Source organism: Colletes latitarsis, chromosome 1, assembly GCF_051014445.1.
Source record: "Colletes latitarsis isolate SP2378_abdomen chromosome 1, iyColLati1, whole genome shotgun sequence".
NCBI classification, from domain to species: Eukaryota; Metazoa; Arthropoda; class Insecta; order Hymenoptera; family Colletidae; genus Colletes; species Colletes latitarsis.
Window position 1 is genome coordinate 48,896,775 of NC_135134.1, and position 109,850 is coordinate 49,006,624.

Consider the following 109,850-nt stretch of genomic DNA (forward strand, 5'->3'; position numbering starts at 1 on the left):
TTTAATGACGCTCTGCACTAATTCCTTTGTAGTTTTCTGCTCTTTCGTTTCTAGCGAGGAGTTTCGAATATTTCTTACGAAACACGACGACTCTTCATCGAAGTTCGTAGTTATTGTTCGACATTATTAACCCGAGAGTACTCCGGCAAAGTCTGACAGATGCTAGCTTAGCAGACGGAGCTTTTGTCTACCCATCAAGTAACTTCCTGTGTTGCGTCAACATACTGTCAGTGTCTTTTGAGACAGTGTATCGTACGTATTGTAGGCTAAAGATTAATTTTAATTTTGCTTGGACCAGAATGTTAAGCTAATAAAATAATATGCCAACTAATCAATCAGTTTTCTATTGGCTCATTTCCGATTCCATTAATTGCATGAAGGTTTACGCGAGTACAAAACGCGAAACAAAATCGCGCACTATTTTCAATACGGATGGAACACGAATTTTACGTGTTGTATTTTGCTCTGGTGGTTCGACATCACTGCACGTTGTATATCCGATATCCGATACAGCTTCATCGTCATGATCGTCTTCATTGTTTACAAAAGCACCGAAGTCACAGCAATCGTTCACTGATTGTTGCAACGTTTCAAACGTGTCTATAGATTTGCTTTCTGTACAATACTTGTGTGTTTCTACTCGACGGTGTCTAAAACACGCTTGCAACGAGCGATTGTCGAAATCCAGTCAGCGTCAGCAAGAAACATCAAACGTCAAGATACTTCAAATCATTTGAAAATAAGAGACGCTTTGTACAGCTCTTCCTGATATTTTGAATCTAGTATTATTTATTCGACTTGTTCAACGCGAGGTAATCGTCTTTTTATTAGCTATCGTTCGTGTCCCTATCTCCGGGAATATTGTTTTCTTGTAAATAAACTCCCCGTAATTATGTGCATCTTTTACTCATTCGATTTTCCATATTTTGTTACCCCCCTCTCTCAATCTCATTTCAAGTTCATTTAATTTAATCTCCTATTTTGTTACTCTCCTTCACGACAATTTTCCACAAATACAAAATAGTGCTAGGAACCGAGACAAACTGAAATTTCCTTTTAAGCGAAAACTGTTGAAGGCTTTATTTAATGAGGCCTGCCTGTTCCACGCTATAACAATACCGAAACGAAAGGAAAAAGTTTGAGAAACATTGTACTTGCGTAATAATTATTTAAACGAGTGTTCTCCTGATGAAATATAATAAAAAAAATAACTTGATTTAACATATTTTATTCTTGGAACGACGAAGAGAAACAAAGAAAACAAGTGCATGTTGTACCGTTCCACTTCAGAAAACAGGTATATTATACAAAGACGGACCTCATTATATCATTCAACTTTTTCCACCGACAAACTCTCTTTGTTTCCGCCTAGAAAGGAATTACATAGCCTGTCTCAATTTTCGAGCACAGGCTGTGTAATAGGGTGGAGCGAATGTATATGAAATTTCTTTCCTTTTCATTTTAAGAAAACAACATTCTTGCTAGCTAAAGGAGAACCAAGATATTAAAGAAAATACCATTATCGTAGTGGTCGAGTTGTAAAGATAACAAAACGTGATCTATTTGGATTATATAAGCTTCTCATCTAAATTTGATTATCAACAATTAACATCTACCGTGTTCCCTCGTTGTTTGATCGATCGTTCGGTCTCTCTGAACTCCCACGGTCGATCAAAAAAATTATCATCCTATTTCTTCGTTACTTACGACATCGCTCCGCGTATACACGCAACAGCTACCTATACTTACCTTTTTACACCCCCGTATCTTGCGTATCTTCTTCATATTTTATGTCCGTGTCCACCGACCGATCTATCCATTCATCGATCACTCGCTCTCCTCCGGTCTTTCGCGCTCTTTTTTTCCTCCGTTATTATGACGCAACACATAATGGAGGTACGATGACGCAGAGACAACATTTTTCATTCCACGCAACGGAAGACAAGAACGTTTCGCGGCGAAGCAATGACGTCGACGTCGATACGGATTTCCTATATACGGAAATGTTTACTCAGGAACAGGAGAAAGACGTTAAAATATTCATTAGAAAATGTTCTGTAAAAAGAACTCTACAAAAATCAAACTACTTGAATTTTAATCGAAAATGTAGAATAATAAATAACATTGATGCTTTTGTTTAAGAGACTAATCGCTCTTTCCGATAATACCCTGTCTTGTAATGGACACTTCCGGTAATCGACGTTCCAATAATCAACCTACTGCGTTCTGAAGCCTGCAATCTATACTCAAACGTTGGTTTAATAAAACAACATTTTACTCCGATAACCTTAGTGTTTTATTCGTTAAATAAATTTTAATTTCGCCTCGATAAAAACTACGATTTTCTAATTTTAACAGAGATCGTAAAAGGATTCGTGTCGTAATAAGATAATATTTCGTGATATTTATTACGAAATTCATATTTCGTGTTTTCCGTGGGAGCATCGCTGTCGCCAAGACCGTAGTTTACGGAATTTAGCGAGAGACTCGAGCGATGAATTATGCGGTGCAGCATGCAACGGTTTCGAGTCTTCGATCCTAAACTGCATGTTTCAAATTCTATCAGACGATCGATTTACTCTTTATATGGAAAATTATTCAACCGCTGTAAAATTACCAAAAGTAATTTCCATGGCCTAGATAACGCTTCGCCCCGTTACTCGCCCGACTTGGATGGAAACAGTCACGCGAGCGTTATTGTGAGACGAGCAAGAATTCGCGTTCTTGCGGTAGTATTGTGCAAGGAATCGCATTGTTTCCCAGTCGATGTCATCCGACGTTATACGTCAAGATCCTGTTCTTCTGTTTCGCGCGTCATTCAACGATGAGAGATAACATGTGCAACGTGGAAACGTGCCCGATGCGCGTGACAAAGTTGTACATTTCGTACGCAATTACAGGACAGCTGTAATCCCACCAATTACGGTTAAAAGTTATTCCGACTTTGACGAGCAATTCAGCTGCGACTCAAGTTTAAACGTAAGAATCGTACGAGTCGTAGAGCGATATATTTATAATGAATCATAAATTTTACGTGGCCGCGAGTAAAACAAACGCAGAGATTTTCTACGGGATACTTCTTTGACCGCGTCACGTTATAATTTAACGGCCATGTTCTTTAGCGATTTCGTTACACACGGTTGCTCGGCTGTGAAAACCGTTGTCGTTGCATGCCAACGCGTTCTGCTCGAAATAGAAGAATCAAAAAATAGATAGGAAAGCTGATCGAACAGTAGTAGGTAATACGCGTGCACAAAATACGTAAACAGAGAAAGTGTGGCTTCGGTGCACAGAAATGCAACAAAACGTCAAGCAGAGTTCTCCCACGAGAAACGTAACAAAATTCGTTTTTATTTATCGTATTTTACGAAAATATAAAATCTGTACTAACATGTGAAATTTACTTTAAACTCGTAAAAACTCTAAACTTGTTTTTCTCGAGACCGTAGACGCGATACTCGAGAGTTACTGGACCGATCGATTTTAAATTTCAAGTGCATGCAAAGTAGACGTCGGTTTATCGCACCTGTCGGCCTTAAGTCGACGTATTTAAATTTCCTAGAGGTTCCAACCCACTCAAAGTTCAAAGAAATTCGGGTAACGTCGAAATCCTATTTTTTTTTCATTTTTTGCCCTAACAAGGAAGCGAACTCGATTCGTGAACTCTAATGCTTGGTTTGCCCATCTGTGGAAAGGTGCCAATCCCTGGCACGCTTGGAACGTCTAAAATAATTATTACGAAAAGAAATGTCGATGAATAGACCGGTAAAAAATTCAAATCTGTATCGCTCAAACTTTTGCATTAAAAATAATTTCGAATATAATCGATCGCCTTTCTAATGCGAACGTTCTACGTTCTACGAGCAATATCCTTGATCTTTTGATATTATGTTTATAGCGAAAAACACTCGCGAAATCGGATATCACGCGACTAGTGTGCGTGGAACACGACACTACCGAAAATTTGTGCGACTCGATAACAGAGATCTAGCGCGTATGAAACATGACACTGGTGACGTAAGATTATACAGATCGGATAGCAAGGACATCGAAAGCATTGTGATCGTCGACGAAGATGACATAGGATCCATTAACAAAAGATACTGATTCTTTTAGATTCGCGTCTAACGATCGTGAAGTTGTTGGAACCAGTTAAGTGCCATGCTGAATTGGTGTAATCTCATAAAGACGACTGAATTCGTTGGATTAAAAGCATTACTTTGATACTAAATGCTTGAAAGAACGCTAGATAGCGAATAAAAATGATCGTTGAGTCTCGATACCCTTTAAGGGAGATGCTAGAAAAAAATCTGACAAAAGTGGGACGATTTTTGGGTTCAAATAAATTGTTAAAAACTGTTTGAAACTTATCTCGTGCTGTTAAGATTTTACGATTATTAGATCTGCACACGAAGGAAAGGATCGTGAATCAATGTTCTTCGTCCATTGTAACGTGTTTTGTATAGCGTCCAGATAGCATTGTCTCTGTTCCGTATTGTTTCGCGGTATAACATTACGATATAAGAGAATATGTTCCATCGATTTTCTATAATTTGTATTTTATCGCTGGAGAATATAATAAACCGTGGAAGAAATTTGTCGTTGCGAACTTCGAAAAAATTCTGGAAAAAGAGAGAGGAAATTTGTCTATGAAGCAACGAATATTTGCAATATTTATATAGGTTCTAGATCTAAATTTGGAGTTCTAAGTCAGCCCCTTCGTCGCTGTTTTAAGGGGTGGTAGATTAAAATCTTTTGGTCTCGCATGCGTCGTGATGTTCTGCGAAGATCCACGTCCTTGAACGAACAAGTACGCAGAACAGAATCGCGACGAAGGATCCTAATCAAAGGAAACCAGCCCGTTAATCCTAGAATCCGTTACAGACGCCCTTGTGCACGTTCATCCGTTAGTTCTGTAGACAAGATTATGATTCTCTAATCTCTGACAAACAAGAAACACCAAATTCGAGGAGATTCTGATCAAAGTTCTCGTCTGAATGACAAACCAACAATAATTTCTTTCAATCGTATGAAATTTTCATCGACGTTCGAAACTCCGTCATTTCGATACGTTTTGATTTTTTAAAAGATCGCAGACTTAAGGTGAAAGTTACTTAGATTTGATAGGTGCCTGTGAAAACATTCCCAAACTTCGGTCTATATTTAGTGGTGTCTCGATTATCGTGCAATGTTTAGAAATTTTTATTAACTTTAGGAACCTCCGTAGATATTCGATATTACGTGTAACTGCTGCGTGGAAAACGTACTTTACGGGGTTCGATTTCCCTGTCGAATCGAGTGTTAAATATTTAATCAATATGTCAAGGCTGTAAGTTCGTTTGGAAACTTCATTATTCCGTGATCGGAAACCAATAGTCGTCGTCAATTTTCAGATCACGATCGGGGAGCCAATATTTCCAGGTCTTTACATATGAAAGGCTTCGTTTCGTTGGTTTTCCGCGGGCAAAATCAACTATAGTCCATCGTGGAATAGAATGAAATTCCCGGGGCCATACATCAGACAGGATTTTCCAGGATACTACTGTTATCGTGCGTGGCACGGCAAGAATTTACTGCCCGCCTACCGAGATTTCATGACGGAAGCGCTGACGTCATAATCTCGGTAATATACCAGTACGTCGCTCCCATTTGATTTCAACCCCGTTTACGATGAAATTCTATTCCAAACCTGAACGCGAAACAATAAAATACTCCGAAACGTTCTCCTCCGACGTCACACGCGTTCGAATATTTCTTCGTTCAGGTTGACAAAACCTAAGAAGCTCCGAAAGGTGACATCGACGAAATTAATCCGAAATCAAATTTATACGATTTTCGTATCGAAACAAGAAAATGCAGCAATTTCGAAAGAGGATCCACGGAATTGGAACTTCTTGAACGTCACTCTTTGATCATCTCATAATTCTAATTCAATGCGATCCTCGAGAGTGCATAACCCGAAAAGAGATCTACACTTTGTCACACACCCCTGGGACCTACCCCCTCGAAACGAAATAAACTGAGGCTCCCGGCTCGAGTCCTCGATGTGACGAGATGCAGACTTTCTAGGCCGATGTCCTACATAATGCAGAAAGAGTCTTCGATAAAAATTCAATTTCTAGCCGAGAGGAAACTCGCGGAATATTAGTTAACACAATTAAATGACCAGGCGAAACTTACGATTCAGCGATTGAAAAATCCTGTTCGAACCGAAAAGTTCCCGATCGGTACTCTCTTGCAATTAAACATCTTCGACGTAAAGGAAAAGAGTCTGTGGAAAAGAACGTAAGATTTGTTAAAAGTACAGAAACTAAGATTACGTGACGATTACAACTGACTTTAACGGTAACGTGAAGTGTCTGTGACAACAGGACATTTAATTGCACGGTTTACACTTTTTCGCTGGTATATTATTTTTCTGTCCATAAAGAACTGTCAAATTCTGCTTTCCGGTCCTGGCTTTCTCGATCAATTCGGGTCGATCCTAATTGGCTGGAAGTGTCGGAATTGTAGGAACATATTGGCCGTGGTCAGGTCAGGATTGGATGACGAAAAGGAAGTCGTAGAGATAATCGCGAGGAAAAATTGTGGAAAATACGGCGAAACTAAGTCGAGAAAAGGGACAAAGAACGGTTAGTAGAGATTAAACAAGTTTCACGGTGTTTTCTGCTTCTGATTTACGGTCGGATCCGTGCTTAATTACATTTATCTCGAAGAAGTCTCGCGTAACAGTTATTCGGACTGGAGATTTTTCACGAACGTTTCAATTATTTTGAAATCTTTTCAACCTCAGGTTCGATCCATTATGGCGTCAAACGCTTTAAGAGCGCCTGTTTATAACGTTGCCAACCTTTTTTCCGTCGCGTACATTCAAGGAATCGCGTCTTTCGACGCCGCCAAAGATCCTCAAAGACGCGAAAGAATCTCCGCGGTAGAAGATACAAAATACAGTCCGCGAAAGAGCTTCTACCTAGACGCGCTTTCACCCCCGGCATTGCCCTTAATCCCCTCGTCTCGACCTTCGCTCGTTTTCGCGACGAGCTCCCTTTAAAGTTGTCCGCTCAGAGGAGCTCACCTGCGACGGAGATTCGATAACGAAGCTCGGTCCATCGAATCCATCGATCGCAGATGGGACTCGCGACCGTAGAAAGAGGAACGGATGAGAGAAGGTCGAATCGTCCCCTCTCGCGCCGACGCACGGTGGCTTTAAAATCGCGAATGAAAGCGTAGAAATTAACGTTCCAAAATTCACGCCTGCTCGCCTCTGCGCGACTTGGCAAAAAGCGAATTTCGCGACTCGAACGAATTAAAAGAAAACATGAGTGCCAATATTTTTTATGAACAAAATGTGATGTTTCTATGGAAATTATCGACTAGTGGATATTGTTCATCCCCTAATGAAACTCCCCTTCCCCTCTACACGAAAAAATGATCGTTTTCACCGCGACGCTCTCTTCCTCGACCGCTTGCTGGGGATAATTAACGCGTCGTGTTCGTTAATTAAACGGAGTTTCGTGATTCCACGGCGGCTTTCCCAGGGAAACGGGAAGTAATCGGGCTATTCAGCCGTGAAAGGAGAATATGTTTACGTCTCGAACGCCAAGGCTTCGTCTTCGACGCAGAAACAATCGATCGAGCCGCGACAGACACTCGACGAAATTCGTCAACGAGCTGATCGATGCGATCCGTCGTACCAGAGCTCGCGAGGGGTGGAAAAAACTACCCTCCCTTAAGGGTCGCGTAATGACGCGAATCCCCGAAAACATGGCTGGAAATAATTCTTTGATGTAAAAAATTGATCAGGCGATGAATCCTGGTATTCGAGAGTACGAACGGTATTCGCGAACAAACTTCTCCGCGTAGAAAATGTTTCCCGATCACGAGAACGAATACGTTTCCAAGGTGATCGCTTACTTCTCTGTATTTTCTTTCACGCTTCCTTGGACTTTGCGGTGTACAAACAGAAGGAATTAATGCAATAGCTCGATTTGTTTGCACTTTATTTGTTCGTGTTTCTTGGTCCGAGTTCTCGCGGAAGGTTCCCCCCTTTCGCGTCGAATTTATGCTGCAAAGAAACAATAAGAAAAAGTAGTTCGTTCAAACTTTCGCGAGAAACGAGTGTAGAGGGTGTTTTCGAAATCCTGGGTACAGAAAGGAGGTTGTTTTAAAAATTCGTGAATATAAAATAAAATATCAATCAGAATTTAGTATAATTTCAAATAAAATTTCTATCGTTTGTTTCTCGTTGATGCTTTTAAAGCGTAAGTTTTGGAACGATTCAGCGAATTTCCAAGTTTCTTCTCGCGATTGTCAACTATCAAACACGGAACAATAGATCCACTTCGAAGTTGTCTTTAGCCAACTTTCCAGGCACTTCCTGCGCGTGAATTTTTTAGCAGCCAGTTTCAGAATTGCATTACTCGCGAAAGTTCAGCGAAGTCAAAATACTCCGTCAAAAATGCATCTCTCTGTCCACTGATCGGATCTCGCGGAAGAAGCTCATCGGTTATCGTACGAATATAAATATCTCGCTCGTATCTCAAGTCGTAAATATTCAGATACGGAGCACCACTTTTTAAACTGCTGACATTCGAAACGTAACTTAAAACTCGTTATTTTGATTCGAATGAAATCCGGTTAAAATTATTATACAAACGTGATTTAAGCCGAGATACAAAAAATTTCTTATTTTTAAAATTCTGTCGCCATAGTCGACCGTCCTATCCCCGTTCTTGCAAATCACTGACGAAAGTTTGTGATAAATTTGCATCTTGAGTGCTCTTGCTTTTCCGATTTTCCTAACTTCGTTAAATTAAATAAGGGAGCATCCTCGTGCTCGTGATTATTTTTCATAATGTTCCGGGATACTCTAATATTTTGACAGAAATAATCGCCGGCGTAAAAATTATACGAGTGCGTTTAAAAATATCCGTGGTGCCAGAAATACTGATTTGATTCGCCCGTTAAAAACAAACGAGTCGATCGTGGAACAGATCTCGACGGATTTCGCCCAAACTTGGACAGTTTCGAGTAAAACTGGAACAGAAACGAAAAAGAAGTAGTCCATTCTCAAAAAGGAAAAAGAAATCAGGTGACGCGAAGAGACGGAGAAAACAAGACCTGACAGATTAAGAGATCGGGCGAAGAAGCGGAAAAAGATAGATTAATACAAATTTCGAGCGCGTCGTAAAGGATTATTTTGTCTTTTGTTGCTCTTATAATTATCTGGAGTGGTGTAGCTAGAGTTTGAACTACCTAGGACGATCTATGCATTTATTAAACATTTTCAATTGAGTCCTTATTGATGAAACTGGCCAACCTGGAAACGCTTCAGTGTTGTTTACATCGTTTCCAAAGGTACGAAAGAATGCACGTTATATAAATTAATTACAAGCCCTCGAGCATAATATTTTTACTATGAAATACTGTTGCAAATTATTTGAAAAGCCCTGCTAATTAAATGAACACGATCAACGATTGGGGTCTCTGCGAGAACTCACCCCTCGTCCAAAAATGGCCGACGCTGCGATCAACGTGTTAACGTAAGAGTCGCGTCAGAACGCAGTGAATTATTGCGCCTCGTCATTGCGATTCCCTGCACCAGAGGTTGAAGTTTAATATAAAGGAAAGTCGATACGAGCAGCGGCGCGTAACGCGAAACACCGATACGACTGGTCGAGCATTGACTACGAGATCATTACCGTCGGAATTAGAGGTTCTCGGAAACAATAGCGCGCAATATGTGCTACGAAGGAAGGGAAAATCAAGTAAAGGGGGGATAGGAAGCTATCGAGGAAGAGAAGAACGAGAGAAAATGATGAAGCACAGACAGGACGCTTCAAAAATTGAGACACTAACCACTTCGCACATTATTTACAATTTTTTGGGAATAAAAATTTCACTCCTAATGCACAAACACATCGAAACGATTCAAGCTAGCTATTGGAAATAAACTTTTTCTAGATATCAGAACTTTCGAAGTAGACGACTACCCCTGCTGCCCCTCCCCTGTAGTATTTTTAGACGATCGCAAATTTTTCCTTCCACCCTCCAATTTCGTATACTAATTTTACTCCTTCGACATAATCATTCTCGATTAAAATCAAGAACTATTTGCAAAAATTTCATGAACCAACCCAGAATGTTCTCGCGTAAGTGAAATTCAGGCACTCCCGGATCGAGGTACAAAATTAAGAGTACCGTGGCTTTTGTGTTTAAACCAAAGGATATTTTCGTTCTGTTTCATCAGCCGATGAAAGTGAATCGGTTGATGAGAAGCAAACAACAGTAATTGCGGGCGTGCTCGTGTATTTGCTTTTCATTTTTCGTACGCGCGAGAACGCCTCGGTGAAACTTAAGGGAGAATTAAAAATAGAAAAAAGAAACAAATGCGAAGCATTTCGCAGAGAAAAAAAAAAGAAACAGAAAGTAGAAAGGCAGACATAATGGACAGTGATAGGCGAGAGGGATGAGAGAAGCGTGAAGTATCACAAAAAGGGGGCGAATAAAAGATGAGAATAAAAATAGGGTGAAAAAGAAACGTGCGAGCCGGAAGGGGCGGGGAGGGGTCAAAGAAGAACGTGGGTGGGAGAAAGAGGGGCAGATAGAGCGGTGGGAGGGACGGAGGGTGGCAAACGAATGGCAAAGTTGGCCTTGATCGAAACTCGGCCGCATCCAAGCGGAAGCTTCATCCCCTATCAAGCGACCCCTGGTCCCTGTAAATCTGTGTACCTTTCTGCTTCCCGATCTCTATCGTCCTAACCCTCCCACCGCCGCCAGTTCCGACTTTTCTACCCCGAAAAAAAAAAAAGGAAACCGGTCTGTTTACTTCGGTCTGTTCGAGTTGCTTTGCCAGCGATAACGATAACAATTGTCTCGCGTAGCTACCAGGTTTCAAAGGTCCAGAAACACTTTCCGTCGTAGCCAGAATGCTCGTCAGATTAGATTCAATCCGAGACGGACGGATCGTTTTCTCTCCTATCTTATTGCATCTTTGGCGAATTGAATGGAAGCTCGCGGAGGGCTTTAACGATTTCCCTTCGCGATCTCGGTCGAGCGCATTCGTTTGGTTGCGCATTATCGTATTCAACTTCACGGACGATCGCCGTCAACGACGCCGGATGCCTGCGAGCACTTTTAAAGTTTAACCATTCGAACGACGGAGGAAGAAATTCGACGTTGGGCAGGAAATATAAATCTCGAGATAAACGAGCATTCGTCGCGATTTGAACTTCTCCGCGGGCGCGAAAAATTTACGTTTTGCGCTGACCCGAATTAATTGTTTTAATTTTTGATAAAAGTATTGGCGCGACAGGATCGCGAAATGTATTTATGGAACAAAATTTAACGAGAATTATTTAAAAAAAAAATTATTGAGGTCGCGATCGTCGTTCCGTTATGAATTATAACTATAAATAAAATATTGTGAAGTAAAATACATGGCAAAAGATCGTAACCCAATATGGGAATTATTGGGGCAGAAAACGTTAAAAAAAGAAACGATGTTCGTACGTTTTCTTCGAGGCAGCTTATCGCGGAGACTATGTTGCGAGCCTCTGACACATTTCGGATCGAATACGGTTATAGCTGTGTATCATCGAAAAATTTCGAGTAGTTGGCTTGGCACCAAATTACTGATGACACCTTACTTGCTGAAGCACCGATTTCTGTCTAATCAGCGACTCTCGATCATACGGCTAAATGGCCCGAGCTATCTCCACCCGAGAGCGATCTCTGAAACTTTAAATTACATTGTCAACTTAAGAACCTGGTAACTGGTCGGTTGGCTTGTGCTTGCCCTTCGTTGTGTAGATAATTCTTTCCCACGAGCTTGTGAATATACATCGCCCGACGAAGACGAGAATATTTTAGAAAATTTTAGAGCAACGTTTTTCTTTCTTCGATATCATTTTTTTTAGAAAATTGAAACAGATAAATGCAGTAATACATTTATTTATATTACTGCTGTGCGAAACAGGAAATTTAACCACAAAAGAAAATCCCTTTTCTGGAGCAAAACACGGTAATAAAAGTTTGCCTTCCAGAAGATTACTTCCAAAAAGTTTCCTTTTAATTCCATGAAAAAAGCTGCTTAACATGCAAAATTAATTACGTATGCAACATTGCGATAACTGTTAAGCTTACGGTTTATCGTCGATCCACTTGAACTCGTTCGCGTAATTATCTATATTTTAGAAGCCCACAATGATGTTTACTTTGAATCTTATCTATAGATTTTATACGAATCATATTGTGTACAAACGGCTCTAGAATCTAATACCCTTATAATTAAGCGTGAAGCATTTATACTATTCGTTCAATTTAAATTAAACTTTCGTAAAGGCTTAATTAATTATGATTAAACTTTCATAACAATTTAATAAATCGTACAATTTTATAGACAGTATGAAATATTAGAATCCGTTAATCGAGATCTATAATTTAGTTGAAAAGAAAGATAGCTATCGTGTATACAATTTATTTCGAGCCTTAGTTTTAACAACGAAAAAATATTCGCAATTAATTCTGAATACAATAATTCTTTTTTAAATTAAATCTTGTGTTAGTATCTAAGATAAGAGGGTTATTATCATAACTTTCTTAAATATGAAGAGCGAGCCGAATAATTCTGAAAAATTTCTACCGGGCTGCGTATTTGGCATTGCAATTAACGAGAAAGTACTAGGAATGAATTTAAATAAAACGCAGTGTGCATATGTACGAAGGTGTGACCGAGGGAGCGGCTTCATTCGCGAGTCTAGTCGGCAAATGGCACAACTTGGCACCGATAATTTCACCCTTTTTTGCCGTGAACTAATGGTTTCCTGTTCGCGTCAGTCCTTCGTTTCGCCCCGAAAGCTCAATTTCCCTTTTATATTCGCCCCGAACCGATAGAAATTATCGAATGACTTGCTACTCCTTTCGCTACAATCTCTCCTTCTCCCCAACCCCTCTGTTTGGCCCACGTTTACTTATTGTCGTGAAATCAGGGAAGAAATTATACTAGACACCCTGCGATAACGTATGCTGGATTTAGCACTAAATCGATATTCTCTTTGAAAAACTTCGCCTGTGGTATGCAAGATCGGTGTAGAATTACTTTTGCTGTGTTTGAATAATCAAGAACCTCAGCACGATTTTAAACGATGAGTTTAAAATATTGGTAATAATTTCACCCATTGTAACAATTGATTATATTATTTTATATTTTTTTTGTTGGATTATTAAAAATAAATACAAAGGGGAAATAATGAGTAGAAATTCCAATAATTAAATATCTTTAAAATAGAAACAAACGTTAGGGGAAGTTTTATTTCAGATTGTAAAATTGAAGAATGTATTCGTTAGACGTGTCTGGAGACAAATACAAATATTGGAACAATTTTTTAATTACCATATAATACATAATAATCCTTCTATTTTTTTTTTTTTAATAACCGTTCTATTTTCGAATCGATTTCTATATTCCATTTCAACGCTTAACCTTTTCGCTGCAAAGGGTATATCACGTATATATATGCCCTCGATAAGTTGCCGCTCATTTACGAAGAACGTATATATAGGGTGTCACGTAAGTAAAGTACCAAACTTTGAGTACCTATTCTACACAAACTAACATATTTGTTATTGTTTATTGCCAACAAAAAATATGTTTTTAGCGAGAAAATGAATTGTTTCCGGAGATGAGTAGAATTGACTCCTAAAATTTAGTCATATTTGTTTTCGAAAAGCATACAAATACGTACATAAAGTATATTCAGTCTACTACTATCAGTTCCTCGTATGTTTTAACTGATAAGATATCATTATCGAAACTGTACATGATGAAACATTCAAGCATTCGAAAAACTCGAAACAGTTAATAACAATTGAAATAACTATAATTTCATCTGCATTGCTGACTGACAAAAATGTTAGCATAAAAAAGAACCTCGATTAATTGGCCTAATTGAAAAATAGCTCAGATAAATCGAGTACCAAGGGGAAAAAGGGTTTTGGTGATCTCTGTATCATTTTCATAATAAAGTTGTATTATAGTAAGTTGATCGTAAATCGCAAGGTCACGTAACTTTCTTATTAAAAAAAAATTTATGTTTCCCGCTTCCGCATGTATTACATATATAACATTGAATGCGATTGAGCAAGAGGCGATTTACATAATGGAAATAAAAACAAAAAAGGTCACCTTTTTTCAAATCTCTACGTCTGCGAAAATCGTCTTGATCGCGTACGATCCAGGTCACGTTACATCGAGTTATCGAGAAATCGAGATACATCGGCCACGTTCGATCGATTAAGAATCTCGATACTCGCAACTAGTCTTGTCCGTACAGAACAGTAGACAGCAGCCAAGAAAGGATCGCAAAACGATTCATTTTACCTCTTTTCTCGGTATTTTGACATTGATTTGAAAAATTCGCGTATCAACGGGGTCGGTGTGTTATACAATCCACGGATATTATAATTTGTGCAGTCGCGAAACAGTGTTCACCTAACCTCGACGAAACGTTCGGTTCGAGTTACGGACAAATATACCTCGAGCAAAGCCGAACTACGGTTCTCTTTCTCTCTCATTCTCCCTCTCACTCTCGTTCCCTTACTTTCTGTCTATTCACTCTGTCTTTCTTCTACTATTCTATTTCGAAGTGTACACTAGTTAGTGCGTAATACGTAGTGGAAACATAGTTAAAGCATCGTGGCGAAGCCGCCGAAAAAAGGACCATTGACCAAATTTAGTGGTAGTGCGTAAGTCTTCGTTGAAACTTCGATTCAGCAAAGGAAGCGGTCGTGGCGAGATTTTGTGTTACGATTGACGACGGAGGAGGCAAAATTTCGAGGATTCACGGTCTATGAGCGCCAAGGGTCAAGGGGACCCTGGGGAAGATCACGCTTCCAGGTGACATCGACGTCTTACAGTGTTCGATGCGTAGAACTTTCTCGTGACTGTGCCACGTTTTTCTATTCTTTTGTTGTTCTTTTCTCTACGTGAGACGTTGTTTACTTGGCTTTTCCACGAAACGTAATATCGTTAAAATCCATGAGCTTAGGCTATTTTTAACATACTTTGTTTTGGTGCAACGACTCGACTCACCGACCTCGAGAAGCTGATCTCTTTCTGAACTGTCATTTCCACTTGAACTGGCAACGTCGCGAATCACTGTTAACATGTCACCACCATGTGTTCCTAATTGAATGAATTGCAATTATTAGGATGTACCTCAAATGTTTCTATTATTTTTGTTTCCTTTGTTTATGTTGATATTCATGTTTGGTTTATCTTTTTGATGCTTTGACATTACGATAGCTATTAGGCTAGCACAAAAATCTTTCAATTCACTGTCCTGAAATCATAACAAAAACAAAAATTAGTGTTTTATTATGAAGTTAATGTTAAATGCACATCTTTGTGATATATTAGGTTGTGCATATAATTGAATACATAATAATTGCCTTGTTTTGGTATTATTTTATTAGGGTAGGAGCAGAGAGCCCTTGCAGCGACATGAAGCGTACAGTTGCTAAAAAGTTGATTGAACGATATTTTTATCAACTTACCGATGGATGTGGCAATCCCAACTGTGACAATCAAAACTGTGCATCAAGTGGCAAAGTATATATTTAAATATTGTTTAAATTTATTTAAAAAGAAATCCTTTTTATTACTGATTTAATTTCTTTCTTAAATAGGTGACAAATCTTACACCAAATCAAGCTGCAGCACAAGCTATTCAGCTGTTTTCACAAGAAGCAAGACTTTGCGATGGCACTCAACCAAGTAAAGTAGCCCGAACAACTTTAGAGCCTGGTCCAGCATCATTGGCTAAGAGTTTACCAGTTAAAAGTGTAAATCCAACATGTTCAGAAGAAGGTATTGCATCAAATCCCAGCACAAATCCTGCCCCTATAGATACTGTCTCAGTAATGCACTCTGTAAAGATGGACATTTCCAAAACTACAAACGAATTGGATTCCATTCCTCAAGCTCCAATGTACAATGATATACAAACTTCTGTTAAAAGTAGATTAATCAGTAAAAATGCAACTTATACGAAACTAATATTCAATGAAAACCCACTCCTTTCCCTTCCTGTCACTAACAACACAAAAATAGATAGTCATAGTAACATGTGCCAATTTTCTAAACTGAATCATAGTTGTGCTTCAATTTTAGATAAAGCAATAATATCAGACGAAGAGATTTTTTTACAAATATTAAATAAATATAATATTCGTATTCCAAGTTACAATAACAATTCAGTGAAAAAAAAAAATAATAAAAATAAAAGTGTAAAACAAGCAGCAAGAAATTGCAAAGCAAAACCAAAGTTTCACCATAAGAAAAAGAAAGCATCCTCTAACAAAATGTTTCGCGTAAAAAATTGTTCTTGTTTTGTCGCAAAATTATTAATACTCAATTTGTACCTCAAGTACTTAGAAAAGGAGAGATATAGCGATCATGCTACAAATAATTGAACAATTTTTCTTATTTTTTACGAAATTATTGTACGCAAAATTTAATTGAAGTTATTTATCTAATCTTTGTGTGGCTGCTGTATACATGTTAATAAATCTTGTATTTAATTCGAAATTCTTGTTATTTATTTGTAATTTAATCTAGAAGCATAATAATTTGACACTAGACATTATTTAAAAGACATTATCACGAGTATGTATAATGCTAAAATAATTGCAACGAAATGAGATTGATTTATTGCCAACAGGAAAACAGGATCCATATCTCACAGAAGCAAAACTTTTGGATATAATAGAAAAGTGTAAATCGGAAGGATCGTATTCACTGTTAATTCGCACATTGGGAGAAGTATTTTCGTGTGGAAAAGCATTAAGTCTCAGTTTTCAAAAAACTGTGAAAAATGATTCTCCGCTGGCCGCGCTTCTTGACAGAGCTTCGGATAGCTTGTTAAGGCCCGGCGATATGGATAAAGAAGCAATTAGATCGATACAAGGAGAAGATAAAGAAGAAGACAGCAGCGAACCATCGCCTATAGTTCCTAGTAATGATGACACTAGCGTTGATTTACCGGCTGTCCGAAGAGCCTTTAGTGCTCTTTGGTCTCTACCAGGTAATACATTTTTTCGCGAACTAAGATAATGAATTAAACATAGCAATGTGTTCTCTATGCATGTTTAATTCATTGCACTTTTCTCTTTATGTTTAGGGGAAGCATTTGAGTCTGCTTTAATCAATGCACTAGTCACTTTGGCGGATAATATTGAATTAGATTTGAGAGTGCTTCGCATTATGATGGCATGGGATAATATGGACAGCTTGATAAACGTATTCCTCATTGTGTTTGAAATTCCTGTGCTCGGAAACAGCGAATATCTGGAACTCGCTCTTCACATGCTTTGTAAAGCACTCAGCTGTTTTCCTATCATGGCACAAGCTAAACTGGCTCGCGTATGGGCTAAACATTGTAAATCTCGACTTCCAAGTATTTTACAGGCTCTACAAGAATTGATAACTGTCAAGGTACTTGTGATCGAATTATAAAATTGTAGTTCAAATGGCAGACGGTACAAATTGTTATTTTTACAGGTAATAGGTGGATCTTTTACGCGAGATTATTGCGTTCAAGATGCGGACATTATTACCGCTCCTACGAAAGTTATGAAAATCTTGTATTACGCGAGTATGTTAGCCGGCGAGTTAGACGAGCCTGAATTAAATTTAGACGAGGATGGTGAATCTGCTAGTAACGATAAATCTTGGAAATTATCACAGATTCCACAGGTAACAGCATGACAAAAAAAATTACGAAATGCTTAGCCTACCGTTCACTGGAATTAATTTTTTCCCTTTAATTTATTATTAATATGAGCAACGATTATAATTATTTAAAGGATCCATTAGCAAAAGAACTTGGAATTACCGCACTAGACGCGCGGAAACCATTTATACCTTTTACTGACTTTTATAATGAACCATTAAGTGATGCCATAGAAATGGATAAAGACTTTTCATATTATAAATGCGAAGAACCTATAAAATTTAGTTTTATGAATTACGCTTTTATTCTCACGCCTGCTACAAAGACGTTGGGCTTGTATTATGATAACCGTATTCGAATGTACAGTGAACGTCGAATGAGCTTTTTACAGACTGTTGTTGGTCAACCTACTAATCCGTATTTAAGACTAAAGGTATGTATATGCTTCTAGTTTTATCGTAATTTATATTAATAGTTATTTTTATTAAACTAGGTTAGAAGAGATCGTTTGATAGACGACGCGTTAGTTGAATTAGAAATGATCGCGATGGAAAATCCATCTGATCTTAAGAAACAATTAGTCGTTGAATTTGAGGATGAACAGGGAGTTGATGAGGGTGGAGTATCCAAAGAATTCTTTCAATTAATTGTAGAAGAAATTTTCAACCCTGATTATGGCATGTTCACAACTCAGGTAATTTAGATTTCAATCATTTGAAATTTATTGGACAGCAAATTTCAAACTGTGTTTTTTTATATAATAGGAAGATACACAAATGACGTGGTTTAATCCAACATCGTTTGAAAGTGACGCACATTTCACGCTTATAGGCGTTGTTCTTGGCCTAGCCATATATAACAACGTAATTCTTGATGTGCGTTTTTCAATGGTGGTTTACCGAAAATTGCTTGGTAGAAAAGGAAGTTTTGCAGATTTGGAAGATTGGAGTCCTACATTATATCGAACATTGAAAGAATTGATGGAATATACTGGGGATGACATACCAGAGACATTCATGCAAACTTTCAGAGTGGCTTACAAGTAAATTTCTAACAAAACTAACAAACATTATAATTTCAATATCCAATGGACTAATGACTTGTATTGTTTCACAGGGATGTATTCGGCTCGATATCTTTTCACGATCTCAAAGAAAATGGTGATGAATTATTCGTGACACAAGCAAACAAAAAAGAATTCATAGATCTCTATGCGGACTTCTTACTTAATAAATCAGTAGAAAGACAATTTAAGGCGTTCAGACGTGGCTTCCAAATGGTGACGGACGAAAGTCCACTGGCGTTACTCTTTAGACCTGAAGAAATCGAACAGGTATGTTCATACTAACTATTTACGTCGTCGCTCGTTTCGACCCGAAGACGAACTTGAATTTAACTACCATGTCACGGTCAGCATTAAACATTGATATTATTTTGAAAGACTATTAAGTACACGACCGAATGAAAAACACTAATTATCTAAATATGCACACGGGAAGTATGTACGATGTGTATTTATAGGTTACGTTTCGTGAAAGTTTAACATACCTGATTTGAGTAAACTGAGGTTATGATTTTTAACCGGCTAATATTGTATGATTACAGCTTGTTTGCGGCAGCAAGATCTTTGATTTCGCAGAACTAGAAGCAGCTACAGAATACGAGGGTGGTTACACAGTGGACAGCGAGGCGATACGTAATTTCTGGCGGGTTGCTCATTCGTTGCCGCCAGAAAGTCAACGTAGACTTCTCCAGTTCACTACAGGAAGCGATAGAGTGCCTGTTGGTGGCTTGTCAAGGCTAAAGATGGTCATTGCCAGACACGGTCCGGACTCTGATAGGTACGTATTACGAAAAACCACGGTTTCTTCTCGGGATATCGTTTCAACGGTAAAATTTTGTTCCGATTTTTCAGACTACCAATAGCTCACACATGCTTCAACGTCTTACTGTTGCCGGACTACAGTACAATAGAAAAATTACAAGATCGGTTGTTGAAAGCGATCAACTATTCAAAGGGTTTCGGCATGTTGTAAGCGTGCACAAAAGCTTCGGTATCTCCCCCAGTCTTTCAGAGTATCGTCGAATTCCAGACACGGAATTCGAGAGTCTCTCTTTTTGTCCCGCTATATAGACGTATTTATTCGAAATTCATACAAACATTGCGAACCAACCCTGCTTTCGTAAAATGGTTCAAAAACAATAAATTTGCCCGATTGATACCGAGAATACCTCGCAAACGATCGTTGTCCTCCAATGTGTTTTCCCCGCACAAGCGGCAACAGGAATTGCTGTACAAAAAGAAAAAAAAAAAACAAAACAAAACAAAAGAGAATAAAACGAAATACAAATTTTTACGCGGTATACGCTTCGAAATTTCCTCGCACTACTGTTGTTTAAGCGCCAAAGCAGACTAATGCACTTCATCGAGTCTTGCCGTGATGTTTCTCTGATACTTTGTGCTTTTAATGCTCTCGATTGCGAACAGTGAAAAAATGTCGGTTCCGTCTCTAAATCGGCTTCAAAGTTGCTGTGACTCGTCTCGCGATGTTATCCTTACAAGAAAGAAAACAACATAACACAGTACACACAGCTTAAGAATAAATAGTGAGATGCGCGACTGTGATGAGTGTGAAAGTGTACCGAGAACGGTCGGTCGGAATTTGTAGAAATATATATTATTTGTAGACTTAATGGATCCTAGTTGGTACAATGCTGCAAATCAAGCCGAGAATACCCCCGTTTGACGTTGAGCGCTGTACACAAGATCAATTTTATAATGGCGTAGAAGAACGCAGAATCATGATCGCTGATGTTTCATTTTTTGCGTTTTTATGTGACTTCTGTTTCCGGGTTTCCCTTACACCACATTTTACCTCGGTGAATACGAGTAGTGTCTGATAATCTATATGTATACACGAGATTGAATTTGTATAAACATTTGTAATCGGCGGCTTTCTGAAGAAACTGCTCCACGTTGTCGGCTGTCTTATTGTTAGTCACGTGACAATAAAGTTCTATTGAGTAATCCGTGCGCCATTTATTTTCGCAACAAGCTGTGATCGGATCAAATTTAATTGACCGCCAAAGCGACTTTCCTGATTATAAATCATACCAGGCACGACTCCTACTCTTACGTTGGATTCATATAACGACGAAAGACGGAATAGTGGAGGTAGCAAAACGGTACCATGCGGTAGGGATTGTTCCTCAATGGTCCTTGAGCGGCCAGTTAATTTTGTTCCGACTATAAGAACTCGAAGGAATTTATAGCAAAAGTCGATTTAAACGAATCGCACTATATAAATATATGTATACTTCGTTGTCAGGTGAAGTTACGTACCGACGGATAATTTCACAAGTTTTGTGAATGTGAACGTTTTCTTTTTGGACGAATGGACATGAAAATTAACTGATTTTTTTTTTAAATTGTGATTGGTGTTAAAGTCGTGTGTAGTAGAAAATTAGCGATTATGAGTACCGAAGAAGGCCCAACTGCGATCCGTGTGTCCTGTTCTTTGAACATGAACGATTTACAAAGTCAGAACAGTTTCGATTTTGTACCAAAGTCTGATTATAACGAGAACTGGCATCTGGAAAATAAATATCTTTTTCATAATCAACAAGTAAACAAAGAACACGAGTGACCCAAACGATTCTAAATACTGCTCCATACTTTTTGTACATTTTCTTTTTAATTTTTTAACATAGTTAGCGGCACGCAAAACTTAAGGTTTCCTATAGAACCTTACAAACATATGTATTACTCTGCGATACTCAACTTTACGGAATTACAGTTGAATCAAAGAAAGAACTTAGAACCTATTGCCTGACTTGGTCGTTCCCCACATTTATATGCGCTGCATTTTTATTTTGGAGGCTGCATCTCTTGGCAATAGAATTCTTCCTATCTATATAAAGAGTTGGAAGTTTCGAATGCGTTCTTTCTTTGGTCCGATTATAGCTATAATCAGATTAAATCGCTCGATGCTACTTTTTCGATTACGAATCATACGAAACGAGGCTCCCACTTTTACGTTTCCGTATCTTTGAGCTTTCAGCTAATTCTGATGCGACTATAGTGCAAAAATTCCCACATCGAAACGAAAGATATATTCGTCCACTTGAGAAAAGTTTCGCGTTTGACGAACGTTGTAAATAATTTGTAGCAAGGTTTTCTTCTATTTTGTATGTTTTATTAGTTCCTAGAAGGGGAAAAATACGAGGTAGATCACAGTTGCTGCACGCGAGATCATATAACGTGCAACGCTTATCCACATTTGAGGGATAAATACAGATTAAAACCGAACGGTAATACTTTGAATGAGAAATCAAGCGACCGGAAGTACGATGAAGAATCGATCGATCACTCATTGCCGGGTATCATCCACGAGGCTACGAGCTCCGATTGGAAATGGAGAAATCCTTACAGCATTTCCGATCTACATCGATCGAATCGATGGAAACACAATACTTTCGTTTCGGGTAAATTTAATACGTAAATTTATTGTACGAGACGCAAATGAATGTATTAAATATTATATAGCCGTCTGTTTTTCGAAGGGAACGACGTTTCCACGAATCCGTTGCGGGACGCGTGTAACAAAATAGAGAATCGCTACGAGGATTCTGGTAAAAGCGACGCGAAATTGAACTACTTCCACAATTTTCGAGAATATCTAATCAACTATCAAGAATCATGTGGCGTTCCACGGACAGAATATTCTTTCTCGGCTCTTATCAAGATAATGGGCCAAGCAACTGGTCGATCTCTTCTCGCTCTGTTATACGTGATGCTGAACATCATACCTGTCGTAGAGGTATTGTCAATCCCTTGATGCACGATGAATTTTTGGAGAACACAATATCTTAAGATTAACACTCTTGTACAAGAGAAAAAAGAAGAGAAATTGTTCCAAAAATTATTTTGAAAACTACGACTGACTGTGAACCGCGTATCCAGAAAACTAAATGAAATCCTATTTTCGAGGAGTGGGGAAAGGCAGTATGCCGGACCCTCTGCTACCTGGCACCACGCGAGTAAACAACAGGAACACTCGTTACTTCTCTCACCATTTTGCACGGTGCGAGGTATTAGTGGGCCCTCACGTCATGCTGCCTTTCCTCACTCCTTGAAGCTGGGATCTAGCTTATTTTTCTGCCCACGCTGCTAGCAAAGAAACCGTTGATTGTTTTTTCTTGACATTTTTTAAGTCACAAAAGTGTTCAGAATCACACAATCAGAAATTATGCACATATTTATGAGCATTTTTATTATATTTGAAACACGTTTACACGTTTACATACAGTCCGTACCTTGTACCTCTTTGTATCTAGAAGAAAACACGTCAACAGAAAGCCAAGTTTACCTTGATTAGCATTCTAAAAATTAAAATAAAAATATAATTTTGCTTCTCTTCTCTTTTTCATTATTGCATGCAATCAGTGTATAATTATTCTTTCCAAGTAAATGACACTTTCAGTTATTTTACTTCCAAGTTACTATTCAATAATAATATTGTTGCATGCCCTTAATATATTGCAACTTCGTTTTTTCAAGGTGCTCCTATACATATTGCGATTCATTTTGGACAAAGTGGACAGTATAAGGAAGAGCAGGGACTTCCGGCAGGCAATGATTCGATGCTTCGTATTCACGATGGAACTATTCAGTGTGTACATATGCTTAACATTTATATTCGGTTTTATCGTCTTACCGATCTTGCAGATGGTAATTGGTATATCGGCAAAGATCATGCTCTACAATTAATCCCAATGATTGTCGTTTCGTACGATAGTAAGATGTTGATTAGCAATCCGTTATAGCACGCATTACGTGTAAATATTGAGAACTGTTTGCTCGTGTATAATTGAAAAATCTTTTCGGACAAATATTAATTTTCATTTCTGTTAATAGATCGCGAAGATCAATAACGAAGTTTTAATTTATTTTCAGAATTATACACCGGCGAGTATATCTCTTTTATTACGTTTATGTTACTCGTATTTTCTGTTGTACGATTGTCTTTTATACGATTATTCATATATGTGTCTCTTTTATACGACTCTATCGATGTTATGTGTACAAAGCCACTGTTTTTATACAGCGATATTAAAGATGGAAATAATAACGAAAACGCTTGTTGTATATTCGGTGCAATTTTATTAAAAAATGTCGTGTCGACGGCATGTATTTGCAAGCGAATATTCTTTCTCTTTTTAACAGATAGGTATAAAATCCTTTTACTGTCGAGTTATACAGGATATCACTTGAGAATGTACTTTAAAACTACACGAGTCTCTTTGATCTTACGCTCCATATTCGCTAACTGGTCACGAGCTCTTAGTTCAACCATGACGCGAGGAAACGAATACGACACTACGGTGTTAGTTTTATACAACGAACGCAAGAAGAGTTACTAGTTGCTACAAAGAGAATGAAACCTCAATTCCTGTTGATTCCGACGATTTACACTTTGTACGAGTATCTGAATATTAATTTGACAGTCTCATTAATTCGAAGCGTGCTGCTCAAGGCGAAGAAAATAAGGGGTGTGCAAAAGTATCATTTTCTCTACGACGCCTCGGATTAAAATGCAAACGCGAGATGAAACTGTTTCGTGGAAGAAATATTGGAATGTCCATCGTTGAACGAAACAATGCTTCCGAATAAAATTAAACGACGATCGTATCACAAACATGGATAGATAAAATCATCATTGATAACGATAATAAATATCACCTACACGATACGCTTACACGCTATTATGATAACGCGTAAATAAATAAACTACGGTTACTTAAAAATATTGATACTTACTGCTAAATAAATTAAAATACGATGCGATGTACATAGAGCTGGACAGAGCTATTTTTCTTGTAGGGAACGAAGATTAATAATTTCAAATTATACGAATGACAAACGTCGCCTGCGTTTCGGAATTAAATAAACATACTGGTGGTATGTTTGCATTTTAAACCACCGGTGCGTCGCGAAACGAACAGTGATCGAGCCGAAGAGTGCGAAATTTGAGTAGACAAAGAAGAGGCTCAATAGATCGCTGCTGCGAGGACGACCAAGAAAAGAAGAACGAGTAAATGCGGCGCGCGAACGTACCCAGCTGCACCCCATCCGCATTCGAGATCGGTTTTCAATGCTTCCAACACAGAAATGTTATTCTTGTTCAAGCAAAACGTTTCGCGCAAATCGTCGTCCCAGTTGTTGTTCCAGCAATCGAACTCGTCATCCTCCTCGTCACGCTCAAAGTTCTTAAATTCGCTGTAGGTGTTGCACCGGTCTTCCTGGTACTGTCTGTGCTTTCTTTGCCATGTTTCCATCCATCTAGAAAAAAAGAACAAATCTAGGAACCCCTCATTCCTAGGTCTATCGTCTTCCAAGAAAATTTGTTGCAATTAATCGAAGTAAAAAGATAAAGTCGATATCTTGATTAGTTCTTGAGGAAACGGGGCGTGACACTTAACTTAAAGTTTTGTTTAGAGAAGAGTTTTCAGCTTGTTCCAATTTCTAAAATCAGTCTGTAGATTAAGAATAAGGATAAACTCACCCAATGTCGCAGTCGCAAGTAAAATAGCTTCCTGCTACCGTGAGACTCATTAGAAACCGTTTTCCCGGAACTCCCGGTTTGTACCCATCAGAGGGATTATGAAGCGTCCGTACATCGCTGTGATGAAGATGAACGGTCACGTTCCTCACCCATTCCGCGTTCTCGAACATCATCTTCGGCACGGAGCCCACGCTTGTGTTGTACATTTCGAAATGCAAGTGCGGATTTCTTATTCCCTGCAACGAATCTCTTTATTTTCTAAAACTATTATCCCGTGCTAAATGGAAGATAGTAAAAATGCATACTCGTAGTATATCTATGTGTATATTCTTGAGAGCTTGACCAGTCAACGTTATGTTGAATAATTTGTAGGGGAACCTTCCTTTCATCTCCTTCTCCAAATCCGTGTCATTTTGTACCTAAAATCGAGATATTCGACGTTTTAACTCCCCCCGTTGGTTTTCTAGAAATTGACGGGAGCAACGTCGCGACGCCAAGTATCGATGTCACGGAGACACTTTGGTCGGAATCCTCGAAACGCGAAATTTATTTTAAACCTACGTCGATGACTAGATGCCGTAGGCCGTGATTGTATTCCAGGATGTTGGGGAAGTTGAAATTCTTCACGCCGTTGTAAGCGGTTATATATAACTTGCGAAGTTTCGTGGCTTTGCAGAGAGCTCCTGTCTGCAGACGAAGAAACGTTTATTTTAGAGGTGGCTCGAAACCTGATTTTTACATTCATGAATCTCGAATTCAAACTCAGAATATTTACTATTCTCCTTTTTATCACATTAGTTTTCTAAAAAGAAACGACCAACGACAGATATTTAATTGGTGAACCGAATTCAGAATCTGATTGATAACCAATGATCTATGACCCGAGAATTGATAACTTAAACAGATGGTAATTACGAGTCACGTACCAGTATCGGTATGTCATGTGACCCCCCGATAAAGCTAACTATAATATCAATTAAACGTTTCAACGAACTTTTTACTACTAAGTATTACGTTACAATTATTACATAAAATGGAATAACACTTCAAAAATTGTGAGTATTTATTTCCTGCTGCTCAAGTTGAAATCCTGCAGGCTGAGACATCCTACAAAGAGAAGATCGTTCTTTTCGAACGAGAACTTACTTCGAACGTGGTCAAAGATAATCGTCGTATGTCCAGTTCCTCGAGACTGTCCGCGATACCTAAGAAGCTAGTGTTGCTGACTATCGAAATGGGATTATCCGCGAGACTGAAGGTTTTCAGTTCCGGTAGGGTGTGCGTGATCAATGGCACCACCGTTAGATCGTTGGCACTAAGATCCAGGTAGTGTAGGGACGTTAAGTTCGACGCTATTTCTGGCGGTATCGATGCCAGCTCGTTGTGCGCCAAATGCAACGTTTGCAGTCGTCGAAGTGGCAAGTCTGGCACCTACGGACGACATTTCCCCAAAGAAGTTAGGCTTGCTCGCTGATTCTGTATATTAAACTACAATACGTACACTCAGGAGCGAAATGTTGGTCAAATCGAGATAGAGAAGCGAGTCCTCCAAACCGTGGAACGTTCTTCCGCGAGACTCTAACAGCAGCTGTTTATTGTGACTCAAATCGAGATGAGTTAGATACGGCATGTCGGAGAACACTCCGTCGTCGAGTCTGACTAATCGATTGTAGCACAAGTCCAACCACGTTAGACTCTGAGACAAACATAACGTTAGTGGAAATAATAAATATATCTTCTCTGCTAAAAGGGTACTCAGGGTCCCTTACTGACTAAGGGTCGGTTGAAAACACATCTCAATAATTAAAACAGCTAAAAAGAGGATGAAACTAACTCGTAATCTGAATATGGCGTCCGTGGTGTGGATCCCTGACAGCGAGTTCCAAGACATGTCCAATATAGACAAACTGGCAGCGGAAGAGATGGACATTGCCTTGATTGGCAGCCTCGTAAACTGATTATGAGACAGATCCAAGCTCTCTAAGTTGATATCCGAGAACATGTTGTCCGGCAGTGTTCTTAGCTTGTTGTGGGAGAGATCGACGATCCTAAGTCTCTTCAGGTGCCTAAGAGCCTCCGCTGGTATGTCCGTGATGTCGTTCCACGAGAGGAACAGGACCTGAAGGTTCTTCGTGTTACGGAAGCAGTCGAAGTCGACCTCCATCAGTTCGTTGTGGCTCAGGTCGAGCCACTGCAGGTGAGGCATATTCCCGAAAACACCTTGCGTGACGTTATTCATTTGGTTGTGGGACATGTAGAGGTGCGTTAACGAGTACTCCACCGGCTTGAAGTAATACTTCATCACGTCGGAGATGTTGTTGTAACTCAGGTCGAGGACCTTGATGTTCGACTGTATCGAGCCACCGACTGCAACGATCAGAGATCATCCATCTTGTTTAACGTGAAACAGAGCTCAAGAACGTTCTTAAATATTAATTAAACCGATTTAACAGGATGCAAGAAATATCAGAATCTTCTGAGACTTATTCAGTTTCGATTTTAGCAAGTTCAGGACGTTAAAAGACGTATTTAAGTTTAATATTCCATTCGAGAGTTAGATAACACTATCCTCTATAGCGTTTCGTCCGCGTGACTACTCGATGGGTAGAAAAAGGGGGATCGAGACTCGATGACTTCGTATCGTCGAATGTTCTTGAACTTTCGATGTCACGTGTCAATGATCCCGCAAAGAAGGATTTACATTTGCGCAATACATTGCCTAAGAGCAGCGTAAGAGAATCGGAAGTAGCATCGGTGCCAATTTGTACCAGCAAAGGGTTTCATCGACATTCGTTTAGTAGGCTTACGGAAATCTGTTTACACGCATTAAACCAGTGTAGCCCAAAGTATTTAACAATGGACTTACTGGTGGTCGCCGGCGTGAACGTGGTGCTATTGATCCACAGTTTTGGGATCTTGTTGTGGCTAGCGTTCACTTTGAACGAAGACAATGTTCCCACCTGATCGAACGAGGCGAAATCGAACTCGTTCAGATCGTTGTACGCGAGATCGAGGAACTCCAGGTCCGGCAGATTCTTGAACGGAAATATAATTATAAAACGAACGTTTCGATTCCAGTTGCAATATCATTTTACTTATTCCGTTAGAGCTTTACCTGAAACGCTTCGTCGGTGATCTCCTTTATTTTGTTGCCACGCAGGTTAATGTACTTCAGCATCTTCATATTCATGAACCCGCGTCTCTCGATTCTATCTATAGCGTTGTCCTCTAAATTTATCGTCTTTAATCTCGGCAGGTCGACGAACGTGTGGGTCTGAATCGTTTTGATCATATTGAATGCTAAGTTCACTTCCTCGAGCCTCCAATGTATGTCAACCTTAACAACGAAATATCACTTACTATACAGGAATCGTATAATAGGAGGTGAAAGTAACAAACTAAATATTTTATATAATACGTTCAAATTTCAATAGCGTGAAAAATATAAAAATACATGACACGACAATCGATATATTAAAGTGGTGGGGGTAACGTGACAATACGAAGGACAGCACAGTACCTGGAACGTCCCCTTTCTAATGCTGTCGATTTCGTTATCCTGTAGCTCGATCCGTACGATCTTGTTCATTACGTGGAACGACGTATCTGGCATGGATTTAAGCTTGTTGTTGCTTAAATCTAGGTGTCGTAAGTTCGACAAGAACTTGAAAGGGGTGTTCGGTATCTCAGAAAAGGAAGACGACAGACCGTGAGACATCCTCAGCGTCAGAAGCGAAGGAGCCACCTAAGAGAATAGAATCTCGATCGAATCGTTTGAATCCAAAAATATTCTCGATACAGTAAGCAAACAGAAATTGAGAAAATAGTATCGTTTCAATTTGTACTGTTCCATTGTTATTAATGCGAGAATAAATTGTTAAGCGAATTAAGCTGAGTTTCCGCCGAGTGAACGCGTCCTAGATCTCGATGGAAGCGAGATCTAAAATATACGCGTACAATATTCAGAATCTTCTCAGTATCGTTCAGATTTCTGATCGGGTCAAGTATTCGTTGCACAGAAGATTATTTCTAGAAGCCCGCTTTATTGGAATTATCCGCGGCTATCAAGGCCTTTACGTATGCGATTCGAATCTAGTTTAATTAAATATTAAGGTAAATTACTGATTGTGATCGACCCAGTGCGTCGCGATTTTGTAAGGTTGCCTGTTAGAAACGTAGTCAGCGTATCCCGAAAGGATAACGAGTCATTTGTCTCCGTTTCCGCGCGAGCACGACTATTTATTATTATATTTACTCCAAACTGTATCATAAAAACAATTGCTTCGTGGGAATGATTCTTGGGATCTTATGGAACCGTAAAACAATTTTCAACCCCATTGTTTAAAAGATAGCAGAAGGGAAAGCGACGAGATTACCTCTAAGAAGGCTTCGTCCTCTATCGTGGTGATCGAATTCTCCGAGAAATCCAAGTACTGGATCCCGTGAACGTGCATGAAAGCGTGATTTTTTATAGTGTTCAGATTGCTCTTGACGATATGAAGCTCGTTGATGTCCATTCCAAACTCCATGAAATCCTCCGCGGACAGGGTCGGCTGTGGCATCCGTGAAATCGACAAAAATCGCATGTTCCTCATCTGTCTTAGATCCTGAAGGGACACCATGCTGTTCTCCATCCCGCTCAGGTCCAAATTGTACAGAGAATATTGGAAACCGTTGAACACTTCCACTGATGACGCCCAGTCGATTCAGAGAAGATGGGGAATATAAGAAAGAAGAAACAAGCACTTGCTGAACGAGCTAACAACAGCTACGAAATTGATATTTCAATGTTTCATCTTACCCGGCGAGAATGTCTGGAGCTTGTTCTCGCGGAAGCTGAGGGTTCGCAGAAAATCGTATTCCTGGAAGATAGGGCTCGGAAGAGAGGTGATGTTGTTTCCTGAGAGATCCAGCAATTCCAGGGACGACTCTAGGCCAGTAAAATCAGAGGAATCGACTTCCATCAGATCGCAATCGGTGAAATAGAGTTCTCGTATCCTCGAGTCCTTGAATGCGCCCTCCTAAAACGCGTCGTTCAGAGTTTTAGATTAATTACAAATTCGCGGTGACCTGCCTGTTAAAATTGACTACAGACTCGATTGTGAAATGTAAAATACTTCTACGGAAGAACGATAACGCTGGAAATCGTACCTCGATCATGGTCAAAGGATTGCCATCGAGATAAGTCCTGTTGACTTTGTAGAAGTGTTGGAAGTCGTTGGGCATGAGGATCTCGATCTGATTGTAGTCCAACCGCAGAGTATCCAGGGACATTTGGAGCCCCCTGATTTCCGGTTCTTGCTGTGCGTTCAGCATCCTGGATATCCGGTTGTAGCTCAGGTCGAGGACCTTCATTCGTTTCAGAGACGACAACTGCGAATAGGGTATGTTGGTCAGTTGATTCCCGTTGAGAAAAAGGTGCACCAGATGCGCCATGCCGTCCCTGAACACCGATGGATCGATTTCCTTCAGGTTGTTCTCCCTCAGATCGAGCATGTCCAGGTACGTGAGGCCCGCGAACGCGTCCGCCGGAAGTCGGTCGATCGCGTTACGCCCCAGTCGTAGCTTCTGCAGAGAATTTTCCAGACCGCGCCAATTGTCCGGTGATATCTTCGATATCTTGTTCCCTGTTTGCGTAAATCATTCTTATAGAAAACTTTTGCAGACTCATGGTTCGTTGCATTTATCAGTATAGCAGTCGCATCGATTTAGTGTTTGTATTCGAACGAAGGTATTTTTTTAAAAAAGCTTTAGGGGGTCTCGTAAATATGCTAAGCTGTGTAATATGTTTAATATCTCCGTTAGAGAATTTTTTTGAACGTTCTTACAAATTAAAATCGACCGTATAGTGATAAGAAAAACGACACTGTAGGTATTCTAGAAGGAAGTACCTGTCAGATCGAGAAGTTGCAACTTCTGCAAATGCCTGAACGACCTGCTGGGCACCCTCTCGAGGCGATTGTAGGGTAATTCGAGCTCCCATAACGATCTCTCAAGCCCTAGGAAAGCTTCGTCCGGGATGTCGGCCAGGAGATTATGCTTGATCCGTAGGTTGTACAGACCTGAGAGATAGGGGAGCAGCGTGTACGTGAAAACTGAACTGCCACGTATCGTTTGTACATAACGTAATCGATGTTGCACGGCCGATGCCCTTTAACCCCTATTTCCTTATTCTCACACTCGAGAATCTCTTGGAGCGATCATTATATATAATTACACGCGTTATAATTTCATCTTTCGTTTCGTACGATCATACCAGTAATTATGAAAATGACCCGAGTAGAGAATCTAAAAAAACTTGAATTTGTTACTAGTTTTGTATCGATTTAATTAAAAAATATTAACTCTTTTATGAGACCCAAAACCAAAGGTTAAAACAGATATTCCTAATTTCTTAAATTTTTTGATTAAAAATTCTTTTGCAATTCACAGACATTCTGAACCTTAAAATTCTTGCAAATTTTCCGAAAATAACCACGTCGAAGGAGTCCTAGCGGACTGTGTTTGGGTTTTGTACCTGTGTTCATGAGAAACTGTGGCTGTAGAAACATCAGTCCATTGTTCTCCAATTGAAGCTTGAACACCATCGAGGAGTTAATTGACTGAGGTATCCGTGGCATCGGAACGTTATAACAGGTGACTATGCCGAGATGGGGAATGGCTTTTGAGCAAGTGCAAAGGGGATTGACGACGCACGGCGGATACTGCACGGGCAGCTCGTGCATCCTCACCATGGACGCCCACACCATCAGTAACAGGGTGACAATCACGAGAACGTAACCCACTTTAACCATCGTTGCCAAATTCTGGAAATCAAATTAAGGTGAAATATTTGTCGGGCGCCGGCACAGTTTCGAAAAATCAAAATGCATCGCCATAAACTATTTCCACCGACTTTTTAGTAATGTAATTCCACTCTAACTGCGTGTTCTTGTTTGTGCTCTTTCATCACCTAATTAAGCTTTAAATTGTATTTGGCAAACAAGCCGATTATCAAATATTATACTATAATCTTCCCGGTACACGTGCCAATGTACACAAAGAATCCTTTCTACGTTCCAGAAAGTTCTTCACTGTATAGAAACCATATAAATTGATTATTCCTGTTGTTTCATGTTTAATACTTCGTCTATAATCTTACTAAAGGACACTGGTTTCTTCGAATTTCCGTATTCACAGTTACTTCTTTAAATTAATTATACATATTGTAAATGATTTACTGATAACAAGAGCAATTAATTGTTATAGTTTCTAAACAAAAATGCTCGTACTTATACGTTTCGATCGTTCTTGCAAATCGTTAATATTAGCCTTACCGATTATTCGAACAAACTTGATCCCATGTCTCTCGCAGAATTTAATACGTCCGAATGTGCCAATAACCGATATTCTACTGTAACAACTTACCGTATCGTACGATTTTTAAATCAGTTTCGATACGCAAAAAAAAATTATTTGGGAACATCGTACGAACGGTCGTTACATACCAGGAATAATATAGACTGGCACAACAATGTCAGGACACACGCGGAAATATAGTATCTTCTATTGTTATTACCGAAGATATCATTAAACAAAAAGATTAAGTTTCAGCCCTGAAGATGATTGTTAACAAAAATGACAGAGCCTTTATTAATAATCGTAACCAACCCATAGCCAGAATATATGCGTTCCATTTAATTACTTTATCGTACGTGGAATTAACGAATGTACTATATACGATAATTTCATACTACGTGTGCCAATACACGTACTTAATAGCATGAATTTCACCCTTCTATTCACAATTTTCTGTATACGTAGAATCTCAGACGTTTTAAAAAATAATTCTCCACCAAACTAAATAATTCACACTGTATTCCTGGGTGTGCAAAGGCCATCGAAGAAAGCACAATAGCACTCCGATACTTCCGACGCTTTAAATACAGATCGAATAAAAGCGTCAAACATTATTATAAATATTGAATTCGGAGTAAAAAAATTTATATTTTTTCCGTTATTTAGATATACATTTAATCAACATTTTTTAAATAGTTTTATACATCCTTGTCGCTGCGAGCATAACCGATTTTTAAACGCCGCGCACAATTAATTGCTTTCAAAAAGGACCTCGAATCCGCGACTTTTTCACTGTCCTTTGCACATCCACGATTCGAACGATCGACGATCAATTTACCATGTTTCCTTGGATCTGAGGAGAACGAATCTATCGGGGCTCGCGATCACGCGAACGTCGCAGTTCGATCGCGATGATCACACTAAGGGTTCTGCTCCTCGCCAAGTGGCCACGGCCACCCCGTATAATAGGGCTTCGGGAGTGCCGAACAGTTTCGGTGCTTCTCTTTACCCGATTATAAGGACGATATTCCATTAGGCAGCGAGTGAAAATAATCGCGAAAAGCATCAGTGAATGCCCGTGCCGCGACTATAGCTATTCGAGAGTTCGTAGGCACGTGGGGGATGAAGACATCGCGATGGAACGGATTTCGCCGGGGAAGCACGTGTATTCTTCACGATTTTTTTACAATAACATTTCTTCTCAGAATCTCCACTATTTTGTTCGGTTTTCCTCGAATACTTAATACTTTGTGAAAAAGAATACAAATCGAACAAAAAAGAAAAAAAAGAAAACATAGTACGAATGACACGTGTACTAAGAAAATATTGCAAAGAGAATTGTCGAATAAAAATTATTCGATTCTGTCCACATTCTAGTTATTCATCGTGAAATTTTCTCAGTTTGTTGAGTTTTCCCTGATTCTCTCAAACGCCGTTTCATAGGCAATTAAAAATCATAGATTGTAAGCTACGATAGATTCTTTTAGTATTATAATTACGAAGTAAAATGAATGTTCGTGGTTTCACAAGATTATTCTAGAAATGTGTTGTATATTTCATGAATTTACGTCATCAATGTATATTCGTACTTACGTAATGCGTCTTGGGGGTTGAGCATTCTCAGACGACGTATATTTTTCTGCCATCGGGTGTAAGCACCATCGCTATCGATAAAATGATCGAAGATAACAAAAGTTCGTAAATAAATATTCAAATTTATTTAAAATTAATGATGACATTATTTCTGACACTAAAAAGTATAAAACTGTAAAATCGCTCACAAATTCTTAGAATTAAAAACTGTGTAACACGTTCCAAGCAAATTATTAATTATTTTTTTTTTTTATCGTAACGCCGTAAAAAGGAAAAATGGAGAGGGAAAAGGAACGTGAAAACGTTAAAGATAATCACCATGTATTCGCACGAACAATAAAATCTGCAATGGTGACCGGTGTCGTCTGTTCGCCGTCAAACGTTAATCGGCAAACTGTCTTCTTTCTTAACATATACACGAGACACTCATATATATACGATATACTCACTCATATTATATAAAACAACTATACTTTTTTTTAATATATCGTACGTATATATATATGCGTGTGTATATATAATATATACATAATATTTATACATATATATTTATATATAGTAAAACATTCATAAAAAATATTTTTCTCTCGCGACCAACCGACCGCGTCGAAATAAAGTTTACATGGTTTTGCGCGCAGTCCCGTTGATTAATTCCTGAGAAGAGTTAGATTCTTTCTCGGCTACTTTTGTGGACGCCGGAATCTTCGGAAGACGAGGTGCGATGACTAATATAGCTAGACCCACTAAATGTGGAATCATTCTTAAATACCTAGAAAACGAAAATATGTTATCCTGTCTAACAGTGTTTACATAAAGATAATAATTAGACGTCCGTTTTATCTGTCAATAAAAAATTTTCCTCGTTACTTACAGGTACATCTGGATACTTGGAACAAATTCCAAGAGTACAAAGCTGAAGGTAATGTAGGCCATCAAGAATCGTGTTGCGATGAAGGAAATCACATCGTAAAGGAACTTTTTACTTTTGGACCCTAAGAAGTACGGTCGAATCTTACGACGATTCTGTTGCAATAAGAAATAAAACTTTATCGTGAACGAATTGTATTTTCAATGGAAAAAATCGGAATGCATTAGAATAAAAATTTCACTCACGATACGTGATACCACAGTGAAGAAGGCTCCGTTGGCGAATGTCAAATAGTAACCTGGATAAAAACCGTGCCATAATGCGGAAAGAGCATAAGTATACATGAGTTTATTGGATTTGGTTCTATCGTACATGATAGATCTAAGCCACTGATTGGTTCCTTTGTTCCAACTTTCGATGCTCTCTTTTAAATTCTGAGACGTCTAAAAGATTCGAATAATCTCATAGTATCGACTACATAATACTGAACACGTGAAAGTTAACTTAAATCTGTACCGAAATGATAAAATTCTAATTGTCCTGTAATTAGGCAATTGTACAGACATCGTTAAACAGAAGCAACCTTACGTAATAAATACCTCGAAACTGATAACATCGACATTAGAATACAGATCCCACTTGGGTTCACCGTTTTCTTTATATCCGTTAAAACCGAGGCCAGAATTATTGCATATAGCGTCGACAAAAATCCAGGCGTGATAATACTTGCAACGAACCAACGTAGTGGCTACCATCAAGTACCCGAACTTCTGGAGTATCGTCGTATTCGCTAAGAAGTCTTCGTCTGCGAACAAAACGAAGCTCTGTCAACAAAGGAACTTAACGCAGGCATGAATACTAGACGAGCTGGTCGAACCTTTCACTCTTTGTATTGGATATCTTGGCATCAAAGTCACGAGCAAAGCGGCGAAAAATAAACTAGTTATAGTCTTTTTTACTACGACTGGTATCGGGGATGGTTCCAGGATTATTTCATCGTAATGACTAGAATTTTTGTCACAACCCTGAAAACAAAATTTATACCCTCTTCATTCGTTCAGCTTTTGGACTACGAAGAGCCATACAGTACTCGTAAAAATTTACTATTATTTATTTGTCAAACAAGAAACATTCCTCTTATCTCAAACATATTTTATGGGATTGAAGATCTCAGTTATCGAGGTCGTTGAAAGATTATCCCCACCACACTGTTTGGCTACTTTACCACTCTGTCTCTTATCTTTTTACACAAATGGCTAATATATATTGTGTGTTTCTCGACTAGGGAGGCAAGTTAGCGTAAAGTAAAAGTGGGTGTCACGATTAATATGATACGTAGGAGGGGAAATGACCTTGAGCGGTCAATTGGGTTTTATTCGATTATAGCTACAATTTTTTTCGTCTCGAGTTAATAGACGAATAGAGATAAGCAGTGGTATTTACAAGGAATGATTCGCAATGGAACTTCAAAGAATCTTGAAACTTCCAAAATACTTTTCCAAACACAATGTCGGTAGGGGAATACTAATGTCGTGGACTGCATTTACTTCAGAATGAATAATACATGAAAATTCCAGAAAAGAATTTCTTGGACGTACCGACAAGATAATGTACCAACACATAAGAGTCGAACAACAGTGGAATGGATTGAAACGTTTAACGTTAATTTATTAAAGTGGCCAGCGTGCTCCCCGGATCAAAATGTTACAATCTATGAGGCACTAGAGCATATTTACGACATATTTACGCCCATAATTGACAGTTTTCAAGTATTCCAGGGTCAGAGGAAGTTATGATCAAATCGTGAGATACAATTAACGAAAATTAATCAAGAGTCGCATTTTGTACTTAACACGAAAGAAAGAAGATCCCACTCTATCCCTATATTACTTAAAAAATTGCACGATACATATTTTCGTGTGCCCTATAAATATCCAAAGTTTCAGAATGTTTTACTTTTCGAGGATCATCCCTTGTTAGTCGATGGGACATTTTCCTTCAATTTTACGAGTATTGTACACGGGTATTTGTCGACCATATTTCTTGACCCGTTTGCTTCAGATCTGTGCAGAGGAAAACGATCGTAATTATGTTTACCGTCAGAGGTTTCCGTCCACTTAAATGATGCCCTTGAATGAAATCAATGTAATCGCGATACAGTATCACCGGCCCGGCCATCAGAGCTTGAAAATGGAAGACGTAGCTAAAGTACTCCAAAGTGCTGGGCATCTTTCTACAATAAATCATGCATAATGGATTTTACCGCATCCTACGACCAAATAATATAGTAAAACCTGAGTCATCGCGAGATGAGTGTCACGATGCTTGAATATGAATGAAAGTTGCGTCAGATACGGCGGAGCATCTGTGCGTTCTCGTATTGTACGAATAAACGCCCGTTAGTAGAAGATATCAACTCACTTCACGGCTTGTTTGAGCTGCGATGGTGTGAGTTCCTCTTCGCGTCGTATCAGCCCATCGTGTATGCTGTACGCGAGGCTTGTCACTTTTTGCGTTATCACCATCAGCGGCCCTGCAACCCAAACGATTTGGTACATTTTTCGGTACCAGAAATTGTCAAGACAATTTCTGGGACGACTGAAATGGCAAAATCACGTATACGTGACACCGGCCAGGATAGTGTTCTTTTTTCGAATACCAACTACAAAATTGGCATATTCTCTGTTGCTTCTTCTTTCATATTGACGAAAGAAATACATACAGTAGATACATATGTAGATTCAAATCAGAGACTCGCGGTGGTAGAAAGTACAAATACTAAATCGCAAAAAGATCTCAGACATTACCAATGTCGTTTCCGCGCTTCTAATTACAGACGCAAATCGTTTGCTGTATCAAGTGTCCAACCGTTGACACGCGATATTCGCGTAGTTTGCGCGGCAAATGAAACTGAATTCCCCTCGTCGCGATCGTCCCGAGATGGCACACGCAATACTTACCGGTGATGTCAAGAGTGTACGAGCCATAACTGTATATCTGTCGATGATAATGCACGCACGATAAGTAGACCATCGCGGTCGTCAGTACAACCCTGAAACATGTTATCAAGATGAGTTACTAAGTTCAAGGAACGATCATTGACCGTGGCAGAACGAACGCGAAAAGGCTTCCTACTTTAATGTTTAACGTAGGCTACATGCGTATATTAGGCTGTTGCGCGTGTAATAACGAATTCACGAGTAAACATTTCAATTATTACGATTTTTTAAAATGAAACTTCATTTCATCCGTTACATTCGATGCATTTCTATCGGCGATTTAAAAGTGAGTTTAATGATTTAAAAACCTATGTACGCCACATTTTTACCAATTTAAAAAATACGTAATTATAGCAACGAATAAGATAGAGGTAGAAAATGACCCAAGGACGTTTATTTTTATACAAAATATAAATACTGGTTATGCCATAGCGAATGGTCGTTTCGACAATTATTATTTTACTATCTAACCCTAATATCGCGCCTCTTTTCGTTTATTGCAACACAACAAACTAAAGCGTTTGAAAGTACCAATATTGGAGCTTAAGTTTAAGGCACCTTTTGTATTGTATCGTTAGAGCGATAATTATAGTTTTAAAAAGAAATTCCCATATATTTATGTTTGCATACTGGTAACGAGTAAGATGAAACAATTAATGGGCGTCGAGAAAATACAACAATTCCTGCTACACATTACTAAGCAGGAATTTACAAATCTCTATTTATAGCATTATCTGTGTACATTTTTCAGGTTTTATCGCAGTATGCAGACATCGTTGCGGAAATTCGTGTATTCGTAAACGCGACTAATTCACGAATAAAAAAGGATCAAAAGGATTTCGAAAATATTAAGCTCGGAAAAGTGGGACACTTTGTAACGAGTGTTTGCTTATTGTATATCTATAATATTTTTTCTCTTTTTCGATTTCTACTACCTTCGTTTAGCATTTATAAATTTCTGTGAGCGTGTGAGGTTTTTGATAATGAATGCAGTGATTAATGTGGTCGTAATATTTCTAGTAATTAGAATAACTGTATCGTTGCATGTAACTTGCCTCTGCAGATTGCGAGGATTCTGTGTGCGCATTACTATGTAACATAAACCAGGAAGGAGTGCAAGGTGTATCGTCTGCCTGAAAAAACATAACTTCGTAAAGTATATCATGTTGGTTTTAGAGGAGTAACTTGAAAATACAATCTGAGTTGAGCTTAGTTTGAAACCTTCAAACCAAATCAACTACTTCTATTATTCAAATAAACTTGATTACATCTATTCGAGACGTTTTCAAAGAGCGAGTGACACAATGAAGATATTTGTTACTTAGATAGAAATCTATAATTCGTCTTCATTCTTCGCTATTTTTAAAAATGATATCAACAAATGTTTTCTGAACAAGCTTGCATTTATACGTTGAATAAAAACTTGATTGTCGTATTTAAAAAAATATCATCGAATTCGCATGATATAACGAGCGTACAGTGAGTTGAATTTAAACAAAGTGTAGATTAAAAATGGACGTGACATAGTTCGAAGCTAAGTTAAAAATGCGCGTGACATTAGCACGCAAAAATATCTCGACTATGACATCAGCTGAATTTGAAAACTCTTTTTTCATTGTTTTAATTGCTTTTAACTTTATGTTCGGAAATAGAAACATAATTTTAGCACTGATCGCGATCGTAATGGTTCAACCTTGAGTGACTATGAATCACTTCATTGAAGTTATCGCTAGAAGAGCTTCATACATGAAATACAAAGGTACGAATTTCGTTTCTAAACATTTTTGGATCGAATCTAATACCGTCTTGGCATTTTCATTCGACGGAGATTTATTTCAACAGAATCGTTTATGCCTTGAAACCACGAAACAGTCGATGATATCTGATTTTCTATCGTTGAAATTCAACTATGTAGGTTGATGCAACTAGGGCACTCTTTCTACAGGGAGCGTCTTTAAAGGTGAGATCTGCTTCAGAAATGGATTCAACGCTAGCTATCGGAGAAAGACATTTACATAATGTACACAAATTTTCAATACAAAGTGCAACTAAAGAAAACTAAAAAAAACTGTCCACAGAGATAATTTCGACGCGGAAAATCCCCGGTTAACCGCTGGTAGAAAATAAGAGCATCGATAAAGTTATATCTACCGAATACTGTCAAATACAATGATACCAAAAATAACATACGTAACTATAAAGATAAAATTCGGCTATAAGCATTGTGCAATAATTCTCTGTTATATATACTATATTACACTTCTACGATAATCACATTATACCAATAGATTACAAGAATTGATTCTATGATTATGTTAATATTTAGTTGATTTCCCATTTAGAAAACAATCTTAAAATGAACGTTTTTAGTTTACTTCGGCTATTTGAACTACATTAGATGGGTGTAAAACTTGTGCGACTGACTGTATATCCGCTTATCTTCACATCAAGTGCTTAATATGACCACTTGCACCTGAATAGAGATGTGTAAACGTTTCGTCTATTGCGTTCGTAACTCTCAGGTGATATTTGGGTTTGTTTGCAACCTTGGAGCATCATTTCTAATCGAGGAACCTAAGATTGAACGCTTCAAGCAATAGAACGTATGTATGTATTTGTTAGGAAGTTGTTAAAAGACAATCTATTACAAAGATCGTAGTAGTTCATAGTTCACGTATACTGGAACATGATAAAATGGCTACGACTCGTGATCGAGCACTAAAAAAGTTTCGTCGAAGTGGATCTCATCTATAATGTTGTACCCTTGTATGACGTAAGTGAAGAATGACTTTTAAAAAAACTTGTGCTCGTCAAAGCTTGTTTTTAACGTATTAATTAATGTCCAACGACGCGAACTGACTTACTTGCCAAAGCAGAAATATCCAAGCGCGACACCCATGACGAGGCCAAATACGTGTCTGGTGGTTGCTGACACGACGGATGGTTTAAGGAACGTCCTTAAAAATCCAGCCATCGCCAGTGCAGTGAACTGTGCCAATAGGAAATTCACCTGTGCACAGAAAAGAAACCTATTCGTTACGTCGTCCCTTAAGTTTGTGCTTAATTTTGTACAAGAACTTAAATTAATATTTTAAACGTATTAAATTTTACCCAAAACGGTGCAGAACGACGATACAACTTCAACAATTTTTAAAGATATTTTCAGTACGACGACAACGGTTGAAACAACATGGTGACGAACCATCGAGCGTAGAATTTTTTAGATAGGCTTTTATTACACATACACGTAACATGGCAAAATCTATTGACCTTATTAAGCATTGTGCCCATCGAATATAGTGAATAGTAATTGGGGACAATAACACTTCCATATAAATGTGCTTTGATGTAACCAATTGATACAGTATACAACTGTTTTTTTAATTTAATTCCTTCTATTCGACGAGTCTGAATAAAGAGTCTATTTTCTTTTCGACAGCAAGCTTTCGTATGGAATTCTATTTTGAAAAGTGAAAACTTTAGTTTACAGTTACTCGATGCACGAAAGATTCAAGAAAATCAACGAGTGACGTCGGTTTGCAGCGTCAGCGTTAAAATAATAAAGAGTTGGAAATCAAAGCAGCTTAGCGGGGAAAAACTCGATTAATGTCTTCAATTGACATATGTTTCACGGGGACGCACTCGAGCAGAGATGATTAATCGTTATCTCCGTCTCGACATGCGACACAATCGTCAAAATAGTCTGCCGAGCGTCGCGTTTCGCGAGCAAATAACACTTCTGAATGCGATCATCGTGGAACATGGAAATTCTACCGAGTCCAGTGTCCATGGGGTTTCCCCTTTCACAGAGAACGACAGAAAATACGTTCTGTCGACTACGAAGGCCGAATACGGAAAGGAACAAACGCATAGACTTCATTGTTCTTCGGTATTCACACTGTACCGCATTCATTGAACGAAGCGATGCGTTTTTTAAACAGGTGTACAAAGGTTTCACAGCGAAAAATACTTTGTGCTGAGTTCTATTGCTATGTCACGTTCGTACAATTACCGAGACAACTCATTTATTATTACCGAAAAATATAACAAAAATTCCAGACGATGTTTTTATAAATTACGAATAAAAAAATATAAATTGCTTACTTTTTTCTAGAGAGAACAGACAAGGTTTTTATATTCACTTAATGTCTTACAATGAAGCATATTTTCCCGATTAATTGGCAACGTGTTAAAAGGGAAACTGTGCTAGAAAGTAAACATATCGTTCTGAAGCTAGTGAATTCCACTTTCATTTCTATATTGATTTTTCTTAAATGCATCTATTCGTTCTCGAGATATGCATGAATGTGCATTATTTTTCAACCGACTCTCGCATTTGCAAGCTATTTTCAGTTGGTTTACACTTTTCACGAGAAACCTCCTACTTTCTCTTACAATAAGATTACTGATATTTCTCGATTGAATATTATTAGCTCTTGACGCCAATAGAAACATTCAGAAAGATGAGTAAAGCAAAATATTTGTCAAAAAATTTAAATAAGCTAACTTTCGTCGTCTTTGGATTGCATTTAATAAATCATTATCTAATTGTGTATCTTCAAATCAGGAACTTAATAATATTACACTTCTATAACAAAGTTTGAGACACGATTCCGTCCCCTCTGGAGTTCCACAGGGATCACACCTAGGTCCCCTACTTTTCAATTAATTCAGTCTATTTACAGATTGATCAAGCAATTTTTCGTTCACACCTACAAATGCTTACAATTAACGCAAACTAAAGAGACGTTCAAAGTTTTCTCGCATTCTTTATAATCGTATATACTCGAAGGAACAATTGCGGATAAATAGATAATAACTGCACGAATAGAAAACGCGATGTAAATTTAATTTTCATATTTTGAATGTATCGCGAATTCTAATAGTAATCAAACGCATACATAATTCGATTCGCACAAATGACCCTTCCTGACCCGCGGCGAGGAGTTCCCCGCAGTCGCGAAGAAGAATCGAATACAGGCAAAGAGATAGAAACTAAATACGGAATCGACAGTGAATCCCCGGTGACACGTATTACAATGAAAACAGGGAAAATGCTTGCAGCTTGAAGTCTGTATATAAGACCAAGCTCCTGCCAAATGTAACCATACAGTTCAATTAGCTCCAACCGAAGAGCATCAGAAATCTTCTGTTCAACACTTCAACTACCAAACTCTAGCAACATGAAATACATCGGTCTGGCACTAACACTGCTCTGTGTAATCGCATACACTGCAGCTCAACAAGAACAACTTGGAGATGAAGAAGAGTCCTACGTGAGTACTTACTTTTATTTACTTTTGCATAAATTCCTCTTTAAATTCGTACTAAGACACTTAGACTTGGAAGCTAACTGAGTAAATTGATGCTCACGTATCAAAAATTTTCTTTTATTTATATGTTATTCTTTATTGGCATCTTTCTGGCATCGTATTCTTCGATTAATTTTATCCTTTCTTTTCTTGTTGATCTATTATTATATATTCATTTATATCTTTCTATCAACGCATTCTTCTATAGAATTATTAAAATTCTATCAAATCGAACCCTTCCATTTTCACTCAGAAATAAAACTCTCAAGTGAACACCAGACATAAGATTCATTCTTCTTTCAGATCTCAGAACGTAATCGCCGCGAGGCCGATCCTCAGGGGTCTTTAGTCATCCAGGGAACGAAACCCTTAGATGGTCCAGACCGACGACCATCTCTAGACGTTGACTACCACAACCGAGTTTTTGATAGAAACGGTGGAGCATTGAGTACCTATGGTGGTCTCAACATTCGTCCAGGTCAATCACCACAGCCACATGCTGGTCTTCAATACGAACGCAATTTCAACAATGGTTTCATCAGAGGACATGGCCAAGTACAACGAGGTCCTGGTGGTGGACTTTCTCCCAGTGTTGGAATGAGTGGTGGATTCAGATTTAGACGAGAAGCTGATCCTCAGGGATCTCTGGTTATCCAGGGAACAAAACCCTTAGATGGCCCAGACCGACGACCATCTCTAGACGTTGACTACCACAACCGAGTTTTTGATAGAAACGGTGGAGCATTGAGTACCTATGGTGGTCTCAACATTCGTCCAGGTCAATCACCACAGCCACATGCTGGAGTTCATTATGAACGCGAATTCAACAATGGTTTCATCAGAGGACATGGCCAAGTACAACGAGGTCCTGGTGGTGGGCTTTCTCCCAGTGTTGGAATGAGTGGTGGATTCAGATTCAGACGAGAAGCTGATCCTCAGGGATCTCTGGTTATCCAGGGAACAAAACCCTTAGATGGCCCAGACCGACGACCATCTCTAGACGTTGACTACCACAACCGAGTTTTTGATAGAAACGGTGGAGCATTGAGTACCTATGGTGGTCTCAACATTCGTCCAGGTCAATCACCACAGCCACATGCTGGAGTTCATTATGAACGCGAATTCAACAATGGTTTCATCAGAGGACATGGCCAAGTACAACGAGGTCCTGGTGGTGGGCTTTCTCCCAGTGTTGGAATGAGTGGTGGATTCAGATTCAGACGAGAAGCTGATCCTCAGGGATCTCTGGTTATCCAGGGAACAAAACCCTTAGATGGCCCAGACCGACGACCATCTCTAGACGTTGACTACCACAACCGAGTTTTTGATAGAAACGGTGGAGCATTGAGTACCTATGGTGGTCTCAACATTCGTCCAGGTGAATCACCACAGCCACATGCTGGTCTTCAATATGAACGTGAATTCAACAATGGTTTCATCAGAGGACATGGCCAAGTACAACGAGGTCCTGGTGGTGAAGCTTCTCCCAGTTTTGGATTGAGTGGTGGATTCAGATTCAGACGGGAAACTGAACCTCAAGGGTCTCTGGATATCCAGGTAACGAAACCCATGGATGGCCCAGACCGACGACCATCTGTAGATGTTGACTACCATAACCGAGTTTTTGATAAAAACGGTGGGGCATTGAGTACCTATGGTGGCCTAAACATTCGTCCAGGTGAATCACCACAGCCACATGCTGGTCTTCAATATGAACGTGAATTCAACAATGGTTTCATCAGAGGACATGGCCAAGTACAACGAGGTCCTGGTGGTGGAGCTTCTCCCAGTTTTGGATTGAGTGCTGGATTTAGATTCAGACGGGATGTCGACTCCGTGGAAGGAGAAGAAGAATAGTATTAACACACTGCGGGCGAAACATCTTTTTATCGAATGTAACTTTTGTCAAACAGATCGTGTTTAAAATTTTTTGATTACGTTGTTTCAAGACGTTTAAAATTCTCCATACATCCGTGTCATTAATTTATTTAATCGTTCGTGTAAACCAAAGGACCGATGGAAGTTTTTCAAATTCATCTTCGACAAAAAGTTGGCGCCCTTACGAATTAACTGCATTTACTTAAAGTTTAATGATTGTTGAGGCTATGTATTATTAACATTATTTATTGTTATTTCATAATAAAAAGTTATTAGCAATTAATAGTGTCGCAAATGTTGTATTTATATTGTATATTTTCTGTTCGTTCTGTCGTTGTTAGCTCGGTGAAAAACTGAATACGTAGAAAGTGCATTTCAATCGCAATGTCACTGTCGCATTCAACCTTTCTAATTACGACGCAAACGGCGAACTATAATCGAAACAAACTCTAGTGGCTACTTAAATACTGGTTCATACCCACTACACTGATTACTTTACTGCTCCATCTCTCGACGTTTTGCATAAACATACTTGCGTCAGAAACAGAGCCATAAGCTGAGAGACATGTGTCGCGTATTGACCAAACACTTGATTTTATCCCGACTATAACTGTTAGCCACTCTGTCTGCGTCTTTCGTAAGCCTCTTTCTAAACTAAAAGTCATCCTACCTTTCATATTTTACTTTCTACCTGTCTTCGTATTCCTTTCTTTCCCACTTTCTTCTATCAGCCTTTCACGCAGTTTGCCTTTTATGCTACTTCATCCCGTTATAACTTTCAAACACTTACTCTAATCACTACGCGTCCGTCACGCAACTTTCTCATACCGGAAGTTCCCAGGGAACTAACTGGATTAAATCGAGAATAATAATTACACGCATGACTTAGAACCTCTTGAATAAAAAAACTCTCACGCGTTGAAAAAGCCGTGTGTTAAGTGGTAATGTGTAACAATACAAATTCTGAAGTGTTTCGATATCAATAATTATGCTTCTGGTATAATTATGCGACAACATACCAGCATTTTCGTCTTATAACACGTTTATATTTATCGACATAGACGGCTTTCCTTAGTAAACACGCGCGTGTCTAAAGTTATTTTATTTTCAATATCTAAACATAATCTTTACGACGAACTTTTCACCTTTACGGAGTTCCTAACGCGAGAAAACCCTGATTTTCTCGAGCGTAGCACGTTTTCAACTCACTTGAATCTAAAAGAAAACAAACACAAGAGAGGAAAGAAACATGCACTGTCATTAAAATTAATATGACGTTACACGACGTTTCGTATAATTATGGAAAACATAGAAATTAAAGACAATTAAATGCAAATAATACTTTTTTGTTCGTTACACATCGAGCATAAATCTTTATCAACGCATAAGAAACGAATGCATAATTACACAAATTAATGATCGCGTATAATACAGTTTTAATTGATCGTTCTAATATAACTAAGAATCAAAAAGTATACAAGGTGATTCTAGAAACTGATTTAAGTCATAGTTCCATTGTAAATAATAGATGGAAAAAGATTGCACTTTTATTTATATGATTCAAGAAAATTGGGAATGAACAAAGGGTAGGTACGCGTAGTTGTAAAGAAGATCCTAACAGAAAACTATGAAGATCGACAATTTTTATTACGATGTTAAAAATGTTGGTCGAGATACTTGTAATAAACTGATAACGTTTATCATTACTAAAATCTGTAACACATAATACATGTAATCAATTTTGACTTTCGATACGACTTAAAGTGGATAGCGTGACTGAATTACGTCAAAGCTATGGACTCGTTACTTTATGTAATTATGAGTTTACACGAAGAATTAATAATGCACGACAGTGATCACCGAACTATAAAACGATGCAAACAACAAACATAAACCATTTGTCAATGAAAAATGACGTTGAATCTAATAATCGAAGTAAAAATAACATCACGATAAAGTTCTGTTATTTTATAATAAATTTTAAAAGGGTTGCTTAGTGAATAAATAGCACGCTAACTTTTCAGTACGAACGCATCACAGTGACCACCGATGCGTGTTATTTTATCAAATAAATATCAAACGATGTGGGATAAAATAATAATAAGGCAAAATTGAAGGAAATTGATGACGCAAAAACTATTAACGAGACATTTCATAGAAATACTACTGTATTAGGTCGTAAAAAGGTTAAAAGCTATTATCCATTTGAATATCGTCTTCAACTTATGCAACTCAGAACGAATAATTACGAACATTAGCTGATGCAAAGATTCTAATTCATGCTAATCCGCGTGTCACAAGACACTAAACGTGTATTAACTTCCGACAGTTTGTTTCAAAGACAATGGTCGTCGAACTGGGAGTCGAGAAGCTTCTCGTGTCTTTCGTTGAATTTATATTATTTTATGCTTGTTGTACAAACGACTGGATTTTACAACATGACAAATACTAAAATTAGAATGTATCGTGATATTTCGATGCCATTCAAACATCGACCACCGATATAAATTACTGTCACGCCATTCTTTGGATAGTAACGAGACAAAAATTTATTACTTTTAAAAAATTGCTAACGAGCAAACGATAAAATACAACCGAGAATATATTAGGTTGATAAGTCTTAAAACTGATAAGGCACAAGCTAAAGTGGATTATACGTTAACTCAAAAATTAAACTATTATATTTTTCATTTTATTGTTATACAAAATGTTCATTGTCGTTCCCGAGCAGTAAGCATCTTTCGTGATACTGCTGTGATAGTATACTCCAGCAAAAGCGAGATAATAGCAAAGCACCATATGTACTATATCTAGTTAATTAGTATAGTAATTAACCAAGACTTGCGGGAATCTATCTCGGTTATCAGTGCTAATTCTACCTTGCGACTGATCGCCTGACGCAAATAAAACGCCACTTCTGGGCGAAATCAAAGATAAATTAATCTCATGTAAAACAGCAATTCATTACCAAACGCGTCGATCATGTGTAGTCATTTAAAATTTTAAACGATCAAACAATGATTGTCATATTTATTACGATTCTGCAATTGTAATCAATTAATGGGACCGTCGGAGGTTATCTATTAGTATGTTTTTCTTTTCTTGTACATGCCCCTTTTATTGTTACGAGAGATAATAGCACAGTGTTGTCTGCAATTCTCTTCTTGTGTTTTTAGTTCTGCTACGAGTCCTAGATTTCGTAATACGCCGGGAAAAATATTTACAGTTTTCTCGTTTCCTCCGTAATAATAAAAACATCGTTTAATTTCAGTAAAAATAAAGGATCACGAAATATTTTCTGTCCAAGTTGAACACACGAAGTAAGGTGAATGTTCTCATTAGCGACCACGCTCGCTTAACCATTCATTTTTACTTTCGGCTAAGTATGAAAGTCAGAGATATATCGTACGATAATTAATCTATTAATCGATACGTTATGAAATTCATTAATAACTATAACAATAATATAAAAATGTTACAGTTAATTACGATAAAAGCAGAGAAATTTTAATGTTTTAAGTAGATAGATTAAATACATTAGATTTGATATTTTTGATCATAATAAGTATTGAATTAAAAATAACGAATAGCACGTTTAATCGAAATTTTCGACAGTAACCCAGCACCCAACGATCCAATGGATTCCATTACCAATGATGGATGAATGACCAGAATATTTTCTGGCTGGTAATGGTTTTACAAATATTAATTGTCTTTGTCGAGTAAACAATCGTTTGGCCGCTTCCGTAGTCTATGATTACGTATGCCACGAGAACGAAGACTTTGATATCCATATTAAAAAGTGTCTTCACAGCGTGATAATGTGCACGCATACTATGATCGATATATAGTTCACTTTCTATAATCGGTTAATCGTGAAAGCAGCCTAACGAGGGCAAAGGAAAATGTGCACGCGATTGCAGGATCAATCACGTGAGTAATCTTTCCGCCGATCGCGTTATCGCATTTCAGCAGCCACCAGTAAACGTTACTTGCCATTAGTGGTTCTATTTTACACACAATGGTGTACCGCAGGAATTTAATAGCTAAAGAAATAGAAATGCCATCAACGTGCAACAGAGATTGAATGCTACGAAGTCGACGCTAGAATGAACGATATATTTTTTATTTGCATTGGTCGTTTCCAAATTTCTTGAAAACTATAGGAAAATAATATTCCAACAGTTAAGACGATCGATGAGTTAATAGAAAGAATCGAAGAAATTTAACTTGAACAGTAGGCATTTTTGTAATATAAATAAAATGAAAATCCAAATTAAATGCGGTTACGCAGAAAGTATCGATGATATCGAATCCAATTGATGCTCTAATCCTATTTAAATAGGATTACAAAGTCCTATTAAGGGCACTTATTCTTGATCGTCTTAGCTAATTTGCATATCTTCCAACTACTCCTAAAATTATATAAACGGAAAAATTCCAGATAATCGAACGTCATCAGGAAGCCATGCAAACTGATTTCACAAAATTCGCTCGATGCATTTCAATTTCTATAAAACGTGTCCCAGACATCGTGATTTTAATTACTAATTAATAACTACCGTACATACATTATGGGCATAAAACATATGAATTCAATTTGTGATCATTCGACCTGTTATCCTTGGCAAATGACAAATTGACTTGCAGGTATAAGATCCGATATCACTTTTACTTTTCATAGATATAAAAATCAAACTGTGCATCGCTCAGGATGTTATTGCAATCTCGAAACGAAACAGATTATAGCGATGATAGCACAGAGAAATTATAACGTAACGGTATCCAACTGTACACGCTTACTAATAGAGCTGTTGATCTCGTAAACTACATTCTCTAGTTATTACAGTCATTTCTGCATTTATTCCTGTACGAAGATAAATGCAAACATCAAATAGCTACCTTTTTTTTTAAACATAGTCTTTGATATTGGTGAAGATATGCAACCATCTAAATACGTAATTGAGGATCTGCTTGCGAAATTTGTGGCGTAAAATGAGACTCTACTTGTTCATCGAAGAAAGTTGAACAAACGAGGTCATCCACTCTTCGCCGTACTCCTCCTGACCCTGACATCCTGACCATAGTATATATTTCAGGGGAAAAGAAAGGTCAGTTTTGAAAGGAACTTGTATTGGGCCAGCCTGCGCAAAGCTCGCGAGCAAGCAAAGACTATTAAACATTGTTTATATTCTACTAGGAAATATAGGAAATTGAGTCTTGAGTACTGTCTTTGCAGCGCTTCAGATTAGCTGATAACGCGAGGCTTATGTTTGTTTAGCTGCAACTTGAAGCTAAACATGAATTCTTATTAAATTCAACCAATTCTCTCAAGTTTTTTCTTTCATAATACTAAAAGGTATTTGCTCCCATTTATATTTTATTCACGCTATCGTGAATGCATTATTTTGCGAATAATAAATGAAACTAAATAAACGATCGAGGCTCGAATGTGTGCCACACGAGGTAAACAATTTGTACGAGCAATCGTGTGTACTCTTGTACAAGGAAAAAGTTGATCGTCGATTAATAATACCCGTGTGTACTTAATACGCGTTGTTCCCTAAGTAATCGCGTATCAATGTCGATTTATTTCGACGCGAGGGATCGAGACGAACAGATCGTTTGACACGACGGTTGGTCCGCAAAGGCCAATGATCTCTGCACATTTACTCGCAGCTACGCTGCACTACTTGCACGTTACGTGTACCTTTTTAGATACCAGGCTCCGGTTTATGCAACAAATCGCAATTCGACCGATCGTGCGCCCGTTTATATCGCGTACCTCTTACAGCTGATTTTCCTTATTGACTAGATTTGCGTATACAATTTCAATGAGGAAAACAGCCGGGGGGGATTTATAATAATGACTCGATACGTACGTTGAACTATATTGCAATAATTAACTCATTGACTGTCATCAGTTTTTCATGTCTGGAGATGACTTCGACATGTGTTTAAATTATACTGTGATAAATATAAATAGCGCAGGTACAGTGGTTCTTACTCTGTGGTTCCTGGATAAATCGGATGGAACTTAAACCGGTAATATTACATTAACAACTACTTTCGATTCTTGTAAAACGATCACCGTCAAAATTCACGTTTCAAATATATTCATGTTCAACTGAAAGTAAAACCAGATTTGTCAGCCTTGACCGTGGCTCGTGGTCAAGTTTAAAGAATTCTTTTTCAATTTAAATTTGAAAATAGTTCCCCTGGCGTGAAACAATGGATACGAAAATAATTAAAATGAATCTCGCTTGCCGTTGAAAACATTCTAATATCTAACAATATTGAATTTATATTTAGATTTATTTTACACGTTTATTCAAAAATATTTCGTTAATAGATTAACCCCAACTATAGCTGTTCGAGTACCAGAAAACCTTGTTCCGGAGTAACAAGAACATTTCGAACGGCTCGAAAAGATTTTAAGTGGCTTGATCACGGGAAAAGAAAGTTCAAACACATTTGTCAAGTCTGAACGCTATTCGAATGACCGATAATTTCGTCCTACAAATCGAGTTTGTCCCAGTTGGGATTTCGAAGTAGTTGAACATTGAGTAATCGAACAATTCTACCCTAAACTGATACGATAAGGTCAAAGTAATTCGTAGTGTTTCATCAGCATGACAAATTTAGTTACGTAAGGTGATTGTACAAACTAGGACAAACAGAAATAATGAAGATATTAGAATGTGCAAGGTAAAACAAACATTTTGTATGTGCGTGCCACACTTGTCAGTTGGGAAAATTATTTTAATTTGATATATGTGGTGCTTCTATATTAAAACCTGCCATGGTGACTGACTGCAAGAAAGTGCAATGCGACCAAATATATCCGCGTGAAGTGTCACTGACATTCTAGGCGTCATTTGAGCATTCCACCTTACGTCACGGTACATTCACCACACGAACAAGTTGAATGAAAACGAAATTGTGGGTTGAAAATATATTAACCGTTTGAATTATAATTGGTTAATTAAACAACCGATTTAATCTGGATGTTATCACCTGCGCTGTTCCGACCGTCGAAGAATTTTTATTGAAAATGGCTACCACCTAGAAAGCATTAAACATGCTGGAGAATATATTATAGCAAATGCACAGAGCTCCATTCGATGTCTGCTAGAATATTAATGAGTCATCGATTCATAATCACAGCTCCACAAGGCGTGTCTGCGTCAAACAGCCTTCGATTCTAAAGCACATAATCTACTGCACAATGTGTCTTATTTCGTGTAAATTGTGCTGACATCAGAGTAAAGAATATTCCTGGTCGAGCTTGTTTTCCGAGAAAAGATTTAATAACCGCAAAAACGATAAAGCAAATATTTTTCGAGAGCTTCCTAGGTACTGACGAAAGAGTAACAGCAGTTGTGTTATCGGAAATGTTTGATACGATACTGAAAAATCTTGATAAGTCGATGAGAAGATTGATGCAAAAGACACGTGTTCCCGACTTAGTTATTAGAAATTTTCTAAAGGATCCCAACAAATTATCGTAAAAAGAAAAGCAGAGGTTGATTTCGTGCTGCGAATTATCGTGAATTGCATCAAACTCCACTATGACATCGCGTGCAATGGCACGACAGACAGGAATAGCAATTAATGTGGAGAACGTACAGTCTATTTTACAACAATCTAATCATATTAATCGCAAGAAATAACAGAAAAACCCGACATACGTCCAGGGTTCACTGGACGAACCAGTTGTTCCGTTTAACCTATCTAATAAAAAATTCGAGAGTAACGGGACGCTACTCTCGAGCGTCCTTTTTCATCTAGGGCTAAAAGTCGATCCGAACAAAACGGGATCCTGGTCACGCTGCTTCTCAAAAATAGAGGACAGCCGTGTTTTGTTACGCATTCTTCAAGTTACACTACAACTTTAGCCACCGATACATTCCTTTTCGAGCGGGTTGCAACGCCGGTGCAACTGTTCTAGGTAGTAACTTCTAACTGTACAAGCTGCAAGAACTAAAACTGGGTTCTGGTTTTATGGAACGAAACATAGACTTTACGATTAATTATATCTGTTAAAAATTTCGGATCTTAAAACTATGCCTTTAATCCTTATATTGACAACCGAGATATTTGGACACTTTGAGCATAGTTTTTCCAAACCTCAAATTTAGATTGATAGTTCCCATACTTTCCCAAAACTTTCAATTTTCCATTTATATAACTCAGCCAATTCTGTGAATATACAATAAATATTATAGTATTTATTTCTATTTTTCGTCAGTATTGGTAGCAAATTAGAATTAAACATTGAGAAACGAGGTCGATACATTGCTCAGACGATATCTAATGAGTTATACGCAGTTTTTTATATCACGCCACTATTGGAGGATCACAAAGAATTATTGCAAGTCATTCCGTTCTTTTTATGGCAATCTTATGATTACTACATTGATGCAAACAGAAATGTGTAATATAAGCGAATATTCTTGCCGAAAGAAAAGATACTTCTGCCTACGTGTTATCGTTCTTATTTTTTAGTGGGTCAGTAAGTACACACAGATAATTGTGAAATATTACACACGTTTTTTTTATATAATCGTAAGATAATAAATTACGCGTACGTTGACGATCATTGAATTAGCAGATGATACGACGGAAAGATCGAATGAATAGAGTTTCAAATACAGCATACAATTAAATTCCCTCCCACGCGTTTTGGTATCGAATTACATTGTCTGTGATCGATAACGTTTCAAGTATTGCAAGTGATCCTAAAATTAAATCTCTACGACGCTCTTACGCAGAAAAAGAGATTGATCGTATAGATTGATTGTATACATTCGTGTAAAAGAAAAATTTAATTTGTATATGCACTGTGTTTTATCGAAAAAAGTGTAAACAGAATAGCAAACCAAACGCATCGTACGATTTACATGCGTATTCAAATTTCTTTTTTACCCTCGCTTGCGTAGCGTAAAATAGAAGAAAAACTTAACGTGAATTAGATACACTATGCAATACTACTTGAAATAGTTTAATGCGGAGACATAATTTCAAGAAAGATAAGGATTATCTCTGTAGATAAGAATTATGGCAAATATAAAAATGCCATCGTCGTTGATTATCATAATTACTCGTTTGAACTTTAATTTATTACGATGCTCTTTGCTAACCCCTAGAGAGCGAAAGGAAAGAAAATAAAGGTTTCGCTAAATATAATACTGACAAGAGGCGTTTAAAATGGCTCCATTTGAACCGCTCAACGGCCACAAAATCATACCGGTTGCTCGTTACCGCAGACCAATTTTCAAGGTGCAATTACTACCTCGCGAACAGCAAAAAAGGTTTCGTGCCTTTGTAGTTTTCAAACATCGTGTAAATATGATTGTTTCGAACGATTTTAATAAGTAATTTATAAAAAATTTCTACTTCAAAAATATTCTACTTCGTTGAAATTGAATTTATAAATTGCGCTGGTCTTCCTTTCTGTTAAAAGGATATCTACTTTCGAAATAACCATTACTCGACGACCGTAGTAAACACCGGTTACTCGTGCGGAACTAGTCCATGTTGCACTCGTATTTTCCCAACTGTTGCATTTGATGCAACCTATTTAACGTATATATCGTCTCCCGATGCGCTCACCAATGTTCTATTTCCAGCATATACAGGGTGTTCAGCCACTTCTGGGAAAAATTTTAATGGGGGATTCAAGAGGCCAAAATAAGACGAAAATCAAGAATACCAATTTGTTGATGAAGGCTTCGTTAAACAGTTATTAACGTTTAAAGTTCCGACCGTACTGAATTTTTTTCTCGAAAATGCGCAAGATTTCGGGGGTATGTCTATTCACCAAAAATGATTGTAATTGACCCCCGCAACCGAAAATAATTTTTCCAAAACGATTTGAAATTTTTTTTTTCCGTCGAAAAATTTCACACCTTCTCGAATTTTTTTCTCAAAAGTGGGTAGGATTTCGGGGGTATGTCTATTCACCAAAAATGATTGTAATTGATCCCCGCAACCGAAAATAATTTTTCTAGAACGATTTGAAATTTTTGAATTTAATTGTTAATAACTTATTAACGAAACCTCCATCAACAAATTGGTATTCTTGATTTTCGTCTTATTTTGGCCTCTAGAATCCTCCATTAAAATTTTTCCCAGGGGTGGCCGAACACCCTGTATATAAGTATATTTCATTGCGGTCAACGTTTATCGTTTTACAAATTGCTTGTCAATCTACACGATTCGTTTAAATTTTTTAACAGTGATTATCTTATCACGATACAACGGCTTCACTATCGAGAACCGTACACCATAAGGCCGCCTAGCAAAACAGGGAACAGGTCTAATCAAGGACGAGAAGCACGTAGAATACGAATGCACTTACGATAAGTTAAACGTACTGTATCTAATGCTATTTTTAATTTTCTTGTAACACTGTTTTTGATGCTGTATTCATCCCCCGTCTAAGAATAATATTGCATGAATCGATGAATCAGGAACTGAGTTTTCATTGCACTACTGACACACATGACACACATATCGCATACAACACAGGTTATAAGACCAGAACTCCGAAATCATACATGTAATCTAATATAGCTCATAAAAGTACAATACAAGACTGAGTGAAAGCGATTTAAACGGCGATGTTTGTATCTATCCCACGCACGTACACCGTATGAGTTACGCACAGAGAACGCTTTAACAAGCGGTTACTCCGAATCATCGAATTATCACATTGCTCCTGTCCACTCCGGATTTCTTAATGCACCCTAACGCCACCAAGTTTATCTACGATTGAAAACGGGCTTGATTCACGGTGTTAGAATCTATGAAACGTCAATCCAGTCGGATTGTCGCATGTCAAACCTTAACCTTGACGATCATCGCAAGTCAATCGCAAGGATACTTAATAAGAGCGTCCGAGATTCGACGTAGTCGAAATTCGATCGATGCGCCCTCCTTTTCGGTGATCAGAGGGCAAATAAGAAGGGCGACTGCTCTGGATGAAAGGGAAATGAGATGAATTTCTCACCTGGTCGATCGGCAGGTCGATAGAATCCGCGAGCCAGGAAAAAATCCGCGAACCGTCGTAGTAGTCCTCCACGAAGGCGGTCATTGTCAATGATTATAGAACGAAATAAATACACGCGTGCGCGAAATAACACCGTAATGTGTCGTGCCTCAGGAGCACGACACTAACGCACGGTCGAGAGGACACGGGTACGGCTACGCTTCGCTTGATTTCTCTCCCTCGATCGTTAGAACGCGATGAATTCACGCAACTAAGTACGACAGCGACGACGGATCCTGAAATGCAGCGCCGTTACGTTCCGCGCCGGCTAACAGACCTGCCGGCACTCAGGGCCGTATCCACAAGTGGCATGATCAATTGCACGTGATGGAGACTGTTGATCTCCAACGCTGCGACGCGCGCGCCTAGCTATACCATTATGCCTGAAACTGTCTTGTCACAAGTGGCGTGATTTTATCGCCGGTGGTAATATTAATGAACGCAACAAAACGAAGAATGATCAGTTGTTACCCATACAGCATGAAACGTTACAGAACTATTGCTGCCATATTCAAATAATGCAATTACATGTGCAATATTAAAACATTCTAGCAATATTATAAAGCAATTTTAATATACATATATTAATAACATATATTATATAGTGTCTTCTATTTATTTGTATTAATATACATATATATAAATTAACCTATTAATGAGGAACAGAGCATTGTGACACGCATAAAATTATATTATGTAAAATATACAATCGTAGTTATACTTACCTATATCTCGATGGCATGATATACTATTGTTTTTTTTATATTTTTGAGACAACAATAATGTGAATATTTCCGCAGTTTTCATAATCTTTTCGCGATATTGTTGTTATTATAACTTGCACGGGGGTGGCTGTATTTATATTGCAGCAACATCCTAGAAATATTTCCAATCTTATACAAAAATATTTTTCACAATATTTTGCAATGTGCCGTAATGTATAGATACGTACTTCTTCATTTATATATATTAGTTATTATACATATTACACCATATCGTGAAATCATAACAGGTAGTTGAATCAGTTTGACATGACTTCTATAACAAGAAGAAAAGATTAGTTTAATAAATTTTCTTTTTAAATAATAGATTTCTGCTATTTCAAACACTTACTGCTTGTTAGGTGCTGTGTATAAATGATGTTCTTGGATTTATAACGATTATAACAATGTTCGAAAAATGTTAATAACACGATGACAACCCTTATTTTTTGTTAAATATTTTAGCATATGTAATTTATTATAATATTGATAGATAAATATATTTATTTTGTATATTACGATGTACTCAATATGGAATAAAATTTAGCTTCAACGCAATAATCGAGTAACGTGTTTGTATGATAACAAATTGAGTCATTTTGATTACTATATATGTATGTAGCCGATACATCGAAATTTGCATATATTAATTATTTCGTTAAGTGAACTTTAATATGTATTAATATTGTATTGATAGATACTTTTAATATTTTAATAATGCATAAATTGATGTTACTGAAAATCATTGTATAGATTATAGCAGGAATACGTATCGAAAACTACAAAATCTTCGTATCTACGGTACCATCTACTCATTATTTCGAATGTACGGAAATCGTTGCATACCAATACGTAAATAAATCAATCAGGTGAAAGACTATATACAATATATTTAAGCATAGTATTACGTCATCAGTAGAATATACTTTCACTATCAAATATCAGCCATATGTAAGTTGTGCGTACGATTTACGAACAGTACCATCTGAATATCATTAAATTTATCAATAGCTAACGAAATATTCATTATGCTTAAAATGTATTTACTTATATTTCATATTTTACTATTTTATGGTATCACCGAATAAACTAATTATCAAGTCTGTACATAGTTATTTAGTAATCAATAAGACTTTGTAGTTGGTAACTATGAATAGCGGTCTAAGATACACGTTTGCTTGTATGGTATAATTTTTTAGTGTATGCCCATGAAAAAACGGCTTCTATTATATCAATTGTAAGATTGTAACACTAGTAACGATTGGTGACGACCACGTGTGGGTTGAAAGTGTTAGTAAATTATATGTCTAGAAAAATATTATTGTATAAATAATTTTTCAAAATTACAAGACATGTCCGACCTATTTAGCAGTAGCTCATCTTTTCAAGATGATAAGTCTAGTAAAGAAGTGGACAATGAATTACAAGAATTTCTTATGGCTGAAAAGCAAAAAGCACAATTTCAAGCTCAGGTGATTTCTTTATTATAAAACAAATTGTAAATAATTAGACGTTGATTAGCTAATAAATCTGTTAAAATACTTTAGAACTTATTGTAAATTATGTAGAAGTTCAATTTTGTATTCAATACACGTACATTGAATACTATTTTCAGGTTAAAATTTTTCAATTCAAAATGTACATTTGTGAAATAGTAAACACATAGAAGTTATATTATCAGTATCAATTAAAAACCGTAACAGTTTGTCCATACATTTTTAGATTCACGAATTCAATGACTTTTGTTGGGAAAAATGTGTGGATAAACCAGGAAGCAAATTGGACAGTCGGACAGAAACATGTTTGACCAATTGTGTTGATAGGTTTATAGATGTTTCTCTTTTAATCACAAATCGTTTTGCACAACTCTTGCAAAAATCTGCAGGAAGTATGTAAATTGTTATTCATAAAGTATTTGTATTGTTAATGTAGAACATTGAAAATAAAATTATTTTTATGTGTTTATGTAACACAAAAACATTTAATTTTTAAACTGCAAATGAAAATGTATTTAATATTGGACTAATAACAATTATCTTTTTTTTCAACAAAATTATTCTTCAAATTTATTTATACAAAAAATTCAATTTATATGTTACACTTTACAAAATGTACATCCGAACATATGTATAATTGTAAAATTTGTTTAATTCCTTTAAGAATTATATGAAAAACATAGTACATTATAACATTGATGTCACAATAAATACATTCTTAATTCTGTGAATGTCTATGCATTTTAATATAATTATATTAGATGTGCATAACAACCTAGCAATATAATAGTTATTGCAAGCATAAATGCATTTGATTTTAGATGAACTAGAAATTCACATAAAAAATTGTTCATATGCAAAAAATGTAAAAAAAATAATTGATGATAAAATACCAAGACAGAATTGGAATGAATGTTTAATGTGTATCTAACATTAAATACTATATTCTCTTTAATTTGTTCCTAGGAAATTAATAAAAGTGCATTTGGTTTACAATTTGTTTACACTACATAACATATGCATTAAAATAATAACAATGTGTCTCATCCCAAAAATTTTGGATAGCAACTTTTATACTGTAGTAATTATATAACAAAATATAGTAATTGAAGTTGCATATCCATTTTGATATTGTTTTGCCTATATAGCACTTAACTGTATACTACATTACTGTTGAACATCAATTGGCAATGAGTATTTCCAAACAGTATTAGTATGATTGTATACAATTTTTTTTTCTCTTTTCTTTTTTTTTTTTTTTAATCTGGTTTTATATGATCAGATACACACTGGTCTTTGAGGAAGACACATGTTGTAAAATGCATCTTTTTTCCAAAAATCTTTTGTTTTCCATCCACACCAACCTTTGTTTATTATTGTTGGTAAATGTTCTGGACCTGTATAATGTGGATCTAAAATTAAGAATTTTACATCCCCAGTAATTTGATCATAGTTGATCCCTAAAATTGTGTGAGCTAATACACCACCACCTAGAATATATTTAAAAATTTAATTTAACAAATATAGGAAGACATTTTACATAAAAACAGGAGAAAAGTTATGTACCAATCATTACTGGTGTACCCTGTGTTTGAAAATGATATAACAAATTAGTAGCTAATGTTGAAACTTCTTCACCTGTAGATGCACAGAGTACTTTAACAGTGATACCTAACAGAGTTTCTAGCACAAAACCTACTTCTGTTGAACCAATCCACTGTTTACTATTAATGAAATTTGAAGGTTTATCTCCTATATCAACCAAACATTTTTGTATTGTATAATGAGAAGGTATTGGTATTTTGGTATAACCTTGTAATCTACAAGAACCAAAATACTGTTACTCACAATTTCATGTGAAGTACTATAAATTAATTAACTAGTTGAATTTTGATATTACCGGTACCAAGAGATAATCGTTTGTAGAGACCTGTACGCGCATCCCCACCCATTATCATCAAAATTATCTTGCATATAATGATGATATGCATATAAACCTTGTACAATGCTAATTTTTCGAGTACTATTCACTACATCTGTTCAAAAATTTCTAATGTATAAAACAATATACAAATTGTTAAATTAATGTAATCCACAATATTAAATACATGCCATCGTTTTGTAAAATTGCTTCATGAGGATTTATAAGCATATTATCTGCTTGTGACTCATTATAAAATTTTACAGCGTTTCCATAGCGGAAATACGGTCTAGTCATATCTAAGTTTAAAATTTTATGTAAATCTTCACGGTATGGCACTGTAATTAAATTTAAATTAACTTTAGGTAAAAACCAATTTCGGATATTCTTCCGAATGCCTTTCGTGGCCGATCTTCGCATTAAGGCTGGAAACAGACGAGCGATTTTTACTATTGTGACATCGCAGCGATTCTATGTTTTAATTGCAAAACAAGGGAAAATATAGCTCGTCTGTTTCTAACCTAATAGCCAGGCCTAACATAATTTGATATATGACATCTATTCTTTCTGCCTTCTAACCTCTTTCAATTTTATATCGAACAACCGCGCGTACCATTTAGAAGAACAAAAATCCCCATTTCAAATATATGAACTTTTGCATTAATTATATAGAATAATGAGAAATCATGAAAAATCTTACTTGTTTCTTTGTCAGTGTGATCTCTTGGATAGACTACTGTAAGTAAATGTCCAAAACCTTGAGGTCTGAAGTGTATGGGTAGTGGCAGTTTTATAGACTGTTCAGATTTTTTAAGCTGATCCTCAAAACATTTTTCTATTAACTTAATATTTCGACACATAGATTCTACCAATATCCCATATAAATCTGCTGAATTTGTATTAAGATTGACCAATGATAATGTGTCAATAGCTAGATTACACTCCAAACTGTCGAATGGTCCTAATTATGAATATTAAATTTTGAGTTTTATAATTTGTCAATTAAATACATTAACACAGTAACTATAATTTCCTGACAATAAATATTATAATACATACGTTTTACATACTGGAATACCGGAGCATAATTATTATGTTCCTCAGAAAGTTTATCTCTGGATATTTTTAAAAGTATGTTAGCATTTACAGCATCCTGTTGAATTTAATAAAATAAATATAATTTTCAAGAAAATAGAGAAACACGGAACACAACAAAAAATATGAAAATATATACCACAACTCCTGCTGGTCGAATAATGCCTTTTTTTACATTTGTAGTTCCTTCATGATATACAGAAATGTCTAAGAGTTCCCTCAAAGATGTATCTTTTAAGTTAGTATCATTATTGAAAAGAAATGCATTTTTTGATGGAAACTGAAATCCTATTTTTCCTGATGCAATCTGCTAAGAAAGAATTACTTGCTACATAAGGAATTTAATGTTAGTTTAATAATGTTCATGATAGAATATTAATAACTTACATTTTTTCTAGTTTCTTCTAATACATCCATTATGTTACCATTTTGAGCAATTAAAGGCAAGCTTCCTCTTATTCTAATGTACATAAATTCTTGACGAATGTCATTTTCATTAATGGTTTTTACATCATTAATAGCTTCAAGTTTTTGATGAATATAAAAATATGTTTCTATCTTTAAATTGTGGTGTGAATATTTCAGAAGTAATGGATTATCTGTGATGTCAATATCCTAAATAATTTTAAATATGTAAACTTCATATTGGTTTTCTTATCACTATAAGAAGACTTGTAATAATCTTACTTGAAATGTATCTGGAAGTTTTTCTTCACATTCACCAACATGCAAAATACCACAGAGATATACTTCTGCTGGCATGTGTAATTGCAATGTTGTATGATTTACAGTAGCTTCAATGTCATCCAATATATTTATACTAAATGTTAATACTGTTAAGGTATTATTGTACATGACACCATACAGGTGACCTGCCACACAGTCCTTTACATTTTTCAATCGCTAAAAAATTATATATGTTTAAAGTTATTATAATTTGCAGTACTACGCAAACGATTTGTTTAAAAAATATAGTAAGTTTAAACACGTATAATAATTACCTCTACAACGTTAGATAAAATTCGCAATTGCGGTGCCATTTTAGCAATCTGATTATAAATAATGTTTTTACATAAATTTATTCACGATCAAATGTACTCGATCGCCATATGGTAAGGATTAATTCAAAAAGCACATTACAACAAAGTCATCTATGCGAAAACTATGCGAAACACACCAAATATTTGAGTACACATGTATGTACACACAAGTGTTGTATATATAGATGGCAATTTAGTTATATTTGACACATTTACAAAATGACGGCAAGGATTATTCCAAGTCGAGAATAATAAAAAGCATAGAATGACGTTCTTAACTTTATCAGTCAATTTTAGAACACGTCCATCTGTCAGATCTTTTTACTAGAACCCGATAGTAATATTGTAATGTTGGTATTACAAAAGTTACTAGTGCTCTGTCGTGGATTAACTTCAAGTTCTTGTTTCTCGTAGATCAAGATGTTCTTCACTCGGGTCGTGTGTAGCAAAATGGCCGCTCGACCAAAGTGAGTGTGACGTTTCGCGAGGTGATTATATTGTTGTTTCGTGTGGTTTCTATGAATATTTGTTCATGTGACATAGTGGTATTGTGCTTCCTGTGTTTATCCGCAGGCCCGCCAAGAAAATTCGTGTATACGACAAGGTGAGTACCACATTTTCGACGTATTCGCGCGCAGGATAAAACTGTTGCAGTACTGTTACACGTTAAAACATTTCCAGTCTTGTTCTTCTAAGATATTCTTTCTTTAAATACACCATGAAATGACAGACACACGATCATTCTACCGAATGAACGCAATTGTCTTTTGAATTGTGCGAATGGTTAAATTCGATCGGAGATTAGATTTAAAGTTGTTACTCTCTCTTTTGAGTTAAAAGTGGGCGTTATTTAAATGACACTGGCAGTTGCATTCTAAGAGCACCGAATGACAGAGAAATAATGGGTTTTATTGCGTTTCCTACTATTCCATATTGGCAGTCGGTGACATTATCGCGCCTCACTTTTTGGCACGTAGAGTTCCGCAAAAAGTATCACATGTATGCACAGAATCTATCTCCTATCCGATACAAGAGGATTGTCGAGGCTGCAGGATGTCTAGGAACTGGCTTTCAATTTTGACTTTCAACAATTCAGACGATCGCGATTTAGGAAAATAACTAAAGTTTTTCTTTCCATTTAGATCTTGTTATTTGTTTTCGTACCGTCGTTAGACCAAATATCTTTTCGCAGATTATATTATGCAATATATGTAGACCTTTATCACCAATCATCAAGACAGAGCGAAAGGATTCGTTACTTCAAACTTAGCATATATGTATAAACGTCAAACATGCTACGTAAGTTATAGTTATGTAATGCACTATATTAATACGGTAATAACGTTGGCATTTAATTCTCAAGTATATTTCATAAGTATAAATAATATTTCAGGGTAAAGTAATAAACGCAGCGTAACGGAAACTAGTACGGTCGAGGCGAGTACGAAATCATTGCATTGTATTCGAGGCCCAAAGGAAAAAGATGTTCCCTGTCACATCAATCGTCCGTCGAATTATCTAAACGTTTTCAAAGCTATTTCATCGGTACGTTCGACGCAGGCCGTCGGTGAGCAATAATCGAGGCGCGTCGAGACACACACGTGTCCTTTGCATTTCAATTTTCCCGCCACAGTTTTTCTATCCTTCGGTTCGCCTTTTTCGGCCTATCTCCGCGTACTCGGCGCAATATTTTCTACCCACGTGAAAAGAACAGAGACACAGGGATGAGACCTCGCGCGAATGATTAATACGCTTCCGAGGCGAAGCGAAATAGCTCATGCGAACTCGAGCAATTAGCAATTGGCTAATTATACGGTTAACGAACGGTACAAGGCATCCTCGTCGAATAATTCAGTCACAATGCATAATTGCACGCTGTAAATGGGCCGCTCTTCCTCCTTGAATATTTTTCCACGTGTGCCGCGCGAACGGAACCGCGTACTGGATGAAAAACGTAGTCGACGGTTTGCGTCTTCTCGTTGTGGATTTGCGGCCGAACCCACGATTCTCTCACGCGTGTTTCTTACCTAATTAATTCGGCCTTAAGCAGTGCTCTGAAGCAGAGTGAGAGGGAACGACCGCAACCTTGCGCTGAATGTTACAAGACGCTTGCGCGCCCAATGATCAAACGCCATCATCGGTCTCACTATTCCCTATTGCAAAAAATAATACTGGAGGCGAGTACCTTTTAACCCTCGTACAGAGAATGTTGGGTCATTTTGACCCAGGCAAAGCTGTTTCCCTATTCTTCGTTCAAGTTTGATCCATTGTTTACTCGAAGGAAATGGAAAATACAGAAATATTTTCAACTTATTTCACCACCCTTATCAAATAATCATCCCTTCGCCAGTTTTACTACGAATAAAACACTCTGTGATCGTTGACGTTATTGTCAACGTAGAATGTTATCAGACTAATTGTTCAATTGAAGTTATATATATCTCTTATCATATGATAATGGTATAATCAACGAAATTGACTTAATTTGCATCACAGATATCGGTCCAGTTTTTGTATTTAATTACGATAGTGTACGAATGATTTGTAAACATCTAATAGTAGCAAGTACGAAAGTAATGAACTAATTACATTTCTGCTTACATCGTGTCCAAGATATCGAAGAAAGTTGTTTCTTTACTTTTTTTCATTTGATAAGAAATTTAAAATACATTTATCGCTTATAAATAATGCACAGTAAATTATATATAAATTTACTTAAGTCAGTTAAATACGTTATTACGATATAAATTTTGTTCTGTGTTGACTATAGAAGATGCTGCATTCGATCAGAGGAATATAAACGTTACCAGCGCGCAAAATGTAAAGTAAACATCTACATTATCTTTCACGTTATACTGGTTTATTCCTTTATCTACACAGTTAATACCCAAGGCAGCTTTATCTGTTCCGTTACAAATATTCAAATTTTACGACGTACGTTAACTCCTATATTACTTTGCCCGATAAATGATACTGAGATATCGTTGTTTGTTGCCTTCATCGTAGGCTGCAACTATTTTCGCTTTGTTCGGTATTTTAATTAGCAATTGAGCGTCTCTGTGAAACGCTAGGTCTCGTCTATAGTTAGTCTCATTAAATTCGTTACGACACGCTCGCATCCCACTCTTCGTTACTATTTAAAAACACGTTAGTCAGCGGCCGCAATTTTTTGAAATTTCTAAAAAGGAATTCCGCGGAGCTGCGGAACGACTCGAAGGAGGGCGAGTATCGTTTGCAAGATTTATCGTGTGTGACGAGATTGATTTCTCCGTGGAAGAATTCTACAACTTTGATCGAGTGCTCTTCTTCGAGCAGTTGAACGTTAAACCGACGAACGTTTATTTAGATTTAATGACAGCGTTACGGCAGTAGACTGCTTCTTTTATGAATATTATTATTGCAATGTTCATTTCGTCTCTTGTTATCATTATACTCGCTTGATTATTCAGATAAAATTGATCCAGATTAGATTAAGATTTTGACGATTTCTTGTACGGGTTTATACATTTTTGTAATATGTGGTTGTTAATAATAATAATAATAGGTTCGCTTTTATCACTGTTTCAGAGGGTCATATACCCGGAGGATGGACAATCAATTTGAAGTATAGGTAATATCTCGAGTATTTCGTAGGATAATAAATTCTTCTGTACACACGGTGTCCCGGTAATCGTGGTGCAACCAGGAAAGCGGTGATTCTACTTGAATAAATAAATCAAAAACGTAGAATAAAATGTTTTCCTATGAGGTCTTTTTGAGATAATTGAATTTGAAAATTGATCGGATACGCGTGCTATTGAATACGATTTGTCAAGCGCGTCTGTCCATTACTTGCTATTTCTACATATACCGATGACCAGTCGTATTCTATTGCACGCGTATCCGATGAATTTTCCAAGTAAATGTTCTCGAAAACAAAGCATCGTACAAAATGATTTTCATTCTTCTTTTTCGACTTATTTTTTCACGTTAAATTATCCCCTTTCCGGTTGTACTATGATTGCTGGCAGATCTTGTATAAAAGAGACATAAAAACATTCAGTACAACACCTGTTATCTGGACAGTTTGATTCTGCAAATGTTGGCTACCTAATTCTTGGTTATCCGGATATGCATCAGATACTCTCGCATTAGAGACGTGAAAATAGCTTCACTTAAATAGTCGCATGGATATTATCCTATTACCGATTTATCACGCGTTATTATTACATTTGTCTGGAAAATCGATGTTCTACTGTACTGTGTCGTGTAATCTAGTAACTAAATAATAATATTGTTTCTGATACGGTGAAGGTGTAATCTTTCTTCAAATAATAATTCTAACGCTGTGACTAATGGAAATTAATGTGTTATCATCGTTTCATGTACAACGCAAAAATAAAATGTGTTCAATATCCATTGACGAATGGAACAGTTATATGGAAATAATTTAACATATTTATGTAAACATTCATGTATTGCGTTATAATAAAAAAATTAGTGGAGATGAAGAAGAAATTTAAACTATTTACATCAGTATTAGTCATTGATCTGCTTCTCGACGTATTCTGTTTATCGGATTTACCATTTAAACTCATTAATACTTAGCAGTCTCTTCGGGATTGCCCGAGGCACGGAATTATCGAAACAATGACAAGAATGTGTTCATAATGAGATAATAAAAGATGTATTTTATCACGAAGGTATCACGATTTTATGGATTAAAGTGTTATGTTGTGCTGCATATGAATTTTCAATGAAGTTAATTAATTCCAAAAGTCAAGGACTCTTTATCGTTTCGCAGATTATTTCAGTAGAGAAGCGATAGATCTTACGTTCTGAGGTTGGAATGCTAAATTTCCGTACTGCGTGTTTGTAATTATGATTGCATCTTTGCATCGTGCACTTTATCCTGACTGTCACAAACGTCAAGAATTTCTAATTAATACGAGCATCCATTGATTTCAATGTAGATTTCTGAGAACACTGGAAATGAATAATTTCAAAAAACTTATTAATTGGACTCTGTGGTAAGGTTTAGTTTACAAAATTTCTGAACTCTTCTATTATCTTGCGTCGCAGTAATTATCCTATAAATTGTAAATTCTGAAGGATCGCGATTAGGCCGTAAGAATTAAGCGTTGATTTGTCTCTAAAAGGCATCTCGAGGAGCCAGCGTGTAATCCATCATGGATTAAGATAAGATTCATCGCGTAAAGCCAGATGCACATATTCGAGATTCAGCGAATACTGAATATGCGAAGACTGTCCACGTAAATATAGTGGTTTATATCTTTAAAGCTATCAAGCAACCGCGCCGTAAATAATAAACATATAATCGAAAAGCGCCGTGTTAGCAAAGCACTTTAAAGCGAGGTTTGCGTATAAAAGGCTCGGTAATTTTCTTAAATAAATATCTTCCATTGTTTTGCAAATATTGATAATTAATGTTACGTTTTTCTATTGATATACCGTTTGAGAACTGTCCTCGTCGATCGACGAAATTTCTTCGCGACTCTGAGGAGCATAGATCGTCGTTATAGCGAAGCTTCCGGTGTTTTAATATCGGAGGCCCTCCTCATTAGTAAAATTTAATGACTTACCCGGTCGTCTCGCGGTAAATTCTCGACGAGTTTCCGGAGATTGCTCTCTTGAAACTATAATTACTCCGTTGGAACAAGAAGCGTCTTTATAAGTCATGTGGACCGTGTTGCGACGCGTCCCGATATTACGTATTTGCGAATCAATGGGCTTTTTGATAGCTTGCAGCACAATAAAACCTTTCTTCGTCTCCTGTTTTGTTCCCTTTCACCCTGGAAGCTTGATCAATCTTCGAACATTGGCGCGTCAGTCCGCGGCGGATATTTTTCTGGGTCACGTAATACTTTCTTTACGCTTTGCGACCAAGTTTGCGTGCCGCCATCAATACCGATTCCAACTTGTCTCGTGCGAATCGTGTTACGTCGCCATTATACAGACAGTTAGAAAGGTAGTTCTAGTTAACGATTGTTGGAACAGCGTATAATTGCTCCTTGTTTGATTTTCATCTTCAAAATTGGTAATGAAAGCGTGGTCGATTATGGTAATTTTTTCCAGTCTGTTTGGTTCGCGCACCAGATCGCTGGCAAGTTAGGCTTGTTTCGGAGCAACGGTTCGTGCACGAAGTTAACACGTTCACTGCCATGATGCCGCTTGGATGCCACTGTTCGTATTTTTCACGAATAAACCATTCTTTTACCGTTCTCTCGAACGCCCATCAATTATTTACGAGTAAGCGAGAGTTAACTCGTTAAGAACTTAAAAATGTTCAATAATATAACAATCATAATAATAGAAAAGGCAGTCACGACTCTTTTACGGATGCTTGTACGTGCCTGAAAGTGTTTTTGTTACAAACGTGACAAAATTTATAAGTAATGTTGGGACGGTAGACGTGACTCATTCCAGCCACGCGAATATTTCAGCCGAGTCGGGTATTCGAATACCTTCGTTACTCGTGTGGTTTGAAGAAATCGAGTGCTTTCCAATTGTGACTGTCGATACATGTTTGTACAGCTTTTTTCAATAATGGAAAACTTTTGGTTCGATACGAGCGTACAAAAATATAATTTTGCCAGACCCAGACCAGAAGTCTTCTACCTGCTGTGGAGATTTTCAGTTCGAATTTTTAGGGAGTGCACGGAAGCCTCGCTACCGGCAGCAAAGTGCAAAATGTTCCTCGAGGGCAAAAATCAGTTCTACGCGGGTTGCTCTTATTCTATTCGTTCCGTGGCTTTGTTCGCGGCGTGTCGTTACTTTTACCATGGAAAAAGTGTGTCCGTTTACTTCGGGTAAGAAATCGTAAATGCGTGCGGACCGTGTGTAACGCGGTAACGCCAGATGGAAAACGGCGGGTCACGGTACAGTAACGTGTACTGTTAAAGAGAAACACACCAGAGCAAATCTGTCGAGCGTGCTCTTTGCTCCCGGGCTTCTTCTCTTCTTTTTCTCTACCAGCTGCGTCTTCCCTCGCGTGCCGGGGATATTAATAGTACCCGGTTACGAGACATCGGTGCGAATAAGCTTTGCATAAATTACGCAAAAACGGGTGGCCCCGTGGCTCGACGAAAATTTTCGTCGCCCATCGCGTACGCGATCTACCTACGCCCGGTTAACATAAATTCACGCTGCCTCGTCGACGACGCATAATCATCGAGACCCGCCGGAAATACGCGGCACCTTTCATCGATCCGATTTTCCAAACGACTGTTTTCCTCGCCGGGAAATCGTTTTCGGTTCACCGTGTCGTTTCGAACCGCTACTTGAACGCAGGATGCATGCATTCGGCGCTCTTGGTCTCATTGTTCGGCCCTTTACGACTAACAGGGATACAATAGATCCCCGTGTACCTATTTTGGAACACCCATTGTGTTCCGTCCTTCCTGTTGTATGAAAATTTCGAGATAATTTAATTTGAAAAGCCGAGTTTCTGTGGCCCGTCTGTCCAGTGGCCACTGTTTCTACTGTTCGTCCGAGACAAGTTGGCTAGCGTCTTCACTTTAGCGATATTAAACTAGAGTGGGGATCTAGGCATCAATCAGACCCGCATTTCTTTCGCTAGCCAACTTTTCACGGACGCACAGTACTTACGAAGTTCAACTGGTGCTCTATAAATTTTGTCGAAACAAATATAACAAGTATGTACATCAGAAGGAAAACGGCAGAATTCTATTAAAATCATCTTGATAATGCTCGAAAGAATTAATTTTCTATACTTCGTGACTCTATAAATAAAGTACGTATAAATGGGTTTCGTTTCGAACAATTTCGAGTGTATCGCGCGTTACGTAGAAACTCGTACGTTTACGAAAGCGACAGTGGCGAATAAATCTTCTTGGCGAAGAATCGCATCGAATCGCATAAAAAGCTAGCGTGAAAACACAAGTGTCTTCTGCGATGATTTAGAGTGGAATTCGCTCGATGGAATAAACCGCGCCGTTGCCGCATTGTAACGGTACTCTTGTTCTCGATTACTATAATTAAGACAAGTCTCTCCCGTGATAACGTGTACGAGTTGATAACTTTTAATTACCATGAATTACGGATTCAATTAGTTCGCGCGGCGTTACAGGTTTATCCTTTATCCGGTCGCGGATCGGACCGACTATGTCGCGTTTCGCAGCGTTCGTTTGTCGCTTCGTCTCGATGCTTAGGTGCTGGCATTGCGATTTTCTTCTTTTCTTTTTTCTTTCTCGCGGGTTGATATCTTTAGACGCGAGGAACGGGCGGGGCACCTTGTGGTTTTCCTCGGAGGGGTAGGAAACGAGAGTCTCGAACCTCGTGAGACGCCCGTACTATGTACGTGTACGATTTTCACGCTCGATATTTGCGACGGTTTGTTTCCCGTTCTCGTAATTGATCCCTGGGCCCTCCGAAATTGATCAATTTCCTCGCGAGACGACTATCGAGTTACGCGGGAACCAATTCTATCATGAAAATGCATTTTACGAACGAACAGGCGGACTTCGTAACGTGAATCGTCGCTAAGAACAATTTTTCTAGCTTCGTACAGTGATTTGCAGAAGATGGAGAATAGATAATGCCCCTCTCTCGACAAAATTTTTCCGATGTTCGTTGAAATATAAAATCCAAATACAATTGTTTTATTTGCGTCGATTATTCATATAAGGAAAGTCCTTAACATCTGCAAAATCCCACACTGAGGTTAAGAATAAAACAATGAAGCAGGAAAAGAGAATACGTTACTTCTTTGCAGATCGTAGCTTCGACAACAGTACGAGAAGTGTTCGATAAAATTTCTATTCGTTCGCTGCGAAATATTTTATTCTTTTCTAACATATCCTTCGTTCTCTCGAGTTGAAATTCTTAGTTCACGAAACGCGTTAAGCGCGTTTGCAAGATGGTGAATTAAATATATTAAGTTCGTTCGCTAGTCTGAACTTATATCCGTTTCTTCGACTTTTAGGCCGAGATGAGGCCTATTTCGACCCGCACGTAGCCTGTTCAACCTACTCTAGCGATGCTCGGATAACACCTACACTCAGCCTCTACGAGCTATCCACAAGGTGACTCATTTTATTCTCTAAATGCATGTAACGCAGAAAGTATGTCGTATCGAAGAAATCGCTTCTCCATCTTATCAGCACAATTTTGCATTCATGCTTTTTATCGTAATCAAAAATCGTGAAATAAAATTATAAATTTTTGTTATAAACTTCCTGAAAGATGGACAAGATGTAACCGCACAAAAGAGAGGTTCTTGAGTAACACTGCGGAATGGTTAAAAAAAGAAATAGAATTTCAAAATTCTATATCATCATCGTCGTCGGCAGTCGTCGGGTGTCGTCGGGTGTGTCGAAAATTTATGAAATCGAGGATCCGTGCTTTCCACGCATCCGGTTTTACGCGCCGTATAATAGGTTCCTGAGCATCATTGTGCGCAGCCCTCTGATATTTCCCATCGGAATCCAGAATCGACCGAGCGACTTTGTAAATAAACCATCGTGCGGAACGTTAAAAATGAACGCTTCGCTGATGCTGGAAATTGCGCGTTTCCACGGGCGCATCGTATAATCGAATAATTCATCGTTCAAGCAGGTCGCGTTACCTGTCTTTCGTCCCTTCGTACGGCGAGCCACCTGAGTCGCTGATGCATGCAATCACCGTCCCCGAATTTCCGTTTGCTCGTTACTAATTACCATGACTAACAAGGTACAGCTGTCCAAGACACAGATTCGGGGGTTGGATCTCGCGAGAAATACTCGAGGGCTTTAGGGTCTTTCCCTCGCGTATAATTCCGTGCAACGTGCGATTCACGTTGGTTTATTGTTAGAAGAAATTTTACCTTTGAGTGTACGAAAAAGTATTCATCATGGCAAACACGCGCAGATCGATTAATTAAGGGGCTTTTTGTCCGTAATATAACTATTCGACTTGTTTTATTTTTAGACCCGTAAATAAATTCGAATAAATTTCGTCGAAAACGAAACGATTTTTCTCAAGTTCTCATTATAAATTGAAATGTCCCAAGGTACGAGGCGTGTTGCATTCAGCCATAAAAGCACTCGGATAAAAGACATTTTAAATTCAACGTAACGTTTCGCGAGAAAGCTCGACTCGCCGCGAACGAGTACTTTATATTCGAAATTCCAAAAGCGGACGAAAAAAATGTGGTCATTTATGCTTACGTAACACCCATTCTCGTATTAGTATGTTCGACTGCAGCTATACATTTTTGCGTGACATAACGTACTCGTCATAGACACCGATCAAGGATAAACTCCAGTTGAATTATTCAATATTTGTTCGTGCAACGGATTTAGTTTCACTGGTGCGTCCGATTATACAGGATGTTTGGCCACCCCTGGGAAAAATTTTAATGGGAGATTCTAGAGGTCAAAATAAGACGAAAATCAAGAATACCAATTTGTTGATTGATGCTTCGTTAAAAAGTTATTAACGTTTAAAGTTTCGCCTGTATTTTTAAGAATTATAAGTATGAAAGTATTTTTTTCTCGAAAGTACATAGGACTTCGAGGGTGTGTCTATTCACCAAAAATGATTGTAATTGTCCTCCGCAATCAAAACTAATTTTTTCAGAATGATTTGAAATTTTTTAATAACTTTTTAACGAAGCCTTAGACAAGATGATATTCTTCATTTTCGTCTTATTTTGGCCTCTAGAATTTCCCATTAAAATTTTTCGCAGGGGTGGGCGAACACCCTGTATACCAGGGGGGGGGGGGGCGAGAGAACAGGAGTACAGTTTTTCACGAAAATTCGTCGCCAACCGAAATGTAAACGAACAATTTTCTTAAAGTTAGAGTACGCTGTTATTGAACGTGTTTTTAAAATAAAAGAATGAAAAATTCAAAAGTTTATGGCGTTTGGCCAGAGAAAAACGTAGTATATTGACTTCAAAATTGATCGAAATGTAGTCACATTTATTGCGATACGATGACATGTATTACACACGGCAATTATTGTCTAATTGCGATGGAATCAAAATCGTAAATCTCTAAAGCGTGCAGTAGCTGTTTAATTATTATGTAGTTACCATGTCACTGCAGTTCAATTACCGTGCAATTACATGTAATCGTATCGTGCCGGATGTAATCAGGTTACATTTTGTACTCTGACTGAGTTATTAGCAACGATCGTTCAAGCGTACAATTATATTAATTTTGACTCGTTTAATATGAAGTACAAATTGTTTTTTATAAGGTGAAATTATGAACGATTTTCTGAACAAAGCTGATTACCAGTAGCTTTATATTTCTTCTGGTCATTGATCTACTTTTTAACCTATTGATCACCTATAATTTGTAAAACTCATCTCACTCGCTCCGTTCAATGAAACATAATCTATTCATGATTATTTTAACGCGTTTATCACAAGAAGCACCAAGAATTTCAACGAGGGAAGTTTTTTAGGTAGTCGACAAGAATGGCGTCGGAGTCTAAAAGGTATATTTTGAATCGTTCGATCGGAACTTCCCGGTTCTGTTTTCAAGTTTCCAGCGTAAACTTTCAATTTCGTAAATTGCGATGCATTCTTGCGCGCAGTGATCGGTTCGTTTAACGTTATGTCCGTCGAACGAGAGACGATTATCGGGAATTACAGGAATTTCCTCTCGCAGCGACTAATAAACCGTGAAAAAAAGAATACGGGGATTAAGGACGTCGTGAATCTGAATGGGCAGAGCAAAGGAGAACGGGCAGGGCATGTTGTTTCAAGTGGTGCTGGGATTAAAAGCGGGGGTTTATCCGTTTCCCAGCCGTTTCGAAAATATACTGGCGTGATTCATCTTTCACGAACGTCCGTCTATCGGTGTCTAGCGCATTATAATGCCGACGGAATGAACGGATGGTGTTGTATGCGTTGGAACAATAGCCACTTAAACTAACAGGCTTATTAAATGCTCACCTTAGTCCGCGGATGCAGGATTAAATATGGCGCAGACTGTATGCACTGCGGTCGTTCTGCTTCATAAATTTTTATTAAGACACGTTTCTCGTTGTATTTTTGTACATGTTCTCACCTTTCGAGGGGGGCACTTAATTTGGCATGAAATATCGCATCGAAGGAAAGCGTATCGCGACGAGTCACGAAGCCGAACATCGTCAGTTTCAATTTTACTTTTGTTTTGATCCTCGAATAATTAATTTTAAAATATTAATTTGTCATTTTTATAAGTCGAACTGTGGCTCGGTTTATTCTTTGAGCTTCAAACATTTGAATCAATAGAATTGAAATAGAACGGATACTAGAACCGTAATCAATATAGAACCGAAATAAAATCGATATCTCACATTTTAAGCGACCGTCGCTGTATAATGGATCGCTTCCTCTTTGCTTGCCCATTAAATTAAGAGTACGTAATAAAACGTTCGTCGAGTCGAATCGATCGCGCAGCGAATTTGTCCGACTCGTGTCGCGCTTCCTTTCATCTCTCGAACGCAGTTTTTGTAACTGAAACTTATCAAGAATGTTTTGGAGCAGCATTTACCGCGAGCGTGCTTTAGATATCTGGTTTCTCGAGTAACGCTCATAAAGATCTACTCCATCGTGGGGGACTTGGTCCGAGAGGGCATGTGGTTCCAACGTTGATTTTGTCTTTGAGACACACGATAGCCGTGATCTTTTTTACTCCTTCGTCTGCATATCAGTTGACGATACATCTCGTTTCGCGTTAATGTGGATCGCACACTATATTGCGTCTTAACCTAAGCGCGTTACGTTTGATTAGCCTCGTTGTAAAAGTGTGTCAATATCCGAACGAATACCCGCATTCCCGCATGGTTGTTACGTTTCTGGAAACTTGGGATTTCCTTAAAACAGTTTGTCGATAATATTCGATTTTTAGTACGCGTGAAACTGTCGTCGTTGAAGCGATCAAAGTTTGTTCGAATCGAAGAATGGAAATTTAAATGTTCGTTGCAGTATTCCCTCGTTAACTGATTGAATTTTTCCCTCGACCACTGAACCGGTTTCACTCTCATCACTGTGTTCGTTTATATATAAACGTTTCCCATTCTTTTGTCTCTCGTTGGGAATCTGCTAATTGGTCTCTAAACAGAATTTATTCAAATGAAATAATGCGTTTAAATAAATCTTCTTTACTCCATTTCTAAAATTCGATATTTTGTCTAAATAGAGAAAGAATAACTAGCAGCCACGTACGTTACGGATCAAACGAGGAGAAATAAGTATTTTTCTCGTAAATTAATACATTTAGAGCCGAGAGTGTGTTATGTATTTGATTGTCCTAACTTCGTTGCGACTCAGTCTCCTTACTCAGAATACACGTTACACGGTGTGCGTCACGCAATTGCACTGACCTTCAGTTTCGTTCGAAGATAGAAAAGAATGATAGAGACCGAAGTTAAATGGTATAACAAGGTCTATATTCGTATGACCTCGCTTAAAAAAAAAACTGCGTCCATGCACCTGCAAAGTGCAATTGCATTTTTCTTTTTAAACGGAACCACATAGTTTCGTCATTTTATGTGTTAAGTTTGTTAATTTGTGTCCGTCATAAAGAGGATTAAGCGCAGTATTAGTTTCTCGAACACTTGAGGTGCTTTTGTGCGCAGAATATCGAGGAGAATCGATCAAAAAACAAGTGCAGTTGTGCTTTGCATATGTATCGATGTACATCTGCAAAAACTAAGGTCATAGGAAAATAGTACTCGTTATACTATTCAAATGTTTTCTCTGTCATTATTTTCCATATTCAACGAAACAGGAAGTAAGATAGATACCAATTGCATGACGCATCCAGTAAAAATCCATTGCAATATCAATTTTCACGAAGCTGTGTTCTTTATTGCTTATCATTCGTAATTGTAGATTTACATATTTTTATCAAAGAACATTCACGAAATGTCATCCCCGTTTGATGAAACTTTGCAGTATCGTAGAACGGCCAAAAGGATACTGATTTTTTTACATATTTTCAAATTATGATTTTTTAAAATCCTCTTCCATAAAATTGAAAGGCGTGACGTTGGAAGTTAGTTTCGTTCTCTAAACTCGAGTTACCTTGGCCGAAAAAAAATATATTTTTGGCTGTTCTACGAACCTGCGTAGATTCATCGGGACTGGAGTGGGGGAGTGTAGGTTACAGTTCGCGGATGTTCCTTGTAAGTGGTAATGGACTATTAATGAAGCCAAACGATGTCGGTGACCGACGGGGCGGCGAAACGTGTTACAAAGTGACTAATTGAACGTAGGACGTAACAATACTTAAACAGATGTTGTCGTTTGCAGGTTCGCAAAGGCCACCGCGGGAGTTGCGATGCCAACGTATCACAATGCGGGTGGCGGATACCCGAATGTGTCAGCGCCAGCGCGGCAAGCAAAGCTCGATGGCAATCAAAATCACCATACGATCCCCTCAAACGTAACGTCCCATCCCCTTCTACAAAACACACCGCAACACAACGTTCCTTCCAACTTGTCTGCAAGTAACATTCCGTCCCATCCAGTATCACCGACAATGACTACGCATCCGAACGTCACCGCTCCAAACATAACCAGTCACATGAACGCCGGTACGCCTCCGGTAATCCTCACTTCGAACGTCACAAATCCTAGCAATCCCGCTGCGTTATCGGCGAATCCGAGGCACGAGGTCAAACTGAACGCTATGCCGTACGTATTTGTTCCTTGACGCGTTGATAACAGATCGCTCTTTAGCCATAGATCGCTATTTTTATTTTCTGAATTTTGTTTGTATCACCCATCAGAATGGTAGCGATACACAAATAATTCCTGTACAACGTGCATATCAACCATCCAAACCGATTCTTTTTATCGATAGATGTAGTTGTATTAACTGAGAGAACTTTTACAATTACAGAACGATAGCGACTTCACAAAATAAACCACTGTTCGTACAGAAAATATTGCTGGGGTCATGAAACACACCTGTGTATCATCCCAGGGTCAATTATTAATTAGGATTTCTGGCGGGACGCTTCTTTATATTGTGCGGGACACTATTGTTCCACGGAACACAGTATGGGAACCGTTGTTTTATGTACTTTTCCACGTTAAACTTCAAGGCTCGTGCGTCACATCTTCCAGTTATCCGATCGAGCTCATATTGCACAGGAATTATATCTTTATGTATCGAAATCATTCTACAAGGGAGTGGGATGAGGTTAAAAAAGATTCTATAGTTTATACTATAATTTAAATATACCTTTGAAAGCTTTATTTTAATAATGTTTTTAACTATTTGACTTTGGCTCTCTTTCGGCGTAATACTCCTGATACGTACGTAATTGTTTGATAATGCTATGAATCATATGCGGTAAAACGTTTAAGGATGTAAGATATCAGTAAATAGATAAAATAAAACTATGAATATAAATGTAGTGAAAGCGTTAAAGGAAATGTAACGTTTCCCTTTTGCCAGGACAATATTTACGCGCGAATTTATTTATTTTGACGAAAGAATCTTTCCTCAAAATTAATGTAACAAATAAACTAATAAATTTGTTAAGAAATTCTGAAAGAATGTATGGAGATTTTTTTGACCCAGTGTATAATCACGTACTGTCAGGAAACTTCTTCAATTTTACAAAGATAATTTGCTAAAAATGTTAGGAGGGGGTAATAATTTTTCTTTTCAGAAAAAAGAGTGCATCAGTATAAAAAGTTCGAGAACCGCTGCAATGAGATATTCTATACGTTAAAAATATTCTTTGAAATCTCAACAAGTATAACCTTGGAATGAGTAATCTGCTAATCATAATATTTACCCTTTCGGAGCAAATTTATTGTTCAAAGAAACCGGAGATTTTTGAGGTGATAACGTGAGATGCCTCACTCGGTACAATACTGATGCTCTCGATAACTACAGAATACAATGTCGCTCAAAACTTTTAGGACAATTATATTGTCTCGCAAAAATATGCTAAGCACCTGTTCAATAACACAGCTTAAATTTATTTTTAAACGTTTCACGCTGCTATCTAAATCGGATTAGTTCTTAAGACGGATCTAAGCTAAGTTTCGAAGATCCTCAACGAAGATTTCGAATACACCTTCAACGAGTGAAAGTAAATCGATCGTTCTCGTTTCAAATAACCTACATTAAACGTACGCGTGCGACTATTGTATAAAAAAAAAATAATAAAAAATCGGTAGTCTACGTCGGGGACTGAAGTTTCGTTAAAACGATCAGGCGATCCTAAGGCTTTTGAGCGGCAGTGTACGTTTCAAGATCCAAAGATTCTCACCTCGATCGTTTCACGTCGACCAGATGAAACGTTACACGCCCTACAATCACCTTGGTCACCGTATTGCAGATGGTTCCACGGGAAAATATCGCGGGAAACTGCCGAGAGATTGTTGCGACCGAGAGAAGACGGTCTGTTCCTAGTCCGGGAGTCGACGAATTTCCCCGGTGACTATACCTTGTGCGTGTGCTACCAAGGCCGCGTGCAACACTACAGAGTGAAATACAAGAACAATCAATTGACCATCGACGACGAGGAGTTCTTCGAGAACCTGGCGTTGCTGGTCGAACATTACGAGCAGGACGCCGACGGATTGTGCACGCAGTTGACGAAGTCGTTGCCGAAACAGGGTAAGCAGGACTTCTGCGTGGACCCGAAGGCGTTCATGGAGGCAGGCTGGGTGATACAGACCCACGAGTTAGAGCTGAGGGAGTGCATCGGCAAGGGGGAGTTCGGCGACGTCCTGTTGGGCGTTTATAGAGGCGAGAGGGTCGCCGTCAAGATGCTGAAGGACAACAGCGAGGCTGCGCAAAGGTTTCTGGCCGAAGCGAGCCTGATGACGTCGCTGATCCACGACAATTTGGTCAAGCTGCTCGGTCTTGTTTTCAATAATCAACACATGTACCTGGTTACCGAATATATGAGCAAAGGGTCCTTGGTGGATTACTTGAGATCACGGGGGAGATTGCACGTTTCCAAGAAGGATCAGATCAACTTCGCGTAGTACGTAGCCAATGCTTCTACTTGCCCGTTTACGAGGAACAGAGTTGGGCAAAATACGATCTGATTAAAGAAAATATAATCAGATTACGTATTGCCCGCGCTCTGACGCGGAACGATTGTAAATACAGGTGCCTTCCGTTCTGTTTCAGCGACACGTGCGCTGGCATGGCGTATTTGGAGTCCAGGCACGTAGTGCACAGAGATCTGGCCGCGAGGAACGTTCTCGTCGCGGAGGACAACTCTGCCAAAGTGTCCGACTTCGGGCTGGCACGGGACGAGAACTTTTCCCTCGAGGGCGGCAAGCTGCCCATCAAATGGACCGCACCAGAGGCTTTAAAGCAGAATGTAAGTACTCGATGTACACGTATAACGTAGAGATAACTAAAGTCCGGCGAACGAAACCGTCCACTTGGGAAGATCTTCGGAAGAGTTTGAAAAGACAGTACACCATTCGTTAAACGGGCTTTTGTTGAATGGTGTTTGCATTTCGGGGCACGTAGAACCAAGTTTCGTATCGGTAGAATGCAAAATAATATCAAAAATATAAATCAAGTTTGTTCTCCAAGGGTAAAACTTGTGACTGTGCTCGACAATAAAAGTAACGACGAGACTAAGAGAATCTCTTGTTTCTTATTCCTGAAACCCTTTCCCCCAGTCGAATTGATTTTTTCGCTCGACGGATCGATAGTTTATCACTTTCGATTTCGCGCGGGTCGCATATGTCTCACTCTGCACTTTTCGTTCACTGTATTTTACATTTAAAGTTTGAGTCCCTTCTCATTGTCAGCTTTTTGCCAAATATCGCGGCACTCGTGAACGTAATTGAAAATTTCTGTTTCCAGAAGTTTTCAAATAAGTCTGATATGTGGAGTTTTGGAATACTCTTATGGGAAATCTATTCCTTCGGACGTGTACCTTATCCACGAATTGTGAGTACCATATTTAGATTTACTCTTTCTTGAGTATTCTGTTTCGTTCTTCACAATGGCGGCCTCTTTGCCCTGATTTCAGCCATTAGCCGACGTTGTAAAGTGCGTGGAAAAAGGATACAAAATGGAGCCACCAGATGGTTGTCCGCACGAAGTTTACGATATTATGAGACAAGTACGTATGATAGTATCCACTTAAAGAATATAATTGTGCTGGTCAATTATAAGTAATCGAATGATCTTTGTTAGGCATGGGACTTACAACCTGAAAAGCGACCTACTTTTTACGATATAAAATTAGTGTTGGATCAACTGAAAGCTGAATACACCAAAGGTGTGAATTAAAAGAATGCTACTTATTATTCTTAGACTCGATGTAGAAAAGACAAAATGCGGAATCGGCGTTTCCGAAACGATACATTTTTTGCGATCATGGAGCTGAGGTAGCTCCAAATACTTTCTATAGAGAATGCAATGTTTTTTATTGTACAAAAGTAGTGTCCTCATCGCTTATATTTATTATTACTTTAATTTCTTAAAGATGGAGTCTGTTTAATTTTTCTTTTTTTTTTGTGTGTATATGAGAATATGTTGCACATACATTAATCTACGTCAATCGTGCCTTTGGCCAAGTTGAAGTTCACGAATAAAGAAAAAAGAAATTCAACTTGTACATCCGAAATTCAGGTAGCACTTGGGAGAAAATTCATAATTTAATTTCTTTTATGTGACATATTTGTCTATTACTTAATTTCTTTTATAGTCACGTTTCGTTGGAGGGGAGTACAACAATTTTCACAAAGCTGCGTAAACGACGCGGTTTTTTTTTACATAATTTTCGTCGTGTTAAGACTCGAGAAATGTTTCCAGGTGTAAGAAGCGCCTTACAGTGAACTGAATTTAAAGAAAAAAACAAAATAATTAGTCTCTATGGATATCTACTATACAGTAATCTTTTCGACTTATACTTGTAAGGTTGGATATTAGAATTTTTTCACTTACGTGTAACAGTAGAAATGGGGGGAAAAAATTAGATATTTTTACCGTCAGCGGTTCGGGAGATCTTCATACCTATTCGAGAGCAGCTAATTGTAGATCGCAAGTACTTGTTAGTTATATAAGTTCTTTAATCAAAGATTCGTCATAGTAAAGTATTAATTTTTAACTAAATTATTGCAACCATTATATACGGATTTATTTAAGTTGTCCCGCGAGATATTTGACTATATATATATAAATATATATATTAGTAGTGTAAATGTATCTGTAAATACTTTTGTACATATCCGACTATCGCGAAAGGAATATTTGGAGTAAAGTTGATACTGGTTAGGAGACTTAATATCGAGAATTGTCCATAATTTTGTTCGTAGTTTTTAAGATGACTAATTTACACAGCGATCAAATGTCCATATACAATTGCACCACGTAACGCAATGATAGACAACTCAGATATATTAAATATATAAATATATATATTTAAAGTAATTAAATCTTAGACTTTCGTGTTATTGCATCTTTCTTCTGTAATATAGGAGCCCATGACTTATTTAATACTTTTCCAACAGTTATAACGGACTAAGAATATTTATTCATAGAGTTTAGAGAGATCCCAATGAAATGGAAAAGTGAAAAAAGTATTCTAAGGTGAAATTTCCCGTGTTATTGGAAAAATTGTAAATTGGTGTAGATCGGTATAAAGTTTCTCGTTTTCGAGCGAAAATATTTATTCAAATTCGCGTTTGAATGGTGCACGTTTTAAATTTTGTTATAGTCGTATATACTTGAAGACTTGTTGGAAAATGAAAATGGCAATGTGCGTTGCTATTGATGGTCTTGTCATCTCACATAATATAGTTACAGATTGGGAATCAGCTGTGACAGGTTATTGACACCGAGAATACTAGAGGACAGGTAAAATATAGACTAGAATGAGATGACTACAAATAGTTTGCCCGTTAAGAAACGCGGTGATTTGTACTTTGATAGAAACAGGTTTGATTTTGAACACGTTTCTATAATCGAATCAAATTCCACTGGTCGTTTCAAACTATCAAACGATCTTATTTCAAAATGGCGAGGATAACGGAGTAACTTCAAGTGGTCAGGTAATTTTGATCCGATTGTAGTTTGAAAGTAGCAGCAGGCAGCTGTATAAGTATGTAGCGTATATATGTATAAGCGTATAGTCCGTTAATAACTTCGATGGAATATTATTATGTAACATAATGTATATGGCTCTAATCAGTACCTAACGTTTTCGACGATTTTTCATAGCCTCCATTTTTGCGTTACGAAGTTTTTGCGATTCGTGTGCAAATACATCACTCCTGAACACTTGCGTTCAGGAATTAATCCATAATCTAACGTCAACGCTGCCCTTGCTTCACATTTCTTACGTTTTCTACGCTAACTATCGAAATCTTATTTCGTTATATCCTTATAGGCAGCATCGTGTTACGAGTGTGGTGTGTTGACAATGGTTACTTCATATTGTCCTGTGTAATCCAGCATGTACACGCGAGTCTTTGTTACACAACGGCGTTATAGTCTTCTGAATGTGACCAGTGTGTTGAATTTGTTTATTTTTTACTTACGTAAAATCTATTATAGGATGTAAGAAATTTAATATATATATATATTGAATAACAAATTACACGGTAACCATGGATCGTGCGAGTTAACTATACCTACGATGTATGGGTGTATCTGATCGGACACGTTCAACAGATTGCGTCGAATGACTGAATGAATGCGATTGAAAAAATGGACGCGAGACGAGTTACGTTAAGGATTTTCAGTTTGGCCTCCAAAATCCGATCTGTACGATTCCGAGAGTGTTCAAATAGTTCGACTACGGTCGCGTTGTTACTACGCTATAATTCTAAAGATTCTCAGTAGGCAGGCTACTAGCGATAACTAAACTGGTTCAAACGGCCAGATATAATAACAGTTAACGAAGTGAATTAATGGATAATAAAGAAGAAGACGAAGAAGAAGAAGGTACACTGCATTTGCTCATCGGTTGTAATTATTTCCGACTACGAGACAAATGTGTGACTCACGTATCGACAATGTTCTTCAAACGTCTACTGACATACAGGCTGTTTTACAAAATATGGACATAATCTCATACATTCGACGCATAACAGTAATAATAAAGAAAGTTTATACAAACGTTTGTCGTAACTGATTTTGTCTTCGAGATGTATCTGTTTTCACATTACAGTTATTCATCTACTAGTCCCTCGACTATAAGATATTTAAGTTACTTAAGAATAGTGGGATTAGGTCATCAGCAGTCAATTGATTTTATGCTAACTTGCACAAATTTTATAAATATTCATGGTTCATGGGATGTCATACATAAGGGTTTAAATTACTTCGCAAGATTATTGAAACAGTATGAATGTTTATAAGTCGAATGCAGAGCCAGGTAGGATAAATGTTTGCACTAACTCTTTTTATTATCTCAGCGTGTTGAATTAATTTTCGTTACGTCCACATGTTGCAAAACACTCTGTCCAAATGCACACATACGAAGTTTGCGCTGTAATTACTACTGGGTCTTCCAAAAAGCCACCCAGCGGTTAAAAATACTTTCGATGTTCGGAGACATGATTTCGAAACAAAACGATTCGTTGAAGAGAATTTCATTTCGCACAAAAAATGTGACAATTATAATAAATTTATCTGTCCTTACGTCATTATTTTCCCATTTAACCTTCAATGTTATACTTTTACTGCCAAACGCTAATAAAATCGTGATATTCGTTCGACTATATGTTCATTTTTCCCTGTACTATAAAGCTGCTTATTCTGTTATCTGTTACGTAAGCTATAATCAGTTTGGTCGCACAGAGAAATTGTTCTTAATATTTTCACGTTTTTCGAGGTATCCGGTAAAGAACAAAATCTTTGGCTAAGTTTGAACTTTTGTTCCGTCGGTTTCATTGTCTGAGTTGCAAATACCTTGCTTCGTTTGGATCGTTTAAAAATAGTAAAAGGAGACGAATATTCGCGATGTGAATTTCCCGGATTTTTTAATCGACTTCTTATTATTAAGCTTCTACGAACTTTGTACGGTTGCTTCAGATCATTTTTCGATAGTTTTCGTAATTTATCGCTAATCGATCCGCTAATGAATACGTAAGTTTTATTCTTACTATCCTCGATTATCGAGTGTTTTATCTTGCGCGCTTTGCAGCACTCGTCGCCAATAAAAACGTAATTTTTATCGGCAATGTTTCGTTCATCGCCCATAGGAAGCAATATCCAACCACCTTTTCGCGAAATCAAAGTTTTATTTTGTTGCACATTATTGACGTTTTCTTGGTTTGGAGAAACATCGTTGTTGGATAATTTTTTAAAGTAGAAGTTCGATAGGAAGTTTTGAAAATTCGATATATTATTACCCAGCAACCAGCTGAAAGTGTCGAGCTGATTTTCTATCATACAGTAGATTGCGGAAACAATGCTCTTCTCCTCTTTCGTATCGCGATCATAAGAGGTGCTTCTATCGTAAACGATCCTCGAGGAGCCTGATTCAATTTCTTTCCGATGGAATATATTTTCCGAAATACCGATCGACGGCGTTCCTGTATTCGGTATTGCGTTTTTCAATGGGGGAAAGTGTTCGAACTCCTCTGCCATTTTCTCATCTGCAGGCCATATTGGTTATTCGTATTTTTTTTTATTACTCCAATTGGCAATCGTCGTGAACGATCAACCATTGTTAATACGTCAATTGTCTTTGACACCTAACAATTATTTTGATCTTTCCTCGTTGTGAGAGATTTGTTTCATTATTCGAACAAATTAACCGAGATTACTTGCGACGACTAAATTTTCAATCGCGTCGCTTAATCGAGTAATTAATTGAGTGAAATTAGTCGATTGATTGCTGCTATATTTGCCTTCACTTTCGATATTAAAACTCACCGCGATTATATACTTACCGTTTAATCGACGATTCTTCGGAAAGTTCGATTCGTTGCAATGCGTTTCCTCGTCCAAACAGATCACCTTCGCCTTTGGTTCGCATCCTCGATCATCGAAGAGCACCAAGGCATCGATCTTCTCTGAAATAAGACACGTATAATTCCCGTCGGTCTCGTTTTCCTCCTTGGTGTCTTTTAAAGACTCGTCCAGAGAATTTCGCCAGCATCGATCCTCCATCCTCTCATCGGTGCACTCGTTTATTATCATCCATCTTTCGAAATCACCAGAGTGTCTGACGTATTTAATATTGGTCACCATCGAAACTATCTGCACGTTCATTTTCTCGCCATTTTCAACCATGTTCGCCTTATTCAAACTGTAATCTCTTTCATTTGCGACATCAGTTTCCATGGTTTTTATACTTTCGATACTTTTTGGTTCGCTTTGCTCCTTTAACGCCTTGTTACCCCCATTTTCTTCAAGTTCTTCTCTTTTAATTGGAAGCTCTACGTAATTGGATGCTTTAACGTTTCCGGGCTCTGTATTTACTTTTTTAGACTCGAACCGCAACTTCTTCCAGATACTCGACTTCTTATTACTGTTTTCAATTGCCAACTTCCCTTTATCAGTCCCTTCACTTTTAAATTTGTCTTTCGCCATCGGTTCTCTGTCTTCGCCATATTCCTTTTCCCTTCTCGAGTCGTCGTTCGTAAAACGTTTCAAATCCTGTTTTGCGTCCTTCGTTCTCCCAGAGTCCCCTGTGATCTTCTTCAAGCGGGTCATTTCGTCTTTAAAATTTTCCTCAGAAGTCTCTCGACTTATCAACGATCCTCGACCAGCAGCATCCTCATTGTTCAAAGTAGCAGGATCAGGATCCTCTTCAACAACCTGTTCCACGTCGATCACAGCTACGACGTTCGCCGTCAATTTCATCAAGGACGCGTCTTTCAACCTGACTTCGCTACTTATCCTCGCGTGTCCCGTCCGATCAATCCTCGGTCGAAGTTTTTTTTTATCTCCGTCGACGCTTTCCTCCGACGAGCTTCTGTCGCAGCTGCAGCTGTCGGTGGTGCTGCATCTTCGACCTACCGATCGATCTCTGGTGTCATCCGTGCTTCCTTCGCCGGTTCCTTTGTCCTGGGACGTGGACGGAGTGTCCTGAGAGCCGCTGGTCCCGTTACTCTGATCTTTTCTCTGTGGTGCTGACGGTTCTGGTACGTGAGGCTGTATGTACAGCCTCCTGGGGTTACGCGGACCCGGCCCGAAAGGATCCGGAGATTCGAGAATGCTTTGCGGCGTGTACGGTTCGAACAGTTTGGTCTGGGCGTAACCGAAGGAGCAACGAGCCTCCGCGAATTGCTGGATGACGCGCGAGCTGATCGTCGGAACCGTCATCGGAACGCATCTTCTGTTCTCGAACTCGGCCTCCACCTGCCGTTACCAATTCAATTCGTTATTTTTTATTTGTTTTCCATCTATACGGAGACACTCTGTGCACCATTTTGTGCAGAGAGATTTGAGGGTCCTTCGAACGTTTACTTCCACTATTAATAGTGAAAGATCCGATGTTACCTGGCGTATCTTCGCCTGTACGGAGTTGAGACGCGCCTCCGCGATCACACGCTGGGAGTGGTAGGGCGAGAAGTTCGCGTTCAGCCTCTCGTCGCACTCCTTCTGCCTTAGGGCAGACAACAGCTGCCTGAGCTCAGCGTTCGTTTTCAGGGCGAGCACCGCCGGATCTATCGGCTCGCTGGTTTCTACCTGGAAAGCATCGTGCCAGTGAACGCGGGCGAAATGCAAATGAGGCCCGCCGTAAACGTCGTTCCTCCGTTTGATGTCGACGAAGAACGTGTTTTGATAATATTACAGACGTCAACCCTTTCCTCGACGGTGGAAATTGTTGGTTCGTGCTACGATGTGGCACACGACGATAAAAAGTTGTTATCTTAATTGTGTTGCTCGCTCGGCTATGCACGCGGACGCATCGAAGGAACGAAGAGACTTTGGAATGATTTTGGCGCATCGCGACGCTGGAGGGGGCGAGTAAACATGGTTTTTGAGATGGAAGAAAAATATGTGAAAGGATCGAAGATCGCAAGAATAACAAGGGCGACCAAGTTTGTCGAAAATAATTGACGGAGAATTGGGGAAAACATCGAAATACTTGGAGAGACTGGTGGAGTATGTTCTTTGCCTTAGGAATTCTTGATCCTCGAATAATCGTAGGAGAATGGCTATAATTCCATTCCACATTTTTTGAGTTAAAAGTTTAAAATACGAGACGCGTGTGTCGCAAGATAATGCGAATTGTTATCTAAATCTTTTTGTGTTGTAAAACAAGATCACAGTCGTATGTTTTATGTTAAACAAACAGAACCACAATATTACCTTGCAAGATTACGCGAAGCACAGTAAATGATACAAAAATATATCGGGTTTAACGTGTTACTGGCTTTAGTATCTTTGTGAGATTAAAAAGGTAATAATAACTAAATCAGAAAGAAATTGTTTCCACGAAAACTCTGTCTCCAAGGTCTGTAGGAACCGGTTAAATAAAAATTCAAGATTCGTCGAACAGTAAGATATTCGAAACCCTGAAATCCCACCTCGAATCCGTATCCCTGGCACTCCATCACCTTCTTGTTGATCAGAGTCTCGACCTGGGCCTTCAGAACGTTCACTTTGAGCTGTAGCAGCGTGAGCAGAGGAATGATGTTTACAGGCGGTGTGGTGGTCATATGGAGGTTGATCAATGCGTTCACTTGCTGAGCGATCCTAGACTCAGCGAGCAGTTGTTCCTTGGTCAGCACGCTGATGGACCTCTGCGCCTTGTCCATCGTGTCCTCCATGGTGCTGGTTATATTCGAGCCGGGCACTTTCCTGAGGATCAGCCGGGTGGCTGCGCAGGATATGATCCCGGGCAGCGACAGGAACTGCGATGCCAAAGCTTGTAAACTGATGGAGGCTGGGCAATTTCGCTTGGAGCAAATGGTGTCGTCGTTGGTCGGTCCACAATGATGCTCCTCGGGTTCGTTGACGACGCAGCAGCAACTTAACGGGTAGTTGCTCGATTCCGCGGATCCCTGTCGTCGGCGGCAGCATCCGCAACTTTGAGATCTGTCCTTGCCGCGCGTCTGACCGATACACGGCTCGTAAATCGGAAGGGGAATCGGATACGGATAGAAGGAGGGCGGACAGGAGATTGACGGTGGATAATTGAAGCTTGTCGATTGTCCTGTCGGTTGGGCCACGCCTACTTGACTCGCCGGACACACCGGGGATGGTTGCTGATGATGATTTGTGGACTGATGACAGCCGCCTGGCAGGATAAATATGGGAGCTGCGTTGCTGACGCAACCGCGAATCTGTTCGAGGATGTTTGGCGGTAGGGGACCGTAGTTTGGCTGCGTTTGCATCACCGGTGGGACGTTGGATGGTTGGAGAACTGGTTGGTACGGGTTTCTCTGAGGCAATACGTTCGGGATGTAGTGATGATTCGCGAAGAACACGTCCGCCTGGTGGAGCTGATAGGATGGCTGCTTGTACGAATCTACGTACGAAAGTGTACGCGTGACGGTGTCGTTGGTTTAACAACTGCGTCGATGCTATTTGAGATTTAACACATTGACTGCCACTCAAAAGAGAAGAAAGATAATACTTTTTGGGAAACTTGTTGTTATTGGTTTAGTCGTGCTCCTGATTGTATCATGAAACGATTGATTGCGTTTGGGTGCACTAGTATATTAATCCATGCGTACTCAACGCCTGGTAATCTAATCTTAGCCTCATAAAATGTAAACTAAGAAACCCATGTTTCACACGCGGTAGCAACTTATTAGAGACCAAACTTTACGACGATTACATAAACGTTCTCGGACTGAAAAAGGAAGAAAACATTATTATTTTTATTCGATATTCGTGGAGCTACTGTGGTAAATTTACTCTTAATCGAGTAATATACGATTATCGAATGGCAGTCAATGTGTTAAAATGTTTTTTGTAAATTATATTTATCATTTTAGTAATTATTATCATTTTATTATGTCTCTCACACTCTGACAGAAATACGGACTAATATCATGCGTGACACGGTAAAATATGAGCGCCATCCGTATTCGGGTGACGTTGCCCCGTGTGGATTTTACGTGTCATCCATATTCGGGTGACATGGTAGTCAACGCGTTAAGGAGTCTTCTCACTTTAGCACTTCGAAAAATGGGTCATCTTTCGAAATTCTTTTAAAGAAACTATAAGCCTGACCTTCCTCAAATTTTACACACGATTCTATCCATTGCTTAACAAGGTCTTAGAATTTTTATAGTTGAAAGATAGACGATCTGGATTAAATAATAATTCGAGTAGAAATAAATTAAAAGATTTCACAGTAAATCCTTAATTTGAAAACTAAAGGAAGGATATGATATTTTTGAACTCGTATAATTGATTTCTATATCAATGTCATCTTCTGCAGAATTGGGAAATAAAGTATGAACAGTAGCGGATTTTCCGGCATCCGGATTAACTATATCCGGATTAGCGAGGATTTACTGTATAGTGGTGTCTACACTGTGACGAGAAAAATATGCCTTCGTTGTATGTACTATCGAACAATATCCCGAAGTTATCGATTGCAGTAAAATAATAATCTGTACGAACCTTTGGGGGTACCGAACTAATTTTTATTGAAAAGGAAGGATAAAGACACAGTTAGGCCCTCACAGTTAGAAATTTACTGACATAGACCTAGTCGACGTTTGAAAATATTACACGTTTTTTCAACAGTGGTTCGAAGGGGACTAAACTCCACAAGTGCCTTACGGTAATTAAAGTCGCCGTTATCGGAGTCGTTATTTTGCTTTAGTAGCTGTTAATAACTTTCGCAGTAGGCGTTAATACCTTGTGGATTAATGCAAGGGTTAGTTTGCATTTGTTGCGTGACTGTTTGCGGTTGTTGGAACGTCTGGAAATTATTCTGACTAGTCTGCACTGGTATGTTCTGGCTGGGCGTAATCTGCGCCATCAGGGGTGCATTGTAAGGTATATTAATCATCGATGAGACAGGTTAGGCCCGTGTTCGTCCTTTTTGCGGCGGCGTACGAAGGGTTTGTGGTCGTTTCCGAGTCGCGTTTGATTTCGCGACGTCTGTATCGGTTCCGTTTGCCAATCTGCGCGCGGTCCTGTCACTTAGAATTTTGAATTACCAAAGCCTGAAGGGATTGTTGGATTTGGGATTGGTTTACGGGTTGGGTGGAACTTGTTGGTACATTTCACTTTGTCGTTGCCTGAAGTTGCAGCGATACGGCGAAATAATTGTTCGACTAGTTGCCCCGGTCGTTGTGCGAAACGTTTCGTTAGAAATTGGAAACGATCAAAGTGCATTGTGAGTGTAATTGGACAAGTGGTCTCTGCAATATTCACGAAGCAAATAGTCGTTCTTTTTTATGGAAGTTCCTGAAACGATTGATGAATCGTACTGAATATGCAATTTTCGATAGGGACGAATAATGTAATAAAAATAAGTAAATGTTGCCTTATGATTTCGTGAATCATTTTGGAACTGTTAATGCCACGTTTTGTTCGGTCGAAGAAGGTGCAATAATGTAATTATAATACCCGGATGCAATCAACAGCAGCAACAGAACAAACTTGGAGCCATTCTCGAATTCATGTAACTGGACCCAAGTGTTAGAATTAAAATCACTTCGCTCCAGCATTCTGAACATCGTCGGAACGAGGTCAAAGACCTTTTTGAGCTACTTCGTACCGTGATGTCCCATGAACCTCAACGAGCCGCGTCCCAGAAGATTTCCTTATTATTATAATTGCTGCGTCCCTAGCTGCACCGTCATTATCTAATTTTCCGTCCTGGCTCGCAGCTCGCCAGCATTGATCTCGACTCGGTGATTTACTTAATTAATTAAACGAAACAGCACGCTGCGACACGTAACGCGCTCGTTACGCTGAATTTAATCGAGTTGGAGAATTGTACTCGTTTTTGTAAGCGACGTTTCGTGGTACGGGCAATCCTTCGCGATTTAGATTGCGTTTAGGTGATTTTCTCGCGAGAATTTATATCACGGAACGCACTGGAGGAAGCTTTTTGAGTCTTGTAAAATGGCGGAAAATTATTGACGATCCTTCTCTATATAATTTCGTTTAATTCTTTGCTTATTACTATTATGAATCATGGTCTAAGATACTATGGTGAATCATTGGGTCCACAAATTTGTACAAATTTTAACGACGATCGAGACTGCTGGGGAGATGTCCTATGACTGTCTTCGATTGTCAAGGCCGAGCATAAACTTGTTCGTGACGTCGTTGGAAGATAAAAGGTTCGTTATCTGCGACGTAAGGAGAATTGATACATGAGATGATTCTTTAGAATATTTTCATCACGTTACTAACGCCCGTCTCGTCGCAACTCTCGCATCGGCTCGTCGAGGTTATCGATAAACACCGCGTTATCACGAGTGGTTCGACACGCGTTTGCATCCGGTCCAATACCCCTCGAGATAATCTCGATCGTTTCCTTTGAACGGAATTCAAATCGTCGATATTATTTACAGCGACCGAACCGTTGTTCTTAGCGAGAGTCTAAATATTTGTGACAACAGCACCGATCGTGTACATTCTTTGGAAGGCCTGGATAGAAATCGGAAATTACGGTAAATAGTAAACACTGTCGAGCCTTTCCTTCCATATATGTCTTCCTTTACTTCTTATTATATTAACTATTATGTATACGCTTCTGTCAGTATTTGCTCAAAAGTAGTCGATGGTGCATAGGGAGATCCCAGGGCGCCATATTTAAAATCTACTAGTTCTTTTTCAAGCTACATTTTCCAAAGAATGGGGATTCAACGCGGTTTCGCAATACTTAAAGAACGCCCCCGGTTATTGACACGAGGATTAAGAATTTTGCAAACACCCAGAAACTCTGGAGAACGTTTTTAACGATTATTTTTATTTCGACGAGGATCGCCTCACCTATTGTACGAGATCGAGGAACCTTATCGGCGTTTCCAATGATATCTGCCCGAGGGATCGATCGAGGAGTGGGACAGTGCGCGTCACTGGCCTAGTTGTACCCTGACTGACACTCGAACCCATCTTTCTCGCGCGAGTGGTTCGCAGTCGTTCGCGTTCGAACGCACAACGCGCGCCTGTTGATCGCCGGCTCCTCGTCGCGAGCGTTATTTCTTCCAGTAAATCGCCCCGAGACGTTCGCCGGAATGGAGTACCAGGAGCCACGCGAACAGAGCATCGATTTCATCGAGACCGAACTGATCCCGGAGATGGTGCACGCTCGTTGCTTCTGCGACAAGGATTCGCGGGAGTTCGTCGAGTTCGAGTCGGCCACTGTTCGTCTGGTCGAGTTGAGTCGCACCAGCGAGATTTATCGCGTGGAAGCGGTCGTCAGGTTCTCCGGTGAATCCCGTGGCTTCCCGCTGCTGGTGAAAATGCTACCCGAGGACACGGACCGGTCGGGGACCGCGTTCGACGCTTACCAAAACGAGGAGATGTTCTACTCGAAGATGACCGCCAAGTACGGAACCGATCTCTCCCCGAAGTGTTACTTGGCCGATCTGGGCCGATACGGGCGACCCGTTATTGTCCTGGACGACCTGGAGGCGGTCGATTACGCGCCCGCGGACGGGGAATTGGACGAGGACCGTTTGAGATTGTGCGTGAAAGTTTTGGGAAAGTTTCACGGCCGGGGACTGAGACTGAAGGCAACGGAACCTGACGTCTTCAGAGAATACGAGGCAAAACTGCTGGAGATCGCTCTCACCGAGGAATCGATGGCGCAATACGAAAAGAGATCGAACAGGTATTGTAGCGTACGGTGTCAAGGATAATGAATAATCACGCTGATTCCGGTTTTGATCGGTGTAGTTTTGGTCGAGGACACATTTTTTTTTCTTTTTTTTAATGGAAGTTAAACGTCGCGTCGTATCTAGGTCATTTACGGTGTATTTTGTGTTGAGCAAGCAGATTTCAATCTGGGTATTTAAATGTTCTTCCGAAGGGTGGTCTTGTCTTCTTTAATATATTTTGTTCAATTATATTTCATGTTTAAAATTTATCAGGTGACAATTTGCATGATGAAACTTGCAAAGGGAACAGTCTGTAGAAGAATAAGTAAGTCGCCAGTCGCCAAACGAAAATGGAGACTAGAATGCTCAATTAACGCGATTGGGACGAGTCAGACAGTTTGTTTTTATTAATTTATAGCATGAACTGTCATTGGATACAGAGACCTTTCTTTCCCATGGCTAAAACAGTGTCAAATGCCAATTTATATTCTGAATAAATAAAAAGGAACAGTCTGGCTGCAATTTAAAATCGTCAAAGCCTCGCCAGACGTATTAATTGTCGAACGCTTAATTCCCCAATTTTGTATTGTACACGGGTTGCTTTTTACTTGTTCATTTTTACCTTTTAATACAATTTTATCTCGACGAAGATAAGTACGTGTACATTTTCTAACGTTGATAATGTCACGATTGAAAATTTAAAAGGCTGCTTGACAAAACAGCTGTCGTGTCGTCGTATAGTATACGTCGAATATATTAACGTTTCTCTAATCATTTTTTAAAGAGAATGCATCGATTCATTGATTCTGTGTAAAAATTTTTCTGTTTAAGTGGAGGTGATCTTGATTTTTTTTATCAAAGAACAAGTTTTTCACCAGTTTCAATTCATTGTCGATTTAAATATATGTAGCATTCATGGTCCATAGTTCATTTCTTTATACGAATATGCACTAAGAAATGAACATTATCGTGCATATGTGACAATGGTTACTCGCAAGAATTACATAGTGTGTTACGAGATTAGCCTAACTGTAGGTAGAGTCAAAGTGATAATTATCGCATGCTGCCTTAATCTAATTAGTCAATCATTTAAACATTGCTCCTTATTGCGAACATAACGGGTTGACGATACTCTGTATAATCATCCTAATAAAATTTTTCATTGGCAATATGGTTCGAAATCAATCTATTTCTACCACCCTCCTTTCCCCGGCAACAAAGTTCAGCCCTGGCATAGTAATGCGTTTTCCTTTCGGTAAACTTCGGACTGTCTTCGTGCGAAATGTTTTTGACAACTTAAAATCGCTGGAGAACGCGGCGAGCGATTACGAAGGATAACAGAGGGCGAGATACATCACGTGGAATCTTCCTGATTCCAGTTAAGTATCACTAACTCCGGTTAGTAATTCCAGTTAAGGATTGAATAAACAGCATTCCATGTTCCCCGGGACGTACGATGCTGGGAGTTAAATTAGCGTTACGACGGTAGGATTAACTGTTATAAGATTAAATGAACTCGAAACGTCGCGAATGGCAGGAATTGTGCGCCGTTGAACGCGTCGCAATCCCCGTCATCGCTTGACATATAACGTTTAGCGTTTAGCATTACGTTTCAGTAATTTCGACGTTATTGGTGTCAATAACCATTGTATTGCTACTGCCGAGCGAGCGGAATAATCGGCCGGATTGATTGCCGGTTTGTTAGAAAATCTGCGCTCCGACAATTCGACCGTTTAACCTCGAGTACACGAAATCGCCTAACGAGTATCCAATTTCGTGTTTGTACCCGGATTAATCGTCGCCCTGGGAAACGATTGAATAAATTCGTTAATGTTTTTGCAGGTTGATGGACACGCTCGAATCGTTGCCGGATTCAAGGCTGGCCGAGAACGTCAGAAAGAAGCTAAACAAAAGCCCGATAGAGACTCTGAAGAGCATCGTGTCAGAGGTGAACGAGGTCTCCACGATCTGCCACGGTCATTTTTCACACGATAATCTGCTGTTCAAATACCAGAACGGGAAACCTATTGACGTGAAGGTGATCGACTGGCAAACAATGAGGTACTGCTCGCCGGCTGTCGATCTGGGACCCATTCTACTGTATAACATGAAGCGTGAAAATGGACCGACGGAGCTGCAGGAGATCCTGGCGTTGTACGCGGAGAGCGTGAAATCTGAATATTCAGAGATATCCACCGAAAGATTAACGGAAAATATCGTCGACAAATTTCTCTTCGCGTGCCTTATCTTGTCCTTCCAAGAGCACATCAGCGACGAAGAGTTCACGCAGATTATATTGCACGTGGAACGATTGAACGTCTTCGATTGAACGAGATATCCCCCGTTTGGCTTCGTTCAATGAACGTCATCGTTTAACTTTGCGACACCGAGACTGACTGATTTTATACAAGTATCGTTAGGTGTCTTTAAAGATTTTTTATATTTTGCGCTGCTATTCGTAATGTACATAAACGAAGCAGATTTAATAAAATAATTGTTCAACATTGTGATTCCTTGTTTCGTTATATCGTGTCGATCGAGTGCTTGTGAGAAAGATACAGGTTGAACGTGGCCCTCTGCCAGCGAACGCGGAAACTGTCGTCATTATGTTTTATATTTTATTAGTATACGTCAAGTAATTATAGACGTACGGATCCTTTGAATCGATCGATTGATCGATAAGATTAATCGATCGATAACTTTTCGTTCTCCCTTTTAGTGGTATTTGCAAAAATGTACGACTATTAATTTTGATAGCACCCGGTAATCGGATCGATAACTTTTCGATCGACGCGCTATTGGCAATCGCACGTATTGTGTCCAGCGTTTCCAAACCATTACGTTCGATTCTTCAATGAGCAGTTAACAGAGTTATGCTTCTCTTCTATCGAGTTACAAGATTAAAACGTAGATCACGAAGCACGGTCCATGTTGTCCGTTCGCCGCCTTGCAGCTGTTACGACAGAGAATGGTATCGGCGTTCTTCTGCGAAATGTAACATTACTTTGCTTCGAATAATATTGCGGATGAAAAATGTAGTTCGACCTCACTGTTTCGGACACGGATTTATGTACATACGTTACGTTCCCGCGTAGCACGGCCAGCACATTCGTTATCCGGGATCAAACCTTTACTTTTCTACTTCTTCGCGTCAGGAATTCTCAGATTTACTCTACCCAGAGTATGTAGAACTCTCGTACGATCGACCTTAAGATTTATTACTCAAAAATTTCACCTGGAAAATAACATTTAATCCTGACACCAAAACTAGGAACAAAAGTAATCCATTCGCATGATATATAGAAATCTAGTTTAGTTCGATCTAAACATTGCATAGAAAAAATAATAAAATAATAATTCCATATAGTTCCGAGAATACTAATCTTTCGACCCCTGTTTATCTGGACTCTATTCTTCCATTTGGCGAGCACTATTTATCCCACAAGAACTTAAAATATTGCAAATGGATTGAATCGCGATAGACGTTGTCGTTACTCGAAGCAATTATTAATCGAATAGCTCACGTTCGCCACTCTTCTCTTGAACAATTCGATCGTTCCTGATGGAGTGCCTTTCAGTCGCGCGATCCCAATTTTCCGTCCGCGAGTTAAGGCCGGGCTTCTATTTTAGAACAAATTAAACATGCACAGCTGTCGGTGAGGATTTCGAACAAGGGATCATGAATTTTGCACGGCAGCAAAGCTTCCATTTTCGAGAGAATTAAGAACGCACAGCTGTCAGGTGGCACGCAAGATATCTCGAACTTTCGGCTGCACACTGACTCCGACTAATTTAAGGGGTTACGCCCAGCTACAGAAGGTTGAAAAAATTAATTTTAAAAGTAGTTTTGTCTTTCTTAAGTAAAAGTTTTCGAAAAGAGACGACTGAAACACGGCTATTCGGACGTTTATATATAAAATAAAATATCACGTTTACAATTATATAAGGTGTAACCTAGTTTAACGTTTACTAAGGTTTTTTTAAGATTTATTTAGTTATTCGTAAATAAAATTTGTTCGTCCACGACTCACTGTTTTCTAGCGCGAGCGTTGCGTCGCTATCTTCGACAGGTTGCAAACTTCCGACGCTTTCCTCGACCGGTGACGGAGTCTCGACGCTCTCGACGCTTTCGTCAACCGGTGGCGGACTCTCGACGACGATTTCCGACGTCGTCGGGGGCGAAGGAGCTTCTGGTTGGGATTCGCGTCGATGCGTCAGAGACGAACGTATCGCGTTCGTCATTTCCTTCGTGCAAGTTGTAAAATAAACGACAACCGTTATGATCACTATAATGACGATGACGATTAGCGTGCGTCGAGCACTGCAGCGAGATTTCCTCGTAGCTTTGGCGCACGACGATAGAATGTCCTTCGTCGACAAGTAACATTCCACGGTGGTCCGTGACTGTTCACCGGTGCCATTGCACCCGCAAAGGGCCTTCACCGCGGTCACACCCATTCACAATTTCGAAATTTTGACGGTTTCGTGGCCGAGACGGATCTGCCAAACGTATCGCGTACGATGGGATTTCGATTTCGATCGCGCGACGGAAATCGATTGTCAGACTTGTTTTGTTCGTTAACCGTGAATATTCTGTCGCGTGTACAGGGCAATCCTAGAGTGGTGTCAAATTATTATATCAATGTCGAATAAGGAACTACTTATATGTAGACCAATTATATTACCAGACCAAGGATGTATGTTTTATCGTCAGATATTGACATTTAACAGATTACGTGGTTGCTTCTCTACGTCTAGTTTTCGAAAATAGAACGTTAATAGTCTAATGTGACAGTTCGCAGAAATATTATGCCATTGAAAATTCATGATAAGTTTAATTAAATAGATACAAAAATATATTTTATATTTTCGAATATTCATGGAATATTCTAACTCGATGGATAAATTTTGGCGCGAGATACGACGTGATTAGAAGTACACCTGACATTTCAGAACATGTGACACAGTTGATGTTGCCTGTATGAAACCAGAAATTATATAAGCGATCACCCTGTTTTTAACATATGCAGTTTCTATTCATGTTATATTCGTAATTACAAGTTTTTAACGAATTAAAATCCATTGCTGAGCTGAAGCCAAACAATATTAGTAACCCGAGTTTTTCAAGAAACAAGTATGCACGTAAAAATATTATTTACTTTTCATTGCATTAAACTGGACCGCATGATGCAACAATACGCTGACTGCAATGCATCTGCATTAGAGGGTCAAATACACAGGTGCTTTATTACACAAAATAGATCTTGAGTTCAATATGGCGTTCTACTTGTTATTAAATCCACGTTTCCTCGACGACGTGATGTAGTTAAGCAAACCGTTTTGCTTCATGACGCTAGTTAATGGTTTACGACTACATATAAATTAATGTGCTGTGATTGTTTTGCTCGTTAACATAAAATTAAGTCATCAAGACAAGTTGGAATGCAACTAAAAACTTTCTTTAGGTAGTAAGAGCAAATTTTGCAAACGTGGATTTATTCGTCGACGAATTAGTCGTGTTTCAAGATGTTTAAAAGTAAAGAAATACTTGTCGGTAGGAAAACTAAAGTCAAAACAGATAATAAAAAGTCTACAAGGAAAGAAGTAAAATAATAATTTAAGATTACATGCTCAATTTTATTTTCCTAGTGTTCGTAAGCAGTTAGTTCGTATATATTTTTCTTGACGTAGTTCTTTCAGTGAACATGCTTCCTTCCTGTGCTTCATTTCGTCTAAGCTTTTTGTCTGGCGCAGCAAATGCTTCAGAATGTCTGGAAACGTTATTTTCTGATACAATTTCTTCTTTCTTTTCCATTTTTACATTTCTCTTATAGTTTCCTTTTATATTTTCGACAGTTTCACGATCAGCCGTTCCATTACTTACGAGCCTCTTCCTTAAATTACTTTCGTTAGAGTTTTCCAAATAATCCACTTTTCTATTGAATGGTTGTAGAATAGTAAAGGTTCTACTGCCCTTTAATACATAAAGAAACAGTCAAGAGCCATTCGTAGCATACAAAAATGAAAATGAGTTTGATATGAGTTTGATATATCTGTATTGGAATATCTGAAATTCAGAGAATCGTGTCTATGTACTCTCGAATCGTTTGTAGTTGACTCAAAGGGAATCAGAAGTTCCAGTCAAAGTATGAACACAGTTGACGGATCCCTTATAGTTTATAGCTTATACCAAACTGCATCGGATATTTGCATCAGGTTGATTGCGATTCAACAAACGTAACAACCTGTCGTCTGTGCAGGGTTTCTCATTATTCGTTGTACAACCATTCTTTGTAATTGAATCCCGAAGCCCTCGGGAACGAATGCAAGACTCCAACGAAATAGTTACGTTTCAAATGTCTAGAGAGGAATCGGACACCGTTCTGCCGCCACATTCAAATTACGTTGGACGTTTGTCCGTAACAAGAATAATTGAAATACAAAAATGGCGGTAACTTTGAAACCAGATCGAATACATTCGATACGAATACGTACGTTCGTTCAGAGTTAGTCGTCTCGAATAACCGATGAGATCGTATTTAAAGGACGTTTAAAAAAAGCTGTTAATAAGTAAAATTTTTAGTCCAAATGATGTCTTAAAAATGATTCTGATCCAAGAAGATGAAAGATATAAGGTTTCGAGTAAGAATAAAAAGCAAAGTCGACTTTCAGATCTTCTTAACGTTCCAACCCACAGAACAGTCGTTTCCGCCATATGACGTTCATCTTCGAACCGAATATTTTTCGTATGAATAATTTTTCCATATGTTCTCAAACTTTTACAGACTGTAATCGCATCCGTCGTTTTATAGGAATCGCCCCGTAGAAACTTTCTTTTATCATTCTTGTACGCTGACCCCTTCTGGAAAGTTATAGCCACATTTTATATTACACATTGCACGTCTTTTTATTTATTCGTTTATTCAGTTTTGCTTCTTCCTGTGCGATCACTTAAGCAATAATATTCTGATCCTATGTTGAAACTTTATTACTACAAGCATCGAACGGTTAGAAGTCGTTCAAATACTTTCGTGAGACCCTGTAGATCATATTATGCGATAACAAGCATGAGTCGAGCGATGAAAGTTTGAAAATGATCCTCCGTCGACACGTTAGTTCACGTAATACATACTCCGAGAGAATAGTTATGATTTACTAGACGCTTTTCACACTTCCTCGAGGTCCTCGTTTAGCGTGCATTACCCAAGAAAACACGAAAAACATTTCCCCGATGGGAACCAACTGTTTCCCGTGCGCCCTACTATTTTTACAGGTAGCCGTTTTGAAGTTCTTCACGAAAGTAACGTAAGCACGGTGAAAATAGTTTCGCCGAGCAGCAGCTTGCTTAACAACCGACAGTGATGTTAGATGACTGGACCACCGAACAAGTTAAACGTCTTCTCTTCTTTAGACTTCCGGTGCCCGATCTCAACTTTCACGTGAAAATCGCCCAGGGTGAACATGTTCATCGAAACTTCCGTCGAGATCAAACGCCGAGCAATTTTACTTAACGCGCTATTTTAATTGAACAGGAACATTCTTCGCGTATTAACAGAGTCGAGTATTAAATTAATTCGAGTTGCCTTAATTTTGTATAGAATTATTTTAATTTTAATTTTTGAAAATCTAGAGATGTAAGAGTTTGGTGTCTCTGAAAGAAATCATTATCCGGTGTTTTTCGCGAGTAGGAATGTGACCGAAACATTTATAGAATCTAGCGTGCAAAATTCTTTCTTACGCGCTAAATTTGCCGCGTATGTGCAACGCCACAGGGCGTTGTCTGAGATTTTTCTCAATTGAATGCACGAACATTCCATTCCGTAAGTGGTGGAGGTATCTCGAATCCGTTCGCGTAACACATAAGATATTTTTTTTAAACATGCGTGGAATTCTTGGCGCCGCGCAAAACAATCCAGAGTTCAGAGCCAGCAGTCCGCATAGTTTACCATAATTCCGCTTACAAAGCTCTTTGCCTTCAACGTTCATTAAAATGAAGCATTCCTACATAATTTTGGGTTAGAGTTTTATAAAAGCATTTTCAGCTGAAACTCGTTTCTTATGTACATACGCATTCTAGTTATATGTAAACTTTCGTATAATTATGCATACAAGGCGTGGCAAGAATGGATAGCACAACCGGAAGGAGGCTGATTCTGTATGCGAAAATGAACCGGAAATACGAAATGAAATTCTTTCATAAGAGGCTTTGTTTTGGAGAAAATTGAATTTAAAGATTCGTCTACTACGACTGCACTTTAATATCTTCGAGCTATCCATTCACAATTTTATTAATATTTACTTATTTTCGGTTTTTTCCACTTTCACATAGTTTCTTAGTATTTTTCATAATAGAATCAATACGGGCATCGATCCTGAAACACCCAAAACAGGGTAGAGAACGCAACAAATTACAGTCTGCCCGTACAGAATGGAAACTCTATGTTCGATTTAACAAGGTACACGTTAAAATTCAAAAATTAATAAAAGTTTTGTAATTTATCACACAATGCAGGATATTTCAATACGAACACGAAACAATCTTTTGTTGTGATACGTTACTCCGTGCAACGGGAAAGGTACCTTTGTTTTTACAAAATTCTCTCTCTTGATTTCGACCGAGAATTAGATTTGAAACGAAAGTTTTATTCGTAAACTGTTTCAAAAAATATATAATAAATTATCAACTCAGCCGAACACTGTAAACACGATAGGTATTAGAGTGTCCACTCTGAAAGTCTTTATCCAAGAATGAAATACGTATTTGTTCGATAGAAAAAATAGACCTTGTCGCGCGGTCGTGTATAATAGTTCATCGAATAAGCATCTCCAAAGGATTGTGGCCTGAACTGTGATAAAATCGGAGAGGCGTTTTACGGAACTTACGTGCTTCGTGTCGTATATCGCGGAAACCCGTGACCGTAACGAAAGCGCCAAAGCTCTACAGGCGCGGCGTTGCATGTCTAATCAGACAAGGTCCGTAGACAGTGCTTTATGCGTTCCTCCATCTGCGGATTTCCGTTTAATAAGCCCATCTGTATGCAGAAGTATATTATCTTAAGCGGCGCTCGCGCCTCGTGCTCGTCGGTTTTGTTATGCAGTTTTTTCTCAGCTCGGTTGACCACTGCACGGTCGTTTAATCGTTACAAAACTCCTTCTCGCGTTGTCCCAAACTCCCACGAATACCAAGACAAACAACTCCTTTTACTCGTTATCGCGAAAAAGTCAGCCGCACTCCGTCAGACTAATTATCGCATACGTCACGTTTATCTAGCTGATATTATAGGTAAACAGTGCGGATGCTGGCTATCCGAGGGCAATTTATATAAAAAAAAGTATCAAAGGAAAAAGGACTACGGTGGCTCGAGGTGCTTCATTGTCCAAGAAAATATATTATCTGAATTTTAATCGTTTAAACCCTTTTACACATCAAATAGATCACTCGCCCTTATTATTTGTGATGTTATAAATTAGATATGATATTTTTTCAGATACTTTGGTATTCTAAATATGTTGCACGTCCACTACTGGTTTTCAGAAGTCTAACGATTACATTAGATACTTTACGACAAAATGAAGTTCAAACTTTTGTACAGTTAATTCAGGGGACAATGGGAATCCATTTTTACATATAATACCAGTTTCCTTACAAATTGCTAAGCACCTGCCAGCCTCTTTCCACCATCTTTCTTTGCTCGGTCTTTACGCGACCACAGTCAAACGTAATCCGCACAATTAATCTCCCCTCGCTCAAGATTCTTTTTCTATATCCTCTTATCTTAGATTACGAAGTGTATATTTTCCGCGTCTCTTATACTTCGCGGAATAATACTAGTCCGCATTACCTTCACTGACGAGACAGAATGGAGGTGGTATTTTATCTTCCTTTCCAACTTGACAGGACATCATAGAGTTACAGAATCTTTTTAAATAGCCACCGTAATCGTATAAGCGTTTTATTATCAGATTATCGTATCGTAAACTTTGTATCAACGATTACATTTTGATCGAATAAAAAAAAATACCAAAACTCTTGAACAACTGCTCGGCAAATTACATTTTTGCCACCCTAGCACGAATGGTGAAACAACAAACATACAGCGACGAAACCATTAAACGTAGTTTCCTGCCATTTCCTATACGTTCTTGTACCTTCGTCCGTCAGCCGGAAAATCGAGGAAATTGTCTTTTGTATTATTCGATTTCATGGCGTTGCAACTGAACAGTGAGAAATGAAATTTCATTTCCCCGATGGTCAGGGTTCCCAGAGTCGAGCACTTTCGAAACAGAAGGCACGCCTCGCGAAAGACTTAACTTCGGTTTACAAGCCGCGGCGAACGTGTCTTCGTAACAAAGAAACGACCAGGAATCTATGAAAGATCTTCGAAAGGGGCGGAGCGTCGCGACGGTGAAACGTGTTTCCGCGTTTATCGCGGAATATTGCCGATCCCGAAAGCCCGTCGAAAGAGGCGAAATTTATTAAAACGGAATTCGTTCGATTAAAGCGAAATGGAAAAAAAAGATAGAAAAAGAGAGATTTCCGGCAGTCCCGCGAGGCGGATGGCAATTTTTACGGGGACTCGTGCAAAACTGTGACGCAATTAAAAAGCGATTACAAAATTTGCCGGATCGAGCCCCGATTCACTTGGAACCGCGCGAAATCTGACGAGTGTGACGAGAATTTTTAATCGCCGCCAGCGAGCGTAGAAGCGACTCGAAACTTTGGCTTTCGTATTCCGTGCAGAGCTTAATCGATAAATTATCGAGAGATTCATGAAACCCCGGGCGGTTTTTCAATTCGTGTAATTCAACGATTGCCGCGACGATGTTGCCGATTGAATACTTAAAAATCCTGACCGTTTCGAAAAATCGATTCGTTTCCATAGTCTTGGAATCTCAAGTTTCGAGAATTTATCACCACCGTGGACGTTAACCCGTGGACCCCGGCTTACTTTGATTCTCCGCTCGGAACCATTTCTTGCGAGTATTGATTCGACTTCGACAGTCATTTGTTGCAGGCATTAGTCTTTTAGACGTCGCTGGATAAAGCTGGCCAGCGTTGTACAGAAAGCAAATCTTCGACCATGTTCGTCGTGTTTCGACAATGACTGACCGATTGCTCGACACATTTTTCAACGCGGCCATCGAATTCCGGAAGGTCGATTTTCGATAAATTGACCGGAACAGAAAACGACCTGTCGGTGGTGGGCGCGTTTCGCGAAACGCGGGGATTTGAATGTAAAGGATTGAATGACTGTTTCGATCTTTCGTGGATCGCGATCGCAGTGGTTAACACATCGTCCAGGTTCGATTTAACTTCTACTACGCTGTCGATCATTCCAAGTTCACCTCGAACATCGTTGGAGTTGTTCTACTGCTTCCGCAGTCTTTCGATCCATTCGTGGAGTTCGACTCGTTCTCAGACTTTTCTTCAGGGATGAATAAGAGTTACGATAAGCCAAACGAGGGATGTCAGGGGTCGAATATTAATGTCGAAGTTAGAATATTCATTCGCAATAAAAAAAATCATAAACCTTTGAAAACTTACATCATTTTCCCTTGTCACGAGACATAACGATCGATTCGAACGATCGCAATGCTATATTTGAAAGGGGACAAAGCCGCGCGTGGGGCTCGATAAAACGAATACTCGCAATCAATCCGATTAGACGACCTTGACTCACTCTTTGTTTCATTAAATATGCAGCATGCACGGGCGTATTGTTACGCGGAAAAATGCTCCAGTTTTCGAGGCAACGAGTCGATCACCATTGACCACCCCGAAGCAACAGACGGCTGCCAGTCACTTTGCTGACAATCGATGCGTTAACAGTCAATTATTCTTGGCGCGTGTCACAGCATCGATCGATCCCCCCCCCCCCCCTTACATCCTTTTTCTCCGTTTTTGACCCCGAATCCCTGCCACCCCGGGCCCGCCTCTTTGCAAACATTCATCGGCAGCCACGCAACGATGAAATTGCATTTTGATTCTCGCCGCCCCCTTCTGCCGTTTCCGGATGCGGGACGTTAATTAAAATAATTGATAGTATCAGCTGTCTTTGACCTTTGCGCTGGTGTGCGGCTAGCCCATGACGTTCGGTTTATCGTGTGTATCGTAGACAGACGCGCTGTCGAATAAAATGCTGGTATCTGTCCTCGTATTTACACGCGCGATCATCCCCGTTCGCGAATTTGATCGACGACCGATCGAATATTATACTGCTTCGCGCGCAATTAGATCGTTGATTAACGAAGGCGACGATTAATTGATGGAACTGATAGCGACCCCCCCCCCCCTCCCGGTTCTCGCTTTTCTTTAATTACTTTTTATCGTTCGTTGGAGCTGGCTTTAATTCCATTAAAAACGCTTGTAGTAAATTTTACAACGCTATTACGAAAATTAATAGAGTTGGTAATATAGAAGCATGCGACAGCTTTCGGAATGATCCGAGAAACGAATTTTGAAGGCATTATCTCTGCGTATTCACATGTTTCTCTCCATACCTTAAAGGACAAGACTAATTTGAAAATAGAAATGACACCCACATCTACGTTCCAGCCATTCGATGGAATGTCTTTATTACATAGCTCGTCCGGGAGTATTGCACGTTCAGGAATTTCTTCGTTTTTCGCGATAACGATGGCCCGTAGAATACCGGATGCTGTTCAACGACGCTGGCTGATAAAGCCACCCGTAGCGATGTAATTAAAACGCTATACGAGCGTTACCTTTAATAGGAAAACGAAAATTAATTAACAGTAAGATATTGCGAGTGGAAATTCCGACTGGTACAGCCGCCCCGATGAAAATGTTTAATTCATCTGCCGTTTCTTTAAAGAATCATTAAACCCTAATGAACGTTTATTGTTTTCAATCGGTAGAGTCCGGCATTCGATCGAAAAAGGATCATTAAAGGCACGATCGACGTCCAATTTTTATATTATACAAGATTGGTTTATGTCCTCGTCCAAGTAGTTTTCTTTCTCGATCAGATTACCGTATCCTATTATCGCAATTAACCAGTCATGATCCAATTATTAAACTCTCCCTTGTTCTGTGTTCCGTCGACTTTCCTCCGGATTAACCGGAATTTGTCTTATTTCCGTTTCAGTCTCCGTCCCGCGTCTTCGTCGTTCTTTTAAACCCTCTTGATATTTCCAAGGCTAACCTTTACCATCGGAAGGAACACTAATTAATGCTCCTCTTTCTTTTTCATTTTCTCACGTACGCGCTAGGGTGAACAATTCTCGATTCCCGTTCGGAGTTTCACAGAATCGATAAACTTTTTTATAGCTTAAGCAGACGAGCAGATTTCTTCGTCATCGCTACGGTTTCTCATTGCTTACCGAAACGTACGGTTCATCGTAACTTTTAGTGCCCCGTCAAGCTTTTTTCTGTTTCCCTCTTACCAACGGGAACGCTCTCGGTAGTCTCAGAATTTTACGGTTAAGCAATAATTCACATCCGTTCTGTCACCCGTCGTCCGCCATGCCAGACATTTTATTTTTTCATTTTCCCCTGTACGCGCGAGCGAGGCGCGTTTACTAATTCAAAACTTCTTGAAAGCCACAAGTATCGCTGAAATCTTACACGGAGAGACGAGTAATGAATATGCAGACAAAAGAAGTAGGGCGGTGCGTGGCGAAAAGACATTGACATAAGTATCCGAACATATTCATCAAAAGCCGCGCTTTCAACGTTACAGTTAAAAGGGAGTTCAAAGAAGCCAAATGTAAAGGTAAGAAAGCACCATGTTGTCGGTCCTGGTCTCGCAGTGTTTGATTTGCGTTTGTAACCTCGCGAACGCTCTGCAGTAATCTCTGCTTGGACATCATAGTTTTAAAAACTACTTTTTCCGACAGTGTATAATTAATGACGATTTATCGTACAAATATCATAATATTAAATCGACGTTTTTAAGCGTCTCTTTAAACGGATTTGTCCGACCCTATTGTGAAGCAAACTCATGTTTATTAACCGAACGTTCGTGTCTATGACTTTTGTTTACTCTACGTTCGTGTATAATTTCACGAACCTGCCATTGAGTATTTTGCATACGATCCCAGTTACATTTGTAATACGATGAGATCGTAAACGGGAGAAGCTCTAGTTGTGTTTGCATTCGTACGCAGCGTGTATTGATTCGGACGATGAAATTTTATTCACAGCTGCGGTCGGATACTGCGGTCTGCATCTGTTGTTGTTAATATACACGTTTCCCATATTGTGCCACGTACCTATCATACGCCATTGGACAAACACATTAATTCATTTGCGCGCTTAGAATCTGTTATTTAATTAGCCATTTGTATTTAACTCGTCACCGTGATGTAACTGGTTTTTCAATGCATTACGCGGTACCCCGGAGAATCTATCGACAACGATAATTCAATAATCATGATAAATATGCGTTTAATATCGATGGAAGTACGGTTAACTTCCAATATTGTTACTCGGACGTATCAGTCGCCGGATATTACGAATTACTACGGCTCACGAATTCGGTGTCGCTTTTTACCATCGATTAACGTAGAAGCGAAAACTTTGAATAAATAATTTTAGTAAATGATATACACAGATTTTAAATCTGGCTCTATCGACGATTTTGCAATTCGAATTGCTGGATCAATTCGAACCTATAGCGTTTTCACTTGTAAAATATTTCAAACTATCATTTCATTTGAATGTTAAAATATCACCTATTCTTTTCTTGTTTTATTTAATTTTTGCTTTTAAAAAGGGTGTCACCTTTTCTTCCACCGAATGTAACATATCATTCTACGTCGCTTCGGCTGTTACGATAGTAGCGTTATAAAAGACGTAGTAATGAATTCCATCGGGTGGAGATGCTTCATCATAAAAGTTGCTAACAGCTTAATTAGAAGGGAACGGGCCAATTTGTGGTAAGTGGTAAGGTCAAGGAAATGTGATCCGCCAGCACGTCTAATCGTTCGGTTTTAATCAAACTACACCCAACGCGGCTACGGTATAATCAGGACAAAAATTGACTCGTTAATTTTAATTATTTCGTCGTAGCCAGCGTGTACGTGAATTTCCTCTGCAGGCAATCGATCGTCGTCGAGGAGTTCATTTGCTCAGATCGTTATCTCAAACTGCTAGCAACTAATTTTACCCCTCTGACCGTTGTATCTCTTCACTTTCACCCTCTCGCGTTGTCACAAAGTGCAGCGACGAGAGACACAGCGACCGCGTGCTTCGAAACAACGTGGAAATAAATTTATATCGCAGACTCGAAGATTCGACCGGAGCGTGAAAAAGATCAGATCGAATTTTTAATTTCCTCGGCGACTGCGTTGTATTGTTTATACAATACTTTTGCATACTATAATTCTGGGAATAAATATCTGTTTATTCTTTGACATCTAACGAACTCGTAAGTGCGTTAATATTAAAAGATGTTGTTCATAGTTTGACTATATTGACGAATGTGTCCATATTTTATTGTGATGAAATAAAAAATTCGAAACGGTCGCTTTGCTGCACCAAAACCCACACTGCAATTTTTCATTTTAACAAGTAATCAACTATTGCTTCCAAAGACTAATATTTGACAATGGCTGCAGGCTGCATAACAGAATTAATCGACTAACGGCGTACAACCTATTTCCTATCGACCGAAGGACTCGTGAAATATTCATTTCACGTTTTGGCATTAAATTGTCAGCGTGGAACCATAAACGCGAGCGTGGCCGCTGCCCGTTATTATAGCTGATTAGTTAAATAACATTATTAACGTTCATCAAGTCGTCAAATAATGGAGTATACCTATTGTGGCGACTGTTTACTAATTTGGATCATTAACGAGATCTGTGACACGTGTATCGCAATAAATGTTTCAATATACCGTTTGCGCCGCGAATGTTTTGAACGTTATACTTAATATCGCCGTGTTCCTCGTGCGCCACGATTTGTCACGGCTTATTTCGATAATTAGCTTGTTCGTTTATTTCCCGGATTTCGATAACGATACTTAAAAGGAAAAATTTAATTCCTCTAGTAGCGAGGATGAAATTTTCACGTTCATCGTGGACCTCGGTTCGATTCAAAATACTCAGTTGGCCTACTAAATTTATTTCATTATAATCAGTTTAAACGATGGAAAGTTCTCTGAGTAAATAAAATACCCAATAATTTAGTGCGTAGATTCAGCTTAACATTCTCAAGTATTTAACTGTAATTTTGAATCGTCTCGCGTAGCACACTCTGTGAGGGTGTTCCAGCTGAGCGATGGCAGCGAGTTAAATAACAAGTGTCGCACAAACAATGTCTGTAGCAATATTTTGCGAGCGTTTCCGTTGTCAGCGATTAAACGTAAAAGTTGCGTAGCGATAACAGATGGGTTAGATATCGTGTACAAGTATGAAATCGATAGGTACTCGCGAATACATATTGAACCTGATCCCGGGCGCTAGGTGTAACGCGTTTTCTGTTTGCCTAGGCAATGATTCAGCCCCGGTAGGGCCGGCGTTCCTCGGATCGTAGATAACCAATAGAAATGACTGGCTTCACGAGCTTCCACCAGCCTCGCGGCATGCAA

The 109,850-nt window shown here is 38.6% G+C and overlaps 10 protein-coding genes across 22 annotated transcripts; 6 read left to right on the plus strand and 4 right to left on the minus strand.

Annotated features, from left to right (window-relative positions):
• Window positions 1-14,296: 14,296 nt before the first annotated feature.
• Window positions 14,297-20,760, plus strand: Ube3a (ubiquitin protein ligase E3A). 2 transcript variants are annotated; one of them, XM_076772856.1, is made up of 12 exons: window positions 14,297-14,896; window positions 15,475-15,610; window positions 15,688-15,868; window positions 16,722-17,084; window positions 17,181-17,494; window positions 17,561-17,755; window positions 17,866-18,165; window positions 18,226-18,426; window positions 18,497-18,774; window positions 18,849-19,065; window positions 19,338-19,573; window positions 19,648-20,760. In XM_076772856.1, the coding sequence occupies exons 1-12, from the start codon at window positions 14,850-14,852 to the stop codon at window positions 19,766-19,768; spliced, it is 2,589 nt and encodes an 862-aa protein (XP_076628971.1). In that variant the 5' UTR covers window positions 14,297-14,849; the 3' UTR covers window positions 19,769-20,760. The 2 variants fall into 2 exon arrangements, with proteins under 2 accessions (XP_076628971.1, XP_076628980.1); XM_076772865.1 differs by lacking the exon at window positions 14,297-14,896 and adding an exon at window positions 14,940-15,396.
• Window positions 20,761-21,205: 445 nt separating this feature from the next.
• Window positions 21,206-23,631, plus strand: LOC143344951 (uncharacterized). The gene is made up of 4 exons (XM_076771604.1): window positions 21,206-21,358; window positions 21,935-22,217; window positions 22,296-22,552; window positions 23,293-23,631. The coding sequence occupies exons 1-4, from the start codon at window positions 21,206-21,208 to the stop codon at window positions 23,500-23,502; spliced, it is 903 nt and encodes a 300-aa protein (XP_076627719.1). The 3' UTR covers window positions 23,503-23,631.
• Window positions 23,632-23,716: 85 nt separating this feature from the next.
• Window positions 23,717-33,585, minus strand: Chp (leucine rich repeat containing G protein-coupled receptor chaoptin). The gene is made up of 16 exons (XM_076772839.1): window positions 33,474-33,585; window positions 31,815-32,103; window positions 31,189-31,359; window positions 30,449-30,924; window positions 30,099-30,318; window positions 29,674-29,984; window positions 28,818-29,042; window positions 28,413-28,634; window positions 28,164-28,332; window positions 27,132-27,664; window positions 26,799-26,993; window positions 26,444-26,728; window positions 25,859-25,984; window positions 25,603-25,716; window positions 25,298-25,533; window positions 23,717-25,074 (listed from the first exon to the last, which is right to left on the minus strand). Exons 1-16 carry the CDS (start codon window positions 33,474-33,476, stop codon window positions 24,783-24,785), a joined length of 3,867 nt encoding a protein of 1,288 aa, XP_076628954.1. The 5' UTR covers window positions 33,477-33,585; the 3' UTR covers window positions 23,717-24,782.
• An 873-nt stretch (window positions 33,586-34,458) lies between these two features.
• On the minus strand, window positions 34,459-56,661 carry Oys (lysophospholipid acyltransferase 6). Its single transcript, XM_076764122.1, has 11 exons — window positions 56,300-56,661; window positions 40,960-41,105; window positions 39,151-39,228; window positions 38,057-38,148; window positions 37,518-37,629; window positions 37,194-37,329; window positions 35,974-36,121; window positions 35,696-35,901; window positions 35,342-35,539; window positions 35,100-35,251; window positions 34,459-34,997 (listed from the first exon to the last, which is right to left on the minus strand). The coding sequence occupies exons 1-11, from the start codon at window positions 56,381-56,383 to the stop codon at window positions 34,847-34,849; spliced, it is 1,503 nt and encodes a 500-aa protein (XP_076620237.1). The 5' UTR covers window positions 56,384-56,661; the 3' UTR covers window positions 34,459-34,846.
• LOC143350587 (uncharacterized) lies at window positions 43,191-45,568 on the plus strand. The gene is made up of 2 exons (XM_076782672.1): window positions 43,191-43,371; window positions 43,711-45,568. Exons 1-2 carry the CDS (start codon window positions 43,279-43,281, stop codon window positions 45,262-45,264), a joined length of 1,647 nt encoding a protein of 548 aa, XP_076638787.1. The 5' UTR covers window positions 43,191-43,278; the 3' UTR covers window positions 45,265-45,568.
• A 1,566-nt stretch (window positions 56,662-58,227) lies between the features above and the next one.
• Window positions 58,228-59,210, plus strand: Tim8 (translocase of inner membrane 8). Of its 2 annotated transcripts, none has more exons than XM_076771382.1 (2): window positions 58,228-58,571; window positions 58,715-58,835. In XM_076771382.1, exons 1-2 carry the CDS (start codon window positions 58,452-58,454, stop codon window positions 58,763-58,765), a joined length of 171 nt encoding a protein of 56 aa, XP_076627497.1. In that variant the 5' UTR covers window positions 58,228-58,451; the 3' UTR covers window positions 58,766-58,835. The 2 variants fall into 2 exon arrangements, with proteins under 2 accessions (XP_076627497.1, XP_076627487.1); XM_076771372.1 differs by having other exon boundaries at window positions 58,276-58,571; window positions 58,822-59,210.
• Window positions 59,211-59,414: 204 nt separating this feature from the next.
• Window positions 59,415-62,890, minus strand: Ufsp2 (UFM1 specific peptidase 2). 3 transcript variants are annotated; one of them, XR_013080160.1, is made up of 11 exons: window positions 62,613-62,890; window positions 62,299-62,514; window positions 61,999-62,226; window positions 61,751-61,921; window positions 61,576-61,669; window positions 61,217-61,477; window positions 60,708-60,854; window positions 60,496-60,631; window positions 60,295-60,415; window positions 60,162-60,233; window positions 59,946-60,085 (listed from the first exon to the last, which is right to left on the minus strand). XR_013080160.1 is itself a non-coding variant. In XM_076771254.1 (10 exons), exons 1-10 carry the CDS (start codon window positions 62,649-62,651, stop codon window positions 59,874-59,876), a joined length of 1,758 nt encoding a protein of 585 aa, XP_076627369.1. In that variant the 5' UTR covers window positions 62,652-62,890; the 3' UTR covers window positions 59,415-59,873. The 3 variants fall into 3 exon arrangements, 2 of the variants coding, with proteins under 2 accessions (XP_076627369.1, XP_076627379.1); XM_076771254.1 differs by having other exon boundaries at window positions 59,415-60,085; window positions 60,162-60,415; XM_076771264.1 differs by having other exon boundaries at window positions 59,420-60,085; window positions 60,162-60,415; window positions 61,751-61,918; window positions 62,613-62,889.
• A 159-nt stretch (window positions 62,891-63,049) lies between these two features.
• Window positions 63,050-81,553, plus strand: LOC143344820 (tyrosine-protein kinase CSK). 9 transcript variants are annotated; one of them, XM_076771349.1, is made up of 11 exons: window positions 63,155-63,255; window positions 63,794-63,950; window positions 64,045-64,196; window positions 66,219-66,261; window positions 71,596-71,695; window positions 76,903-77,286; window positions 78,951-79,604; window positions 79,754-79,949; window positions 80,447-80,533; window positions 80,616-80,708; window positions 80,783-81,553. In XM_076771349.1, exons 6-11 carry the CDS (start codon window positions 76,931-76,933, stop codon window positions 80,876-80,878), a joined length of 1,482 nt encoding a protein of 493 aa, XP_076627464.1. In that variant the 5' UTR covers window positions 63,155-63,255; window positions 63,794-63,950; window positions 64,045-64,196; window positions 66,219-66,261; window positions 71,596-71,695; window positions 76,903-76,930; the 3' UTR covers window positions 80,879-81,553. The 9 variants fall into 9 exon arrangements, with proteins under 9 accessions (XP_076627407.1, XP_076627398.1, XP_076627427.1 ...); XM_076771330.1 differs by lacking the exon at window positions 71,596-71,695 and having other exon boundaries at window positions 63,124-63,255; window positions 63,844-63,950; window positions 64,045-64,218; XM_076771321.1 differs by lacking the exon at window positions 71,596-71,695 and having other exon boundaries at window positions 64,045-64,218.
• A 3,723-nt stretch (window positions 81,554-85,276) lies between these two features.
• On the minus strand, window positions 85,277-90,524 carry LOC143344958 (uncharacterized). Its single transcript, XM_076771615.1, has 5 exons — window positions 90,371-90,524; window positions 88,081-89,024; window positions 87,047-87,235; window positions 85,492-86,905; window positions 85,277-85,293 (listed from the first exon to the last, which is right to left on the minus strand). The coding sequence occupies exons 1-5, from the start codon at window positions 90,522-90,524 to the stop codon at window positions 85,277-85,279; spliced, it is 2,718 nt and encodes a 905-aa protein (XP_076627730.1).
• A 1,991-nt stretch (window positions 90,525-92,515) lies between these two features.
• Window positions 92,516-95,798, plus strand: LOC143342466 (uncharacterized). Its single transcript, XM_076766386.1, has 2 exons — window positions 92,516-93,308; window positions 95,137-95,798. The coding sequence occupies exons 1-2, from the start codon at window positions 92,710-92,712 to the stop codon at window positions 95,621-95,623; spliced, it is 1,086 nt and encodes a 361-aa protein (XP_076622501.1). The 5' UTR covers window positions 92,516-92,709; the 3' UTR covers window positions 95,624-95,798.
• Window positions 95,799-109,850: the final 14,052 nt, after the last annotated feature.

What these genes read in the sequence shown, in the direction of transcription:
- Ube3a (XM_076772856.1), top strand. Translation starts at nt 14,850, where the DNA reads ATGAGCGCCAAGGGTCAAGGGGACCCTGGGGAAGATCACGCTTCCAG. An exon ending in ACTGTGCATCAAGTGGCAAA is followed by an intron (nt 15,611 to 15,687) that starts GTATATATTTAA and finishes TTTCTTAAATAG; the next exon opens with GTGACAAATCTTACACCAAA. An exon ending in GACCTGAAGAAATCGAACAG is followed by an intron (nt 19,066 to 19,337) that starts GTATGTTCATAC and finishes GTATGATTACAG; the next exon opens with CTTGTTTGCGGCAGCAAGAT.
- LOC143344951 (XM_076771604.1), top strand. Translation starts at nt 21,206, where the DNA reads ATGAGTACCGAAGAAGGCCCAACTGCGATCCGTGTGTCCTGTTCTTTG. An exon ending in ATCTTTTTCATAATCAACAA is followed by an intron (nt 21,359 to 21,934) that starts GTAAACAAAGAA and finishes ATGTTTTATTAG; the next exon opens with TTCCTAGAAGGGGAAAAATA. An exon ending in ACACAATACTTTCGTTTCGG is followed by an intron (nt 22,218 to 22,295) that starts GTAAATTTAATA and finishes TGTTTTTCGAAG; the next exon opens with GGAACGACGTTTCCACGAAT.
- Chp (XM_076772839.1), bottom strand. An exon ending in ACAGTTTCTCATGAACACAG is followed by an intron (nt 31,360 to 31,814) that starts GTACAAAACCCA and finishes CCTATCTCTCAG; the next exon opens with GTCTGTACAACCTACGGATC. An exon ending in GCTCCAGACATTCTCGCCGG is followed by an intron (nt 29,985 to 30,098) that starts GTAAGATGAAAC and finishes GGGCGTCATCAG; the next exon opens with TGGAAGTGTTCAACGGTTTC.
- LOC143350587 (XM_076782672.1), top strand. Translation starts at nt 43,279, where the DNA reads ATGAAATACATCGGTCTGGCACTAACACTGCTCTGTGTAATCGCATAC. An exon ending in GAGATGAAGAAGAGTCCTAC is followed by an intron (nt 43,372 to 43,710) that starts GTGAGTACTTAC and finishes TTCTTCTTTCAG; the next exon opens with ATCTCAGAACGTAATCGCCG.
- Oys (XM_076764122.1), bottom strand. Translation starts at nt 56,383, where the DNA reads ATGACCGCCTTCGTGGAGGACTACTACGACGGTTCGCGGATTTTTTCC. An exon ending in GGATATTTCTGCTTTGGCAA is followed by an intron (nt 39,229 to 40,959) that starts GTAAGTCAGTTC and finishes ATGTTTTTTCAG; the next exon opens with GCAGACGATACACCTTGCAC. An exon ending in AATCCTCGCAATCTGCAGAG is followed by an intron (nt 38,149 to 39,150) that starts GCAAGTTACATG and finishes AACATGTTTCAG; the next exon opens with GGTTGTACTGACGACCGCGA.
- Tim8 (XM_076771372.1), top strand. Translation starts at nt 58,452, where the DNA reads ATGTCCGACCTATTTAGCAGTAGCTCATCTTTTCAAGATGATAAGTCT. An exon ending in AAGCACAATTTCAAGCTCAG is followed by an intron (nt 58,572 to 58,821) that starts GTGATTTCTTTA and finishes ATACATTTTTAG; the next exon opens with ATTCACGAATTCAATGACTT.
- Ufsp2 (XM_076771254.1), bottom strand. Translation starts at nt 62,651, where the DNA reads ATGGCACCGCAATTGCGAATTTTATCTAACGTTGTAGAG. An exon ending in AACTTCCAGATACATTTCAA is followed by an intron (nt 62,227 to 62,298) that starts GTAAGATTATTA and finishes AAAATTATTTAG; the next exon opens with GATATTGACATCACAGATAA. An exon ending in GGGTACACCAGTAATGATTG is followed by an intron (nt 60,086 to 60,161) that starts GTACATAACTTT and finishes AATATATTCTAG; the next exon opens with GTGGTGGTGTATTAGCTCAC.
- LOC143344820 (XM_076771283.1), top strand. Translation starts at nt 63,170, where the DNA reads ATGAATATTTGTTCATGTGACATAGTGGTATTGTGCTTCCTGTGTTTA. An exon ending in CAGAGGCTTTAAAGCAGAAT is followed by an intron (nt 79,950 to 80,446) that starts GTAAGTACTCGA and finishes TTCTGTTTCCAG; the next exon opens with AAGTTTTCAAATAAGTCTGA. An exon ending in TTTACGATATTATGAGACAA is followed by an intron (nt 80,709 to 80,782) that starts GTACGTATGATA and finishes GATCTTTGTTAG; the next exon opens with GCATGGGACTTACAACCTGA.
- LOC143344958 (XM_076771615.1), bottom strand. Translation starts at nt 90,524, where the DNA reads ATGATTAATATACCTTACAATGCACCCCTGATGGCGCAGATTACGCCC. An exon ending in CCCTTGCATTAATCCACAAG is followed by an intron (nt 89,025 to 90,370) that starts GTATTAACGCCT and finishes TTTCGTACGTAG; the next exon opens with ATTCGTACAAGCAGCCATCC. An exon ending in TACAGGCGAAGATACGCCAG is followed by an intron (nt 86,906 to 87,046) that starts GTAACATCGGAT and finishes TGGTAACGGCAG; the next exon opens with GTGGAGGCCGAGTTCGAGAA.
- LOC143342466 (XM_076766386.1), top strand. Translation starts at nt 92,710, where the DNA reads ATGGAGTACCAGGAGCCACGCGAACAGAGCATCGATTTCATCGAGACC. An exon ending in TACGAAAAGAGATCGAACAG is followed by an intron (nt 93,309 to 95,136) that starts GTATTGTAGCGT and finishes ATGTTTTTGCAG; the next exon opens with GTTGATGGACACGCTCGAAT.